General features: G+C 37.6%; 1 protein-coding gene, 1 long non-coding RNA gene, 1 other non-coding gene and 1 pseudogene across 4 annotated transcripts; 2 read left to right on the top strand and 2 right to left on the bottom strand.

The window, feature by feature from the left end:
• Window positions 1–692: 692 nt before the first annotated feature.
• On the bottom strand, window positions 693–3061 carry LOC136794734 (uncharacterized). The gene is made up of 3 exons (XR_010841897.1): window positions 2941–3061; window positions 1792–1933; window positions 693–1039 (listed from the first exon to the last, which is right to left on the bottom strand). It is a non-coding gene; the product is annotated as an uncharacterized lncRNA (long non-coding RNA).
• A 612-nt stretch (window positions 3062–3673) lies between these two features.
• On the top strand, window positions 3674–3976 carry LOC131761382 (10 kDa heat shock protein, mitochondrial pseudogene; annotated as a pseudogene).
• A 2741-nt stretch (window positions 3977–6717) lies between these two features.
• On the top strand, window positions 6718–81280 carry TMEM38B (transmembrane protein 38B). Of its 2 annotated transcripts, none has more exons than XM_059072122.2 (6): window positions 6718–7100; window positions 24229–24385; window positions 44417–44601; window positions 45414–45501; window positions 51557–51674; window positions 76504–81280. In XM_059072122.2, exons 1-6 carry the CDS (start codon window positions 6989–6991, stop codon window positions 76717–76719), a joined length of 876 nt encoding a protein of 291 aa, XP_058928105.1. In that variant the 5' UTR covers window positions 6718–6988; the 3' UTR covers window positions 76720–81280. The 2 variants fall into 2 exon arrangements, with proteins under 2 accessions (XP_058928105.1, XP_066897130.1); XM_067041029.1 differs by having other exon boundaries at window positions 44417–44613.
• Window positions 81281–103072: 21792 nt separating this feature from the next.
• Window positions 103073–103180, bottom strand: LOC131762025 (U6 spliceosomal RNA). Its single transcript, XR_009337118.1, has one exon. It is a non-coding gene; the product is annotated as a U6 spliceosomal RNA (small nuclear RNA).
• Window positions 103181–121896: the final 18716 nt, after the last annotated feature.

The raw sequence follows: 121896 nt of genomic DNA, 5'->3' as shown, positions 1-121896 counted from the left end.
TTATCTTGGAATTCCAGGTAGAGCTCCAAAGACAAAAGATGTTACCTTCACACTGTAAAGAGAGGAGCTAGGCTGTCTAAGTGGGACTTAATTAAAGATAACTAGTCCAGAGAACTTCACTCCGAACAGCCCAAGAAATCAAAAATTTTAAAGGAAATTCACAGAAGGGAATTCAAAAGATTAGAGAGGGCTTCCCTGGTGGCGCAGTGGTTGAGAGTCCGCCTGCTGATGCAGGAGACGCATGTTCGTGCCCCGGTTCGGGAGGATCCCACATGCCGCGGAGCGGCTGGGCCCGTGAGCCATGGCCGCTGAGCCTGCGTGTCCGGAGCCTGTGCTCCGCAACGGGAGAGGCTACAACAGTGAGAGGTCCGCGTACCGCAAAAAAAAAGGATAGAGTGCTTTTTCTACTCCTCTCTGTATAAGGAAGGCGGTGCTTCTCTTCCCGAAGCCAATTCAGACTCTATTTGAATAGATAAAGGATTATTTTTTTCTCACATAGCAGTAAGTCTGAGAGAGCTGATACCTTCAGTTATCTGCTATTTTCTTGACCCTTCTCCCATGGTCACAGGGCATGCCCCGGCTCAAGGCAGAAGAAAAGGAGAAGGGCCCATCTCAAGGGTATAGTCACTTTAATAAGAGAAGCCACATTGTTTTCATCCTTCTATTTGTTTATTCTTTTACCAGTACCACACTGTCTTGATTACTGTAGATGTACAGTAAGTCTTAAGACTGAGTAGCATCAGTCTTTCAACTTTGTTCTTCTTCATTTAGTTTTTGGAAGCATGTCAAACAGATTTCTTCATTTTCATTTGCCCATATTCTAACACAAGGCCACCGCTTGCTGAGAGGCTGGGGAAAAACCATATGTAATGTTTTAACTCAACATGCGGAGTTGGATATGCCTTTTTGGTTAGCCATCCGATGGTATCTGCAGTTCCTGACAACTGCAGGTGTCAGGAAACCTTGCTATGCAGAGGTCCATGGCATCATTGTGGAGCCCGCAAATGTACCCCATGAATGAGTCAGCACTGGGAGCCTGCTATAAAGAAGAATATCAATAGCAAAAAGAAAAACAAAAACTATAACAAACCCCTGTGAACTAGAAGGCCTTTTGTTCCTTTTCTATAATTCCCCTACCTACTACCTTGATCCTGGAGGGCACAGATGGTGGAAGGGGCAGAAGAGGAGGAAAGGTTGACAGACTACCCCACGTCTCTTTCCCCCACTGCAAGGCTCTGAGCCAGGCAGACCTGAGCTGATGGAGTGGGAAAAGCCCTGAATTAGATGCAACACTGACATTTTAATTGGATTGGACTTTTAATATTTTAGTATCTTAAATGATGAGGAAGTAACGGGATCTGCCGAGATAAAGTTAAAGGATGGGAAGGGGAGATCTGACATAGGAGCATAGTTGGGGGCTTTGTCTGGTGGATGATAGATCCACTTCCTGACTGTGCCCCACTGATTTCAGCCTCTTCAACAAACTGGTTATGCTGGAAACTACAAACTCTTTTAATCCTGGCTGTTGACCCACAGTCCTTACTCCTAATAGGTCTTTCTGGCTCTCATCCAGTAGCCTTTTCATTGCTGTGGGGATGCTGGATCTGTCAGTAAAAGGCAACTTTAGGAGAACATTTTGGGTTGTGTGGGACCAGAAAAAGCTCAGTAGGGGGACTGTAACAGGATAATAACAAATCCTTGTCTGTCAGTGCCTGCCTTTGTGATCTCTCTCTAGCTCTGAGTTTCCTACTCTGAAATAAATGGTCTAAAGAAAATGATTGTAATAGATACCTCTTGTGATGGCTGCGTGGCTCCCTCCATTCTCAGACATTGCCTCTGATACCTAGGGATGTGACCCGGCATCCTTCCAGAGCTGATCAACAAGGAGAGGACATCTGTCCTAGGCCAGGGCAGGCTATCTTTCCTGGCAGTACTGAATAGGGGGACACAGAGACTGAACAATATTAACATTGACTATCATCAGTAACTGAGGGTAGCCCCCATCTACCTACTGCTGCTGGCCTCAGAAATGCCCGACTTCTTGCTCTTTCTGGGGATTGATGGCTGATTCCCTGGCAGCCTTTCAGTAAATCCGTCACTTTGCTTAAGCTGCCCTGAACTGTTTTATATGACTTGCAATCCATGTTACTTTTTTTAAAGGGTCCATTCAACTTCCAAAATTCTCTTATTCTTTGATTTAATGGTACCTGTTACTCTTGAACAGAGATGAATTATAACTTTGAGTGCTACTAACCATAGACACCTGGCAACTATGGCACCAGTGGGTGACTGCAGTTTTCTTAAGTCTTTATACTGATGAACACTAGATATTCCTTTTCATAACATCACATATTTAAAGTAGGTAAATTTGTACTTGTTACACATGGAGAATATTTTTAGTTTAATAGTTCATATTAGAGGTATAAGTGATGTTTACAGAAAAAGCTTTTAGTTTCCAGTGCAAGAAATAAGCGAGTCAAGTTATATTTTTCAAGTCACCATATCAGTGTGTATTATTAGATACATAGAGTCTAAAGAGTTGAGTTTATAATTGAATTGGTTTATCACTTAAATCTCATGTGCCAGGATCTCACTGTACTGATTGAATTCAGGACAATGGGTGCTCTTTAGTTAATCCTCCTTGATAATGCTGACCACTAAAAAAATAGAAATTAAATTTAACATTTTGTCTTAAATATCATATTTTACTACACTATAACTGCAAAGGGCATAGTTATCAAATCCCTATGAAAATAACTTCAGAATGAAAATCCCTAACCAGAATACTAAAGTTTAGAAGTGTAATTGGCTCCTCTAATATGAAACTTCCTCATCATGGACTCTTCATGGTTTTTAAAAGGTTATTGACTTCCCAAAGTGAAAGGCATGCCAATCAGTGGATAGAAAGCAGTATTGCAGAGAAGGAATAGCTAGGATTACCTTTGTGGTACTGGGTTTTGGGATGTTGCCAACTTGATCCGGGGGATGGATGATCAAGCTGAGACCAAGAAGGGTTATGCAGAATTAACTTGATGAGTAATATTAGATGCATAACCATAATGTTTGTACAAATAGGGGAACATGCTGCCAAAAAAATTATTCATTTATAAAGTAGTTCTGAACTAGGGGCAATTCCTCCCCCAAAGACAAAAATGTCTAGAGACATTTTTGGTTGTTACAATTGGTGTGTGTGCACGTGCTACTGGCATCTAGTGGGTAGAGGCCAGGGATGCTGTTAAACATCCCATAACACACCCCAAAGGACAACTAAGAATTGTTCAGCCCAAAATGTCAATAGCATTGAGGTTGAAAAACCTGGTTTATGACAATTAGTTTCACATGTTTTTGTACTCAAAATGCTTCAAATATGTTTAGTCAAAATTCTTTTCCATTTCCGGAAGGGGGCTAAGGGTAAGTATTTTCACCTCGGCCCGTGGCCTAGAAAAGCCTAGAAAAACCTCCTCTTTTCTTCCACCTACCGGTCCTCGAGTCGGTGCCCTGAAACGAATTGTGGCGAGAGCTCGTGCAGCCGCCCCCTTTCGCGGGGAGGGGCCGGGGGCGAGGGCGCTGGGAGGTCTTTTCTCGAGTTCACCTGGCCGGAGGGTCAGACTCAGTATCTCTCTTTTGCGGCAGAGGCCAAAGAGCAAGAGTATGAACTGTGGCAACCAGAGTCATGGCAGGACAGGCATTTAGAAAGTTTCTTCCCATATTTGACCGAGTATTAGTTGAAAGAAGTGCAGCCGAAACTGTAACCAAAGGAGGCTTTATGCTTCCAGAAAAATCACAAGGAAAGGTATTGCAACGGTAGTAGATGTTAGATCAGGCTCTAAAGGAAAGTGTGGAGAGATTCAACCAGTTAGTGTGAAAGTTGGAGGTAAAGTTCTTCTCCCAGAATATGGAAGCACCAAACGTTCTAGACGACAAAGATTATTTCTTACTTAGAGATGGTGACATTCTTGGAAACTACGTTGACTAAAATAAGTCACTATTGAACTAGCATCACGTGAAGCTGCCCGTTCCCCAAATGGCATCACATGAAGCTGCCGCTGAAGTTCTGAAATCTTTCATCATGTAAATAATTTACCTGTTTCTTTTATAATAAAGTAATGATATCCAAACTAAAAACAAAAAAGCAAAAAAACCCTCTTTTCCAGATATTCATACAGTTAGACCACTTTTGCTTTCTAATAGATAAGCAGTACTTTATAATTTGATTTGTTTTATCTGCAATAATTATGTAACTTTGTAAACTGCTTCCAAAAGTCAGGGCAAGTTTTAATTTTCGCACATAATTTCCCCAAATCTTGCCTCTCCCTGTTATCAATTCAAAGCCTTCCCTCATTTTATTGCCCACTTGCTTCTGTTTGGCCCATTTCATTAGACTAAATAACTGAAGCACTGACCAGAAGCAAATATAGTGAGCACAGTTAACGTTTAGATAGAACTTGTCTTTTTGTGAGGTGATATCATTTCCCTTAGATTAAAAAAAAAAGTATTCTTTAGGTTCTAGGTAGATGGGGATCCAGCTTATTTTCACAGTTTGGAAATGAAACAAACTTCAGATTACTCGTGGAGTCTGAGATGATTAATTCTCTTCTGTTGGAATTAATATGTTTAGGGAAAGCAAAATATTTGATTTATCTTTTTAAAAAAATTCTGATGCTTTTCACTATTGCCTTATTGGTGTTAATAATGAATTTAGGGCTTCCCTGGTGGCGCAGTGGTTGGGAGTCCGCCTGCCGATGCAGGGGACACGAGTTCGTGCCCCGGTCCGGGAAGATCCCACATGCCGCGGAGCGGCTGGGCCCGTGAGCCATGGCTGCTGAGCCTGCGCGTCCGGAGCCTGTGCTCCGCAACGGAAGAGGCCACAACAGTGAGAGGCCCGCGTACAGAAAAAAAAAAAAAAAAAAAAAAAGAATTTAATTATACCCCAGAATGATACTGGCATAGACATATGATTTAGAGATGTTATAGTATTTTTTTTAGAATGATACTGGCATAGACATATGATTTAGAGATGTTATAGTATTTTTTTTAAGTCCAAGGACAAAACACATATTTTGTGGAGTCTAATTAAAGACTTTAAAACTGTAAAATCTTTTGGGAAATAACATCCAAGTTCTGCCCCTAAATTCACAAAGCTAAAGAAATGTATAAAAATTATGAAAGAACAAAATGAAACATCAAAGTATAAATATTCACAGCTGTTGCTTTTTTTTCTTTAGTTTGGCTAGAGGTCTAAAAGCCTTTCTCTAATAAGAGGTGCTTGCTTAGAAAACCACATATGAAAAGTATCTTAGCAACTCTATTCTTTCTTGTTAAGTAGTGAAATGTAGAGATTTACTGCAATTTTCCCCACATTTTGAACACTTCGTGTTTACGGCAGGGCCTCTGACATCCAGCAAAATGCCTGGTACATAGCAAAAAGCACCTGTTAAACGAATTAAAACGAACAGACAAATATTCAGATTAAAAAAAATCAATGCAAGTCTGCAGTTCTTGCTCCCATGCGGCTCTTACTTATCTAGCAGTTCATTATGTTATTTCCAGTTTCCTGGTGTCCGCATGATCTGTTGACACATCAAATAAAAAATGTGCCAAACTAAACTTGTTTTTTTCTACCCAAGTCTGCTCCTCATTCTTGTTTCCTATTTCTCTGAATGTAACCATAATTATCTTACTCACCCATTCCCCAAATCCTTTTTTGACAGGTTGAGGTGACACCCAGTCTATTCTGGTTCTGTTGCATCTTTCCCCATCCAGTTCCCTGCTCCTAGCGTCCTCAGCCTCCACTACATTTTGTTTGGAACTGTGAATATCCTCCATTTTCGCCTGTCTTTAGTCTCTTTTTACCAAACTTTCCTAATCGTGTTGCTTGATTGCAACCCTGCCTCCCACCTCACCACCACCACCACCCCCGGCACAAAAAAAGAAAAGCACAGTTTAGAATAATGGTTGAGAGACTGGATTCAGGCTCAGATTTGTGCATAAAATGTAGTGATCGAGAGCTTAGACTCTGGGGCCAAACCACTTGGTTTATGGTCTGCCATTCAAGGATTTCTTTTCTGAGCTAATTTCTCACTTCATAGTCCAGCCAAAGTACTTCCCTCCATCTTTCCCTTATCTTTCAGAGGCTAGTTTGCCTTACCACTTCCCTGAAATAGCCTTCCTCTCCTTGGAACTTGCCCTACCACGGCACCTATACTTATTATTACCACGGCACCTATACTTATGATTACCCGCTTTGTAATCTCCCTTGGGAAAACACGTTTCTTGAGGGCAGGATATTATCATATTATTTTTTTATATCTCCAATAAGTCACGGTGTGATTTGCATACTGTGGTTCCTCGAGAAATGTTAGGTGAATGAAATCAATTCACAGAAAAATCCGACTCTGAGCGTCTCCCCTTGTGGACAGCGTTTATCCAAAATCATAAAACTTTACACTAAAAAACGGTGAATAAAATGTATGTAAATTAAACCTTTAAAAAAGCCGACTTAAATTTTTTTCTTGAGGATCCCAGAGAGTCCTGAAGACGTTTATGGGTTTCATGTATCAATACTTAGCATATTAGAAATAACTGAGAAACATTTAAAATAGTTCTTTATGTATTCGTTCTAAAAATAATAAATGCACTAAATGTTAAGAGAAATAATGCATATTCATTATTTATGTTGTATTCATCTGACCATTCTCCGCGTCTTGCACAGCTCCCAGCAAGCCGAAGACGCGGGACTCTTATTAGGAGAACAAGGTCCCGCCCTCCTCACCCAGCCCAGCAGCCAACAGCCCGCGCATCCGCGGCGCCTGGGACACGCGGCCCGCCCCCTCCGCGCGCCGGCGCCGGGTGCCGAGGCGCACGCGTAGAACTCCGAGAGGCCCAGCCGGAGAGCGGGTGGCCGCGGCCGTCCCTTTCCCCTCCCCTCGTCGCGCACGCCGGGAACCCGTCGCCGCGGTTGCTTCGGCTGCGGCGGTCGGTCGTCGCGATGGACTGTCCGTGGGATGAGCTGACCCTTGCCTTTTCTCGTACTTCCATGTTTCCCTTTTTTGACATCGCCCACTACCTGGTGTCGGTGATGGCACTGAAGCATCAGCCGGGTGAGTGCGGGGCGCCGAGAACCGGCCCTCTCGGGATCTCCCTCACCGCGAGGACGGCCTGAGTGGGGTAGCGGCCGAGCTGCCCCCGCCCTGAGTTCTATAGTCGAGCTGGAGGGGCGCCGAAAGGCGGCCCGTCCGACCCCTCGAGTACAGGTGGGGAAAATGAGGCCCGGGCGGTCCTCGCTAAAGGAGGAGCGGGGTTGGGGGGAATGCGGGGGCGCCCCACCGCCGTGGGCGGGACTCCTGGGACAGGTGACAGCGGCCGCAGCCGCTGTTGGGAGCCCAGGAGAGCCGGCGTCCGCCGAGGGGTTGCGCCGTCTCCCGGCGGTGCCACCAGTTCCTCGGAAAGTATTTTAGAATGATCCGGGAACAAAGCTCCCGGAGACAGCATGTCTGACTTCGTCGCTTGGGGAAGTGAATGGTTCTGGACGGCTCTCCGGTTTTGAAAGTTGGGTAAACACTGAAATAAAGAGCCTTAAGTAGGCACCCTCAAGTTCCCCTTAACGCAGAGGTCTCCCACCTTGTTTAGCATGTTAGTCAATGATTGCTGAGAGGAGTGGATTCCCATTTGGGGTCATATGAGTGACGTTGTACAAGAAAAGCCATTTGGCGTAGCTTCCCTTCTCTGTACAGTGGGGATGTGGTCTTAATACAGAGTTTTGAGTTCTTTCAAGTATGCATACGAGGAGCAATATTTGTTTTTTCTTGTATTTTACATTCAGGATATATTTGCTCCTGTATTGCTTTACTTTTGCCGTTATTCTACCTGCCGTTTCATTTTATGCTTTTTTCTTTTTTTGAGGTCAGGCATTTTCTTTGCCTTACTTTCTCTGTGTTCATGCTGCCTTTAATCTGCCTTGTCCTACAGTCAATGAGTGAGGGATTATGGTCTGTTTTTTTCGGGTTTTTTGTTTTCTTTAAAACCCTTGGACCTCAGAAATATTTTTCATTTAAATTGAAATTTGTAGCTCAGCCTAAATCATTGTTTGGTAGCAGTTTTGACCTGGATAAGGGGAATATTAGTGTATTAAATCGGGACAGATAATCTGCATAAGAGACTGCTTCCTTGAATTGAAAATAAATACATTTTATTATTATGCCATATTCAGTATTTGGTATTTTCTTGTATAGCTTAAATCAGAGGTTCTCAAAGTGTGGTCCAGGAGCCCCTGGGGTTCCTGACACTTCCAACTCAAAATTATTTTCATAATAATATGCAGATGTCATCTTTTTCACACTCATTTTCTCACAAGTATACAGTGGAGTTTTCCAGAGGCCACATGACCTGTCGTACTGTAACAGGTTGAATGCAGAAGCAGATATGAAAATCCATCTGTTTCCTATTTGAAGCAGACATGAAAGAGATTTACTAAAAAAGTGTGAGTTTTCTCACCAAATATTTTTTGCTTTGGAAAATAGTTATTTTTCATGAAGAATATATTATTTGTTAACATTTAGTGCATTTATTATTTTAAAAATGAATACCTAAATAACTATTCAAAAATTGTCTCATTTATAATTTCTAATAAGCTAAATATTGATAACCCATATAAAGAAAAGCTTTTTAGGGGGTCTTCAAGAATTTTGTTTTGGAGTCATCCTTTTTAAAGGTTAAATTTACCTGTATTATAGTCACGCTTTTTAGTAAAAAGTTCTATGATTTTGGACAAACACATACAGTCATGTAACTACCACCACAATCAAGATAGAGAACAGTTTCATCACCCACCCCAGATTCCCTCCTGCCGCTTTGTAGTCAGCCCTCCCCAAGCCCCTGGCAACCATTCATCTCACTAATTTTGGGGGGTGCAGAGGAGTCCTGAGACCAAAAACCTTGAGAACCATTGGACTAATTGGATGCTAGTACAGTATTACACATGGTGTAAAAATATATTCCAGTACCAGTACTTGTAGACATGTAAAAATTATAGAATTCACACAAAAGAGTGAACCTGCTTTTATCAGAATTGTGTTAGACTGTCCTTCCCCAGTATTGGCTGTTATCAGTCCTAAATATCTTGTCATTCTGATGATCAGAAAACATAGTTTTCATCTGCATCTGTTGTAGTTACTAATGTTTGCTGGCCATTTGTATTTACACTTATATAAATCTATTGAGTTGATCATATTCTTTTTCCTATTTAAAATGTAATACATTAAAAAAATGAATTATCCTTACATTTTTGGAATAAACTGTTTGATGTATTAGTTTAATTCATTAGGGATTTTCATTTGCCATTACTTACATAAAACTTTACTTAATTGGCAACTTTTTTCTGTTCCCCAGGGACTGATTCTTTAGAACACAGACCTGTAGTACAGTAAAACCACAATTCATCTATGTACTGCTACCCGGGTTCTTCTTATCCTTATCTCCTCAAGCATGTTACTCCTTGAGACTCTTGACTTTTGGAATGTACCCTATCACTGCCAGTACCTCACTCCCCACTTTCTATAGTTTACATCTTATGGCTTACAGACTACGCCTAGATCTAGACTACTGAGGGCAAGTGGGTAAAGGGGATTAACTCTTTCTATCTGTGGTGTTGATAAGGATGGCATCTTTTTTGTTGTTGTTTGGTTTAGGTTGTAGGCCTTCAAATCCAAGGAAAGATGATTGTCTCCTCTACCCCCTTCCTTTTCCATGTGACTTGCACTTCATAAGTGAAACCTTCAGGGGGTATTTTTTTTAATGTTTTATTTATTTTAAGTATTTATTTATTGGAGTATGGTTGCTTTATAATGGGGTGTTAGCCTCCACTGCACAACACAGTGAATCAGCCATACACATACAGATATCCCCTCCCATTTAGATTACCACAGCATCAGGGGGTATTTAATATGTTGGATTCTTTTTTATTTCTTAGTTTACTTCCATTTGCCTCATACTTAACCTTAGTTCCTCCTGAACTCTGGCATCTGATTGTCTATAGCTTTTAGTTTTTGGCTAGTAGTGTAGGGGTTTTTTTTTGTTGTTTTTTCTATTTTCCTGGGTATTTTATTAGGAAGTTGGAAAATGATGCTTTGGGAATTGTTGGTCAGAAACCATTTTAACAGAATGTTTATGTCATCAGTTGTAATCTCTCTTACATTTTAAATCTGTGTTCTCTGTTTTTTTCTTATTTAAATGTTCATTAAAATAAACACAATTCTTTAATCCTACATTCATATCCGATAGCTATTTTCTGTAAGACATCCTGAAAATTTAATCTACGGTGATCTCCACTTGATTTTTACACACAAAATCTATTTTACTCTTAATTCTCTGACCACTATTTTGCTAACTTCCCTCAAATCATATGTAGTTCAATTAAGCAAATATTCACTGTAGTAGGTACTATATTAGATGTTGAGGATACCAAGATGAAAGTTACTGTTACAGCTCTAAAAGAATTCAACTGTGCTGTTGTTACTGTAATCTCCTCCGCCTCCCCCTCCCCCTCCCCCTCCTTCTCCTTCTCTTTCCTTGCAGTGTTACATAAGGTTGCACTACCTTTCTTATGCAATAATAATATTCATTCATTTCAGATACATGCAAAACATTTCAGTGTCTTAATTCTAATCCTCATACATCTCTTTAGGTAGGTATTATTGAACACATTTTACAGATGAGTAGTCTTACAGGAATAAAATAACCTTACTTGAGTCACATAGTTTAGTAAATTATGGAGCTAGTTCTTGGGCTAATTTCAAAGTTCTAAACTGTTCTGTGCTCTCTCTTTGCAGATATATTTAATGTTCCAGGTTTCTCAATATTTAGCAATTTCTCAATAAATTGTCATTTGACATCGTTATTTTCTCCCATGATTTCGGTCATTTCCACATCACCACTCAGTTTCTCATTTGTTTTCAGGAATTAAATCCAGGAATAAAGTTTGTCATTGTTCCTTCCTCTAATCTGTGGGAGATGAGAAGATTAATAAAACAAGAATTTATCAGTTCTGGGGATTCTGGGAAGGTGGCAGCATACTTTTGCTATCTTTATGAATTCCGACGTAAACACATACAGAAAAGTGCAAAAGTAATCGTAAATGTATAGTTCAATGAATTTTCAGAAGGAGCACAACTATATTAATCAACATCCAGGTAAAAATAGAACAACTATGATCCCCCCAAAGCCCTCTTTGTTATAGCATGCTTTTAACAGAGCAGATTCTGCTCTGTTTCCACCCAGTGTGGGGTGGAAAAGGTTGTCTCAGAAATGACAGGCCATAATTTACTTATATGAGTACAGAGAATCTTACTTAAATATCTTTAATATATATTTTTTAACAACTTTATTGGAGTATAATTGCTTTACAATGTTGTGTTAGTTTCTGCCGTATAACAGTGAATTAGCTATATGTATACACATATTATACATGTATCCCCATATCCCCTCCCTCTTGAGTCTCCCTCTCACCTTCCCTATCCCACCCCTCTAGGTGGTCACAAAGCACCGAGCTGATCTCCCTGTGCTATGTGGCTGCTTCCCACTAGCTATCTATTTTACATTTGGTAGTGTATGTATGTCCATGCCACTCTCTCACTTCGTCCCAGTTTACCCTTCCCCCTACCCGTATACTCAAGTCCATTCTCTACGTCTGCGTCTTTATTCTTGTCGTGCCCCTAGGTTCTTCAGCATCATTTTTTTTTTTTTTAGATTCCATATATATGTGTTAGTGTACAATGTTTGTTTTTATCTTTCTGACATACTTCACTCTGTATAACAGTCTCTAGGTCCATCCACCTCACTATAAATACCTCAATTTCACTTCTTTTTATGGGTGAGTAATATTCCATTGTATACATGTGCCAAATCTTCTTTATCCATTCATCTGTTGATGGACACTTAGGTTGCTTCCATGTCCTGGCTGTTGTAAATAGTGCTGCAATGAACATTATGGTACATGACTCTTTTTGGATTATGGTTTTCTCAGGGGATATGCCCAGGAATGGGACTGCTGGGTCATATGGTAGTTCTATTTTTAGTCTTTTAAAGAACCTCCATACTGTTCTCCATAGTGGCTGTATCAATTTACATTCCCACCAACAGTGCAGGAGGGTTCCCTTTTCTCCACACCCTCTCTAGCAGTTATTGTTTGCAGATTTTTTGATAATGGCCATTCTGACTGATGTCAGGTGATACCTCATTGTAGTTTTGATTTGCATTTCTCTAATGATTAGTGATGTTGAGCATTCTTTACTGTGTTTGTTGGCAATCTGTATATCTTTGGAGAAATGTCTATTTAGGTCTTCTGCCCATTTTTGGATTGGGTTGTTAGTTTTTTTGATACTGAGCTGCGTGAGCTGCTTGTATATTTTGGAGATTAATCCTTTGTCAGTTGCTTCATTTGTAAATATTTTCTCCTATTCTGAGGCTTGTCTTTTCGTCTTGTTTATGGTTTCCTTTGCAGTGCAAAAGCTTTTAAGTTTCATTAGGTCCCATTTGTTTATTTTTGGTTTTATTTCCATTTCTCTAGGAGGTGGGTCAAAAAGGATCTTGCTGTGATTTATGTCATAGAGTGTTCTACCCATGTTTTCCCCTAAGAGTTTGATAGTGTCTGGCCTTACATTTAGGTCTTTAATCCATTTAGAGTTTATTTTTGCATATGGTGTTAGGGAGTGTTATAATTTTATTCTTTTATATGTAGCTGTCCAGTTTTCCCAGCACCACTTATTGAACAGGCTGTCTTTTCTCCATTGTATATTCTTGCCTCCTTTATCAAAGACAAGGTGACCATATGTGTGTGGGTTTATTTCTGGGCTTTCTGTCCTGTTACATTGATCTATATTTCTGTTTTGGTGCCAGTACCATACTGTCTTGATTACTGTAGCTTTGTATTGTAGTCTGAAGTCAGGGAGCCCAGTTCCTCCAGCTCTGTTTTTCTTTCTCAGGATTGCTTTGGCTATTTGGGGTCTTTTTGTTTCCATACAAATTGTGAAATTTTTTGTTCTAGTTTGGTGAAAAATGCCACAGGTAGTTTGATAGGGATTGCATTGAATCTATAGATTGCTTTGGGTAGTATACTCATTTTCACAATGTTGATCCTTCCAATCCAAGAATATGGTATATCTCTCCTGTTTTTATCATCTTTAATTCCTTTCATCAGTGTCATATAGTTTTCTACATACAGGTCTTTTGTCTCCTTAGGTAGGTTTATGCCTAGGTATTTTACTCTTTTTGTTGCAGTGGTAAATGGGAGTGTTTCCTTAATTTCTCTCTCAGATTTTTCATCATTAGTGTATAGGAATGCAAGAGATTTCTGTGCATTAATTTTGTATACTGCTATTTTACCAAATTCATTGGTTAGCTCTAGTAGTTTTCTGGTAGCATCTTTAGGATTCTCTATGTATAGTATCACGTCAGCTGCAGACAGTGACAGATTTACTTCTTTTTTTCCAATTTGGATTCCTTTTCTTTCTGTTTCTTCTCTGATTGCTGTGGGTAAAACTTCCAGAGTGTGGGCAGCCTTGTCTTGTTCCTGATCTTAGTGTAAATGGTTTTAGTTTTTCACCATTGAGAATGATGTTGGCTGTGGATTTGTCATATATAGCCTTTATTATGTTGAGGTAAGTTCCCTCTATGCCTACTTTCTGGAGGGTTTTTATCATAAATGGGTGTTGAATTTTGTTGAAAGCTTTTTCTGCATCTATTGAGATGATCGTATGATTTTCTCCTTCAGTTTGTTAATATGGTGTATCACATTGATTGATTTGCCTATATTGAAGAATCTGTGCATTCCTGGGATAAACCCCACTAGATCATGGTGTATGATGCTTTTAATGTGCTGTTGAATTCTGTTTGCTAGTATTTTGTTGAGGATTTTTGTGTCTGAGTTCATCAGTGATATTGGCCTGTAGTTTTCTTTCTTTGTGACATCTTTGTCTGGTTTCGGTATCTGGTGATGGTGGCCTCATAGAATGCATTTGGGAGTGTTCCTCCATCTTCTATATTTTGGAAGAGTTTGAGAAGGATAGGTGTTAGCTCTTCTCTAAATGTTTGATAGAATTCACCTGTGAAGCCATCTGGTCCTGGGCTTTTGTTTGTTGGAAGATTTTTAATCACCGTTTCAATTTCAGTGCTTGTGATTGGTCTGTTTATATTTTCTATTTCTTCCTGGTTCTGTCTCAGAAGGTTGTGCTTTTCTAAGCGTTTGTCCATTTCTTCCTGGTTGTCCATTTTATTGGCATATAGTTGCTTGTAGTAATCTCTCATGTTCCTTTGTATTTCTGCAGTGTCAGTTGTTACTTCTCCTTTTTCATTCCTAATTCTGTTGATTTGTGCCCTTTCCCTTTTTTTCTTGATGAGTCTGGCTAATGGTTTATCAATTTTGCTTATCTTCTCAAAAAATACAGTGTTATTGGTTTTGCTATTGTGTCCTTCATTTCTTTTTCATTTATATCTGATCTGGTTTTTATGATTTCTGTCCTTCTGCTAATATTTGTTGTTGTTGTTGTTCTTTCTCTAATTGTTTTAGGTGTAAGGTTTGATTGTTCATTTGAGATGTTTCTTGTTTCTTGAGGTAAGATTGTTTTGCTATAATCTTTCCTCTTAGAACTGCTTTTGCTGTATCCCATAGGTCTTGGGTCGTTGTATTTTCATTGTCATTTGTGTCTAGGTATTTTTTGATTTCCTCTTTGGTTTCTTCAGTAGTCTCTTGGTTATTAAGTAGTGTATTGTTTAGCCTCCATGTGTTTGTACTTTTTACATATTTTTTCCTGTAATTGGTATCTAGTCTCATGGCATTGTGGTCGCAAAACATACTCGATACGATTTCAATTTTCTTAAGTTTACCAAGGTTTGACTTGTGACCCAAGATATGATCTATTCTGCAGAATGTTCCATGAGCACTTGAAAAGGAAGTGTATTCTGTTGTTTTTGGATGGAATGTCCTATAAATATCAATTAAGTCCATCTCGTTTAATGTGTCATTTAAAGCTTGCATTTCCTTATTTATTTTCATTTTGGATGATCTGTGCATTGGTGAAAGTGGGGTGTTAAAGTCCCCTACTATGGTTGTGTTACTGTTGATTTTCCCTCTTATGGTTGTTAACATTTGCCTTATGTATTGAGGTGCTCCTATGTTAGGTGCATAAGCATTTACAATTGTTATATGTTCTTCTTGGATTGACCCCTTGGTCATTATGTAGTGTCTTTCTTTGTCTGTTGTAATAGTCTTTATTTTAAAATCTGTTTTATCTGATGTGAGTATTGCTGCTCCAGCTTTCTTTTGATTTCCATTTGCATGGAATATCTTTCTTCATCCTCTCACTTTCAGTCTGTATGTGTCCCTATTTCTGAAGTGGGTCTCTTGTAAACAGCATATATATGGGTCTTGTTTTTGTATCCATTCAGCCTGTCTGTGTCTTTTGGTTGGAGTGTTTAATCCATTTACATTTAAGGTAATTATTGATATGTATGTTCCTATTACTGTTTTCTTAATTCTTTCGGGTTTGTTATTGTAGGTCTTTTCCTTCCCTTGTGTTTCCTGCCTAGAGAACTTCCTTTAGCATTTGTTGTAAAGCTGGTTTGGTGGTGCTGAATTGTCTTAGCTTTTGCTTGTCTGTAAAGGTTTTAATTTCTCTGTTGAATCTGAATGAGATCCTTGCTGGGTAGAGTAATCTTGGTTGTCGGTTTTTCCCTTTCATCACTTTAAATATGTCTTGCCACTCCCTTCTGGCCTGCAGAGTTTCTGCTGAAAGATCAGCTGTTAACCTTTTGGGGATTCCCTTGTATTTTATTTGTTGCTTTTCCCTTGCTGCTTTTAATATTTTTTCTTTGTATGTAATTTTTGATAGTTTGATTAATATGTGTCTTGGCGTGTTTCTCCTTGGATTTGTCCTCTAGGGGACTCTACGCTTCCTGGACTTGATTGACTATTTCCTTTCTCATATTAGGGAAGTTTTCAACTATAATCTCTTCAAATATTTTCTCAGACTCTTTATCTCTTCTTCTTCTGGGAGCCCTATAATTCAAATGTTGGTGTGTTTAATGTTGTCCCAGATGTCTGTAAGACTGTCCTCAATTTTTTCATTCTTTTTTCCTTATTCTGCTCTCCGGTAGTTATTTCCACTATTTTATCTTCCAGGTCACTTATCCGTTCTTCTGCCTCAGTTATTCTGCTATTGATTCCTTCTAGAGAATTTTTAATTTCATTTATTGTGTTGTTTATCATTGTTTGTTTGCTCTTTAGTTCTTCTAGTTCTTTGTCAAACGTTTCTTGTATTTTCTCCATTCTATTTCCAAGATTTGGATCATCTTTTCTATCATTAGTAGACTGCCTATGTCATCTTCATTTGTTTGGTCTGGTTGGTTTTTACTTTGCTTCTTTATCTGCTGAATATTTCTCTGTCTTATAATTTTGCTTAACTTACTGTGTTTGGGGTCTCCCTTTTGCAGGCTGCAGGTTCGTAGTTCCCATTGTTTTTGGTGTCTGCCCCCAGTGGGTAAGGTTGGTTCAGTGGGTTGTGTAGGTTTCCTGGTGGAGGGGACTGGTGCCTGTGTTCTGGTGGATGAGGCTGGATCTTGTCTTTCTGGTGGGCTGGACCATGTCCGGTGTTGTGTTTTGGGGTGTTTGTGAACTTATGATTTTAGGTAGCCTCTCTGCTAATCAGTGGGGTTGTGTTCTTGTCTTGTTAGTTGTTTGGCATTGGGTTTCCAGCACTGGAGCTTGCTGGTCGTTGAGAGGAGCAGGGTCTTAGTGTTGAGATGGAGGTCTCTTGGAGAGCTCTTGCTGATTGATATTACATGGGGCCAGGAGGTCCTGGTGGTCTAACATCCTGAACTCTGCTCTCCCACCTCAGAGGCTCAGGCCTGACACCTGGCTGGTGCACCGAGACCCTGTCTGCTACCCAGCTCAGAAGAGAAGGGAGGAAAAAAAAGAAAGAAAAATATATAAATGAAATAAATGTAGTTATTAAAATAAAAAATAAGAATAAATAATAATAAAAAGACAGCAGGCAAACCAGTAAACAAATACACCAATGATAAGAAGCACTAAAAACTATACTATGATAAACATAGAAATCAGTAACCAGGGTGTTGAATTCAGCAAACCCCAAGTCTACAGTTGATCCCAAAGTCCACCGCCTCAATTTTGGGATGATTCGTTGTCTATTCAGGTATTCCACAATGCAGGGTACATCTAGTTCATTGTGGAGATTTAATCCGCTGCTCCTGAGGCTGCTGTGAGAAATTTTCCTTTCTCTTCTTTGTTCCCACAACTCCTGGGGTTCAACTTTGGATTTGACCCTGTCTTTGCAGGTAGGTCGCCTGTGGGCGTCTGTTCTTTGCGCAGACAGGACGGGGTTGAAGGAGCAGCTGACTCGGGGGCTGTGGCTCACTCAGGCCGGGGGCAGGGAGGGGCACGGAGTGCGGGGTGAGCCTGCGGCGGCAGAGGCCAGCGTGACATTGTAACAGCCTGAGGCGTGCCCTGTGTTCTCCTGGGGAAGTTGCCTCTGGATCATGGGACCCTGGCAGTGGCATGCCGCACAGGCTACCCGGAGTGGTGTGGAGAGTGACCTGTGCTTGCACACAGGCTTCTTGGTGGCTGCAGAAGCAGGCTTAACATTTCATGCCTGTCTCTGGTGTCCGTGCTGCAGCTCCCGCCTGTTTCTGAAGCTTTTTTAGGTGGTGTTCTGAATCTCCTCTCCTCGCACACCCTGAAACAATGGTCTCTTGCCTCTTAGACAGTTCCAGACTTTTTCCCAGACTCCCTCCTGGCTAGCTGTGGTGCACTAACCCCCTTCAGTCTGTGTTCACTCAGCCCACCCCAGTCCTCTCCCTGGGATCTCACCTCTGAAGCCCGAGCCTCAGCTCCCAGCCCCCATCCACCCTGGTGGGTGAGCAGACAAGCTTCTCAGGCTGTTGAGTGCTGGTCAGCACTGACCTCTGTGTGGGAGTCTCTTCACTTTGTCCTCCGCACCCCTGTTGCTGCACTCTCCTCCGTGGCTCTGAGGCTTCCCCCTCCCACCCATTCCCCATCTCCACCAGTGAACGGGCTTCCTAGTGTGTGGAAACTTTTCCTCCTTCACAGCTCCCTCCCCGAGTTGCAGGTCCTATCTCTATCCTTTTGTCTCTGTTTTTTCTTTTTTCCTTTTCCCTACCCAGGCAGGTGGGGAGTTTCTTGCCTTTTGGGAAGTCTGAGGTCTTCTGCCAGCATTCAGTAGGTGTTCTGTAGGAGTTGTTCAACACGTACATGTATTTTTTTTTTTTTTTCGGTATGCGGGCCTCTCACTGTTGTGGCCTTTCCCGTTGTGGAGCACAGCCTCCCAACGTGCAGGCTTAGTGGCCATGGCTCACAGGCCCAGCCGCTTCACGGCGTGTGGGATCTTCCTGGACCGGGGCACGAACCCGTGTCCCCTGCATCGGCAGGTGGATTCTCAACCACTGTGCCACCAGGGAAGCCCACATGTATTTTTAATGTATTCGTTGTGAGTAATGTGATTTCCACGTCTTTCTCCTCCGCCATCTTGAAGGTCCTCTCTTTAATATTTTTTAAGCTAAAGGAAAGCTAGAATATTTGAGTGACCTGACAAAACATTGATCAGGGAGTGTGCTGTAATAGAAAGTGTTCATAAAGTCAGAAGTCAGAAGACCAATGTTTAGTTCAAACTCTACCACTAACTAGGTAGCTTGGGATAAGAACTTAAAACTCAATATTTATGCAGTGAGTGAGGTGGACCAGAACACCACCTGAGCAGTGTCCCCTCTCCAGGAGTCTTCAGTTTTGACTCTAAAGAGCTCTTCCTCCAGGCTTCTAAGTTTTAATAATTTCAGCCTATCCTTTGTTCCCCCAGGAGTGGTAACAGCTTTCTACAGTTGATATGTCTGTGACACTATAGTATTTACTTTTTCAATAATCTAGTTAACAATTTTATACCTACTTACTTCTTTATATTGAATCTTTTCTGTTAATAAAACTTTTTATTTTCTGTTTTCTGACTGGACTCTGGGACAGAAACCTAGGAGTGGGGTTTAACTACATGCTTTCTGGTTTTCATATGTAATATTAAGATATCTAAAGTGCTGACTATTTCCTGTACATAGATCTAGTCAGTATAATGCCTTCAGTGTGGCAGGCCAGTGTGATGTTCTGTGGACTCTCAATATGATCAAAATTTCTGTGGACTTTTTTAGAGAGCAGGAGAGTTGACATAGATCTGAGGCAAGACTGTGATAGTGTACTGTTAAACCTGCCAGGTAAAAGCAAAGTGTTTCTGGGATTCTTTGCAAATTAATATGGAGAAAAAAGCATTTCTTTACCAGGTTACAGAGGTTAATGCTGATTTGTTCTAGTAAAAATACTGTATTTTGAATACCAGCTGCAGTTGGAGTCATTACCGGTCTACATTTAAGATAGTTCACAATTATTTTTCAAGATCCATCTGCTTTACATATAGCCCAAACAAGCAAGTTAAGTGGAATGTGATAGCTATCATCATCTTTCATCTTTCATGTTTTTGGTTATTGTACTCATCTCTGTAATACTGCTTTGTAAAAATATCTTGGTGAGAAGAAACTCTAGGGGCTTCCACCTGATCATTCCTATCATAATGATTCTTACTCCAAGGATCAGAGAATCAATATGCAGAGTGTGCCAGTTGCTAAGTATGTCTAGTCTAGTTATACATTAAGGAACTGGGAGAATAACCACAGCCGTGGATTTACTTGGCCCACTATGATTCATACTTGATATAAAACTCCTTGAATTGTGTCACAGATAATCTCTAAGCCATTGTTGCCTACATGATTATTTTAAAATATTTTGATGAAAAAGCGTACTTGAGGCATATGAGCTAGATTATGTTGTTAATTTTTCTTTTTAAAGAGATAAATCTATAAATGGGAAAGACTAGGGCAAAAGTTTACTAATATGCAATTTAAAAATACTTAACCTCTGGAGACGAGGCTTTAAGAAGGCTAGAGCATTCCCCTGCTTCTTTCTGGAAGTCATATTAACCACCAACAAGCTGAATGCTAACTGTTTGGAAATAGCTACAGTGTAACTAGTTCTTAAAAATGGAGACACACTGCAGAACTAAAGTAGACTTGAGTATATCAAAATAAAGAAGTCATGTGTGTAGGACATTAAAGAATATCTTTCTAGTCTTTGTTTTAACTAAGTCAGTAAAAGTATGTTAAACATAGTCTAATAAATCATTTGGACAGAGAATGGGATTCTTTTGTGGATGTGATTTTAAATGAATTTAAGGGAGTAGAATGTGACTTTATTTCTCAGCTTTCATTTCATAATGAAAATATTTTGATGTTAAAGTCCCCCAGTGATTATATATACTTCAGATATCTTATACTTTGAATTAGATCCAGGTCTCGATGTGACAAATTTTGCTAAGGGTTTTGGGGGAAAGAATTCTATTGATAGCATGTAACAAACATCTTAACTCAAGGTAGGACGGAGAATTTGTTTTAGCTTTTAAATGTCAGTATGTTAAAAATAATGTGTATAAATTAACACAGCTTATTCGTTAGCTAAAGGAATACACCTTTGTTTAAAACTGAGAAGAAATTAAAGATATCATATTAACTATTATTTTCCTGCTGAAAATTATTTTTATGCCCTGAAGATACACAGCTGTTTCTGGTTAACTTTCTGTCTTTTTTTAAATATAAATTTTGAAAGCATCATACTTTATTTATATATTTGGCCCTGTCTCATGGCATGCTGGATCTTAGTTCCCTAACCAGGGATTAAACCCGCATCCCCTGCGGTAGAAGTACAGAGTCTTAACCACTGGACTGCCAGGGGAGTCCCTGTGTTTTCATAATTTAACTTCACATTCAACCAACTGGTGCCAGTATGATATACACAAAGGAACATCATACCCAAAGAACTTTGTCATAAGATTGCCTCATGCTGAAAAATGTGTTATCATAGTGTGTGTACTGAAGAAAGCTTTAAAGAAAGGCCTATTTGAGTTAGAGAAATATTTCTGGCTGACATAATTTTGAAAATCAGGCAAAAAAGACTAATATGAGAGAGACCCTCCCTTCAACTCTGTTCTTTTCCTTTCTTTTTTGGTCTAATAAAATCTTAGTTTCATTGATTTAAGACTGTTGGGGTTATGAGTACTTTTTCAGTGCCATAATGTGTCATTCTCATCCCAGCTTTGCAGTAAGAACTCAAAAGAATTATATCTTGGGCTCAGACAGTTAAGTCAGAAGCAGCCAAAGAGTTGCATTCTTCTTGCCTCTTTTCTCTCTTGGTCAGTGATCAATCCATTCATCACACAAATCAACAGAGTATCTGACATGTACTAGGTAGTAAATATGTATTTTTATGTATATTGTCTTATTTTAAGTTCTTATAAGTTATGTATTATTCTCATTTTATGAAGCCTGAAGTTGAAGCCAAGAGAGGTTAGAGGTCCTACAAAGAGTCACAAAACTGGTATGTAATCACAGTTATCTCTGTGACTTATAATAAAACTAAGGGAAATTAATGGTAGTAAAATTGTCATACTTACACTCTTGAAATATTGCACGTATATTTTTCTGTTGTACAATAAACATTTGTAGAGCATGTACTTTATACTAAAGTTTCTTAGAGTCTCAAGGGGTATCAGTCTTATAGTGGAGCTAACACTTGTGAACAAAAACTAGAAAATGATATGTTTTAAGAGGAAAGGATAAAATACCGTGAAAGTTGAGGGAAAAGGAAAGTTATTTTGACAGACTTAATAGGAAATGCATATTACATGAGTGAATAATTTGTGTGAAAGCATCAAATTTAGTAAATTTCATTTGGATTGTTTTAGTGGTCAAAGGAAAACTTTTTTGGTATATTTGAATTTGCCTAAGCCAAATTGTCGTGTCAGATGGATGATAGTGATGTTATATCTTCCATTAGAAGAACCCTAAGGGATACAGAGGATACAGACATATTCCCTAATTGTATATTTACCAGAGTAATCAATTACTTTGGAATGTGTCTTCATAGTAATTGTGTAATGATGGGCCCATTGTAGCTCTCATTTAGTTAGAGCTCCCATTTCCAGAATGTGTGTGCAGAGCTAACCAGGGTATGGCCTGAGAGAGAGAGAGAGGGACACACCCACACCCACACAGACAAACACACACAAGGATAAGGTTGGGGGAGAAGATCTTGAGGGGGAAAAGGGGTGTGCATGTGTAAATAAGCACAGAAAAAGAAGTCTGGAAGTTGTCACCCTACAGAGAATGAGTGTGATTGAAGGGTAGGAGTAGAGAGGAAAGGGTAAGTTTCTTTTTTTTTCTATTTACTTCTATAATAATAGTGATAGCTAATAGTTGTTGCTTAGGTTTTTTTTTTATAAGATGTGGGAAAGCAGTTACCTTGTTCACTTCACACAGAGTAAGTGCTGGAGCCAGGATTTATACCTCGGCAATTAAGCTCCAGAGTCTGGGTTCTTAAGCACTCTGTATTGCCTCTCAATGTGAGAATGGCTCAGTAAGGCAGCTAGTGTCCACTGACTAAAAGAAAATATCATATTCATATATTATGCTGACTAGCCAATGTTCTAAACAGTCATCATCATACAGGGCAATATTGAACAGTGCCAGTATACATATTTTGATGGATAGCAATATATATGTGTAGAGAGAGACATAGTGGTGTCACATCTTACATAGGGGTTTGGCTCTAAAGACAGCATGGCCATGTATCATCAAAATAACCTGAATAATTCTTAAGTTTAGGGGAAATTGCTGCACTGGAGATAGACATCCTGTTTTTTAGTAAGTTTTTCAAAACTAGTTTTTCTTCCATATTGATACAGGTCACCATTTCTTGAGTTATCACCAGATGTATATCATTAAACCTTGGCATCACTTCTTTTGACGATATATACACACCATCGAAAATTTATGTCTTCCAACTCATGTTCACTCCTGGGTACATTTTATTGTGTGGAATGGTGGGTTGCAGTATTTAAAATTTTATCTCCCTCTTTTTTTTTTCCCATGAGCACATAGAGATGAATTCCCATGTTAGTACAAGTATGACGTATTACCCTACTGAATTCACACATACATTTGTATAGTTTGTTTTGTTGCTTGTTTTTGCATAAAAGGGCCTCTCCCTAAGAGGTAATAACAGTTAACAGTTTGGTTGGGTATTCTTGCAGACCTTCTTTTATGCATTAGCTGCATGTGTACGTACCTATAGAAATACATAGTTTTCTATTTTCCTCCTGTAAATGATTTCTTACTGTACATATTCATATAAATATGTTTTTCTTTTTGTCACGTCAGTGCATGTAAAGCTGCTATGTTGTTTTGAATCGATCCATTGTATTCCTCAGATTGGTTATGACATAATTTGCTAAATTTTAATTTAATTATACAATTAACACTTTATTTTAAAGAATTCAGATATAATTAAATTATAATTATATTATAATATATATTATATTATAATTTATTATAATTATAATTATTCGTTGTTTTTTCAGAATAACCCTCAATTTGAGTGTGTATAATTAAATTAGCTCAGTTTATACATTTTTGGTAGAAATACTACAGAAGTGATGATATGGTCTTAGTGCATAATATCAGGAATCACCAGATATTGTTTGTTTACAGTGATGTCTGCAAGGTTTGTCCACTGTAAAGTTATTACTTCCCTCTGTAATTAATAAATAATTTGTTAGAAGACATTTGAGATGATGTAAATACCTGTTCCTCATCAGCCTTTCACCTCTGGGTTTATTTTGTTATTCTGTTTCAAGGCTGTCATATTGAAATTTTAGTTTATTTATTTCAGGCTTTATTTTCTTACGTACTTAAGATTATACATTTTTCTTAATGTATCACTTTGACATATTAACTGGCATACTTATAGTAGGGTTGGGAATGAAAGAAGACAGTAGTTGGGGAGATTGTTTATACTAATGTACTACTAGGAAACTGGCAATAAGATCCTGAACAGAGTATTTTAAAGTTGCCCAAGCCACCCATGTCTTAAAATATTTCCAGTGTTGATTTAAAGAACAAAAGATATGTTTTATGATGATCATGATTGTCACACTTATGAGTATGTTCTAGAAAATTATGAAATTAAGAAGTGTGTTTCTTTAGTGCCACTGGTACCTCAGGACTTGTTTAATATACAGTATCTCAGATGACATATTTACTTTATCATTTCAGGAGCAGCGGCGATGGCATGGAAGAATCCTCTGTCAAGCTGGTTTACTGCTATGCTCCACTGCTTTGGTGGAGGAATTTTATCTTGTGTACTGCTTGCAGAGCCTCCATTGAGGTTTCTTGCAAACAACACTAATATATTACTGGCATCTTCAATCTGGTAAGCTGCCATTGTGGTGAACTATGAGACATTTTTAAAAATCTGTAAATTGTTAGTAAATGGAATTTTTTTTCTTTAAAAAATATTTTATGGGGCTTCCCTGGTGGCGCAGTGGTTGAGAGTCCGCCTGCCAATGCAGGGGACACGGGTTCGTGCCCTGGTCTGGGAAGATCCCACATGCCGCAGAGCGGCTGGGTCCGTGATCCATGGCCGCTGAGCCTGCACGTCCGGAGCCTGTACTCCACAACGGGAGAGGCCACAACAGTGAGAGGCCCGCGTACCATTAAAAAAATATATATATATATATTTTATGTTCTTAAAAGTTAATGCATGTGCAAAGGAAGGAACCCAAATAATGCCAAAGGTTTTAAGTGCAGAGTATGTCTCTTTCTCACCCTTCTCCCTTATCCTCTCCGAGAGGTAGGTATTGTTGTCTTATGTATCTTTAGTGGAAGCGTTTCAAATATGAAAGGGCATCAAATATTTGACCCCCAACAGTTGATCTTGTAACCTAACCTATACACACAGTTATACAACATGATAATCAAGAATGTGACCAACTACACAAAATGTTCAGGTGATTATGATATTTATGGTAATTGTTTTTGGTAATTGTCATACTCTTCGTTCAATTTTTCAGAGCCTTATGAAATTTAACATTAATTTTATTTTGAATTTAGTTTTGAAGTGAAGAAAAAAATGTTAGTAGGAATTGCTTTGGATTCTTGCAAATTCAGCTTCAGTTATCTTTAAGAGGAATGATACATCAAGTTAAAAAAAAAGTGTAATACAAATCAGAGAGCTTCGTTATATACCTAAAGCAAAAACCGTAAACCATAGCAATGAAATAGTAACATTAGGAGCAGTTGAAGTTAATTTTTATTGTGATAATTTTAAATGAATATGTAACCAGTCATAAAAGGGAATATTATAAATAGTAGTAGCAATGAGACAAATAGTGGGAACTAGTGGCAGTAGAAACTAATGAAGAATAGAACAATAAATTTGATAGCTGCTAATATTTATTGAGTTATTACCATATGTCAGCTAAATTCTTTATATTCACTGTCATGTTTAATCACCAGAGTCCAATGAAATAGCTATTATTATTTCCATTTGAAAAATGAGAAAACTGAGGCATGGAGGAACTTTGCTGAAATTTTCATATTGAGTAGGTGATTGAGCTAGGATCCAAAACCAGGAAGTTTGACTTTAGAGCCTTGCCATTTAACAGCCACTGTCTCTCAATGATTTGTTTAACTATCTCTTAAAGTATATTCTTCCAGTTGCTATGTGTTTCAAAACACTTGCTCAAAGACTTTTATTTCTATAGCAATATTTTAAAAGGATATTAACATTTTGGAGAATTTTTTAATGTGTGTAGATGCTTAAACTATATGAAAAGTAGGATATCCAGAATCTGACACTTTTCATCACTTCCACTTCTGCTCCTGTATACTAACTACCACTATTGCTTGGACAGTTGCAGTAGCTTCCTAAGTGTTCTAGCTGCTTCTTTCATTATCCCCCTGAGTCTTTTCTTCATATAGTAGATAAAGTGATTATTTAAAAATGTTAGAACATATTACTTCTATGCTCAATAGTTTCTTATCTTACTAAGAGGAAAATTCAAAACTCTTAACGTAACCTATAAGACCCTATAACATCTTCCCTTCCACTCTTTGTTGTAATGTCTTTCTACTGTACGCCTGCTCAGTCTGGGCTAGTCACGTTGGCTTTGCCATTTCTTGAACACAAAGATGTTCTTCTGCCTCAGCGCCTTTGTGCTTGTTCTCTTTTCTCTGTGATGTTCTTTTCCCAGAAGGCTCATATTTTCTTTTCTTGGAGAGATCTTCTCTGAAACAAACACCTCCTCTCCCATGACTATCACATCATACTTCTTTTTTTTTTTTCCCTAGATTTATTACTGTGTGATGTGTTGTCTGTTTATTTCTTCTCATGTTGGTTTGTCTCACTCCACTAGAATAACAACCTATCAGAGAAGGGACTTTGTTTTGTTAACTGTGTGCCAAGGATTGTTCTAAGTTCAGTTAAGTACATTGCTAAAGGAACGGACAGCTTGCTTCTGTTATATGAGAGTTCTATAATTAGTAGCAAGAAATTACAGATCTTGGTTAGTGATACACTAAATGAAATAAAAGTGCTTGTCTGTAAATATATATTTCCTTGGCTGAAACAAAAAGATATGTTAGAAATGGAAAATAAGAAATGCATTTTTATGTAGTGAATTAATAGTATAGTTAGTATTAAATTATTTGTTAACTTGATATCTTTTATTATGCCCATTTTACATAAGAGGAAATTGAGGCTTGAAGAGTTGGTAAATGACAGGGTCTGCATTTCAACTGAGCATGATCTGAACCAAGAAGAATTTTCATTATGAACAATATGTGCTTTTTAATTTAAAAGTTTTAATTAATATTGGGTAGATACAAAGGAACATTTATAAAAATATGCAGAGTATAAAGAATTATGATATAATAAAACTTGTATATCCATCATTTAGATTAAGAAAAAAATTGCCACTTACAAAAATATTTTATTATAAAGTGAGAATTCAGAAAACCACAAAAACCAAATATATAGCCTAGTGAATTATTGTTAGGTATATCCATCCTTGAAACCATGACCCAAGTCAAGAAATAAAGCTTTGCCATCTACCCCTGAAGTTCCTTCTGGGTGTCATATTCCAATCACAACACCCTTCCCACCTTAATCAGTACCGTAACACACTATTATCCTGACTTTTATGGTAATCACTTCTTTGGAGATTTTTATAATTTTATCATCCAGATGTTCATCCCAAGACACTATAATTTCATTATGCCCATTAAAAAATCTAATGTCTCTCTTATTTTATAGGTTCCCCTTCCATTCCTTTTCTCCCTTAACAGTTTATCTCTTGAAGAACCAGACTCATTTGACATGTAGACTTTTCTGTAGTCATGAGTTTGTTGATTGCATTCTCATGGTGCAGATCATTATATTCCTCTGTTCTCTGTGTTTCCTGACAATTGACAGATTGATCCAGAATCCAGATCAGATTCAGGTTAGATTCCTTTATTTAGCAAGACCATAAGAGGCCCAAAATGTCTGATTAGCTTTCTTTTTGTTGACATTAGCACTCTTTTATGCTTAATGACTATCGTCTGTTAACTGAGAATTACAAAATGGCAATAGTCGAATTCTGTCTTTTCTTCCTGTGTATTAGTTGGAATAGTATTATAAATAAATACTTACTACTAATCATCTATTATTTGTTTACCCAGTTGTATAGTTCATATAGGAAAGGCAGGATAAATACTTGATTCTTTCTCTTTATTTACCAGTTTTCAAGATTATGATTTGGTCCCCTGCTGTTCTCCAAAGGTGACCAGTTTTGTTTGTTTGCTTGTTTAAATTTTTTTTTCAGTAAATATGAACTCATGAATTTAAGCATATTTTATGGATTTCAATAAATTGGAATTTTCTCATTATTGAAGCTCAAATTGTTCCTTTGTTGGCCATTGGGAATTTCTTCAGATTGACTCTTGAGACTTTGATTAGCATCCTTGCTACTTAATATAGGATTCATCTTGTACTTTCTTCTGGAATTACTCATTTCTCTAAGAAGCTCTGGTTCCTTTTAGTGAGAAATGGTATTTTGATACCACAGTCTGAGCACTAGACATGTTCATTATTCCTGAATTGGTTGTTTTTAGGTCTTTTCAGTGGACAGAGCTAGGAAAAATAAGGATAAAATAACTCATGAGTTCATTTGATATTTCTAATTCAAATTCAAGATCATAGAACTTTTATTTAACTTTTTTCCGTTACATATGTATCTTCTTTCTCCAACACTAAGAATTTTGATTCTTGAAGACACAAGACATGATAGAATTAGGATATTCCAACACTGCTCATTTATTCTGTATTGTTCGTGCAATACACAATAGTTTTGAAGTAATAGTATGAATACCACCACTGATATGATTACTGAAAATATTAATTTTTTTGTGTATACACTTGTTCTCTTCCTGTTTTTTAAATAGATGTACTATTCTACACTGTTACAGTAATAGCTATTATGTACTATACTCTTACCATTTTATTCCCATTCAGCCTTAGTTTTATAGCTAACTGTATATTTAATGTTTATCACCAGTCCTTATGTCTGTGTCTCTAGTAATTTTGGTTTTCTGAAGGTTTTTCTCTAGTAGGTTCATTTGGAATAGTAGTCCCTGAATTCTCATGTGTTGATAAATTTGTTTGTGTCTTTCTACTTGAAAGTCAGTTTTATTGGATATAAAATCATAAGATCATACTTTCTGTCTTTGAGTATTTTAAATGTTACTCAGTTTTCTTGTGTTATAAAGCATTGCTGTGAAAAACTCTGATGATCATTTAATTTTCTTTCCCTTATAAGTCACATGCTTTTCTAGATGCCCAAAAGTTTCTTTTCATTCATTTGGGGTCAGTCTTCTTAGGTACATGGTCTGTTCTTTTTAGTAGCTACATGTGTTTTTTAAAACTGAGAAAGTTATTTTAGTATTTGTACTCTTCTGCGTTGGTTTTCTCCAGGAACTCCTATTGGCTGTTTTTTTGCCCTTCTTCAATGAACCTTTTTATATCTTTTAAGTTTTTTAAAAAATATTTTCTTTTTTACCTTCTGTTTCTTTGAAGGCAGTGTTATTTTATTTCTCTTTGTTTTCCTTCTAGTTTGGTCTTCATTACTAAAATAACATTTTTTCTTTATCTTTTTATTCTTCCTGAGTGTTGTATCTCCAGTTCTCAGTTTTTCTAATTCTGATGTACATTGTTATTTTATGTGTTGTATCGCTTTTCTTAATGACTTTACCTCGTTTTGAAATTGGAGGTTGCAGTTTTGACCTGTTTTATGGACCCATTTTCCCGAGTACTTTCACTGTAGGGATTTTTTTTCTCTTATGATAAATGTGTATGGGGTTTGACCTTGATACTTTTCTGTTGGTAATTTTTATGTGGAATCAGGTTTCTTGAACCTTCAAGATAAAGTGGAATTCAGGAAAGATTTTCTGACTTCATAGAGCTCCTGTCCTGTGTCTGTTGTTTTTATGTAGTGTTCAAAAGATGATGACCTGGGCTTCCCTGGTGGCGCAGTGGTTGAGAGTCCGCCTGTCGATGCAGGTGACACGGGTTCGTGCCCCGGTGCGGGAAGATCCCACATGCCGCGGAGTGGCTAGGCCCGTGAGCCATGGCCACTGAGCCTGCACCACGTCCGGAGCCTGTGCTCCGCAATGGGAGAGGCCACAACGGTGAGAGGCCCGCGTACCGCCAAAAAAAAAAAAAAAAAAAAAAAAAAGATGATGACCTGCTTTCTGAGATTTCCTGGGTCTTTTCAACCCTTCCCCAGTTTGGTCTGGACCTTCCCCCTCTTTTGTTGTTCTATCCTGCTCAGTTTTGATTCTACATCAGCAGTTTCTTCTTATTATTGGACTTAACTTCTAGAAGGGAGCCTGGGTGGATCAGTTTTCAAAGTTCACAGGGACTGCATTGGTCCAACCCCTTCAGACGTTATCATGGACCCTTTGTCTCACCTGGTATTGGAAATGTCAGAATCCTTCCAGTTTCAGCAGTTGTTGTTTTCCAGATTGGCCTGCTATGCTTTCTAGTTAATTCCCATTAGCTGTTTTGAAGCTGTTTTGTTCGTAGGTCCATTAGTTGCCACCTTGCTGCTTTCTTCTTCCTGCCAAGCAGTTTAGTTCTATGGATGCTGGTGATTTGCCTTTACCCATTTGCATTTTGGGATTTAAAGGGATACCTTCTCACATCGTTTTGTTGTAAGTGCTATGGATGGGATTTTGGCTTTGCTATCTAGTTGCCCCGTTTTTATGAGGGGATTTGAAGAGATAAAAATCTAGGCAACTACTGCTGCCACCGTCTTCCCAGAACAGTTGCCATTAGTTTTGATTTCCCCTTATGACCCTCCACCCTCAGCCCAATCCCATCTTCTCTCTTCCTTACTCATCGGTAACAATTACCCTTAATCTTGTACCTTTCATTCCTTTACTTTTCTATGCAGTTCTGACATATATTTTTCTAAATAATATAGTTTTTGAAAATTTTATAAATGAAATCATATGTATGTATTTTTCAGTGACTTGCTTTTTTTCTTCAGCCTCTGTTCCTGAGATTCAGTCTTATTGTGTATGCTTGTAATTTATTACTTTTCACTTCTGTATGGCTTATCAGAATGAATTGTCATCGTATATTCATCCATTTCTCTGTTGACAAAGAGTTGTTTCTAGTATTTTTTTCTATTTTCTATTTTTTTCTATTGCTAAGAGCATGATGTACATGGGTAAGATTTTTCTCTTGATATAGCTTAACAGTAGATTTACTGAGTTATAGGGAAAGTGATTTTTAAGCTCTATTAGATAATGAGAAATCATTTCCCAAAATGGTTATAATAATTTACATCTCCACTGTATTGCAACTTAATCTAAGAACTGGACTTTACCAATAACTTATATACTTATATTTCTCTCCCCAATCCCATCTCTCTGCACTTTTTCCACAGTTAACCTCTACCCTGTGTTTATCTTTGTGTTTGTATTTTTTAAAAAGGTGTATATTTTATATATGAATATCTAAACAATAGATTTTTTTAGTTTTATTTGTTTTGGGCCCTATTTTAAAATGGGGTATTATACTCTGTATAGTTCTCTAGGACTTTTTTTCATTCAACATTATGTTACTAAGATTCATCTGTGGGTTTCTTTTTTTTAACATCTTTATTGGAGTATAATTGCTTTACAATGGTGTGTTAGTTTCTGCTTTACAACACAGTGAATCAGTTATACATATACATATGTTCCCAAATCTCTTCCTTCTTGCATCTCCCTCCCTGCCACCCTCCCTATCCCACCCCTCTAGGTGGTCACAAAGCACCTAGCTGATCTCCCTGTGCCATGCGGCTGCTTCCCACTAGCTATCCACCCTACGTTTGGTAGTGTATACATGTCCATGCCACTCTCTCACTTCATCACAGCTTACCCTTCCCCCTCCCCATATCCTCAAGTCCATGCTCTAGTAGGTCTGTGTTTTATTCCCATCCTACCCCTAGGCTCTTCATGACATTTTTTTTTCTTAGATTGCATATATATGTGTTAGCATACGGTATTTGTTTTTCTCCTTCTGACTTACTTCACTCTGTATGACAGACTCCAGGTCCATCCACCTCACTACAAATAATTCAGTTTCGTTCCTTTTTATGTCTGAGTAATATTCCATTGTATATATGTGCCACATCTTCTTTATCCATTCATCTGTTGATGGACACTTAGGTTGCTTCTGTGTCCTGACTATTGTAAATAGAGCTGCAATGAACATTGTGGTACATGACTCTTTTTGAATTATGGTTTTCTCAGGGTATATGCCCAGTAGTGGGATTGCTGGGTCATATGGTAGTTCTATTTTTATTTTTTTAAGGAACCTCCATACTGTTCTCCATAGTGGCTGTATCAATTTACATTCCCACCAGCAGTGCAAGAGGGTTCCCTTTTCTCCACACCCTCTCCAGCATTTATTGTTTCTAGATTCATCTGTGTTTTCCTAGTAGCTATAGTACATTCCTTCTCACTGTTGTATAATCTATTATATTAATAACTGTATTTTATTTATTCTTCTGATGAGAATTTTTACTGATTCTAGTTGTTGGGGATTACAAAACAACAAGAGCAGCAACTGATGTAGTACAGACACTTTTCTAAGTGCTTTACATTTATTATCTCATTTAACCTCACAAGAAACTGGTGAGGCAGCCTCTCTATTATTTTCATATAATAAATGAAGAATCTGAGGCAAGAAGGGTTAAATAACTTGCCCAAGGAATCACAGATATCTAGTAGCTGGAGCCAGCATTCAAACCTAGGCTACCTAGTCCTTTTGTCTGCACTTATAGTGTATTGTTTTGGATTTGGGAAATACTGACATTGTCTTTGTGGACCCTTAAATATAAAAAATGATGCTTGCATAAGACATAGTATATTTTACTGTTTCCTTTTTTAAGGTTTTAATGTTGAGAACAATTGTGTAATCTTTGCTTCATTTGATTTTAATTTGGGAAATTAAAATGATGTTTGTAATGTACTTTAAACTCTAGCAAGCTAAACTAAGGGAATATGTGAATGTACTTATTGGCAAGGTCATCTTTAGTACAGTAGCTCATAGTGCTGACATTTGGAGATTAGCACCATCTACTGGCAAAGGGAAACAATAACTCGGTATGTCATAGTATGTTTAATATTGTTTGGAAGACAGTGTACCCTTTCATAGGATTTTTCTTTTTGAAAACTCTTTCTGGGGGGAAATAAACATTTTGTAATTTCTCTGTGTATTGATTTTTATGCCCCATTTTGTTTTCCTTTAACTTCCAAGTATCAGTTATATATTGCACATTTGCATAACTGAGACTGCATTTTTATGAGGAAGAGTACAACAAAAGGTATAGTTTTATAGGTCTGTCATTCTATAATAGTCTTTTTCAAAGCATATACATAAAATTATTAATTTGTTGGAGTAGTAAGAGCAAGAGCAAAGCTCTCATATTGGACTAATATGAACTGTATTTAGCTTACTGTTCTGTTTTGGCCTAGTTAACTCATACTGTTTTGGTAGTCAGAGGAGGGAAATTAAGGGGGGGTGAAAACAGTTCTCAGAGACTAACCGTGGGAAGCTCAACTCTGGGTATTAACCTAAATTCTAATTTTGTCTTTCCTACTTAAACTGGGTTAGCTTTCATTTGACAGTGAACTCGCATCCTGCTTGTATCCTGTTTTATTTCATTTTATTTTTAACATCTTTATTGGAGTATAATTGATTTACAATGTTGTGTTAGTTGCTGCTGTATAAAAAAGTGAACCAGCTGTACATATACATATATCCCCACATCTCCTCACTCTTGCGTCTGCCTCCCACCCTCTCTATCTCACCCCCCTAGGTGGTCACAAAGCACCAAGCTGATCTCACTGTGCTATACGGCTGCTTCCCACTAGCTATCTGTTTTACATTTGGTAGTGTATATATGTCAGTGCTACTCTCTCACTTCGTTCCAGCTTACGCTTACCACTCCACCATGCCCTCAAGTCCATTCTCTATGTTTGCGTCTTTATTCCTGTCCTGCCCCCAGGTTCTTCAGAACCATTTTTTTTTTACATTCCATATATATGTGTTAGCATACGGTATTTGTTTTTCTCTTTCTGACTTACCTCACTCTGTAAGACAGACTCTAGGTCCATCCACCTCACTACAAATATCTCAATTTCATTTCTTTTTATGGCTGAGTAATATTCCATTTATATAATGCCACATCTTCTTTATCCATTTATCTGTTGATGGACACTTAGATTGCTTCCATGTCCTGGCTGTTGTAAAAAGTGCTGCAGTGTACATTGTGGTACATGTCTCTTTTTGAATTATGGTTTTCTCAAGGTATATGCCCAGTAGTAGAATTGCTGGGTTGTATGGTAGTTCTATTTTTAGTTTCTTAAGGAACCTGTATACTGTTCTTCACAGTGGCTCTATCAGTTGACATTCCCACCAACAGTGCAAGAGGGTTCCCTTTTCTCCACACCCCCTTCAGCATTTACTGTTTGTAGATTTTTTGATGATGGCCATTCTGACAGGTGTGAGGTGATACCTCATTGTAGTTTTGATTTGCATTTCTCTAATGATTAGTGATGTTGAGCATCCTTTCATGTGTTTGTTGGCAATCTGTATGTCTTCTTTGGAGAAATGTCTATTTAGGTCTTCTGCCCATTTTGGGGTTGGGTTGCTTGTTTTTCTGATACTGAGCTGCATGAGCTGCTTGTATGTTTTGGAGATTAATCCTTTGCCATTGCTTCATTTGCAAATATTTTTTTCCCATTCTGAGGGTTGCCTTTTCATCTTGTTTATGTTTTCCTTTGCTGTGCAAAAGCATTAAGTTTCATTAGGTCCCATTTGTTTGTTTTTGTTTTTATTTCCATTTCTCTAGGAGGTGGGCATAAAAGGATCTTGCTGTGATTTATGTCATAGAATGTTCTGCCTATATTTTCCTCTAAGAGTTTTGTAGTGTCTAGCCTTACATTTAGGTCTTGAATCAATTTTGAGTTTATTTTTGTGTTTGGTGTTAGGGAGTGTTCTAATTTCATTCTTCTCCATGTAGCTGTCCAGTTTTCCCAGCACCACTTATTGAAGAGGCTGTCTTTTTTCCATTGTATATTCTTGCCTCCTTTATCAAAGGTAAGGTGACCATAATGTGCATGGGTTTATCTCTGGGCTTTCTATCCTGTTCCATTGATCTATATTTTTGTTTTTCTGCCAGTACCATTACTGAAGGTACTGTAGGTTTGTAGTATAGTCTGAAGTCAGGGAGCCTGATTCCTCCAGCTCCGTTTTTCTTTCTCAACATTCCTTTGGCTATTCAGAGTCTTTTGTGTTTCCATACAAATTGTGAAGTTTTTTGTTCTAGTTCTGTAAAAAATACCATTGGTAGTTTGATTGCATTGAATCTGTAGATTGCTTTGGGTAGTATAGTCATTTTCACAATGTTGATTCTTCCATTCCAAGAACATGGTATGTCTCTCCATCTGTTTCTTTCATCAATGTCTTATAGTTTTCTGCATACAGGTATTTTGTCTCCTTAGGTAGGTTTATTCCTAGGTATTTTATTCTTTTTATTGCAGCAGTAAATGGGAGTGTTCCCTTGATTTCTCTTTCAGATTTTTTGTCATTAGTGTATAGGAATGCAAGAGATTTCTGTGCATTAATTTTGTATCCTGCTACTTTACGAACTTTATTGATTAGCTCTAGTAGTTTTCTGGTGGCATCATTATGATTCTGTATGTATAGTATCATGTCATCTGCAAACAGTGACAGTTTTACTTCTTTTCCAATTCGGATTCCTTTTATTTCTTTTTCTTCTCTGATTGCTGTGGCTAAAACTTCCAAAACTATGTTGAATAATATTGGTGAGAGTTGGCAACCTTGTCTTATTCCTGATCTTAGTGGAAATGGTTTTAGTTTTTCACCATTTAGATGATGTTGGCTGTAGGTTTGTCATATACAGCCTTTATTATGTTGAGGTAAGTTTCCTCTATGTCTACTTTCTGGAGGGTTTGTATCATAAGTGGGTGTTGAATTTTGTTGAAATCTTTTTCTGTATCTGTTGAGATGATCATATGGTTTTCCTCCTTCAGTTTGTTAATATGGTGTATCATGTTGATTGATTTGCATATATTGAAGAATCCTTGCATTCCTGGGATAAACCCCACTTGATCATGGTGTATGATCCTTTTAATGTGCTGTTGGATTCTGATTGCTAGTTTTTTGTTGAGGTTTTTTACATCTGTGTTCATCAGTGATATTGGCCTGTAGTTTTCTTTTTTTGTGACATCTTTGTCTGGTTTTGGTATCAGGTGATTGTGTCCTTGTAAAATATGTTTGGGAGTGTTCCTCCATCTTCTATATTTTGGAAGAGTTTGAGAAGGATAGGTGTTAGCTCTTCTCTAAATGTTTGATAGAATTAACCTGTGAAGCCATGTGGTCCTGAGCTTTTGTTTGTTGGAAGATTTTTTAATCACAGTTTCAATTTCAGTGCTTATGACTGTTCTGTTTATATTTTCTATTTCTTCCTGGTTCAGACTTGTAAGGTTGTGCTTTTCCAAGAGTTTGTCCATTTCTTCCAGGTTGTCCATTTTATTGGCATACAGTTGCTTGTAGTAATCTCTCATGGATGGTCCTTTCTATTTCTGCAGTGTCAGTTGTTACTTCTCCTTTTCCATTTGTAATTGTCTTGATTTGAGTCTTTTCCCTTTTTTCTTGAAGAGTCTGGCTAATGATTTATCAATTTTATCTTCTCAAAGAACCAGCTTTTAGTTTTATTGATCTTTGCTCTTATGTTCCTTCATTTCTTTTTCATTTATTTCTGATCTCATTTTTATGATTTCTTTCCTTCTGCCAACTTGTTGTTGTTGTTGTTGTTCTTCATTCTCTAATTGCTTTAGGTGTAACATTAGGTTGTTTATTTGAAATGTTTCTTGCTTCTTGAGGTAGGATTGTATTGCTTTAAGTTTCCCTCTTAGAACTGCTTTTGCTGCATCCCATAGGTTTTGGGTCATCATGTTTTCATTGTCATTTGTTTCTAGGTGTTTTTTGATTTCCTCTGATTTCTTCTGTGATCTTTTGGTTGTTTAGTAGTGTATTGTTTAACCTCCATGTGTTTGTATTTTTTTACAGGATTTTTCCTGTAATTGATATCTAATCTCATAACGTTGTGGTCAGAAAAGATACTTGATACGATTTTAATTTTCTTAAGTTTACCAAGGCTTGATTTGTGACCTAAGATATGATCTATCCTGGAGAATGTTCCATGAGCACTTGAGAAGAAAGCGCATTCTGTTGTTTTTGGATGGAATGTCCTTTAAATATCAATTAAGTCCATCTTGTTTAATGTGTCATTTAAAGCTTGCATTTCCTTATTTATTTTCATTTTGGATGATCTGTCCATTGGTGAAAGTGGGGTGTTAAAGTCTCCTAGTATTATTGTGCTACTGTCGATTTCCCCTTCTGTGGCTGTTAGCATTTGCCTTCTGTATTGAGGTGCTCCTATTCTGGGTTCATACGCATTTGCAATTGTTATATGTTCTTGGATTGATCCCTTGATAGTTATGTAGTGTCCTTCTTTGTCTGTTTTAATAGTCTTTATTTTAAAGTCTATTTTATCTGATGTGAGTATCGTTACTCCAGCCTTCTTTGATTTCCATTTGCATGGAATATCTTTTTGCATCCCCTGACTTTCAGTCTGTATGTGTCCCTAGGTCTGAAGTGCATCTTTTGTAGACAGCATATATATGGGTCTTGTTTTTGTATCCATTCAGCCAGTCTGTGTCTTTTGTTTGGAGCATTTAATCCATGTTACATTTAATGTAATTATCTATGTGTGTTCCTATTAACATTGTCTTAATTGTTTTGGGTTTGTTATTGTAGGTCTTTTCTGTCTCTTGTGTTTTCTGCCTAGAGAAGTTCCTTTAGCATTTGTTGTAAAGCTGGTTTGGTGGTACTTAATTCTCTTAGCTTTTGCTTGTCTGTAAAGGTTTTAATTTCTCCATTGAATCTGAATGAGATCCTTGCCTGGTAGAGTAATCTTGGTTGTAGGTTTTTCCCTTTCATCACTTTGAGTATATCCTGCCACTCCCTTCTGACTTGCAGAGTTTCTGCTGAAAGATCAGTTGTTAACCTTATGGGGATTCCCTTGTATGTTATTTGTTGCTTTTCCCTTGCTGCTTTTAATATTTTTTCTTTGTATTTAATTTTTGATAGTTTGATTAATATGTGTCTTGGCATGTTTCTCCGTGGATTTATCCTTTCTGCACTTCCTGGACTTGATTGACTATTTCCTTTCCCATATTAAGGAAGTTTTCAACTATTATCTCTTGAAATATTTTCTCAGACCCTTTCTTTTTCTCTTCTTCTTCTGGGAGCCCTTAATTCAAATGTTGGTGCATTTAATGTTGTCCCAGAGGTCTCTGAGACTCCTCAATTCTTTTCATTCTTTTTTCTTTATTCGGTTCTGTGGTAGTTATTTCCACTATTTTATCTTCCAGGTCACTTATCCGTTCTTCTGCCTCAGTTATTCTGCTATTGATTCTTTCTAGAGAATTTTTAATTTCATTTATTGTGTTGTTCATCATTGTTTGTTTGCTCTTTAGTTCTTCTAGGTCCTCGTTAAACATTTCTTGTATTTTTCCATTCCATTTCCATTTCCATATCCAAGATTTTGGATCATCTTTACTATCATTACTCTGAATTCTTTTTCAGGTAGACTGCCTATTTCCTCTTCATTTGTTTGGTCTGATGGGTTTTTACTTTGCTTCTTTATCTGCTGAGTATTTCTCTGTCTTCTCATTTTGCTTAACTTACTGTGTTTGGGGTCTCTGTTTAGCAGGCTGCGGGTTTGTAGTTGCCGGTTTTTTTGGTGTCTGCCTCCAGTGGGTAAGGTTGGTTCAGTGGGTTGTGTAGGTTTCCTGGTGGAGGGGACTGGTGCCTGTGTTCTGGTGGTTGAGGCTGGATTTTGTCTTTCTTGTGTGCAAGACCACGTCCGGTGTTGTGTTTTGGGGTGTCTGTGAACTTGTTATGATTTTAGGTAGCCTCTGTGTTAATGGGTGAGGTTGTCTTCCTGTCTTGCTAGTTGTTTGGCATGGGGTGTCCAGCACTGGAGCTTGCTGATCTTTGAGTGGAGCCTGGTCTTTGCGTTGAGATGGAGATCTCTTGGAGAGCTTTTGCCGATTGTTATTACGTGGGGCTGGGAGGTCTCTGGTGGTCCAGTGTCCTAAACTTGGCTCTCCCACCTAAGAGGCTTAGGCCTGACACATGGCCAGAGCACCAAGACCCTAAAGCAAGCCTCCCACAGAGCTTCCCGAGGGTACCTTGTTTACAAAAAAATGGCAGGAGGAAGGGGCAGAGCTGGGACTGTGCATTCTCTGTCAAATCACCAAGCTGAATTCCTGTATTCTGTTTTAGACTAACTTCTGTTATTTAGCACTCTTCTTTGTCATTTTTTCTCTGTGTTAATCACTTAGATTAAGTCACTTAGACTTAAAAATGTATGAGAAATAAATTGCCTTCTCATTCCATTTCATGTCTGATATGTTCTAGTCCTTCATTTTGGATATGTTTTCTTTAAGCACTTTACAAATTAGAAGTTCCATAGATGTTACAATTTTAGTTAAAGGTGAAATTATAATCTTTACAGAAGGAGGGACATGATGATTTCTTAATGAGTGTTTGTTGAGTGAGTCATTGAAGGAATTTTTAAAAGGTGACTTGTGTTATAGAGCAGGGTTGGCTATTTAGGATACCACTGGTCTGATCTGCTTACTTGTAAGTCTACTGAGTACAATAAACAGTTGTTCTTTTGCCCTGTGGCTATTTAACAATTGAAACAAGAACTGTTTTCTGTTAAAATATTAGCGTATTATAGGTATACTTTCAAAATACAGTAAGTCCCCTACATACAAACGAGTTCAGTTCTGAGAGCTCATTCTTAAGTGCAGCTTGTTTGTAAGTCCAACAAAGTTAGCCTAGGTACCTAACTAACAATTGGCTAGGTAGTACTGTACTGTAATAGGTGTATAATACTTTTCCACAAATAATACATAAAAAACAAACACAAAAATAAAGAAAACACTTAAAATCTTATGGTACAGTACCTTGAAAAGTACAGTAGTACAACAGGTGGCATCCAGGGGCTGGCATCAAGCGAACAGGCAAGAAGAGTTACTGACTGGGGGAGGGAGAGGAGGTGGGAGACGGCAGAGCTGAAGGATCGTCAGCAACAGGAGACAGAAGGCGAGCCACAGTTTCACTCAGGCCTGACATTGATGGCACAGGTCCTGGTTCCTTTCTGGATCCAGTTCTATCTACTCTCTTGAAAAAGCAATCCAGTGATGTCTGGGTAGTAGCTCTTTTTTTCCTCATCGTAGATGACACTGTAGCCCTGGATTGCATTCTGAATGGCTGCTGCAACCTTTGTGTACTGTTCTATATTCGAGTCCTATGCCTCAAAAACTAACAGTGCCTCCTCAAATAAAGAAAATCCCCTTGCCATGTCCTGTGTCATGAATCTCTTCAGTTCTTCAGTTACTTCTTCTTCCTCTTGTCTCTTCGTCCTTTCTCTGGGCCTCCAGTTCCATCAGGTCTTCATTAGTAAGCTCCTTGTGTTGCATAGCAAGGAGTTCACTGAAGTCATCCTCTTGCAGATCTAGCTCCAGCTACTTGCTGAGGGTCACTACGTTGCTAAAGACCTCTTTGGACTCCTCATCCACCTTCTCAAATCCACAAAAATCGTGAACACACTGAGGGCAAAGGTTCTTCCAAACCCCAGTCATGGTGATGGCAGCCATAATCTCATGCCAAGCAAAGCTGATATTTTTTATGACCTTGTAGATGTTATCGTCCTTCCAAAAATGTTGCAAGGTTATTCCTGATCCGTCACTTGCCTTTACTGCCTGGTGAAAAGTGTGATGTAAATAATATTTCATGAAAGTTGGTATAACTCCCTGGTCCATAGGTTGGATGAGCAACATAGTATTTGGTGACAGATGCACTACTTTGAGGTTGGGATGAAAGTCATCCATGAATGGGGGGTGGCCTGGAGTAGCAAAAGAATGTTGAATGGGATGTCCTTTGTCAAGCAATAGTTCTCTACCTCTGGGATAAGGTGCTAGAAAAAACAGTCCTGGAAAATGGCCTGTGTAACTCAGGCTTGGGGTTACTACTCTTCCACACAACAGGAAGAGAGCCCTTGGCTATGTGTTTAAGGGTTCTTGGGTTCTCTGAATGATAAACTAAGAGAGGCCTCAGCTTCGTATCGCCGGAAGCATTGCCACCAAACAACAGAGTTAGCCTATACTTTGCTGCTTTATAGCCTGACATCAGCTTTTCCTCCTTACTGATGTAACTTCAGTCTGGCATCCTCTTCCAGCACAGTCCTGTCTCATCTACATTAAAAACCTGCTTGGGGGCTTCCCTGGTGGCGCAGTGGTTGAGAGTCTGCCTGCTGATGCAGGGGACGCGGGTTTGTGCTCCGGTCCGGGAAGATCCCACATGCCACGGAGTGGCTGGGCCCGTGAGCCATAGCCGCTGAGCCTGCGCGTCCGGAGCCTGTGCTTCACAAAGGGAGAGGCCACAACAGTGAGAGGCCCGCGTACCACAAAAAAAAAAAAAAAAAAAAAAAAAAAAAAAAAAAAAACCTGCTTGGGTAAATATGCACCTTCATCAATAATTTCTTGAAGTGTTTCAGGACATTCTCGGGCAGCTACTGTATCTGCACTTGCTGCCTTGCCACTTATTTTATGTTGTGAAGGTTGGCTCTGCCTTAAATTGATGAAACCAGCTATGGCTGGCATTAAAAGGTGTGCCCTCTGATTCTTCGCCATGTTTCTTCAAGTCTTCATAAAGCTTTCAGCTTTCTCTTGAATCAGCATTAAGCTGAGCGGGACTTGATGCTGATGCTGATCCTGCTTCCATACACTGAGAAGTTTCTCCATCTCCTTCATCACTTTTCCACGCTTCTTCAATATTATTGTTGACATCATCGGCATAGCAGACTTCAGGTTACATGATCTTGTCCTTGTTTTTAGAATCATGCCGATGGTTGAACGATTCGTGTTATAAGAACAAGTGACATCTACCATCTTTTCACCTCACTCCACTCAATTATTTTACTTTTGTTTCCATCCTTATCGCTTGGCTCTTCTTAGTAGTACCAGCTACATCACTACTGCTTTTAACGCTTGCTCCAGGATATCCTGGGCTTGAAATAAAGATACTGTACTACTGTACTCTATACAGTACTGTGCAGTAAAGTACACAGAACACAACCACTTGTAGAGGACGTATGCGTGTGACAGTGTATGCCAGACACATGAACTAACTTACGTGATTGGACATGGGAATGCATGTTCACATCTTTGAAAGTTTGCAACTTGAAGGTTCAGATGTAGGGGACTTACTGTATCTGATTGATGCAATAAAGACTTATTTATTATAAATAGCAATAATTGCAAATTTTAGACCATATGCCATAATGTCACATAGTTGAATATAAAAAGTCCAAGATTGGGACTTCCCTGGCAGTCCAGTGGTTAAGACTCCGTGCTTCCACTGCAGGGGGCCTGGGTTTTACCCTAGCTGGAGAACTAAGATCCCGCATGCCCCGTGACACAGCCAAAAAAAAAAAAAAAAAAAAAGAAGTCCAAGATTGCTCTAGTAATAGTGTAGCCTTTTAACTCATGTTGAAGATAGTCTTGGTGTAGAGAATGAAAATGGGGTCGTTTGTATTATTTTTGTTTTATTGGTTTTTTGTTTGAGTATTTTGAGCATTCATTACTGCTAAAGTGAAACCAAATCTCTCTGTCTTAATCAAATCTAGAGTGGATACCAAAATATTTTTATTTTATTTAAAAATTGCTTAGGTGTAACTCTCTTTTTTTTCCCTCTGGCACCTAGCCAACTTCCTGGAAATTTGTTCTATATTTAAAGAGAGATTTGTATAGAGGCTTTCAAAATGTTATATGAACATTAAAGATTTTATATAATACCAGTTATTTTTGAAAAGCTTTTTACTACTTTTAGATAATTTATTCCTTTGTCTCAAACGCTTTAATTATCAAATGATTCTTTGATTTGATATATTTTATGTTTTACCTCCTGCTCATTTTTAAACTGTTAATAAATGATTTAACTCAGGTCTATTGTTTTTTTGTTATAAATTTATTTATTTATTTATTTTATTTTTGGCTGCATTGGATCTTCATTGCTGTGCACGGGCTTTCTCTAGTTGTGGCGAGCGGTAGCTACTCTTCGTTGTGGTGCGTGGGCTTCTCATTGTGGTGGCTTCTCTTGTTGCAGAGCACAGGCTCTAGGCCCGCAGGCTTTAGTAGTTGCGGCATGTGGGCTCAGTAGTTGTGGTTCATGGGCTTAGTTTCTCCGTGGCATGTGGGATCTTCCCAGACCAGGGCTCGAACCCGTGTCCCCTGCATTGGCAGGCGGATTCTTAACCACTGTGCCACCTGGGAAGTCCAGGGCTACTTTTTATTATGCTGAGTTTCAGGGGGTAACAAGATGAATGATTCCTGCCATCTAAGGACTGTTATAATATGAGTATTATAGCCTTTATATATTATAAAGAAAAATGTCTAAAGAGCTATGTTGAAGTATAGGAGCTAATTGTTTTAGTTGTACAGAACCATCAGAATTTCGTCTGAACTGAGAATATTAAATAAAACAAAACTCCCAAAGTCAATTTATATGGTAGTATTTAAGTGGCATCTTGAAGAATAGGAAGGAATTGGTAAGTGGAGTTGAAGAATAGAGGGTGCTTCAGGCTGAACAAACCATTTCATCTTATACTGGGCCTCTGGAGCAGTTTTGGCAAACAGGATTTCATATTCCATGAATACTTTTAGGAATTCGGACTTTATGAGCCATGAATTACAATAAGGTTAACAACTTCTTTTAGAAGAGATAGAGTACTTCTTTCTTGCAGTGTTCTGTATCAAGATAAATGTTCTGCTTTAAGCACAAAATTGTCTGCCAGAGAGTATTTTAGGAATGGGGGGGAAAAGTGCTGTGTTTTCCAGTCAACACTACTGTTAAATTGTTGAACAGGTGTTTAGAACAAATGAGGCTTCAAAAAATAATTCACCTGAGGAGGAGTGAATTATTCTTAAACTAACGTCACAAGTTAATTGGTTAAAACTTAAACTTACTTAACTAAATTGAAGAACAAGCTTCATATTCTTTTAGCCATATGAAAATAAGTTTTTCCTTAACACAAGTGAATCTGTCTCCTTAAGAGCAATGACCTTTCTCTGTATAGGTTGCAGTTTATGCACAAAGGGGCACAGGTGAAGATGTAAGTGGAGTTGAAATGGTGTCCCTTGCTCAGCTACTAAGGTCCCTTTTCTAATTCGTTTTCCAAAGACAAAGGCACTCTACCTAGAGAAGCCCCAAACCAGAAGTGATTATACACTTGCTTAATTTTGTTGGTGGATTCAGCACTTAGCTTCTAGACTAGTGTAGTCACAAATTAGGTACTCAGTGAATACTTTTTGCATTTATAGAGTACTCAGAAGAAGTACAAAATTTATATTCCCCTTTGATTATGACTTTTTGGCAGATTATTTTATGTGCTTCATGTGATTTTTAAAAATTGACTTTGGGACTTCCCTGATGGTCTAGTGGTTAAGTTTCTGTGCTTCCACTGCAGGGGGCACGGTTTTGATCCCTGGTCAGAGAACTAAGATCTCACATGCTGCACGGAGTAGCCAAAAAAAAAAAAAAAATTGACTTTACCCAATCTGTAGTCTTGTTGTAGTCAAATTCCGTGTTTATATGAATAATTCCATTTGTTGTGTTTTATCAAATTGTTATTGCTGATATTCTGGATTTTTATTTTTGTTCTTCTGATTCCACTCATGTATTAAAATGTTTAAATTTTAATTTCAGGTGTATTATATTTTTTTGCCCCTGTGACCTTGTTTCCCAGGGATATTCATTCCTACCTGTTCAACTCTTGGCTGTGGGAATGAAGGAAGTGACCAGAACTTGGAAAATAGTAGGTGGAGTCACCCATGCTAATAGCTATTACAAAAATGGCTGGATAGTCATGATAGCTATTGGATGGGCCCGAGGTAATCTTAACAGTATGTGTTCATAAATATTCTGTTATTGGTGTACTACAACTACTGAACAATTCTCTAGTTAAATTAATGGGGACCACATACTTTAATAACAGTCTTTTTTGGAAGATGGAAGCCTCGTTTCTGTTGGCTGGTAAAGTTAATTCAAAACTGGCACTATTCACTAGTACTAGTCATCAGCCATTCTTCTGAGCCTGACTGTCTTAAAAATAGAATATTTATTATTGGTTTGATAAGCAGCCATAACCAGAGGGATTTGTAGTTAATTAAGGTGTGGCCACCACCATAAATAAAACAAGTTTACATAGGAAATTATGTGGCACATGTAGTTAAAAAAACTTCTGTTTTTTTTCTCGCTTTTTTCATCCTGAATAACCTGAAATAGTAAATGTGATTGATTATGGGTTCATGTTCACTCTGCATTACCTACCTTTACTGTATGTTGGAACTGAATAAATTTCTCAATCTATTGTTATAGTGTACTGCACCTAAAACTAAAATCAGAAAAGGAAATGATAAAGCAGAGGAGTTTATTTTTTCAGGTCAGAAACAAACCTCTAGCCACATCTCTGTCCGAGGCCCCAATTTTAACCTTAATTGTAGTACAATAGACAGTTGCCATGAAAGAATTGTAATTGTCTCTGTATCATGAATGTACAAGGCAACTTTTTTCTCCTTCCCAAGAATCATATTTTGGAGTTGATTTTGGAATTTTAAGTCAAAAGATAGAATTATGGCTTTATTTCCTATATTTTCTCAAGAAAATTTGGTTAAGTATTCTTGTTTTATCTTGTTCTTTTTAGGTGCAGGTGGTAGCATTATCACAAATTTTGAGCAGTTGGTAAAAGGCTGTTGGAAACCAGAAGCTGATGAATGGCTGAAGATGTCCTAGTGAGTTGGTATAGACTGTACTGAGACTTGGCCTTTTATCCTTAGATCTTACCAATTTATTTTAAAAAACATTTTGGGATCTCTAAATGTGGGTAAAACAAACAAACAAATAAATAAAAGGATAATGGGAAGAAAATCAGGAAACCTAAGTTTTTCAAGAATTCTGCTGTCTTAAATGTAGCTTTTAAAATAAATATTGATTCCTTTTTCTGTGGGTTCCTCCTCTTAGAAAATAAAGCCAAACAAAAACTCTTGGATTATTGTAGAACTGTGGGAAGAGTGTGTATTTATGGAGCAAGAACTACATAGGAACAGAATTCTCTGGAATCAGTTGCAGGCTCTTGGCATTTTCATTAATTTCCACCCAGATTTCAAATTATTCATAGTTCCTGGTATTAAAATGTCAAGCTTATGGTAACAGTCAATACGTTATCATAAAGCCCTGTTAGTTGCTTTAAAAGTGAGAGTTGAATTTAACTATTGGTTTGGCCAAAAAGTGCCTTCGGTTTTTAAGTAAAAAAAAAAAGACACTTTTTTCATTTTTACCAAGAACTTTATTGAACAATGTATTCACCCTTTTGTTCCACTACCTTCTGCCATTTTTCAGGCAACTTCATAATTCCATCTTCCCAAAACTTTTTATGTTTTTGAGCAAAGAACTGTTCCAGGTTCCTTTTACAGTCTTCCAGGGAATTGAAATTTTTTTCCATTAAAAGAACTTTGTAAAGACTGAAGTAAATGGAAATTAGAAGGTGCAGTGTCTGGTGAATACGGCAGATGAATCAGAACTTCCCAGCCAAGCTGTAACAGTTTTTGCCTGGTCATCAAAGAAACATGTGGTCTTGCATTATCCTGATGGAAGATTATGCATTTTCTGTTGATTAATTCTGGACACTTTTCATCTAGTGCTGCTTTCATTTGGTCTAATTGGGAGCAGTACTTATTGGACTTTATCTTTTGGTTTTCCGGAAGGAGCTCATTATAGAGGACTCCCTTCCAATCCCACCATATACACAACATCAGCCTCTTTGGATGAAGACTGGCCTGTGGTGTGGTTGGTGGTGGTTTATTTCACTTGCCCCACGATCTCTTCCATTCCACATTATTGTACAGTATCCACTTTTCATCGCCCGTCACAATATGTTTTAAAAATGGAACATTTTCATTATGTTTTGTAGAGAATTGCATGTGGAAATACGGTCAAAAAGGTTTTTTTCACTTAACTTATGTGGAACCCAAACACCAAAGCAATTAACATAACCAAGCTGGTGCGAATGATTTTCAGCACTCGATTTGGATATTTTGAGTATGTCAGCTATCTCCTGCATGGTATAATGTTGATTGTTCTCAATATCTCAAAATCAAAATATTAATATTTCGATTTAGTCTCTATCAACTTCACCTGGTCTGCCCAACCGTGGAGCATCATCCAGCGAGAAATCTCCAGCATGAAACTTCACGGTCCAATTTTGACATGTTCAGTCAGTCACAGCACCTTCTCCATATACTGCACAAATCTTTTTTGTGTTTCAGTTGTGTTTTATCTTTCTTGAAATAATAAAGCATAATATGCCAAAAACGTTGCTTTTTTTTTTCCTTCCACCTTCAATGTTAAAATGGCTACACAAAAATTCACTAATTTTGGGCTTCCCTGGTGGCGCAGTGGTTGGGAGTCTGCCTGCGGATGCAGGGGACACGGGTTCGTGCCCTGGTCCGGGGGGATCCCACATGCCGCGGAGCGGCTGGGCCCGTGAGCCATGGCCGCTGGGCCTGCGCAACCGGAGCCTGTGCCCCGCAACGGGAGAGGCCACAGTGGTGAGAGGCCCGCATACCACCAAAAAAAAAAAAAAAAAAAAATTCACTAATTTTGATGTCTTTTTTTAACTGCACGCTGATGTGACAGCTGTCACGTACAATCTAACAAAATTGTTTTGAATGAAGTTAAAGACAATTAAGTACTACTAGAGCTATCTGCAGAAGAAACTGAACAAACCTTTTGGCCAACCCAATACATATAAAAATAAGAAAAAGATTAGAGGAAATAACCCATTCTATGCTTGTACGATGCAAACTACCTTTTGCACCCATTTAAGAGAATCTAATCATTAGGTGTTCTCTAAAGACACTGACCCAATCTAAAATAAGTCACAAATATATCCCTGATGCACCTGAAAATGGAATAGAGAAATACAGTTACTGTTCCCACAATTCAATAAGGAAAGCCTTAGGATTTAGAGGCCATAATAAGCAAGGTGAGGAAGTCTTCATGTGAAAATATACTCATTAGAATGGATTAAAAATGAAGGTTGAGAAGCAGTATGAATGATGAAGTATATGTTTGAGTGAACCAGTAGATTTCAGGATGTTTACCTTGGAATGTACCCCTTAAAGCTTGAATGAGGTAGTTTAGAAATAGAACAAAGGAGCTTTGATTGATAATAGGTTATAAATAAGGCATTTGTGTTATTCAGGGGAAATTTTTCTCATTTTGAGTATGTGCTTTGAAACGTCTTCCATGAAACATTTCTTGGGACTGTAAAACTGAAATCAAATTGTGATTCTCCTGTGTTCAGAACCTTGCAGTGATGCCCCAGATGGCCTGTGAGACCCTCCAAGGTCTGTGTCTCTCCCACACCTAATTTGCTCTGACTTCAGCTCTTACTGTTCTCTCCCTTGCTCACTGCACTCTGTCCTTGAGCAAGCCAGGTGTTGTCTGGTTTAAAACTAACGTCTCTCTCTGCCTAGAATCTTCTTCCTCAGGTAGCCAACTCCCTTATCTACTTTGCTCAAAGGGTTTTCTCAGAGCTTACCTTCTCAATGAGGACTACCCTGCTTAAAATTGCAACACATCCCTCTGTTTCTCCCACAGCATTTATCATATTTTATAATTTACTTATTCATTATGTTTATTTTTCTCTCCCTTTGGCTTTCCTCCATGCTTCAAAGAATACAAGAGGCAAAGTGTAGGAATTTTGTCTTTTTTGATTGCTCTTATATCCTAAACACCTATCACATAGTAGACAGTAAATATGTGAATGAATGAATGATTAACAATTTGTCAGGTGAGATCATTGGGATCCATTATGATATTTTGTGTATGCATATATATATATATATGTTTTCATATATTTATTACCAAATACTTTTGCATAGTAGAAAAAGCCTGTATGGTCTTAGAGAATACATATATTGTAATAAACAGAATTGGTAAAAATATGAATGTTAAGAGGTGCTGGTGAGGTCCTAAAGGAATTGAGGAACATGATACTGGAAACTGGAAGAAAGGTGATTTAGTTATATGGCTGCAGTTGTATGGAAAGCATAATCTGTAAGCATTGAACTTGGATACTTAGTTGAGTTTCAGAAGCAAAGTGTTGGTGATCTGAGCTGGTTTCTTCTTGCTTCTTACAGTGAAATGTGAGAGGAAAAGAGTTGAATTGAGGGAATAACTGCTAAACAAAGAAACCAAGACTTGATGATTTGGGAAATTCTCAGCCTATCCAGATTGCAAAAGATGATAAAATTAGGAGAGTCATTCTTAGGAAAGGCCTGCTGTGGAGAGAAAGTTAAGGGTGTGGCTGGACAACTTTTGCTAGTGTTAAAAGAGATTAGGTGTGTGATTCATGGATCCATTCAGCTATCATAGCAGAAGCCTGGAATAGAGATGAGATTATCCAGTAAATATCTGTGAAGGACCATCTTGACTGATGGCGTGGATCCCCTGTGTCATGCATAGGAAACCCAAAAGATTTTTGAAAGTGTTGTATCAGCAGAAACACTGCCAGGTTGGACTGAAAGGGACAGAGACAAGATGAAATAAAAGAAGTCAGACTCCCAAAATTCTGTAGGTAGAAACAGGCTGATAAAATTTTTAGCTGTCAATATGTGCTACCTTTCAGGGAAAAGGAAGAATGGCTTTAAGGTGGGAGCTGCGGGCCTAGAAACCTGAGGCCAGACCCATAGGCTGGCGTCACAGGTGCAAAAGCCAGAGACATGAATGCAGAGATTAGAGCTGTAAACTCAGAGGATGGAGCCTCAGGCCACAGAAGATTATTCCTGGATCTTGAAACCTAATGGAATTTGCCCTGCTGGATTTTGAAATTGCATAGGACTGTGATCACTTTCTTCCTTCCATTTTTCTCCCTTTTGGCATGGGAGTGCTTATAGCTGTTACCTATGCTTATTCCACCCTTGTATTTCGGAAGCAGATAGCTTATTTACTAGATTCACAGGAAACTAATATAATAAGTATAAGAATTTTCTGAATGCATTCTGATCTTTGTAACCAATCTCATTGACTTTTTCCTAAATCCCAGCCCTGCTCCAATCCCCTGCTTCAATTTATTGTTTACAAAATCCTTGCTCCTCAGATTCATTGCTTCTGAATTTATGCTCTAAGAGAACACAGTCCAAAGTAGAATATGTGTATGCTAAGATGCCCATGATGAGGCACTATGGTTCAGAAACCAAACTGTTAGAAACAGAGTAGCAAAAGGACATTAAGACAATGTCTTAATGGAATTAACTATTTTTATCTCATCCTTTTAAAAGTCAGTTTGGTGTACATTTTATAATACAGTTGTACATGTACATAATTTATAAATTAATTGATATATATTAAGGAGTGTTTTAAAACACTTTTACCACTAGAGGTGCACAGTCAAAAAGTTTGTGGACCACTGTTCTAAAACAGGAATGCTGCCCAGTTATTGGTAGGCAAGATCCAAACCCCTGTTACCCAAACCTAACTGTTTTGAACTCAGTCCTTAGCTTGTACTGATTAAACAAACTACTTATTTTTCATAAAGTGGTTTATAGGGGCTTTTAAATTTGTCATATTTTATACTATGGCATTCTAAGAGTTTATTATTTATCTTTTTCTAGTTTTAAGCATAAAAAATGATCTGTTAGTGAGATATACTTTATGTGGCAAATATATCACATGAAAGTAGTGCTTGTTATGTTAATAGATAAACATCGGGCTTCCCTGGTGGCTCAGTGGTTGAGAGTCCATCTGCCGATGCAGGGGACGCAGGTTCGTGCCCTGGTCCGGAAGGATCCTGGAGTGGCTGGGCCCGTGAGCCATGGCCGCTGAGCCTGCACGTCCGGAGCCTGTGCTCCACAACGGGAGAGGCCACAACAGTGAGAGGCCCGAAGATAAACATCTAATTATATATGTTAAATTTTAATGTATTGGCTAACGCTAATATTTTGTGCTGGAGTTAGCTAAGTGATGTGCTAGAGCTGGCTCACAGTGTTTTATGAGAGCCGTTCCACACAGCAGCCTGAAGTGGGCTGTGGGAGTACAGTTGGGCCTCTGTATCCATGGTTTCTGCATCTGTGGATTAACCAACTGTGGATCAAAACTATTAGAAAAAAATTCCAGAAAGCGAACCTTGAATTTGCTATGTACTGATAACTGTTTACATAGTACTTATACTGTAATTACAACTATTTACATAGCATTTACATTATATTAGGTATTGTAAATAATCTAGAGATGATTTAAAGTATGTGAGAGGATGTGCATAGGTTATATGCAAATACTACATCATTTTCTATTACAGACTTGGGCATCAGTGGATTTTGGTAAATGTGGGGGGTCCTGGAACAAATTCCCTGCGAATACCATGGGGCGACTGAATCAGGGCTTTCTTTTCCATCCTCCATCCCACCCAAGGAGCTTGGTTAGCACTATAAGGTTTTTCAGGGCTAACATACTTTTCCCAAATCATGCTGTGGAACGTGGGACTTTCAAATCCTTTGTAAAAAAGTGTTATGTGGTCAATTCAGAAATATTATATATAGAAATATACTCTCGTTATCAGAAAGTCACAGTATGTCTGAACATTCTAAACTTTGATACTTTATGCTGTGAAGAAAGGTATTTAACTTTATGTAACTCAGCATTTCCAAAACTTTATATTTACAGAACTCATTTTTGTGTTACATCTATTAATAACTCATTAAATTAATATTTTGAGAATACTGTTTGAGAAATATAGAGATAAATAATGTTTATTACTTACTGAGTTAAAATGTGTTTCATTTTCAGCCCTGCCAAGGTAACCCTGCTGGGGTCAGTTATCTTCACATTCCAGCAAACCAAGCATCTGGCAGTATCAAGGCATAATCTAATGTTCCTCTATACTATGTTTCTTGTGGCCACAAAGGTAAGAGTTCAAAGTAGCAATAAAGCAGTATTACAAATTCTGTGTAACCAAAATTCTGCATAAGGCAAGTAACGGAAAAATTTATTTTTTATTATAGTCTAAAAATATCAATTTTGAGGAGTTATTCAGCACATCCATGACTTACTGAAACATAGCTCTTCTATGATTCCTCATTTGATTTATGCTGAGGCTATCAGGAAGGATCTGCAGATAACCTTATAGTATTTACATTGGAGGCCAGAGAGTAGTGGAAATAGCCAAGGCTGATCAGAGACTGCAAAGTGTTGTGTCATTTGTAAAATGAGGTTCTTGGAGTAGATGTTCTCTGAGGTTCCTTTAAACTTTAAAATTTTTATATTTTTACATTAGGACATATTTGTGGTCAGTCTTTTTAATTACTGTTGTCTGGTTGGATGCTTTGTCCCTTCTTGAAGTTAGGAAGTAGTATAGGATGGTATAAGATCATAGGTTTCAGAGACAGGCAGTCTTAAATTCAAATCCTAGCTTCGCTGTCTAATCCCCGAATAGGCAAGTTACTTAATGTCTCTGAATCCTGATCTCCTCGTCTTCATTGTACCGATTGTTGATATGGTTCAAGATGACATATACCATTCTATGACTGTGTCCGAGACACATATTTATTTATTTATTTTTATTTATTTATTTTTGGCTGTGTTGGGTCTTCGTTGCAGCAGGTGGGCTTTCTCTAGTTGCGGCAAGTGGGGGCTGCTCTTCATTGTGTTGCACGGGCTTCTCATTGGGGTGGCTTCTCTTGTTGTGGAACACGGGCTTCAGTAGTTGTGGCTCGTGGGCTGTAGAGCACAGGCTCAGTAGTTGCGGCACACAGGCTCAGTAGTTGTGGCGCCCAGGCTTAGTTGCTCTGCGGCATGTGGGATCTTCCTGGACCACGGCTCGAACCTGTGTCCCCTGCATTGGCAGGCGGTTTCTTAACCACTGTGCCACCAGGGAAGCCCTCTGACACATCTTATGAATTTTATTTCAGCTGTATGATGAGACTAATTCTGATTATTCTTCTTCTTAAAATTTTTATATATTCACTATTCATGAGTAGACAATTGATTTTAAAATATTATTATTTAAGCCTAGAGAAATTTTATAGATGTCTGTATCTCAGCGTAGATATTTTTGGCTAAAAACTTACCTATGAGATACTTAGAAGGAAAACAGTATATATTATATAAATTTCTATCTTAGAAAGAACCAAATCACTGTAGGGATCATTTATTTTTATTCCAGTAGTCTCTGCAGTGGAGGTGATCTGTGGTTGTTGTACTTCAGATATCTGAGGCAAAATCTCTTCATATGTGCCTTCTTCTAACAGTCATCAAATTTTGAGCTGCATTTTTTGGTAACATTTTTACTGAGATATATTTTACATATCATACAATTCATCCATTGAAAGTGTACAATTCAGTGGTCTTTAGTATATTCACAGAGATGTGCAGCTGTTACCACAATTGATATTAGAACATTTTCATCACCCCCAAATAAACCTTATACCTGTTAGCAGTCACTTCACATTTTCCCTCAATCCCCTCAACTGTAGACGACCACTGATCTACTTTCTGTCTATAAATTTGCCTATTCTGACATTTCATGTAAGTGGAATCATGCAATATGTGGCCTGTGACTGGTTTCTTTCACTTGCATGATGTTTTTTTTTCTTTTTTTTTTTGCGGTACGTGGGCCTCTCTCTGTTGTGGCCTCTCCCGTTGTGGAGCACAGGCTCTGGACGCGCAGGCTCAGTGGCCATGGCTCACGGGCCCAGCCGCTCCGCGGCATGTGGGATCCTCCCAGACCGGGGCACGAACCCGTGTCCCCTGCATCAGCAGGAGGACTCTCAACCACTGCGCCACCAGGGAAGCCCTTGCATGATGTTTTTGATGTTCATCCATGTTGTAGTATGTATCAGTATGTTATTCCTTTTAATTGCCAAATAATATTCCATTGTATGGCTATACCGCATTTTATTTCTCTGTCAGTTGATGGATTTGGGGCTGTTTTACCTTTTGGCTAATATGAATAATGAGCTATGAACATTCATGTACACATTTTTGTGTGGACATATATTACATTCCTCTTGGGTGTATCATATAGGAATGGAATTATTAGATCATATAGTAATTCAACGTTTAATCTTTTGAGGAACTAACAGACTGTTTTCCAAAGTGGCTTCATCATTTTACATTCCCACCAGCAATGTATGTGAGAGTTCTAATTTCACCACATCCTTAACCAATGCATATCTTTTTTATAGCCATCCTAGTGGATGTGAAGAAGCAATTCATTGTGATTTTGATTCATATTTCCCTGATGACTAATGATGTTGAGCATTTTTTATGTGCTTGTTGGCCATTTGTATATTTTCTTTGGAAAAATATATATTCAGATCATTTGCCCTTTTTTAATCATGGCATTTGTCTTTTTTAATGTTGAGTTGTAAGATTTCTTTATGTATTCTGGATACTGGACCCTTATTAGATTTCTGGTTTGTAAATATTTTCTCCTATTCTGTGAGTTGTCTTTAAAACTTTCTTCATAGTGCCCTTGGAAGCACAAAATTTAAAATTTTGATAAAGTCCAATTTGCATATTTTCTCTTTTGTTGTGTATGCTTCTGGTGTCATATCTAAGAACCCACTGCCAAATCTAAGGTTAAAAAGATTTACCTCTATGTTTTCTCGTAAGAGATTTATAGTTTTAGCTCTTATATTTAGCTCTGTGATCTGTTTTGAGTTAATTTTTGTGTATGGGATATCTAGTTGTTCAAGCACCATTTATTGAAAAGACTGTTCTTTCCCTCACTGAATTGTCTTGGCACCCTTGTAGAAAATCAGTTGACTGTAAATGTAAGAGTTTATTTCTGGACTCTCACTTTTATTCCATTCATCTTTATGCCTATTTTTATGCTTGTACCATGCTATCTTAATTATTTCAGCTTTGCAGTAAGTTTTGAAATTGGGAGCTGTGAGTCTTCCAGGTTTGTTCTTCTTTCTCAGGATTGTTTTGACCACTCTAGGTCACTTGAATTTCCATATGAATTTTAGAATTAACTTGACAACTTCTGCAAAGAAGGCCAGCTTATGTTTTCATAGGGATTACATTGAATCTGCAAATCAGTTTGGGGAGTACTGTCATCTTAACAATGTTAAGTCTTATAATCCATCAACATAGATTTAAAAAATTTATTTAGGTCTTCTTTAATTTTTTTCAATGATGTTTTCAGTATATAAACCTTACACTTCTGTTGTTAACTTTATTCCTAAGTATTTTGTTCTTTTTGATGCTATAGTAATGAGATTGTTTTTTAAATGTTTTATTTTCAGATTGTACCTTGAAAATGTGTAGAAATAAAATTGATTTTTATATGATCTTGTATATTGTAACCTAGCTGAACTTATTTATTAGCTCTAATAGTTTTTTTTAATGGATTCCTTAAGATTTTCTACAAAATCATGTCATTTGCACATAGAAATAATTTTCCTTCTTCCTTTTCAATCTCCATGTCTTTTATCTCATTTTCTTGCCCAGTTGCCCTGTCTAGAACTTCCAGTATAGTGTTGAATAGAAATAGAGAGAATGAACATCCTTATCTTCTTTTTGATCCTAGGGAGAATGCATTCAGTCTTTCACTAACGAGTATGATATTATCTGAGGGTGTTTTATAGATGCCCTTTATCATATTGAGTAAGTTAGTGCCCTTCTCCTCCTCGTTTGTTGAGTGTTTTTATCATGAAGTAGTGTTGGGAGCTAATATAATTTTTTAGAGTTTCTAACTTTAATCTTTAAAGAAAATGAATGTATATTGTGGGTTTAGTTAGATTAACTGGTACTGGTATCTGTTAAATTTTTTGAATTGCAAGGGTCAGTTTTTGTTGAAGGCCTAATTTGTGGAATAAAAATGATAGCTTTTCTTACAATTACTGCCAGACATATAGTTGTTTATTATAGCACCTAAACTTAAATACCATATTGCAAAGTGATAATGAAAAAGTATTTTAAAGTAGAATAACCTACAGTATTGAACTTTTCTCATAGTATTCCTCAAATCTTCCTAATTAGAATATTATTCCCCTAACATTTTAGAATAATATTCAAATAATATTCTAATAATTTAGAATAATATTCCCCAACATTTTACTAAATATCCACCAGCTTCTAAAGAGAATATTCATTGTTAGCTCATCTTTTTGCCCAGATTCCCTTTAGATTTATACTGATTTTTAAATAGCTTGTGATTTGTTTGAGTAGCTACTATAGTTTTTCATTTCTTAGGTATAAAATAATGAATTGACAGAATATTCAGAGAAAAATTTGGCACTAATTATTTTTCTTTACCTTGCTTTTCTTGTATTATTTATATAGTTACAAAATTTGCATTGTGTGTTTGTTTTGGATAGTAATCCAGTGTTTTGACATATATAAAGATACTAATAAATATGATTTCTCTTTTCAAAGAGAATATCTCCCACAAGTAAGACAAGGGCACAGGTATCTATAATACAAGTATAAAAATAGTAACAGAAAGTAAGTGCCACCAGCATTGCTCGACATCTAGTATCTCTGTTGTCATCTCACCCACTAGAAGCTGCTCTGCAGTAAAACTCAGGTATTCTCACTCTTGAAATGTGCAGCCTAGCTATGGACTTGTGGCACCATCCCATGTAGACATGAAGTCTCCTCCCCACCCCATGCCTGCCTATCTTCCTCCTGACACCCTGCCTGAGGATTCCAGTTAGTTTAGCTGCACCTAACGTCAGTCTGTCCCATTGGAGATGATTTGAGAAAAGTTTCAGAAGCATGGAATATCTTTTGGCTCCTCAGTGTAAGAAGTTATTGTGAAATAGTGTAATTGTGAATTAAAGCAAAGGGAGACTTGAGTGGTCAAGAATGATTAAAACCGAAAAGAGGCTGTTGGATTTTGAAATTGAGTTATTTGGTGACCTTGGTAAAAGTAGTTTCAAATGGACTGTTAGAGAATAGAAAACAGTTTTTGATAGACTGAGGTGAATAAGAGGAAGTAAAGACAGGAGTATAAACTACTTTAAAGGGATTTAGAGTCTAAACAAAAACAACTTGAGAGGAGATTTTGGCAATATCTGATAAAGTTGAAGATTTATGTATCTTGGACTTCCCTGGTGGCTCACTGGTTAAGAATCCACCTGCCAGTGCAGGGGACATGGGTTCGAGCCCTGGTCCAGGAAGATTCCACATGCCGTGGAGCAACTAAGGCCGTGAGCCAGAACTACTGAGCCTGCGCTCTAGAGCCTGTGAGCCACAACTACTGAGCCCGCGTGCCACAACTACTGAAGCCCACACGCCTAGAGCTCGTGCTCCACAACAAGAGAAGCCACTGCAGTGAAAAGCCCGCGCATTGCAACGAAAGAGTAGCCCGTAGCCCCTGCTCTCCATAACTAGACAAAACTTGTGCACAGCAACGAAGACCCAACTCAGCCAAAAATAAATAAATTAAATAAATAAATTTATATTTTAAAAAAAGATTTATGTATCTTGTGAACTAGTAATTCCATTTCTAGGTATAACCTACATCAGTCTCCCAAGGTGTAATACAGAACCCAGCTTCATCAGGATCTCTTAAAAAATGTTTTAGCATTTAAGTAGCATTTAATATTCACTTACTAAAAACTTAGGAATGATCTCCTTTAAAATTAACAAAAAAATCAACTTTACTGAATTATAATTTTCATATAATAAAATATACTCATTCTAGAGTTTCAGTAAATTTGTGTACCTATGTAACCACCACCACAGCCAAGATATGGAATATTTCCATTACTTGAAAAAGTTCCTCGAGTAAATACCAACCACCACCCATGGCCCCAGGGTGGACCACCCATTTCCACGTAAGTGGGATCATATAGTATATATTATTTCTGTCTGGCTCTTTTGCTCAGCATGTTTTTGAGATTTATCCATATTTTTGCATATTCCTTTTTATTGCTAAGTAGCATTATATACCACAATTTGTTTATGTAATTACCTGTTGATGGATTTTGGATTATTTCCAGCTTTTGATTATTTGAATATGGTTATTATGCGTAAAGCTGCTATAAACATGTTTACTTTGTGTGCACATATATTTTCATTTCTCTTGGATAAATAGGAGTGGAATTGTTGGGTCACATGGAAAGCTTATGTTGCCTGATACAAGCTTAATATACAGAAATCTATTGCTTTTCTATACACTAATAATGAACTATCAGAAAGAGAAAGTAAGAAATCAATCCCATTTAAAATCTCATCAAAAAGAATAAAATACCTAAGAATAACTTAACCAAGCAGGTGAAAGCCTCAATAACAATGATGAAGAAATTTGAAAATGATACAAAGAAGTGGGTCTGTTTGTGTTTTGTATATAAGTTCATTTGTATCATTTTTTTTTAGATTCCATGTATAAGCGATGTCATATGATATTTGTCTTTCTCTTGTTTCACTTAATATATTAATCTCTAGTTCCATCCGTGTTGCTGCAAATGGCATTATTTCATTCTTTTTTATGGCTGAATAATATTACGTTTTGTGTGTGTGTGTGTGTGTGTGTGTGTGTGTGTGTGTGTGTGTGTGTGTATACACACACATACCACATCTTCTTTATTCATTCATCTATTGACGGACATTTAGGTTGCTTCCATGTCTTGGCTACTGTAAATAGTGCTGCAGTGAACATTGGGGTGCATGTATCTTTTCAAATAATGGTTTTCTCTGGATATATGCCCTGGAGTGGGATTGCAGGATCATACGGTAGCTCTATTTTTAGTTTTGTTTTTTTTTAAACATCTTTATTAGAGTATAATTGCTTTACAATGGTGTGCCAGTTTCTGCTTTATAACAAAGTGAATCAGTTATACATATACATATGTCCCCATATCTCTTCCCTCTTGCATCTCCCACTGAGCTGATCTCCCTGTGCTATGTGGCTGCTTCCCACTAGTTATCTCTTTTACGTTCGGTAATATATATATGTCCATGCCATTCTGTCACTTTGTCCCAGCTTACCCTTCCCCCTCCCTGTATCCTTAAGTTCATTCTCTAGTAGGTCTGCATCTTGATTCCCATCTTACCCCTAGGTTCTTTTGAGCATTTTTTTTTTTTTTAGATTCCATATATATGTGTTAGCATACGGTATTTGTTTTTCTCTTTCTGACTTACTTCACTCTGTATGACAGTCTCTAGGTCCATCCACCTCACTACAAATAATTCAGTTTCGTTCCTTTTTATGTCTGAGTAATATTCCATTGTATATATGTGCCATATCTTCTTTATCCATTCATCTGTTGATGGACACTTAGGTTGCTTCCATGTCTTGGCTATTGTTAATAGAGCTGCAATGAATATTTTGGCACATGACTCTTTTTGAATTACGGTTTTCTCAGGGCATATGCCCAGTAGTGGGATTGCTGGGTCGTATGGTAGTTCTATTTTTAGTTTTTTAAAGAACCTCCATACTGTTCTCCATAGTGGCTGTATCAATTTACATTCGCACCAGCAGTGCAAGAGTGTTCCCTTTTCTCCACACCCTCTCCATCATTTATTGTTTCTAGATTTTTTGATGATGGCCATTCTGACCGGTGTGAGATGATATCTCATTGTAGTTTTGATTTGCATTTCTCTAATGATTAATAATGTTGAGCATCCTTTCATGTGTCTGTTGGCAATCTGTATATCTTCTTTGGAGAAATGTCTGTTTGGGTCTTCTGCCCATTTTTGGATTGGGTTGTTGTTTTTTTGATATTGAGCTGCATGAGCTACTTGTATATTTTGGAGATTAATCCTTTGTCAGTTGCTTCATTTGCAAATATTTTCTCTCATTCTGTGGGTTGTCTTTTCATCTGGTTTATGGTTTCCTTTGCAGTGCAAAAGCTATTAAGTTTCATTAGGTCCCATTTGTTTATTTTTGGTTTTATTTCCATTTCTCTAGGAGGTGGGTCAAAAAGGATCCTACTGGGATTTATGTCATAGAGTGTTCTGCCTATGCTTTCTTCTAAGAGTTTGATGATGTCTGGCCTTACGTTTAGGTCTTTAATCCATTTTGAGTTTATTTTTGTGTATGGTGTTAGGGAGTGTTCTAATTTCATTCTTTTCCATGTAGCTGTCCAGTTTTCCCAGCACCACTTATTGAACAGGCTGTCTTTTCTCCATGGTGTATTCTTGCCTCGTTTATCAAAGATAAGGTGACGATATGTGCGTGTGTTTATCTCTGGGCTTTCTATCCTGTTCCATTGATCTATATTATATCTGTTTTTGTACCACTACCATACTGTCTTGATTACCGTAGCTTTCTAGTATAGTCTGAAGTCAGGGAGGCTGATTCCTCCAGCTCTGTTTTTCTTTTTCAAGATTGCTTTGGCTATTCGGGGTCTTTTGTGTTTCCATACAAATTGTAAAAGTTTTTTTTCTAGTTATGTGAAAAATGCCAGTGGTAGTTTGACAGGGATTGCATGGAATCTGTAGATTGCTTTGGGTAGTAGAGTCATTTTTACAATGTTGGTTCTTCCAATCCAAGAACATGGTATATCTCTCCACCTATTTGTATCATCTTTAATTTCTTTCATCAGTGTCTTATAATTTTCTGCATACGGGTCTTTTGTCTCCTTAGGTAGATTTATTCCTAGATATATTATTCTTTTTGTTGCAGTGTTAAATGGAAGTGTTTTATTAATTTCACTTTCAGATTTTTCATCATTCGTGTATAGGAATGCAACAGATTTCTGTGCATTAATTTTGTATCCTGCTACTTTACCAAATTCATTGATTAGCTCTATAGTTTTCTGGTAGCATCTTTAGGATTCTCTGTGTATAGTATCATGTCATCTGCAGTGACAGCTTTACTTCTTTTCCAATTTGGATCCTTCTATTTCTTTTTCTTCTCTGCGGTGGCTACAACTTGCAAAACTGAAGATTTTGAATAATATCTTGAATAATAGTGGTGAGAATGGACAACCTTTTCTTGTTCCTGATCTTTGTGGAAATTGTTTCAGTTTTTCACCATGGAGGACGATGTTGGCTGTGGGTTTGGCATATATGGCCTTTATTATGTTAAGGAAAGTTCCCTCTATGCCTACTTTCTGGAGTGTTTTTATCATAAATGGGTGTTGAATTTTGTCAAAAGCTTTCTCTGCATTTGTTGAAATGATCATATGGTTTTCCTCCTTCAGTTTGTTGATATGGTGTATCACGTTGATTGATTTGCGTATTTTGAAGAATCCTTGCATTCCTGGGATAAACCCCACTTGATCATGGTGTATGATCCTTTTAATGTGCTGTTGGATTCTGATTGCTAGTTTTTTGTTGAGGTTTTTTACATCTGTGTTCATCAGTGATATTGGCCTGTAGTTTTCTTTTTTTGTGACATCTTTGTCTGGTTTTGGTATCAGGTGATTGTGTCCTTGTAGAATATGTTTGGGAGTGTTCCTCCATCTTCTATATTTTGGAAGAGTTTGAGAAGGATAGGTGTTAGCTCTTCTCTAAATGTTTGATAGAATTCGCCTGTGAAGCCATCTGATTCTGGGCTTTTGTTTGTTGGAAGATTTTTAATCACCGTTTCAGTTTCAGTGCTTGTGATTGGTGTGTTCATATTTTCTATTTCTTCCTGGTTCAGACTCGTAAGGTTGTGCTTTTCTAAGCGTTTTTCCATTTCTTCTAGGTTGTCCATTTTATTGGCATACAGTTGCTTGTAGTAGTCTCTCATGATCTTTTGTATTTCTACAGTGTCAGTTGTTACATCTCCTTTTTCATTTCTAATTCTGTTGATTTGAGTCTTCTCCCTTTTTTTCTTGATGAGTCTGGCTAATGCTTTATCAATTTTGTCTGTCTTCTCAAAGAACCATCTTTTAGTTTTATTGATCTTTGCTATTGCTTCCTTCATTTCTTTTTCATTTATTTCTGATCTGATCTTTATGATTTCTTTTCTTCTGCTAACTTTGGGTTTTTTTTGTTCTTCTTTCTCTAATTGCTTTAGGTGTAAGGTTTGGTTTATTTGAGATATTTCTTGTTTCTTAAGGGTCTGGTATAGCTATAAACTTGCCTCTTAGAACTGCTTTTGCTGCATCCCATAGGTTTTGGGCCGTTGTGTTTTCATTGTCATTTGTTTCTAGGTATTTTTTTAATTTCTTCTTTGGTTTCTTCAGTAATCACTTGATTATTAATTAGTGTGTTGTTTAGCCTCCATGTGTTTGTATTTCTTACAGAGTTTTTCCTGTAATTGATACCTAGTCTCATAGCATTGTGGTTGGAAAAGGTACTTGATATGATTTCAATTTTCTTAAATTTACCAAGGCTTGATTTGTGACCCAAGATATGGTCTATCCTGGAGAATATTCCATGAGCACTTGAGAAGAATGTGTATTCTGTTCTTTTTGGATGGAATGTCCTATAAATATCAATTAATTCCATCTTGTTTAGTGTGTCATTTAAAGTTTGCATTTCCTTACTTATTTTCATTTTGGATGATCTGTCCATTGGTGAAAGTGGGGTGTTAAAGTCCCCTACTATGATTGTGTTACTGTCGATTTCACTTTTTATGGTGTTAGTATTTGCCTTATGTATTGAGGTGCTCCTATGTTGGGTGCATAAATATTTACAATTGTTCTATCTTCTTCTTCGATTGATCCCTTGATCATTATGTAGTGCCTTCTTTGTCTCTTATAATAGTCTTTGTTTTAAAGTCTATTTTGTATGATATGAGAATTGCTACTCCAGCTTTCTTTTGATGTCTATTTACATGAAATATCTTTTTCAGTCCCCTCATTTTCAGTCTGTATGTGTCCCTAGGTCTGAAGTGGGTCTCTTGTCAACAGCATATATACGGGTCTTGTTTTTGTATCCATTCAACCAGTCTATGTCTTTTGGTTGGAGCATTTAATCCATTTATGTTTAAGGTAATTATCGATATGTATATTCCTATTCCCATTTTCTTAATTGTTTTGGGCTTATTATTGTAGGTCTTTTCCTTCTCTTATGTTTCCTGCCTAGAGAAGTTCCTTTAGCATTTGTTGTGGAGCTGGTTTGATGTGCTGAATTCTCTTAGCTTTTGCTTATCTGTAAAGCTTTTGATTTCTCCACCGAACCTGAATGAGATCCTTGCCGGTTAGAATAATCTTAGTTGTAGGTTTTTCTCCTTCATCACTTTAAATATGTCCTACCACTCCCTTCTGGCTTGGAAAGTTTCTGCTGAAAGATCAGCTGTTAGCTTTATGGGGACTCCCTTATGTATTACTTGTTGTTTTTCCCTTTCTGCTTATAATATTTGGTCTTTGTATTTAATTTTTGATAGTTTGATTGATATCTCTTGGAGTGTTTTTCCTTCGATTTAGCCTGTATGGGACTCTGTGTGCTTTCTGGACCTGATTAACTATTTCCTTTCCCATATTAGGGAAGTTTTCAGCTATAATCTCTTCAAATATTTTTTCAGTCCCTTTCTTTTTCTCTTCTTCTTCTGGGACCCCTATAATTCGAATGTTGTTGCATTTAATGTTGTCCTAAAGGTCTCTAAGACTGTCCTCAATTCTTTTCATTCTTTTTTCTTTACTCTGCTCTGCAGTAGATGTTTCCACTATTTTATCTTCCAGGTCACTTATCCGTTATTCTGCCTCAGTTATTCTGCTATTGATCCCTTCTAGAGAATTTTAAATTTTATTTATTGTGTTGCTCATCTATGTTTGTTTGCTCTTTAGTTCTTCTAGGGCCTTGTTAAACGTTTCTTCTATTTTCTCCATTCTATTTACAAAATTTTGGATCATCTTTACTATCATTATTCTGAATTCTTTTTCAGGTAGACTGCCTATTTCCTCTTCATTTGTTAGGTCTGGTGGGTTTTTGCCTTGCTGCTTCATCTGCTCTGTGTTTCTCTTTCTTCTCAGTTTGCTTAACTTACTGTGTTTGTGGTCTCCTTTTCTCAGGCTGCAGGTTCGTAGTTTCCATAGTTTTTGGTGTCTGTCCACAGTGGTAAGGTTGGTTCAGTGGGTTGTGTAGGCTTCCTGGTGGAGGGGACTAGTGCCTGTGTTCTGGTGGATGAGGCTGGATCTTGTCTTTCTGGTGGGCAGGTCCATGTCTGGTGGTGTGTTTTGGGGTGTCTGTGACCTTATTATGATTTTAGGCAGCCTCTGTGCTAATGGATGGGGTTGTGTTCCTGTTTTGCCAGTTGTTTGGCATAGGGTGTCCTGCACTGTAGCTTCCTGGTCATTGAGTGGATGGAACTGGGTCTTGGCATTGAGATGGATAGCTCTGGGAAGTTTTCGTTGTTTGATATGACATGGAGCTGGGAGGTCTCTTGTGGACCAGTGTCCTAAACTTGGCTCTCCCACCTCAGTGGCACAGCCCTGACGTCTGGCTGGAGCACCAAGAGCCTGTCCTCCACACGGCTCAGAACAAAAGGGAGTAAAGAAAGAAAGAAATAAGATAAAATAAAATAAAGTTATTACAATAAAAAATAATTATTAAGAATAAAAATTTTTTAAGCAATTGAAAAAAAATGGACAGACAGAACCCTAGGACACATTGTAAAAACAAAGCTATACAGACAAAATCACACATAGAAACACACACATACACACTCACAAAAACAGAAAAAGGAAAAGAATATATATATATCATTGCTCCCAAAGTCCACCTCATAAATTTGGGATGATTTGTTGTCTGTTCAGGTATTCCACAGATGCAGGGTACATCAAGTTGATTGTGGAGATTTAATCCGCTGCTCCTGAGGCTGCTGGAGAAATTCCCTTTCTCTTTTTTGTTCGCAAAGCTCCTGGGGGTTCAGCTTTGGATTTGGACCCTCCTCTGCGTGTAGGTTGCCTGAGGGCGTCTGTTCTTCGCTCAGACAGGATGGGGTTAAAGGAACAGTTGATTCAGGGGCTCTGGCTCACTCAGGTGGGGTGGGGGGCAGTAACAGTGCAGAATGCGGGGCGAGCCTGTGTCGGCAGAGGCCAGCAAGACGTTGTTCCAGCCTGAGGCCTGCCATGAGTTCTCCCAAGGAACTTGTCTGTGGATCACGGGACCCTGGCAGTGGTGGGCTGCACAGGCTCCCGGGTGGGGGGAGGTGTGGATAGTGACCTGTGCTTGCACACAGGGTTCTTGGTGGCTGCGGCAGAAGCCTTAGTGTCTCATGCCCCTCTCTGGGGTCCGCGCTGATAGCCGTGGCTCGTGCCTGTCTCTGGAGCTCCTATAATTGGTGCTCTTAATCCCCTCTCCTCATGCACCAGGAAACAAAAGAGGCAAGAAAAAGTCTCTTACCTCTTCAGCAGCTCCAGACTTTTTCCCAGACTCCCTCCTGGCTAGCTGTGGTGCACTAGCCCCCTTCAGGCTGTGTTCATGCAGCCAACCCCAGTCCTCTCCCTGGGATCCAACCTCCAAAGCCCGAGCCTCAGCTCCCAGCCTGCACCCGTCCCGGCGGGTGAGCAGACAAGCCTCTTGGGCTGGTGAGTGCTGGTTGGCACTGATCCTCTGTGCAGGAATCTCTCCACTTTGCCCTCCGCACCCCTGTGGCTGTGCTCTCCTCTGTGGCACCGAAGCCCCACCACCACCACCACCCATAGTCTCCACCCGTGAAGGGACCTCTAGTGTGTGGAAACCTTTCCTCCTTCACAGCGTGCTCCCACTGGTGCAGGTCCTGTCCCTATTCTTTGTCTCTGTTTTTTCTTTTTTCTTTTACCCTGCCCAGGTACGTGGGGAGTTTCTTGCCTTTTGGGAGGTCTGAGGTCTTCTGCCAGCATTCAGTAGGTGTTCTGTAGTTGTTCCACACGTAGATGTATTTCTGATGTATTTGTGGGGAGGAAGGTGATCTCCACGTCTTACTCTTCTGCCATCTTGAACCTCCTCTCTATTTTTAGTTTTTAAGGCACCTCCATATTGCTCTCCATAGTGGCTGTACCAGTTTACATTCCCACCAACAGTGTAGGATGGTTCCTTTTTTGCCACACCCTCTCCAGCATATATTATTTGTAGACTTTTTTTTTTTTTTTTGCGGTACGTGGGCCTCTCACTGTTGTGGCCTCTCCCGTTTTAGAGCACAGGCTCCGGACATGCAGGCTCAGCGGCCATGGCTCACGGGCCTAGCCGCTCCAGGCATGTGGGATCTTCCCGGACTGGGGCATGAACCCATGTCCCCTGCATTGGCAGGTGGACTCTCAACCACTTTGCCACCAGGGAAGCCCTGTAGACTTTTTGATGATGGCCATTCTGACTGGTGTGAGATGATACCTCGTTGTAGGTTTGATTTGCATTTCTCTGATAATTAGGAATATGGAGCATTTTTTCATATACCTGTTGGGCATCTGTATGTTTCCTTTGGATAAATGTCTATGTATATCTTCTGCCCATTTTTTGATTGGGTTGTTTCTTTTTCTGATATTGAGCTGTAAGAGCTGTTTGTATATTTTGGAGATGAATCCCTTGTTAGTACCTCGTTTGCAAATATTTTCTCTCAGTCCATAGGTTGTCTTTTTGTTTTGTTTCTGGTTTTCTTTGCTGCACAAATGCTTTTAAGTTTAACATATACACACTGCTATATATAAAAAACATAACCATCAAGGACCTACTGTATGGAACAGGGAACTATACTCAATACTTTGTAATACCTGTAAGAGAAAAGAATCTGAAAAAGAATACACACACACACACACACACACACACATATATACACACACACATATATATGTATAAATATGAGAATCACTGTGCTGTACACCTGAAGCTAATACAACATAATAAATCAACTATACTTCAGTAAAAAAAATTGAAAAAAACTCCTCTATTCCAAATACTTTTTATCTCTAAGAAATATTTCCTAACAAGATTTTAGCCTTAAAAAATAAAAAATATCTCTCATAGAACCCTGAATATTCAGCAGTTAATAAACATTCTTGAACTGTTAAGAAAAATTAAGGGATAAAGGATTAAAAACCTAATAAAAAATTGAAAGAAATTTATCAGCAGACAATTCACACAACAAAGATATGATGTCCCTTAAACATATGAAAACATGTGACACTCATTTGGGAATATATTAATGAAAATTACACTCACGTACCATTTCTCATCAGATTGGCAAAAATTAAAGTCTGGCTGCATATCCTGTTTAGAGAAAGAATCCGACACTTTTTCAGTCTTACCTGGATATTCTGGCATGTTTGTTTATTTTCAGTTTTTTTCCAAGCTTTTTTTGCATATTGATATGAACTTTAATGGCAGTTTTTCTAACTCCATAATAAAATTTGTTGGTATTTTTATTGAGATTGTATTCAGTTTATAAATTAACTTAGGGTGGCAGTTATATTACATAGGGACAAAAGCATAGAGTGAGACAGGAGAGAGGACAGAGTCATGAGATTTTTTAATATTTAGATAAGGAAGATGCAGAATGAGAAACGGGAAAGAAGCTGCTAAAAACCAGGAGATGGTATTAAGAAGGATGGTCTGGTCAGTTATGCTGCATGCTGTTGAGAGGCGTATTCAGACAGTAGAGTATTTTGTTGAATACATGAATGAGGGACAATGGTATTAGGCCCTTTTGGGGGATACAGTTGGACATGTAAACATTGAATAAGCCACGGACTCTGTCTTCAAGATGTTATTGTCTAAAAAGAAATATGAGGCATTGTACTTTTAAACTTTATGAGGATTGGACTAAGTTTGTTTTATTCATCACTGTATCCCTAGCATTGTGTCTGGTGCATGTAGTAGATTTTTAATATATATTTGTTGACTGACTGATAAATGACTAAAATTCTCTTTCATAGGTCTCTCTATATTTAATTCTCTCCTACTTATTTATCTAAGACTGTACTACCAGATGAACAGTTTATTTAACCAACTTATTGAAGAGATTTATAAAAATGAGGATCTGAAGATTTATTTGACAGTCATTTAGGTTAATAATTACTAATGTCTGAGTGAGTGATATCACCAACAAAGAAAGCATAGAGTAACCAGAAAACCAGGCTGAGTATGCCATGTACAAGAAGTTAATTATAGGAGGTTTAATGGAGTAGACACTTTGCAGTTGCCCTGCAAAGTATTGTTTGGATTTGGGCAGATGGAGGCAGGAAGAAGTATGTTCTGGGTGGAGAGAAAGATTAATTATGCAAATCTTGCTTATATAGATATATTGTAATAGCCTTTGAATTATTCATATGAGGTAGAAGTTATGTTCATTCATTATACTCTCATTGCTCTGCACTATAGAGGATATAAAAGGACATGAGTACTGTTTATGCCTTTGAGGAACTTATATTTTAGGTCACATTTTTCTGGGCATATTTTGAAATGATATAACATGAGATATTATATAAATAATGTGCCAAAGCAATCTTGAGAAAGAAAAATGGAGCTGGAGGAATCAGGCTCCCTGAGTTCAGACTATACTACAAAGCTACAGCAATCAAGACAGTATGGTACTGGCACAAAAACAGAAATATAGATCAATGGAACAGGATAGAGAGCCCAGACATAAACCTGGGCTTAAACCTAAATGTAAGGCCAGACACTATAAAACTCTTAGAAGAAAACATAGGCAGAACACTCTATGACATAAATCACAGCAAGATCCTTTTTTGACTCACCTCCTAGAGAAATGGAAATAAAAACAAAAATAAACAAATGGGACCTAATGAAACTTCAAAGCTTTTGCACAGCAAAGGAAACCATAAACAAGACCAAAAGACAACCCTCAGAATGAGAGAAAATATTTGCAAATGAAGCAACTGACAAAGGATTAATCTCCAAAATATACAAGTAGCTCATGCAGCTCAATATCAAAAAGCAAACAACCCAATCCAAAAATGGGCAGAAGACCTAAACAGACATTTCTCCAAAGAAGATATACAGATTTCCAGCAAACACATGAAAGGATGCTCAACATCACTAATCATTAGAGAAATGCTAATCAAAACTACAATGAGATATCATCTCACACCGGTCAGAATGGCCATCATCAAAAAAATCTACAAGCAATAAATGCTGGAGAGGGTGTGGAGAAAAGGGAACCCTTTTGCACTGTTGGTGGGAATGTAAATTGATACAGCCACTATGAAGAACAGTATGCAGGTTCCTTAAAAAGCTAAAGATAGAACTACCATACGACCCAGCAATCTGACTACTGGGCATATACCCTGAGAAAACCATAATTCAAAAAGAGACATGTACCACAATGTTCATTTCAGCACTATTTATAATAGCCAGGACATGGAAGCAACCTAAATGTCCATCAACAGATGAATGGATAAAGATGTGGCACATATATACAATGGAATATTACTCAGCCATAAAAAGAAATGAAATTGAGTTATTTGTAGTGAGGTGGATGGACCTAGAGTCTGTCATGTAGAGTGAAGTAAGTCAGAAAGAGAAAAACAAATACCATATGCTAACATATATATGGAATCTAAAACAAAATGGTTATGAAGAACCTAGGGGCAGGACAGAAATAAAGACCCATACATAGAGAATGGACTTAAGGACAGGGCTGGGGAAGGGTAAGCTGGGACGAAGTGAGAGAGTGGCATGGACATATGTACACTGCCAAATGTAAAATAGATAGCTAGTGGGAAGCAGCCTCATAGCACAGGGAGATCAGCTCTGTGCTTTGTGACCACCTAGAGGGGTGGGATAGGGAGGATTAGAGGGAGATGCAAGAGGGAGGGGATATGGGGATATAAGTATATGTATAGCTGATTCACTTTGTTATACAGCAGAAACTAACACAACAGTGTAAAGCAATTATACTCCAATAAAGATGTTAAAAAAAAAAGAATGTGGCAGAGCTCAAACAATTTCTTTACTGGAATTAATTTGTATTTTAGGATATGTTTAAATATCAGATTGGGCTTCAACATTCTTTGGTTTACTTCCCTTTTTAAGCAAGAGACTATGAAGTCAATTGCTGTTTAATTTAGGTAATATGCTGTTTCTTTTAATAGTTTGCTAAATAGGGAGACAGTTTTATATTTTATTTATAGAAGAATAAGGGTTCATTCCATTTGTCACCATTATATTTGTGTCACCTTATTGAATTAAGCCCTAAGAAGAGGCTGAATTCACAGAAATCCATCCGTGGACCTCATAAGTCTATCTCAGCAGTAATTTATGATGCCAGCAGTACTCCTTAGCTGAGTGATGAGTCTACTGGGAGTGGAGATTCTATTAAAACTCGACTTTGAAAAATACTTAGTATAGTTCATGTTCAGGAAGTACTTTAGATCCTGACACTCATCTCTTTTGGATTTTCTAAAAAGACATTGCCGTTTTCCTGACAGTGGACCATTATTTGACCTGAATTCTTTTGGTTTTTGTTGGCCGTCCATGAAGTCAAGCTATGACCAGAATAATTATGCTAATGTAACTAATTGTAACTATTTATTCTAAAGAATAATTTAATCTAAAGAAATTCTTCTTAGATATTAACCAGTAATGATGTAAATTTGGAGGTTAACATTATATTTGGACTCTTCTCACTCTATATTCTCTCCAGGAGATTACATTCTAATTCATGCCTTTACCTTTTACTTGTATGGTAATGACTTCCAAATCCATATCCCTTACTTAACGTTTCTGGGCAAACCTCCATTACTGCACTTACTCTTTACGGTTTTGTAATTACTGATTTACTTGGCTGTCTCTGGCTAGTCTGTAAGATTTTTGAGGGCAGGGTTTACATTCAACATTCTTTTGGCAGCCAGGTGTAACGCACAAGCAGATTATTTTAATCCTGTAGATTTTAGGCTTTGTTAGTGCTATTCCATTTCAGATTTGCCCTTCTAGAAGAATGTGACTCTTTTGGGGTCTCAGTTTAAGCCCGAGGTGTATTCCTGGGCAGGTCCACCTTGCCTAGCTTTGAACTCCAACCTGTCTTCCCAGAACCAAGCAGTGGGCTGCTCAGCTCTTAGACCTCCCAGCTGTTGTTCTCTGCTAGGTTTTTGAAATCTGTTTCTATGTTTGCACAGTTTAGCATTGGTAAACTCCTCCAGCACAGACTATGCATGGACTTGGGGGCTTACTTAATGTGGTTCACTCCTCTTTGAGCTGTTACTGCTCTCAAGTGCTAGATGCTTTGGCCTTCTCAGTCTCCAGCCTCTGTATCTTTAACCCATTTGGGACTTCTGCATTTCATTCCCCTATGCTGTGAATTGACACATGTCCTTAAAAGAAAAAGCCAGGAAAATGTGTTCACTTTGTTCAACTTCCTTTCTTTTAGGGATCATAACCCCACCAGGTTATACCTGTATTGGTTGTTCTGCAGTGTCTTTTTACAGTTGTTTTATGTATTTGTGTCTTTTATATTGATTTTGTTGAGATACTGAGTCTGATATAAGCTATTTAGTCATTGCTGGCCTGTAGTTTATGTGCATGCATTTAAAAAAAGGTTTATTTGTTATTTGTTTATTTTTATTGTGGTCAAATTGACATAACAAAACCAGCTGTTTATACAATTCAGTGGTGTTTAGTACATTCACAATGCTGTGTGCATGCATTTTTAAATTTATATAAATGATAGTACGTTGTAGCTTTTGTTCTTTGTGTCATTTTCACCTAACAGTATATTTTAAGAATTTTTCCATATAACTTTACGATTTATTATTTTTAACAATTACACAGTATACATTTCACTTATCCATTCCTCTTCTGATGGACACCCACTTTGTCTCCAACTCCCCACTACCTAGACTATATTGCAGATAATAAGAATTTACTCTTGTTTCCATTGTCCTCAGAAAAGCTGATTATGTAGGGACCTCTTGTGAAAATTTAATTCCAAAAATATCTAGTTTGATTCATTATCTGAGATCTGCTGGAGGAATTGCCTTTTGGAAATTCATGGGTTTTTGGGAACCATTCCAGTCCATAACATTGTCCCAGATTCATTTTGGCACCAGTATAATTTCTTGAGCAAATCTAAACATCTCTGCACACTATACATTTTGCCAGATAAAAGATTGGTAGCACTCCATTCTATCTCTCAGTGTCCCAGTTGCTTATATATATAAATGTATATGGAAAAAATTGGATGGCTAGAGACTTACTATAGTCCCTCATACTTGCAGGATTCTGCAATTTACTGGAAGTCTGTGAGTTTAGATAATGATAGACTGCAGTGTATTTAGTGATCAGACTCAAAATCTAAGTGTTCCAAACTGCTTAACCACTTATTATCTCCATGACTTTGAGCAAGTTACTTAACCTGTCAGAGCCTCAGTTCCACATTTCTATGATGAGAGTAATAATAGAGTAGTTTTTGGATTACATTTAAAGAGAATAAGGTAATACAAAACATTTACCACGGTTCTGGCACATGTTAAGTGCATAGTAATAATAGGTATTCTTGGTCATTTGGTGTAGACTGTAAATGATATTTTATCTTCTTATTTCCTTTCAATACTAAATGTATCTTTTTGCTTATGCTGCTCATTTGGCACTCAAAAATGTGGTATTTTGTATTAATGAGTTATGTTCTTTTCCATTAGTTAAGTGTAAACTTATAGAGAACAGATTTTTGTTTTCCAGAACCTAACTTAATTTGCTTCTGCTGAAGATTAAATTAAGAATGCATATTGAACACAGTGAGAACTTCAACAAAGAAAATAGGAAATATAAGAAAGTACTAGATAGAAGTCACAGAGCTGAAGAATATAATAACTGAACTAAAAAATTTACTAGGGGGGGGTTCAACAGCAGACTAGAAAACGCAAAAAGGATCAGTGAACTTGAAGACCAGGCAGTGGAACTCACCCAGAGCTGTATAAAGGAAAAAGAATGAAAGAAAGTGACGATAGCTTAAGGAACTTACGGGACAACATCAGGAAGACTGACATTCATATAACAGGGCTCCCGGAAGGAAAGAAGAGAGAGAAAGGGGCAGAAAAAATATTTGAAGAAAGAATGGCTGAAAACTTCCCTAATCTGGGGGAAGGAAACAAACATGCAGATCCAGGAAGCCCAGAGAGTTCCACATACGGGGACCCCAAAGAGATCTCACCAAGACATTATAATTAAAATGTCAAATGTTTAAGACAAAGAGAGATTCTTAAAAGTAGCAATGGAAAAACAGTGTGTTATGTATAAAGGAACCCCCATAAGACTGTGAGCAGATATTTCCAGTAGAAACTTTGCAGGCCAGAATGGAGTAGCGTGATATATTCAAAGCACTGAAGGAAAAAAACTCCCAACCTAGATTACTCCACCTGGCAATTAAATCCAGAATTAGAGGAGAGATAAAGAATTTTCCCAGACAAGCAAAACCTAGAGCTTATCACCACTAAGTTGACCTTACACAAAATGTTAAAGGGACTTTTTTAGGCTGAAAGGAAAGGATGCTAATTAGTAACAAGAAAACATATGAAAATATAAATCTCACTGGTAAGGGTTAATATATTGTAAAGGTAGTGGATTAATCACTTATAAAGTTAGTATGAATGTTAAAAGACAAAAGTAGTAAAAATAACTAACTACAATAATTAAGAGATACACACAAGATAAAAAGATGGAAAATGTAACATCAAAAACAAAAAACGTGGGGCTTCCCCGGTGGTGCATTCGTTGAGAATCCGCCTGCCAATGCAGGGGACACGGGTTTGATCCCTGGCCCGGGAAGATCCCACATGCCGTGGAGCAACTAAGCCCATGAGCCACAACTACTGAGCCCACGTGCTGCAGCTACTGAAGCCTGTGCTCCTAGAGCCCGTGCTCCACAATGAGAGAAGCCACTGCAATGAGAAGCCCGCACACTGCAACGAAGAGTAGCCCCCACTCGCCACAACTAGAGAAAGCCCACGTGCAGCGACGAAGACCCAACACAGCCAAAAATAAATAAATAAATAAAATTTTAAAAACAAAAACCAAAAAAACTTTGAGGGGGAGAGTAAAAATATAGAACATTAAAATGCATTTATACTTAAGTTATTATCAACTTAAAATAGACTGTCACTAACATAAGTTGTTATATGAAAATATAACTACAAAGCATTTATACTTATTATCAATTTAAAACAGACTGTCACTAACATAGTTGTTATATGAAAATATGATAACTACAGAGCAAAAACCTGTAGTATATACACAAAAGATAACAAGAAAGTAATCTAAGCATAGCACTAGAGAAAGTCATCAAGCCATAATGGAAGTGAGCAAGGGAAGAAGAAAGGACCAGAGAGGAATAACAAAACAGCCAGGAAACAATTAACAAAACGACAAGTACATACTTATTAATTACTTTAAATTGACTGAATTCGCTATTCAGAAGACATAGAATAACTGAATGGATAAAAAAAAATAAGACCCCTTTATATGCTTCCTACAAGAGACTCACTGCAGATGTGAGGAGAGAAATAGACTGAAAGTGAAGGGATGGAAAAATATATTCCATGCAAATGGAAGCCCAAAGAAAGTTGGGATAGCTATACTTATATCAAACAAAATAGACTTTAAAACAAAGACTAATTAGAAAGAAGGGCATTACATAATGATAAAGGGGTCATTTCTAATAAGAGGATATATAACATTTGTAAATATTTATGTACCAACATAAATATATAAAGCAAATATTAACAGACCTAAAGAGAGAAATAGAGAGAAAACAATAATAGTAGGGGACTTATTGAAGTCCCCTCACTTACAACAATGAATAGATCACTAGACAGAAAATCAAGAAGGAAACATTGCCCCAAAGGACATATTAGCCTAGATAGACTTAACTAAGGATACAGACAGGACATTCCATCCAAAAGCAACAGAATACATATTCTTCTCAAGCACACATGGAATATTCTCCAGGATTCATCATATGTTAGATCATAAAACAAGTCTTAATAAATTTAAGAAGGGGAAAATCATATCAAGAATCTTTTCCAGCTAGAATAGTATGAAACTGGAAATTGTTTGCTAGGAAGAAAACTGGAAAAATCACAAACGTGGGAATTAAACATAATGCTGTAGAACAACCAGTGGGTCAGTGAAAAAAATAACAGAGAAATCAAAAAAATGCCTTGAGACAAAAATGGAAATACAACATTCCAATCTTATGGGATGCAGCAAAAGTAGTTTTAAGAGGGAAGTTCATAGCAATAAATGCCTACCTCAAGAAATGAGAAAAATCTCAAATAACCTAACTTCATACCTTAAGGAACTAGAAAAAGAACAAATGAAGCCCAAAGTTAATGGAAGGAAGGAAATAACAGAGCAGAAATAAATGAAATACAGACTAAAAGGACAATAGAAAAGACCAAACTAAGAGTTGGTTCTTTGAAAAAGTAAACAAAATTAATAAACCTTCAGTTAGACTCACCAAGAAAGAAAACGAGAGAACTCAAGTGGATAAAATCAGAAATGAAAGAGGAGATGTTACAACTGATACCACAAAAATACAAGGGATTGAGATGCTATGAACACTTATATGCCAACAACGTGGACAACCTAGAAGAAATGGACATATTTCTAGAAACATACAACCTGTCAAGACTGAATCACAAAGAAATAGAAAATCTGAACAGACCAGTTACCAGTAAGGAGATTGTATCAGTGATCAGAAACCTCCCAACAAATAAAAATCCAGGACCAGACAGTTTTGCTGGTGAATTCTACCAAACATTACAAGAATTAATACCAGTCCTTGTCAAACTCTTCCAAAAATAGAAGATGATGGAATGCTTCCAAACTCATTTTACAAGGCCAACATTACCATGAAACCAAAACCAGACAAGGATGCCACAAGAAAAGAAAATTATAGGGCAATATCCCTGATGGGCATAGATGCAAAACCCCCCAACAAAATATTAGCAAACTAAATTCAACAATACATTAAAAAGATTATACATTGTGATCAAGTGGGATTGATTCCAGGGATGCAAGGATGGTTCATCATCTGCAAATCAGTGTGATATATCACATTAACAAAATGAAAGATAAAAATCATAATCTCAATAGATGCAGAAAAAGCATTTGACAGAATTCAGCATCCATTTACAGTAAAAACTCTTAACAAAGTGGGTGCAGAGGGAATGTACCTCAACATAATAGAGGCTATATATGACAAGCCCACAGCTAACATCGTAACTGGAGCATTATGCCTGGTGAAAAAAATGAGACAAAGACAAATACAGTGTGATCTCATTTATGTGTGGAATCTAAAATTTTTTTAAATGCAAGCTTATAGATACAGATTAGTGGTTGCCAGAGGTGGAGTGGGGGGGCGGTGACAAGGCTTGGTGAAATGGGTTAAAAGGAGTCAAAAAGTTCAAACTTCCAATTATTAACAAATAAGTCATCAGTGTGTAACGTATAGCATGGTAACTGTTATAATACTGTATTGCATATTTGAAAGTTGCTAAGAGAGTAGATCTTAAAAATTCTCATCACAGGGCTTCCCTGGTGGTGCAGTGATTGAGAGTCCACCTGCCGAGGCAGGGGACACGGGTTCATGCCCCGGTCCGGGAAATTCCCACATGCCTCAGAGCAGCTGGGTCCGTGAGCTATGGCCGCTGGGCCTGTGCGTCCGGAGCCTGTGCTCCACAACGGGAGAGGCCATAACAGTGAGAGGCCTGCGTACCGCAAAAAAAAAAAAAAAATCTCATAAAATTTTTGTGTGCTGTGTATGGTGACAGATGTTAACTAGACTTATTGTGGTGGTTATTTCATAATATATGCAGGTATCAAATCATTTTGTACACCTGAAACTAGTATAGTGTTATATGTCAATTATACCTCAATAAAAAAAAGCGTTTTGAATCTTTTTTCACTTTCCCCTCTCAGTTTTAGGAAACAGAAAACATTTGTATTTAAATTCAAAATTGAACTTTTTTTTTCAGATAACCATGATGATTACAAAGACTGCTGTTATGCCTTTTGCTTGTTTTGAGGATACATTGAGTCGGATGCTGTTTGGCTGGCAGCAGCAGTTTTCATCATGTGAAAAGAGAAGTGAAACAAGATCGTCTCTCAGTGGTACTGGTTCATCGACCTCAAAACCTATATCTGATGCTTCAGATAAAGTTCAAAAGAAACATACTAAGAAGACTGAGTAAATTTACTTGATGAGCTTTAGAAGGCAAAAAATTTTCTTTTTCTTATCTACCTGTCAGATTGTGATAAATATTTCTATGTAAATGATGTAAAATAAAGATTATATATAAAAATTGGAGGTGACAAAAAGAAAGAACTTCTTTCTGTTTCAGGGAGACTCTCCCTTTCTGGATTGTAATTTCGTGAGTGTATCATGTGAAATGGTTTCTCTAAGTTATGTATAAAAGATTTTATTGTGATTTTTTAAATAGTTTTATATTGAAAAAAGGCTAGTGTTTTTGAGTGTTAGAAAAAGTAAACCTACTGTCATTACAAAATAACAAAAATTAAAGTTTTATTTAATCTAGATATTTTCATACATGTTTTTTATTTAAATCTATTTGAGCTTTAGTTTAGCAAAATTAAACTTATTACACATTACCATTATAATTTTTAGATATGGAAAACAATTCCTGTTTAATTTTGAGTACTAGGAAAAGTAAACTTTACCGAAATCACTTTATATTATGAATGAAAATAAATTATTAGCTTATATTTCAGAAATAAACATTATATATTTTGCCCACATTAAATGGAAATATCTGAAATTTTATTTAATTTTTTTCTAGTAGTATTTTTCAGTGAGAGCAGAGTATTATTAGTCTTAATCTTAAGTGTGTTTCATGCCCTTGTTTAAGCTATTTTTTCTCAAAAGAAAGTCAGGGGTATAGTTTTTAATAAGTTAGTAAGTTCATGTTTTGCTTTGCAAATTTTGAGGAGCTAATTTTTTTCTCTTTCCTTAAAACACATTTGTTTTAACTGTAGGAGAAATTATTCTTCTCAACATTTTATATATTCTTAAGTATTATTTCAATTTAAAAATTTCACCTTGGTCTTTTTTTTGTCTTCTTTTTAATGGGTACTTTTCAGTTTTCTAGTTGAGTGTCTCTTACTAGTTTACATAGGTTATATTTTAATGTACATGTACGTATATTTTTATTTTAATTAAAACTAGTTACCCTTATGTAAAAATGCTCATTTCTAATGAGAATTGTCCTCGGGCATTTGATAACAACCACCTAATTAAGAAGAAACAAACTAAAATCTTGTAGTAGTCTATTTGAATGAAGAATGATGAAGTGAATTTGGTACCTTATTGGCAAAAATAATTAAAAGAAGAAGAAGAAAAGGTACTAAATCATGTTAGATTTTCTTATTTTATTTTGTAGTTTAAAAGTCCAGTTATAATTTTAAAACTTTGTGACTGACATGATTTCTTCTACCAAGACCATGAGCCTGCAAAAAGTTAGTATGTATCAGGCATCTTTGGATGGTATAGAACTACTCAAATCATATTCAAGTTAGAAGTCTTGATTTTTAAGATTTTTAACAAATATAAACACCAGCAAGGATTATACTTTTGTTAAAAAAATTTGGGGGGGGAGGAGGACCTTTGATAGCCTTGGGATGCTAAGAAGTTTATTTTTAATATTCTGACAGAAGGCATTAAATATTTAAGAGTTCTGTATTGCATTTGACACTCTTGTAGTTAAAAACTTTTCACAGTTAACATGTTGCTAATTACTGACAGTTTTGAAGTTTGGGTTTAACTGTAGTTGAAATGATAGGACTCTTATTTTATACTAGTATTAAAGACAAATTTATTAAAATAAGTTATTTAGCACCAATGGAATATTTTATCATTTTTATGTTTTTTCTATTTTTCTTGATTTAGGAGTTTATAACTCCTTTGGCCTTTCGACTGATATATGGTATATATTCATTGATTACTGTCCGAATGAGATGTACAACCTTTATGGAACAAACTTCATTAATCTTTGCAAGTATCCTATAACTTTTAATTCAAGGTTTTTAGGAAAAAGCTGTACTGGAGGACATGGCTTAGGTTTGAAACCTCCCACTCTTAATCTATTCATGCTGCCTGCAGAGACTTGACTGGATTTGCAAAGCAGATTGTTAGACTCCTTACCCAACTTGTAGCATGAATGAAGCCTGTGGGCCTGCTTCACACAGTCATAGGTGGCACTGAGAAAGTCAAGATCAGGTAGGTCTCGTTAAATAAAAGGAGATAAGAAGGTGGCAAGAACATGGGCTGGCTAACTCAGTGATCTCACCCTCTAGCAAAATATGGCCAAATTAATATCAAACTGATTTATCAGATTAGTCACTCTTCCCTGCTGAGTGTGCAAGGGCTGGAGAGGGACCAGATAATGTAGAGTGAGTGGATTGCAGTGGAAATTCCAGGTTTCTAGTAGGCAGAGACCAAAAAGTGGAGAGAATAGGGGAGACGTTACCTCTATAGTGTATTCTTTGGGTCTTATACCTGTAAAGCCTACATCATTCCATTAAAATCTACCTCAGATCACAAGTTGATTGCAATTGAGTGATATGTTAGAAATGGAATAACGTGTACAAGAATACCCTCTCTCCCCCACTGCTTTCTTGGTGTTTACATTCTACTGATGGTGAGACATACAATAAGCAAACAGATGTATTCTTGTGGTACTACTAAAGGTTATGAATATATATTAAACAGGACACAAGGATAGAAAGTGAGAATTGGGAGTACTTGTTAATTAGGAGTTAGAAAAGGCCTTTCTGTTAAAATTGTATTTTACCAGAGACCTGAAGGAAGTGGGTGGGGCAGGCCAGGCAGACATCTCTGTTAAGTGCAAGGGTCATTCTGTTTCTTCATATACTTAGATTATGTACTTTTTTCCAAAAATTACTTTATTTTTCTTATTTAGTACAGTTTCGCACACAGTTTTTAACAGACATTTCTTTGATAGAATTTATTTTTGTTTCTACAGTTCTTTTTTTAAGGTAAAATTCACATACAATGAAATGCATAAGTTGTAAGTGTATATTTAAAGAGTTGGCAAATACATACAACTATACAGCCTAAACTTCTATCAAGAGATAGAACATTGCCAGTGCCTCAGGAGTTCCTTTCTAGTTAATTCACACCCTCCTCCCCAACTGAATAGAAATAAAATCATGCAATATATTCTCTTCAACGTAGGACTTCTTTCAAACGACATAATGTTTTTGAAATTTATCTTGTATTTATCAGTAGTTCATTCCTTTTTAATCACTTGGTAGCATTGTACTATATGAATATGTTGCAGTGTGTTTATCCTATTGATGCACATCAGGGCTGTTTCTAGTTTGGGATATTCTGAATAAGCTACTATGAACATTTTTATACAGTTCTTTTGGGGAACATATGTTTTTTTATTTCTCTTGAGCAAATACATAGGAGTAGAATTATGTTTAGTTATAAAAAAAACCACTAGGCCTCTTTTCCAAAGTGGTTGTACCATTTTATACTTCACAACAATGTAAGAGAGTTCCAGTTGCTCTACATTCTTAATCAAGGATTATTGTTGTCAAGCATTTTAATTTTGTCCCATTTCCAATGGGTGGTTTGTAGTTTTTAAGGTTTTAATTTGCATTTCCCTAATGATTAGTGGTGTAGAGCGCTTTTTTGTGTGTGTTCTTACTGGCCATTTGTGTATCTCCCTCAGTAAAGTGTCTCTTCAGACCTTTGCTCATATTATGCTGGATTTGTCTTTTTATTATTAAGTAGTAGGAGTTCTTCATGTATCTTTGATATCCATTCTTTGTTAAATAGGTGTTTTGTACATATTTTCTTTCTGCGCTGTGGACTACCTCTTTATTTTTATAATGATGTCGTTTAATGAGCACACATTTTTAATTTCAAAGAAGTCTAATTTCCCAGGATTTTATTTAACAGTTATTGTTTGCTGTGTCTTAAGAAACCTTTCCCTACCTCCAAGCCATAAATATATTTTCCCATCAAGGAACCCCAAATAAAGGAGTGCCTAGTTTTATTCGGAGAAACACTTAAAAGAGAAACAATTTATGCTGCTATGTAAAGTAATGATTATGTTACTCAGCAAGTCACTCAGGCCTAATTTTTTGTTCTGCTTCTCAAAAAATCACTGCACATCTTATATATGTGGTCACTTTTTCTGTGCTTGTGCTAAAGGTAATACATTATAGGAATTGAAGACTTTTTTTATGTATGTCTATTTAGGGAGTTTCTGTATGTAGGCTTGTCCTTGGTTTATCACAACTCTGATGTTTAAAAGAGATGGTGAATAAGAATGTGACAACAAAATACATTTAGAACGAAATAAAAAATCTTCTAAGCTCAGTCTAGGTGTGGGATTGGTTGGGAAGGTAGTGGTCCATATTGAAATATATAATCCAAGTGCATCTCTGTGGTGACAAAATGTGGACCAGTGATCTGTTATGAAAATGAGTACAGCTTAATTTACATGGCTGACTGTCTGATATTCCATGACAGTACAAAGTGGCACACTGAATTGTAGTTGAAACCTATTGCTTTCTTCCTACATTTGATAAAGAGAATTAAGATTTAATTGGGATTTTAAAAAAAGCAGTTTGCATGGTGGGATTATGGTTTGCTATGGAGAAGAGGAAGTGGGGGAGACTCCTGCCAGACAAAGTAACTTCAGATGTACTTTTACCCCTGTAGAGTTGTATTAGTGAAGAGAATAAAGTTGATAATGAATATTTGTATTTTTATAAATATTTTATGTAATGTAAAGTTTGACTTAAAAATACAGTTTAATCTCAGTAAAAGTAGACTGTAGACTGAAACGTTTCTTGAGAATAATATGAAGTGAAAGGAATAGGGTACAATGGCTGATAAGCAACGTTATATTGACATCTTAATGAGATGTGAGAAGAAGTACATAATATCTTGATTAAATTTGCAAAGGACATTCGGTATAATGAAAGCCTGTGTAAGTGACAGGAAAAATTCAAAGGACTAATGGTATGCTTGGAAAATTATTTAACTTATTCAGTTAAAAAATGTTGAATTATACAGCCGGGGAGAATTATATAAGGCACAAACCTAAGGAAAAATTCATGCATTTTGTAAAAATATGAATAACAAAAATTAATGAAACATTAGCATGTTATAGTCTTTATTTTGAGCAGCTGATATTTTGGGGGTTATATTACTGAGGAAAGAGCAATTCATGTTAGAGGACACATTGCTGTCTTTGCCATGACCTTAAAGGACTGTTTTGAAAATAAGATAATGTTTATGAAAATGTGTTTGAAACATTATTTTACACAGAAGAGTCTAGTTAATTTACAGATAAAACCAGAGTTCTGCAAGTTTGGAGTGAAGAATAATGTGCCCCAGTCATTTCTTATGTATAATATTTAGATACCACAAGCCAGTAAGACAGGAAGTTCAGAAGTCTACTCTCCTCACTACGCTGTTACTGTGTTTTATTTTATTGTTATGCTGTGGTGATATAATGGTATTATTATAGAGGAGCTGAGTCACTCTGTATGGCATTCTGATTCATGCACTTAAGTAATTGTATCATTGCCATCACCCTACTACTATGCTGATTATCTGCTTCACCTTCTGTGTCTGATCTTTCATGTTCTCAGTTGAATACAAGTTTTCAGAAGCTCACATTATATTTCCCTCTCATTGAGAGTACGTATTATGATAAGTTTTGTGGTAATTAAATCCATTTGAACACAATCTTTTAAAACCCTTCTCTCTCCCTCTAAAGTGGTTATGTGTTCCAGAGGCTTCAGGTTGGGTCCTGCCGCCTTACCTTGAGCAGCGTGTTGCTCTTTGTAAAGGAGACTTGAAGCCAAAACTGTCTAGAATCTTTCATTTCTAATGCCTGTCCGAACCAAATCCATGGGGTTCTAGGCCAGCCCAGGGCAGTGGGAACGGCACAAGTTGAGCTGATGGTCGCACCTCAGAGGTGGCCATGATCTGAGTGAACAGGTGGTAGGTTGGGGCGAAACGCTGGGGCAGGCAGTGTGGGCAGCAGGAACAAGGCTGAGTATTTCCTTGGAAGATGAGACTTCCCAAAAAAGTCTCCAGGGGGAACAAGTGCTTTTTGTGCTGGCACAGTTACCCCCAAGAATCAGGTATGAAGTAAGGTGGCAGAAGCCAAATCTTCAGCTGCCAGCAAGACTGCCAATGTGAGATTCTTTCATGGCAGTTGTTTAAAGAGGGACAATCATCCTGTTTCATATGCCACTGAGGTGTTTTAATTTCTAACAGACCTCTTAGCAATCGATTCTCTTTGTTTCACTTAATACTACCTTGTAGCACACAAACCTGGAACCCCTTATTCCTGCTTCCTTCTTGGTGACTGACTACCTCCACAAGAGATCATATTTAATGTCATTCAAAATACTGGTAGTTTTGCTAAGCCTCTATCCAAGGACAGGAGCCCACTGAAGAGATTCCTTGCAGTAAAAGGAAGATACGCTTCAAGGTGACTTTTAGTCCTTGACTGTATCAAAATGCAGCTGACGCCCACTGCAGAAGAGAAATGAAAACACACATTTAAACTCTGACTGGATACTTCCCCTCAGAAGGAGCTCCATTACCTAAAGGAGACAGAAGTTCAGGCAGAGACGAAAGCGAACTAGCAAGGCAAGTAACCTTTGTTAGAAACTAATATTTCTTCAAAATAACCTCAGATTTGCATTTAAAATTTTTAATATACACCATTTAGAAAAGTGCACAAATCATGCCTTTGTATTGTTAAATGATCACAAAGAGAACATAGCCATGCAACCACAACCCAGCTCAAGAAATGAAACATTAGCATTTTTCCTTTTCTAATCCACTATTCGTCCCTTCTCAAAGGTAACCAATATCCTGACTTCTAATACTAGTTGTTGGTTTTGACTGTTTTTGAATTTTATATAATTGGAATTAGACTATGTTTATCCTGGTGTCTGGCTTATTTTGTACATATTATGTTTGTGAGATTCATCCAAGGTACTTTGTATAACTTATAATTCACTCATTTTCATTGCCAGTATTGCATTGTATGACTATATATACTCGATTTGTGTACCAATCCATTGTGTTGATGGAAATTTAGATTGATCGTAGTTTGAGGCTATGAAAATATTCTTTTGCATGTCTTGGTGCCCAGGTACACATATTTTTGTTCCTTACATTCTTAGGAGTTAAAGTGCTGGGTCATGGGGTATGAACACATCCACCTTTTGTAGATCCAAAGTTTTCCAAGATAGTTGGCTTAATTTGCACTCCCACCAGCAGTGTATGAGAGTTCCAGTTCCCCCGCTTCCTTACCAATGTGAGGTATTCTCTATCTTTTAAATTTAACAATTCTGGTGAGGGTATAGTAGTATCTTGTGTTTTAAAATTTGTTTTTCCCTGATAACTAATGAAGTTGAACACTTGTTGAATAAGCTTAGAGGCCATTTGGATATATACTCTTTTGCAAAGTGTCTGTTCCAGTTTCTTGCCCATTTTTTTTCTGTTGGGTTGTCTGTCCTTGTCTTTGGGTATAGGGTCATGTGTATGTGCTTGGGTGTGTGTGTGTAAATGGGTACTTTGGATATGAACTCCTTGGCGGTTTCTTGGATTGCAAATATGTTCTTCCACTCTCAGCTTGCATTTTCACTCTCTTAATAGTTTAGAACCATGAACATAAATTACGAGTTTTAATGTAGTCCAATTTAACAATGTTCCCTTTATGATTGATTAATGCCTTTTTTATCTTATTTAAGAAATCTTTCTCTATCCCAAGGTCATAAAGATATTTTCCTATATTCTAGAAGCTGTATTTATCTTATTCTAAGATCTGTATTCCACCTGAAAATTTATTTTTTTGTATAATGTGAGCAAGCAATTTTTTTTTTCTTTTTCTCTATGGATATCAAGTTGGTCCACCATCATTTATTGAAAAGTGCCACTTTGTCATAAATCAGAGATCCATATGTGCATTAAAATGCTTTGGACCCTGTTTGTTATATTATTCTATCTGCATATGTGCTATACATGCATTGGCTTAACTACAGGAGCTGTATAAATCTTAATATCCAGTAGAGTAAATCCTTCCACTTTGATCTTTTCTCACAGTTTTCTTGTCTATCCTTGGCCCAATTGCTTCCATGTAAATTTTGGCATTATCTTGTCAATTTCTACAAAAATAACTTGCTGGAGACTTTATTGATATTTTAAAAATTAGGATTTAAACAAATTTATTGAGATTTAAATTTTACTTTCACCTATTCCTTCTTGAATGGTCTTCCTTTCTTTATATGGATTGAGTTTCTGACCTATATTATTTCCTTCTCCCTAGAGAAGTTATCTTAACATTTCTTACAAAGCAGATCTACTGACAACAAATTTCCTCAATTTTTGTTTATCTGAGAAATTATTTTCCTTTACTTCTGAAGGAAATTTTTCAGGGTACAGAAATCCAGGTTGGTGTTTTGGTTTTTTTTTTCCTCTCTCAACATTTAGATATTTCACTCCATCTCTCTTGCATACATGGTTTCTAAGAAGTCAGATATAATTCTTATCTTTATTCCTCTATAGTTACGGTGTTTTTTCTCACTGGCCTCTTTGAGGATTCTTTCTTTATCTTTGATTTTCTTTATTTTGAAAATGATAGGCCTAACTCTGGGGATTTTTTTGTTTGTTTTTTTGAGGGCTTTTTTGTTATTGTTGTTGTTTTGTTTTGTTTTCATTTAACTGGTATTCTCTGAGCTTCCTGAGTCTATGGTTTGATGTCTGACATTAACCTGGGTAAATTCTCAGTAATGATTACTTCAAATATTTCTTCTGTCACTTTTTCTCTTTCTTCTCCTTCTGGTATTCCCATTACATGTAAGTTATACTTTTTGTTGTTTTCCCACAGTCCTTGGATATTCTGATCCTTTTTTTCAGTCTTTATTCTCTTTGCTTTTTGGTTTTTGAGGATTCTATTGATATATCCACTAACTCAGAGATTCCTTCCTCAGCCATGCCCAGTCTTCTAAATAGGCTCTTTAAAGGCAGTCTTCAATTCTGTTATACTGTTTTTGATCTATAGCATTTTTTGTTGTCGTTGTTCTTTCTTAGGATTTTTATATCTCTGCTTACATTGCTTGCCCATCAGTTCTGGCATTTTGTCAACTTTATCCATTATAGCCCTTAGCATGTTAATCATAGTTATTTTAAATTCCCGGCCGAATAATTCCTGCATCCCTTCCGTGTCTCATTTTTATGCCTTCTCTGTTTCTTCAAATTGTATTTTTTGACTTTTGGTATGCCTTCTAATTTTTTCTTGATAGCCAGACATCATGTATTGAGTAAAAGGAACTGCTGTAAATTGGCTTTTAGGAATGTGGTGGTGAGGTGGGGGGGGGAAGCATTTTGTAGATTTATGATTAGGTCTCAGTCTTTTAGTGAGCCTGTGCCTCAGGACTGTGAACTTCATACGTGTTTCTCAGTTTGACAGGATGGCTAGAGGGGGCTGAAATTTGGTATTTCCCTTCCCCAGGTCAGTTAGGCTCTGATGATACCCCATAAGTTTAGGCTCTGGTTATATTCCTCTTAGGGCAGATCTTGTTAAGGAAAGAGTGCTCTTATTTCAAAATGGTTCCTCCCCCACCCAGCCCCTTGCTGTAAGCCCAAGGGGATTTTTTCTCCAGTATTTACTATGGGAACCTAATCAAGGTTCTGCAGGTTAAGTCTCACAATATTGTGGGGGACAACTTATGACTAGGTCACTCTGCAGTTTTTAACACTCAGAGTTGTCTGCACTCAGCCTTCGGCAATTCATCAGTTACCGTTCAGGATTTCCCAACTGGCACTGGTTTAATTGGTGTTTTCCGTTGGTGAGTCTCTGCTCCTGTATACTGAAAGTCCCTCCATTCGCCTGTCCATCTTTGCATTCTTGGGGGCAGTGGTTTACCCTGTGCCTTCCCCTCTCATGGATCCAAGAAGAGTTTTTGATTTTTCAGTCTATTCAGCTTTTTACTTGTTGTTAGGACAGAGTGGTGAATTTCAAGCTCCTTACATGTGGAACTGGAAATTGGAATTCCCTCATTTTAAAAAATTGTGGTAAAGTACACAAAACATAATATTTACCATCTTAGTCATTTTTAATTTTACAGTTCAGTGTATCAAATACATTAATAATGTGCAATCATCACCACCATCCATCTTCATAACTTGTAAAACTGAAATTCTATACCCGTTAAACAATAACTCCCTATTCCCCTCTTTCCTAGCCCCTGGCAGCCACGACTCTACTTTCTATCTCTATGATTTTGATTACTCTAAGTACCTTATAGAAATGGAATCATACAGTATTTGTCTTTTTGTGACTGGCTTCTTTCACTTAGCGTAATGTCCTCAACGTTCATCTATGTTGAAGCATATGTCAGAATTTCCTGTCTTCCTAAGGCTGAATAATATTCCATTGTGTGTATATACCATCTCTCAGTGGGTACTTGGGTTTCTTCCACATCTTAGCTATTGTGAAGAGTGCTGCTATGAACATGGATGCACAAATATCTCTTTGTGAGATCCTGCTGTCAGTTCTTTTGGGTATATACCCAGAAGTGGAATTTCTGGGTCTTATGGTAATTCTATTTTTAATTTTTTGAGCATCTGCTGTAATGTTTTCCACACTGCCTGTACCACCTTACACTCTCAACAATGGTCCATAAGTGTTCCAATTTCTGCACACCCTCATCAACAGATTATTTATTTTTTTGATAGTAGCGATCCTAATCAGTGTAACGTAGCATCTCATTGTAGTTTTTGATTTGCATTTCTCAAATCATTAGTGATGCTGAACATCTTTTTCCTGAGCTTATTGTCCATTTGTATGTCGTCTTTGCAGAAATATTTATTCAAGGCATTTGTTCAGGGCTTCCCTGGTGGCGCAATGGTTGAGAGTCCGCCTGCCAATGCAGGGGGCACGGGTTCGTGCCCTGGTCCGGGAAGATCCCACATGCCGCAGAGCAGCTGGTCCCGTGAGCCATGGCCGCTGAGCCTGCGAGTCCGGAGCCTGTACTCCGCAACGGGAGAGACCACAACGGTGAGAGGCCCGCGTACTGAAAAAAAAAAAAAAAAAAAGGCATTTGTTCATGTTTTAATTTGGTTGTTTGTTTTTGTTTTTTTTTTGTCATCGAGTTTTTAGGAGTTCTCTATATATTTGGTGTATTAATCCTTTATCAGATATATGACTTGCAAGTATTTTATTGCATTCTGTGGGTTGTCTTTTTACTCTGTTCATATTTTGATGCATGCATTTAAAAAATATCATGAAGTCCAGTTTGTTTATTTTTTCTTTTGTTGCCTTTGCCTTTGGTGTCCTATTAAAGAAATAATTGCCAAATTCAATGTCATGAATTTTTTGCCCTATGTTTTCTTTTAAGAATTTTATAATTTTAGGTATTACATTTAGGCCTTGGATCCACTTTGAGTTAATATTTGTATATAGGGTTAGGAGGGTCCAGCTTTTTTCTATTGCATGTGGCCATTCAGTTTTCCCAGAACCATATGTTGGGAAGACTGTTCCTTCCCCATTGAATGGTCTTGGCACCCTTGCCAAAAATCATTTGACCATATTTGTAAGTTTTCATTTCTGGGCTCTCGATTCTGTCCAGTTGGTGTATATGCCTGCTAGTATCATACTCTTTTGATTACTGTAGCTTTGTAGCAAGTTTTGAAATCAGTAAGTGTGAGTACTCCAGCTTTGTTCTTTTTCAAAATTGTTTTGGCTATTTGAGGTTGCTTGAGATTCCATATAAATTTTAGGATGAGTTTTTCTTTTTTTCTTTTTAATATTTATTTATTTATTTGGTTGCACCAGGTCTTAGTTGTGGCAGGCGGGCTCCTTTGTTGTGGCTCACCAGCTTCTTAGCTGCAGCACATGGGCTCCTTAGTTTTGGCATGTGAACTCTTAGTTGCGTCATGCATGTGAGATCTAGTTCCCTGACCAGGGATCAAACCCGGGCCCCCTGCATTGGGACCGTGGAGTTTTAACCATTGCACCACCAGGGATGTCCTGAGTTTTTCTATTTTTGAAAAAAAAAAAAAATCAAGATTTTAACAGGAATTGCATTGAATTTGCAGATCACTGGGTAGTATTGATATCAATACTAAAACTTCTAATCCATGAACAGGAGATTGTGTTTCCATTTATTTATGTCTTCTTTAACTCCTTTCAGCAATATATTATAGTTTTTGTTGTGCATATCTTTCACCTTCCTGGTTAAGCTAATTCCTAAACATTAACTATAGTAAATGAAATTGTTTTCATGATTTCCTTTTCAGATTGTTCCTTTTCAGTGTATAGAAATGCTACTGATTTTTGTGTGTTTACTTTTTATCCTGCTATTTTGATGAATTCATTGATTATGTTTCATCTTTTTGTTGTAATATTTAGGGTTTTCTACATATAACACCATCAGCAAACAGAGACAATTTTACTTCTTTCCATTATGAATGCCTTTTATTTCTTTTTCTTTCCTAATTTCTTTGGCTAGGACTTCTAGTACTGTGTTTGAAAGAAGTGTCAAAAGCAAACATCTTTGTCTTGTTTCTGATCTTCGGTGGAAAAACTTTCAGTCTTTCACCATTAAGTATGATGTTCTCTCTCTATATATGGCTTTTATTATTTTCAGGTAGTTTCCTCCTGTTCCTAGTTTATTGAATTATCATGAAAGTGTGTTGAATTTTGTCAAATGCTTTTTCTGCATCAGTTGAGGTGATCATGTGGGTTTTTTTTCCTTCATTCTGTTAGTATGGTGTATTACATTGATCAATTACATACGTTCGACTACCTTGCATTCCAAGAATAAACTTCACTTGATCATGGTATATAATCATTTTAATATGCTGTTGAATTTGGTTTGGGAGTATTTTATTGAAAATTTTTGCATCAGTGTTCATAAGGGATATTGGTCTGTAGTTTTGTTTTGTTTTTTTCTTGTAGTGTTGCCTAGCATTGGTATCAGGATAATGCTGGCCTCATAGAATGAGTTAGGAAGTGTTTCCTTCTCTTTAGTTTTTTGGAAAAGTGTGAAAAGGATTAGTATTAGTTCTTTTTTAATGTTTGGTAGAATTCACCAATGAAGTCATTGGATCTAGGGCTTTCTTTGTTGGGGGATTTTTTTTTTCTTCTTTTTTTTTTACTTCTTCTAGTTACAGGTGTTCTCAGATTTTATATTTTTTTGTGATTTAGTCTTGGTACGTTTTGTGTTTCTAGGAATTAGTCCATTTCATTTAGGTTATTTGATTTGTTGATATACAGTTGCTTATAGTACTCTCTTATAATTATTTCTTATCCCTTTAGAATCATTAGTAATGTCCTCCCTTTCATTTCTGATTTTGGTAATTTGAGTCTTCTTTTCTTAGTTCATCTAGCTAAAGGCTTGTCAATTTGTTTTCATTGCTTTTTGTTATTGTTTTTCTGTTCTCATTCATTTATTGCTACTACAGTCTTTATTATTTCCTTCCTTCTGCTAGCTTTGGATTTAGTTTGTTCTTTTTATAGTTTCTTAAGTTGTAAAGTTAGATTGTTGATTTGAAATCTTTCTTGTTTTGAATGTAAGCATTTATAGCTATAAAATTTTCCCTTTGCATGACTTTCACTATGTCCCATAAGTTTTGGTATGTTGTATTTTGTTTTCATTTATTTCTAAGTATTTTCTAATTTCTCTTGTGGTTTAGTCTTTGATCCATTGGCTGTTTAAGAATGTGTTGTTTAATTTCCACAAATTTATGGTTTTTGCAATTTAATTCTGTTACAGATTTTTAACTTAATCCTGTTGTAGTTGGAAAACATACATTGCATATCTGTCTTTTTCACTCTATTGAGACTTAATTTGTGACTTAAGATATGGTCTATCCTGGAAAATATCCTATGTGCACTTGAGAAGAATGTGTATGCTATTTTTGGGTAGAGTGTTCTGTATTGTCTGTTAGATCTAGTTGGTTTATTGTGCTGTTTAAGTCTTCTATTTCCTCACTTACCTTCTTTTTGGTTATTCTATTATTATGAGTGGGGTATTGAAGTCTCCAACAATTATTGTAGAACTGTCTATTTCTCCCTTAAATTTTGTCAGTTTTTACTTTATGTATTTTGATGGCCTATTATTAGGTGTGTAAGTATAATGAACACAATAATGATTGTTTTATCTTCATGCTATATTGAACCTTGCATTCATGTGTAATTATTAATGTATAATGCCCTTCCTTGTCTCTTGTAACCTTTTTGATTTAAAGTTATTTTGTCATGCTCTGTTTTGATTATTATTTGCATTACATATATTTTTCCATCCTTTCACTTTGAATCTCTTTGTGTCTTTGGATCTAAAGTGATTCTATTGTAGAGAGCATATGGTTGGATCATTTTTAAAATCCATTCTACCAATCTCTGTCTTTTGATTGGGAAATTTAATCCATTTACATTTAAAGTACAGGCATACTTCAGAGATATTGTGGGTTCAGTTCCAAAGTACCACAATAAAGTGAATATCACAATAATGTGAGTCATAGAAAGTTTTTGCTTTCCCAGTGCACATAAAAGTTATGTTTACACTATACTGTAGTCTATTAAGTACAACAGCATTATGTCTAAAAAATAATGAACATTAATTAAAAATACTTTATTGCTAAAAAATGCTAACCTTCATCTGAACCGTCAGGAAATTGTAATATTTTTGCAGTAGTAACATCATAGATCACTGATCACAGATTGCCATAACATAAAAATGAAAAAGTTTGAAATATTGTGAGAATTACCAAAATGTGACACAGAGACACAAAGTGAGCAAATGCTCTTGGAAAAATGTGCTGACAGACTTGTTTATGCAGTTACCACCAAACTTCAATTTGTAAAAAAAAAAAAAATACAATATCTGTGAAGTGCAATGAAATGAGGTATGCTTGTATTTAGTGATATAAAGGGACTTACTCTTGTCACTTTCTACTTGTTTCCTCTATGCCACATAGCTTTTTTGTCCCTCATTTCCTGCATTACTGGCTTCTTTTGTGTTTAGTTGATTTTTTTTATAGTGAAGCATTTAAATTCCTTTCTCATTTCCTTTTGTATATATTCTACAGCTGTTTTCTTTCTGGATATCATGAGAATTCCATTTAACATCCTGAAGTTATAACACTCTAATTTGAATTTATACCATCTAAACTTCAATGACATAAAAATACTGCTCTTTTAACAGTCCTGTTCCCACCCCTTTTGGTTGTTGATGTCACAATATTATATCTTTATACATTGTGTGCCCAAAAACATAAACTAATAATTCTTTTAAATGCATTAGCTTCTTAAGTTATGTAAGAAAACAAAATGTGGAGTTATAAACCATAGTTACAGTAATACTAGCTTTTAAACTAATAATTGTTTTTAAAAATGTATTAGTCTCTTAAATCATGTAGAAAACAAAATGTGGAGTTATCAACCGTTGTTACAATAATACCAGGTTTTATAATTGTACGTGTATTTACCTTTATTAATCTTTATTTCTTTATATTGCTTCAAGTTACTGTCTAGTGTCCTTTCATTTCACACAGCAACTCCCTTGAGATTTCTTTTAGGGAAGATTTAGTGGTGTTAAACTCTCTCAACACGTTTATTTGAGAATGTCTTAATTTCTCCCTCACTTTTAAAAAAATATATATATATTTTGATGTGGAATATTTTTTAAGTCTTTATTGAATTTGTTACAATATTGCTTCTGTTTGGGGGTCATTTTTTGACCACAAGGCATGTGGGGTCCTAGCTCCCTGAAAAGGGATTGAACCTGCACCCCCTGCATTGGAAGGTGAAGTCTCAAACACTGGACCACCCAGGAAGTCCCTCTCCCTCACTTTTTTTTTTTTTTAACATCTTTATTGGAGTATAATTGCTTTACAATGGTGTGTTAGTTTCTGCTTTATAACAAAGTGAATCAGTTATACATATACATATGTTCCCATATCTCTTCCCTCTTCCATCTCCCTCCCTCCCACCCTCCCTATCCCACCCCTCTAGGTGGTCACAAATCACCGAGCTGATCTCCCTGTGCTATGCGGCTGCTTCCCACTAGCTATCTGTTTTACGTTTGGTAGTGTATACATGTCCATGCAACTCTCTCACTTTGTCACAGCTTACCCTTCCCCCTCCCCATATCCTCAAGTCCATTCTCTAGTAGGTCTGTGTCTTTATTCCCATCTTGCCCCTAGGTTCTTCATGACCATTTTTTTCTTAGATTCCATATATATGTGTTAGCATATGATACTTGTTTTTCTCTTTCTGACTTACTTCACTCTGTATGACAGACTCTAGGTCCATCTACCTCACAACAAATATCTCAATTTCATTTCTTTTTATGGCTGAGTAATATTCCATTGTATATATGTGCCACATCTTCTTTATCCATTCACCTGTCAATGGACACTTAGGTTGCTTCCATGTCCTGGCTATTGTAAATAGAGCTGCAATGAACATTTTGGTTCATGACTCCTTTTGAATTATGGTTTTCTCTGGGTATATGCCCAGTAGTGGGATTGCTGGGCCGCAAGGTAGTTCTATTTTTAGTTTTTTAAGGAACCTCCATACTGTTCTCCATAGTGGCTGTATCAATTTACATTCCCACCAACAGTGCAAGAGTGTTCTTTTTTCTCCACACCCTCTCCAGCATTTATTGTTTCTAGATTTTTGATGATGGCCATTCTGACCGGTGTGAGATGATATCTCATTATAGTTTTGATTTGCATTTCTCTAATGATTAATGATGTTGAGCATTCTTTCATGAGTTTGTTGGCAATCTGTATATCTTCTTTGGAGAAATGTCTATTTAGGTCTTCTGCCCATTTTTGGATTGGGTTGTTAGTTTTTTTGTTATTGAGCTGCATGAGCTACTTGTAAATCTTGGAGAATAATCCTTTGTCAGTTGCTTCATTTGCAAATATATTCTCCCATTCTGAGGGTTGTCTTTTCATCTTGTTTATTGTTTCCTTTGCTGTGCAAAAGCTTTTAAGTTTCATTAGGTTCCATTTGTTTGTTTTTATTTCCATTTCTCTAGGAGGTGGGTCAAAAAGGATCTTGCTGTGATTTATGTCGTAGAGTGTTCTGCCTATGTTTTCCTCTAAGAGTTTGATGGTGTCTGGTCTTACGTTTAGGACTTTAATCCCTTTTGAGTTTATTTTTGTGTATGGTGTTAGGGAGTGTTCTAATTTCATACTTTTACATGTATCTGTCCAGTTTCCCCAGCTTATTGAAGAGCTTGTCTTTTCTCCACTGTATATTCTTTTTTTCAAACTCTTTTTTTTTTTTTTTTTTTGCAGTACACAGGCCTCTCACTGTTGTGGCCTCTCCCATTGTGGAATACAGGCTCTGGACATGCAGGCTCAGCGGCCATGGCTCACAGGCCCAGCCGTTCGATGGCATGTGGGATCTTCCCAGACTGGGGCACAAACCCGTGTCCCATGCATTGGCAGATGGACTCTCAACCACTGCGCCACCAGGGAAGCCCTCCACTGTATATTCTTGCCTCCTTTATCAAAGATAAGGTGACCATATTTGCGTGGGTTTATCTCTGAGCTTTCTATCCTGTTCCATTGATCTATATTTCTGTTTTTGTGCCAGTACCATACTGTCCTGATTACTGTAGCTTTATAGTATAGTCTGAAGTCAGGGATCCTGATTCCTCCAGCTCCATTTTTCGTTCTCAAGATTGCTTTGGCTATTCAAGGTCTTTTGTGTTTCCATACAAATTGTGAAATTTTTTGTTCTAGTTCTGTGAAAAATGCCAGTGGTTCCCTCACTTTTGAAGGACAGTTTTGCTGGGTGTAAGATTCTTGGTTGACAGTTTTTTCTTTTAGTATTTGGAATATGTTGGCCTACTTCCTTCCGGCCTCCAAAATTTCTGATGAGAAATCTGCTGATAATATAATTGAGTATCCCTTATATGTGATGAGTCACTTCTCTTTTGCTGCTTTCAGGATTCTCTTTGTCTTTTGAAAGTTTGATTATAATGTGACTTGGTATGAGTCTCTTTGAGTTAATTTTACTTGGAGTTCATCAAGCTTCTTGGATGTTTATATTTATGTCTTTCATCAAACTTGGGACGTTTTCAGCCATTTTTTCCTCAAATATTCTCTCTTCCTCTTTCTTGCTCTCTTTTCCTTCAGGGACTCCTACAGTGTGGATGGTATTCTGCTACATAGTAGTCTTCAGATCCCTTAAGCTCTGTTAACTATTCTTCAATCCTTTTTCTTTCTGTTCCTCTGACTTAATAATTTCATTGTCCTATCTTCAATTTTCCTGATTATTTCTTCTGCCTGCTCAAATTTTTCTTTGAATCTCTCTAGTAAATTTAATTAGTTAATTATTTGAGCATATATTTTATGTTATTTAAAAATTTTTTATTAGAGTATAGTTGATCTTCAATGCTGTGTTAGTTTTTGCTGCACAGTAAAGTGAATCAGTTATACATATACATATAACCACTCTTTTTTAGATTCTTTTTCCATGTAGGTTATTACAGAGTACTGAGTAGAGTTCCCTGTGCTATACAGTAGGTCCTTATTAGTTATCTATTTTATATATAGTAGTGTGTATAGGTTAATCCCAATCTCCCAATTTATCCCCCCCACTTGCCCCCCAGTAACCATAAGATTGTTTTCTACATCTGTGACTGTTTTGTAAATAAGTTCATTTGTACCATTTTTTTAGATTCCACTTATAAGTGATATCATACAATATTTGTCCTTCTCTGTCTTACTTCACTCAGTATGACAATCTCTAAGTCCATGCATGTTGCTGCAAATGGTCTTATTTCATTCTTTTTTATGGCTGAGCAATTTTCCACTGTATTGTGTATATGTACCACATGTTCTTTTTTTTTTTTTTTTTTTTTTTTTTTTTGCGGTATGCGGGCCTCTCACCGCTGCGGCCTCTCCCATTGCGGAGCACAGGCTCCGGACGCGCAGGCCCAGCGGCCACGGCTCACGGGCCCAGCCGCTCCGCGGCACTGTACCACATGTTCTTTATCCATTCCTCTGTCAATGGACCTTTAGGTTGCTTCCATGTCCTGGCTGTTGTAAATAGAGCTGAAATGAACATTGGGGTGCATGTATCTTTTTGAATTATGGTTTTCTGCAGGTATATGCCCAGGAGTGGGATTGCTGGATCATATAGCAGCTCTATTTTTAGGTTTTTAAGGAAGCTCTATACTGTTCTCCATAGTGGCTGTACTAATTTACATTCCCACCAACAGTTTAGAAGGGTCTCCTTTTCTTTACACCTTCTCCAGCATTTAGTGTGTATAGATTTTTGGTGATGGCCATTCTGACCGGTGCAAGGTGACACCTCATTGTAGTTTTGATTTGCATTTCTCTAACAATTAGTGATGTTGAGCATCTTTTCATGTGCTTCTTGTCCATCTGTATATCTTCTTCGGAGAAATGTCTGTTTAGGTCTTCTGCCCATTTTTTGATTGGGTTGTTTGTTTTTTTGATATTGAACTGCATGAGCTGTTTGTATATTTTGGAGATTAATCCCTTGTCATTCACTTCACTTGCAAATATTTTCTCCCATTCTGTAGGTTGTCTTTTTATTTTGTTTATGGTTTCCTTTGCTGTGCAAGGGTTTTAAGTATAATTAGGACCCATTTGTTTATTTTTGTTTTTATTTTCATTGCTCTAGAAGGTGGATCAGAAATGATATTGCTGTGATTTATGTCAGAGAGTGTTCTACCTATATTTTTCTCTAAGAGTTTTATAGTATCAGCCTTACATTTAGGTCTTTAATCCATTTTGAGTTTATTTTTGTGTATGGTGTTAGAAAGTGTTCTAATTTCATTCCTTTACATGTAGCTATCCAGTTTTCCCAACACCACTTATTTCAGAGACTGTCTTTTCTCCATTATATATTCTTGCCTTCTTCATCATAGATTAGCTGACCATAGGTGGGTGGGTTTATCTCTGGACTTTCTATCTTGTTCCATTGATCTATATTTCTGTTTTTGTGCCAGTACCAAACTGTTTTGATTACTGTAGCTTTGTAGTATAGTCTGAATTCAGGGAGCCCAATTCCTCCAGCTCCGTTTATCTTCACAAGATTGCTTTGGCTATATGGGGGTGTTTTGGGTTTCCATATAAGTTGTAAAATTTTTTTGTTCAAATTCTGTGAAAAATGCCATTGTAATTTGATAGGTATTGCATTGAAAATGTAGATTGCTTTGGGTAGTATAGTCATTTTCACAATATTGATTCTTCCAATCCAAGAATATGGTATATCTCTCCATCTGTTTGTGTCATCTTTGATTTCTTTCTTCAGCACCTTATAGTTTTCTGAGTACAGATCTTTTGCCTCCTTAGGTACGTTTATTCCTACGTATTTTATTCTTTTTGATGTGATGGTAAATGGGATTGTTTCATTTTCTTTCTTACCTTTTGTTTTTAGTGTATAGGAATACAAGAGATTTTTGTGTATTAATTTTGTATCCTGCAACTGTACCAAATTCATTGATGAGCTCTAGTAATTTTCTAGTAGCATCTTTAGGATTTTCTATGTCTAGTATCATGTTATCTGCAAACAGTGACAGTTTTACTTCTTTTCCAATTTGCATTCCTTTTATTTCTTTTTCTTCTCTGATTGCCATGGCTAGAACTTCCAAAACTATGTTGAATAAAAGTGACGAGAGTGGACATCCTTGTCTTGTTCCTGATCTTAGAGGAAATGCTTTCAGTTTTTCACTGTTGAGAATGATGTTAGCTGTGGGTTTGTCATATATGGCCTTTATTATGTTGAGGTAGGTTTCCTCTATGCCCACTTTCTGGAGAGGTTTTGTTTTTGTTTTTGTTTTTTGCATTATGTGGGCCTCTCACTGTTGTGGCCTCTCCTGTTGCGGAGCACAGGCTCCGGATGCGCATGCTCTGCGGCCATGGCTCATGGGCCCAGCCACACAGCGGCATGTGGGATCTTCCCGGACCGGGGCACGAGCCCGTGTCCCCTGCATTAGCAGGCGGACTCTCAACCACTGCGCCACCAGGGAAGCCCCGTCTGGAGAGATTTTTTTTTCTTTTTCTTTTGGTCATAAATGGGCGTTGAATTTTTTCAGAAGCTTTTTTTGCATCTACTGAGATGTTCATGTTTTTTATTCCTCAGTTTGTTGATGTGTATCATACTGATTGATTTGCACATCATATTGAAGAATCCTTGCATCCCTGGGATAAATTCCACTTGATCATGGTGTATGATCCTTTTAATGTGTTGTTGGATTCGGTTTGCTAGTAATTTGTTGAGGGTTTTTGTGTCTATGTTCATCAGTGATACTGGACTGTAAGTTTCCTTTTTTATGATATCTTTCTCTGGTTTTGATATCAGGGTGATGGTGGCCTCATAGAATGAGCTTGGGAGTGTTCCTTCCTCTACAGTTTTTTGGAAGAGTTCTTTTGTTTTTGTTTGTTTGTTTGTTTTGGCTGTGTTGGGTCTTCATTGCTGTATGTGGGCATTCTCTAGTTGTGGTGAGCAGGGGCTACTGTTCGTTGTGGTACATGGGCTTCTCATTGCAGGAGAAGCAGTTGGCTCAGCAGTTGCAGTACGCAGGCCCTAGAGCATGTGGGCTCAGTAGTTGTGGTTCGTCAGCTCTAGAGCTCAGGCTCAGTAGTTATGGCACACGGGCTTAGTTGCTCCGTGGCATATGGGATCTTCCCGGACCAGGGATTAAACCCATGTCCCCTGCATTGGCAGGCAGATTCTTAACGACTTCGCCAGAGGGAAGTCCCTGGAAGAGTTTCAGAAGGATAGCTGGTAACTCTTCTCTAACTGTTTGATAGAATTTGCCTGTGAGGCCATCTGGTTGTAGACTTTTGTTTGTTGGAAGTTTTTAAATCACAGTTTCAATTTCAGTAGTTGCCATTAGTCTGTTCATATCTTCTATTTCTTCCTGGATCATTCTTGGAAGGTTGTACTTTTCTAAGTATTTGTCCATTTCTTCCAGGTTGTACATTTTATTGGCATATAATTGCTTGTAGTAGTCTCTTATGATCCTTTGTATATCTGTGGTGTGAGTTCTAACTTCTCCTTTTTCATTTCTACTTTTATTGATTTGAGCCCTCTCCCTTTTTTTCCTGATGAGTCTAGCTAAAGATTTATCAATTTTCTTTATCTTTTCAATGAACTAGATTTAATTTCATTGATCTTTTCTGTTGTTTTCTTTGTCTCTATTTTATTTATTTCTGCTCTGATCTTTATGATTTCTTTCCTTTCACTAACTTTGGGTTTTGTTGTTCTTCTTTCTCTAGTTGCTTTCGTTGTAAGGTTAGGTTTTTATTTGAGATTTTTCTTGTTTCCTGAAGTAAGTGTTCACTTTTCTTCAGTCTTTTTTCTTTTTGTTCCTCTGGTTTAATAATTTCATTGGCTTATCTTCAGTTTTGCTGATTATGTCTTCTGCCTGCTTAAATTTGTCTTTGACTCTCTCTAGTAAATTTTAAATTTCATTTACTGTGCTTTTCTGCTCTAACATTTCTTTTCTGTTTTTTAGGTTTTCCATCTCTTTATTGATATTTCCATTTTTTTCACACATTGTTGTCTTGGTTTTCTCCACATCTTCTTCTAGTTTTTTGAGCATCTTTAAGATTGTAGTTTTAACGTCTTCATCTAGTAGATCTGCCACCAGGTCTTTTTCAGGGACAGTTTCTGTTTATTTTTTCCTTTGAATGAGTCATACTTTTCTTTTTCTTTTGTGAATTTTGTTGACAGCTGGACATTTGAATCTAATAATGTTGTAAATGCAAGTCAGGTTTTCCCCCTTCCCTAGGGTTTGCTGGTTTATAAAAAAAATGTTTTTATTACTTTGTTTTATCTTTTGTTTGTTGCAGGTTATTTTTGTGTCAAGGATTAGCCTGAGGAATAAATGTAATGTCTTCTAATGTCTATTTTCAGCCTGTGCCCTTTCCTGGGCATGCACAGTCACTTTCTCATTTCCTTCACAGCTGCAGTTGTTTTCGAATGTCCTAGAAAAATGGGCACTGGACCTTCATATCCCCTAGAAGTCATTTAATCCATAGGGGGAGGGACTTCCAACAATGGGGGTGGTACAATAAAAATGGCTCCCTACCTCTTTGTCTGCACCTTTGTGATCAAAAGCATCAATAATCAATCAAAGCACAAATCCCTGATAATTGGAGGACAGGGTCTCTCTCTCTCCTTTTTTTTTTTTTTTTTTTTTTTGGCCAACCCTGGCTCCTGCAAGTTATGTGCAGGTTGTTCCTGCAATACATGCACAGTTGCCTGCCAGAGGGCTAGGGGTGGGGAAATGGGTAGCTGCTACTGTGCTAAGAGCTGAAACTGACCAAAATTAACCATAAAAAGAAACTACCTGTGAATTATTGGAGTCCCAGAAGAAGAAGAAAGGTAGAAGAGGGAAGAAAGTTTATTTAAGGAGATAATGGATGAGAATGTCCCAAATCTGGGGAGAAATATGGATATTCAAGTTCATGAAGCTCATAGGTCATCAAATGATCTCAAATTAAAAGTGATTATTCTGCAAGACACATTATAATAAAACTGTCAAAAATTAAAGACAAAAAGTGAATCTTAAAAGCAGCAAGAGGGAAGAAAGTTGTAACTTACAAGGAAACTCCCATAAGCCTGCCAGCAGAATTCTCACCAGAAACCTTGCAGGCTAGGAGAGAGTAGAATGATAAATTCAAAGTGAAATATATACAACTGAAAGAAAAAACTTCCAACCAATATTGTCTAACTGGCAAAGCTGCCTTTCACAAATCAAGGAGATATAAACATTTTCCCAGACAAACAAAAGCTGGATGGAGTTGATCACCCCTAGACCTGCCTTGTAAGAAATGCTGAAAGAAGTTATTCAAGCTGAAATGAAAAGATGCTAATGAATAACATGAAAACATGAAAGGATGTTAATTAGTAGCATGAAAACATGAAAATATACCAGAAAAGGTAAGTATATAGTCAAAATCAGATTACTCTAATACTGTAATATAGTGGTGTGCTAACCACTTAACTCTAGTATAAATGTTAAAGGGCAAAAATATTAAAAATAATTGTAGCTATAATAATTTATGAATACACAATATAAAAAGGGATAAATTGTGATATCAGAAACATAAAAGGGGGGAAGTTAAAAGGGTGGAGTTTTTGTTTGTGATTGAAGATAAGTAATTATCAGTGTAAAATAGACTGCTATATCTATAAAATGTTTTGTGTGAACCTAATGGTAACCATAAAACAGAAACCTACAGTAGATACACAAAAAGTAAAGAGAAGAGAAAGCATATCAAAATGAAAAATGACCAGTTCACAAAGGAAGGTAGTAAGAAAAGAGGAAGAGGGAATAAGGGAACTACAAAGCAGCCAGAAAACAATAAGATGTCATTAGTAAGTCCTCACTTGATTAGTAAGTCATCAAAAGTTACTCTACTTGTAAATGGATTAAATTATCCAATGTAAAGTCATAGAGTGGCTAGGTGGATAAGAAAACAAGACCCATCTGTATCTGCCTACAAGAGATTCACTTAAACTTTAAGGATACACATATGCTGAAAGTGAAGAGATGTGAAAAGATATTGCAAGTAAGTAGAAACCAAGAGAGCAGGGGTAACTATACTTATATCAGACAAAGTAGACTTTAAGCTTTAAGTCAAAAACAGCAACAAGAGACAAAGAAATTTATTAACTAATGATAAAGGGGTCACTTCATTAAGAGGATATAGCAGTTGTAAATATATATGCACCCAACATCAGAGCACCTAGATATATGAAGCAAATACTAACAGATCTGAAGGGAGTAAGAAACACTACAATAATAGTAGGAACTTAAATCCTGTACTTTCAACAATGCATAGATCATCCAGACAGAAAATCAATAAGAAAACAGTGGATTTGGACAACATTATAGACAAAATGGGCCTAACAGATGTATACAGAATATTCCATCTAATAGCAGCAGACCATCCTTCTCAAAGGCATATGGAACATTCTCCATCATAGATCATATGTTAGGCCACAAAACAAGTCTCAACAAGTTTAAGAAGATACAAAACATTGCTGAAAGAAATTAAAAGAGACCCAAATAAATGGAAAGACATCATGCATTAGAAGACTTAATACGAAGATGGCAATCTGTCCCAAAGCAATCTACAAATTCAATGCAATTCCTATAGAAGTTCCAATAATCTTTTTATGCAAAAAATGGAAAGGCTGGTCCTAAATTCATATGGAGGTTATGTATGAGCTCAACAACATGGACTTCTCACCAAGGCCAACTTAGCTATACTGCTGCGGAGTGCCCAGTCTGCCAGCAGTAGAGAGAGATACTGAGCCTCCAGTATGGCACTGGTTTGATTACACTGGACTGCTTCCATCATGGAAGGGGCAACACTTTGTTCTTATTGGAATAGACACTTTGGACATGGATTTGATTTCCCTGAATGCAATGCTTCTACTAAAACTATCATCCTTGGGTTTACAGAATGCCTTATATACCATCATAGTATTCCACATAGCATTTCTTCTGATAAAGGAACTCCCTTCACAGCAAATAAAGTGCAACAGTTGGCCCATGCTCATGATAATTCACTGGTCTTACTATGTTCCCCATGCTTCTCTCTTGTGTCTCATCTCTGCCCTCTGCTGGTTCAAGGGCTCAAGTTCTAAGCCTCGTTTAAGCATTGCAAGAAAAGCACATATCAGATAGGGACCCAGAACACCCCTAACATTGTTTATAAACTGGGTTAACGGAAGTTCCACCTGGTTTCAGAAGTTCTTAATTACCCCAAAGAAGGCAATTTACACATCTACTATCACAAGAACGAATGAAAAAAAATCTACTCTAGAAAAACAAGGAAAGTGAGTAATGTATTGATTGGCATTCTTTTGGATCCTGTCATCTCTTCACAGAGTGACACTGAAGTTATAGGCTTACATTCCGTCACTGCAGGATGCCATTCAAGCCACCCTTGGATGAGCAGAATGAGATAAACAGCCTCAGGGCTGTGCATGTGTACACTCCCTCATCTCCTTGCCACAAATCCAGCTTTTTCCATCCCTGAGTTCATAGAGTGCTCTGCTTATTTAGATGGAATTGGCAGATAAGAAGCTGGGATCTCAGCCATGCAGGGTAGGAGAAACCAGCAAGCTAAGACTGAGTACAGGGCCAAGGAGGTTAACTCATCAATGAGGAGGGTCCTCGTGGATGATTCTCTAAAGGGTGTTGTGGACTGGGGCTTCCTCCACTTGTATTAGTTGGGTAGGCCAACTCTAGTAACCAAAGTCTCCATAATGTATAATGGCTCAAATACATTCAAGTTTATTTTCACTCACAAGAAGAGTTCAAGACATTTCAAGTTGGTGGGGAACTATGCCCTGCACAGGCATTCAGGGAGCCAGGCTGAAAGGCTTTGCAATTGAAAAAAAAAAAGAAGTATAGTTGATTTACAATATTGTGTTAGTTTCAGGTGTACAGCAAAGTGATTCACTTATTTTTTTCAGATTATATTCCATTATAGGTTATTTAAAAATGGAATGCTTCACGAATTTGCGTGGCACCTTTGTACAGGGGGCCAAGCTAATCTTCTCTGTATTGGTCCAATTTTAGTGTATGTGCTGCTGAAGTGAGCACGACTTTGCCTTTTTTTTTTAATTAATTAATTTTATTTTATTATTTACTTTTGGCCACATTGGATCTTCGTTGCTGCACTCAGGCGTTCTCCAGTTGCAGTGAGCGGGGGCTACACTTCGTTGTGGTGCCCAGGCTTCTCATTGCAGAGGCTTCTCTTGTTGTGGAGCATGGGCTCTAGGCATGTGGGCTCAGTAGTTGTGGCTCACAGGCTCTAGAGCGCAGGCTCAGTAGTTGTGGCGCGCGGGCTCAGTTGCTCCGCGGCATGTGGGATCTTCCCGGACCAGGGTTTGAACCCATGTCCCCTGCGTTGGCAGGCAGATTCTTAACCACTGCGCCACCAGGGAAGCCCGACTTTGCCATTTTTAATAAATGACTTTCAAGGTTGCCCTGGAAGCGGAAAGAGGCACATATGAGGTTTTTATGGGCTAAACTTGGAATAACATTTCTTACTTCCCTTTGGTAAAACTAAATCATATAGTCACATCTAACTACAAGAGAGACTGGGCGATGAGCCCAAGAAAAGGAAATAAATTTGGTGAAGACTAGCAATGTTGGACACGGCATCTGTATCCAAGGGACAGTGTTGTGGTGTCTGGAGCAGGGCAGCAGGAGCTAAAGCCAAGATTTTGCTGGAATTTAGACAGGAGCTAGCATTCTGTTTGCACTGTTCTGCCCCGTTTGAAGTAAGATGTTAGCCAGCTGCAGGTGTGGAGATGGTTTTGGTGTTGGGACGGTTAGGCATGCGCGTGTCCAGGCCCTGGAAAAAGGGGGCTCCAGGAATCAAGTAGGGTGAGATTCCCAGACCTGAACCGCAAGAACTGAGATTCAAGTCCAGGCTCTAGTGGTGATATTAAAGTCCAGCAATATGGACAGAGATTTGGGAGAAGGCTTACGTGTGAGGGCTTACCTTGCAGATTCTTTGCCTATGACAGCAAAACTTAATTCCAGGTACCCCCTGCTATTGGGCTTTGGACTGTTTGGGTCAGGCTTGGTTCTGGGGTAGTTTGGGGAGAGTCCTCCTCCTGATTTTCTTTAGCACTGTCATTTCCAGAAGGGCACTCACATATGCCCTTCAAAGAGCGTCATATCCTCAGAAGAAAGGTGTCCTGGTACATGTAGCTTCCTCAAGCAGCCATACTCGTACTCCCCAGCTTTTAGGAATTTACATTAAAATAACCCTGGGACACAGGTCATAAATTTCTGATGTCCTGTGGTCTCACAGGACACATTCTGTCTCACAGTTTAGGCATGTAACCTAGGGGCTAAATTACTACTAGATACTAAATGATTGTATATAGAGACCTGGAACATGAATTGCTTGTTTTGTTTGCTTTCCTCTTTGGAGGTGGGCAGAAAATCTTAACATTTGCTCAGGGCTTTCTGAACATTGTCTTTTAAGGATGACACTGCATGTACTGTCTAGAGATGTTGTTGGAACAGATGTTGTGAGAGGCTCTTACACTCTAATATGCTGAGAATACCCACATATCCCCCCAGGCATCATCACAGAAAATCCTCAAACACATTCATAGCACTACAGGGTGTTGCCTTCCACTTGACCCTTCTGTTCTCTTGATTGTTCAATGCACAAGGGTTATTAAGAAGCTGAAAGATGATTATTACACTCCATCGTGGTTGCCAGCTATGTGCTGGCAGATTTTTGAAAACAGATTCAGGAAACCACTGTAGACTAATGAAGTAATAGGATGTGGAAAATTCTGGTCTTGTTCTATGAAATAGCTGGCCTACAAAATATGGGATGGTAAAGGATGCTGTATGCTGTAGTATTTGAGCGTAGATTCTAGTAAATCTGCCATTTAATGGCAACTTGACCTTGGGCTAATTTAAACTACTTCAGTGCCTAAGTATCCTCACTTGAGAAATGAGAATTCTAATGGTACTGACTTCCATAGTGTTATTGATAGGACTAAGTAAATGAGACAGTGTATGGAAAAATGCTTAGCATGATGCCTGGCATATAGTTGGCCTTCAAAAATTATGTTACTGCAAAAAATATATTATAGGCTAAGGTTTTTTAAAAACCTGTCATTTGAGTAAGAAGAAAATGGGCGATAAATCAGCCACCAAATACAAACACTTGTTTTTAATGGTTAGAACTGAATCCTTGAAATTCTCCTGGTAAAAGGGAACATTTTTGATCATCTCCACCTGTATCAGTCCTTTTAGTTACCCACTCAGACAAAAATCTCAGATCAAGTGGGGAAAACAGCCCAGACAAAAGTCTAGAGCAGAGGTTTTCGTGGTGTGAGCTACAGGCCAGTCACATCAGCATCACAGGAAATTTGCTAGAAATACAGATTCTTGGGCTGGGGACCCCAGACCTACTAACTCTGAAACTCTGGGGTGGGGCCCAGAAATCTGTGTTTTAACAAGCCATCTAGGGGATTTGTAAGCTCAGTTTTGTGGACCTGGGTGTAGAGCCACCAGGGATAAATTTGTTGATAAAATGCGGCTGACAGTGCTTGCAGAGAACTTACCAGAGTTAATGAGCCCAGACCTGCATTTGCAGCTGCCTTCTGTGGTCACTGCCTTAGCCCTTCACCCCCTGCCCTGCCTCTTCCTGTGGCATCCTGGTTAATAGTCCCATCATCCACTCAGTTGCCCACTCTTCTCGATTCTTTTACTCTCACTTTTCATCCAACCAGGTACTAGGAACCTGCTGATTTCCCTCCTTGAATGCTTATATCTGTCTGCTCCTCTCTCCCACTACCTCTTTTTGGGTTTAGGATGATGGTGCCATATTTTTGTTTCTGACCTTTGCTCTTTAGTTTCCCCACTCTCCTCTCCACGCTGCCACAGTGTGACTTTACTAAAAAACGGATGGACCGGTTGTTCCAAGGTTTCAACATCTTCAAACACTGCAGACACATCCTTACCATGATAGTCCAGGCTCTTCACAATCTGACCAGAGACTACGTTTCCAGCCTCCTCCACTTCCTTCCTACCCCTCTTGTACCATCTACTTTTGCCGCTCTGCCTTCTCTTCCAAGCTCTTTCCTACCCCCTTGCTCTGCATATGTATTGTCCCCTGCTTTGCATGTTCTTCTTCCTTATCTGCTTATTGAGGTTCCATTTAACAGCTCAGTTCCCACATTGCCAACCCTGGAAATCATCCTTGACTCTTCTAAGGAGATCTGGAATCTTTTTTTTTTTTTTTTTTTTTCGGTTCTCCAGCTATACTCCATTTTAAAAGCCATTTGCCACTCGTACTGATGGTTTTCCTACTAGACTGTGAGCTTCCTCAGGGCCAGAGAATTTATTATCTTATTCATCTTTGCACTCCAGCACTCTGCACCATGCTTAGCACTTATTAAGTAGCTGCTTAATAAATGTTTGCCAAAGGAATGGAGGAATGAGAGTAAGTGTGTCGTTATAAGAGGATTTTCCTTTTAAGGAACAAAACCTCAGCTGCCCAGTCATAGACTACTGCCTTTGAGAGAGTATTTATGTTCTGGATCATTGCAGCCCGTGGAAGAGGAAAACGCCTCTCGGGGGAAGCCATGGGGGAGTTTGGGCAGGTGAAATGTAATTATCCAAGTTGGCCCTGAGCCAAGGCTTCTCAGCGCTGCAGCGAGGCCAGGGCTAAACACAAATGGGTACGACCTTCATCTCACATCCCTCTGAAGAGCTGCTCCTCCGGCAGCCCCGAGCCCCCTAACAGCTTGCCGGGGCCTGGGGTCAGATTCACTCACAGGGAAGGGGCACCCGAGCCCCGTGACCCCACTGAACTGGCTGCTTGGCTCTCCTCTGCCTTTGGTCTAAGCACAGAGCCTGGTGTGGAAACGGAAGCTGGCCTGTTCGGCCGCACTGCTGCATTCCTTCCAGCTTAAGTTAGAACATGCACTTGGCTTTGAGGACACAAGACCCCGGCACATAACAATAAATTGACCTCAAGTTACTGTCAGCTGACTTCCTCACTCTGTGTGTGTGTGTGTGTGTGTGTGTGTGTGTGTGTGTGTGTGTGTTTATTTCTAAAAACAAATTCCCCTACCCAAATCACCAGGCAACACGTGCACAAATGCACAGAATTGAAAAGTCTTTTTGCAGATGACCTTAAATCCTTTATGGAAGAAAGTGCAGGTTAAACAAAAAGTGGCCGAGCCAGGATTTAAACTCAGGAAATCTGACTCCATGGTCTGAGCTCTGAAACCCCCGCAACTTTGTGGCAGGTGGGCCTCTCAGAAGATCTACCTGGTACACCTGAAACTAATGTAATATTGTAAATCAACTATACCTCACTTAAGAAAAGGATCTACCTGGGAAGGTGTGGGTAGCAGGGGTCAACAAGCATAGCCAGGACTCCTGGGCCCTTGCTTGTTTAATATAGTAAAAACCATAGAGCCTTGGTTCTTCCACGAGTAAATGACCTTGGAGGTGGCCACAGGAGACAGGCAGAAGAATGCAGAGCAAAGAACGAGGCCCGTCCTTTATACAAAGCAATCTCACGTTCAGTCAGTATTGCGCCTCTCAACCATTCTCCAGACAAGACTTTTATGCCCAGAGCAGAGGCTTTCCCCTAAACAGCAATATTCCTGTATGTTCTACTTTTCATTTCCTTGATTCTCCCTCCAAAGGTCTCCAAGCAATTTACAAACAGTAGGTTGTGTTTGCAGTTTGGACCCTTAAAGTTTATCTTTCTCTCCCGTCTCACTTTTCCTTTGTCTTTTATGATTGTGATTGAGGAAGAGGAAGAGCTGGGAGACCAAAACTCATGAATGTATATGAAGCCATTATATCTGCCAGGTGAGATGTGTGCACAGGCACTGTTTTTTAAATGTTTGTCTCCGCATTGCCAGAGCTGCTTTAGAGCTTTTTCCTCCAATTGCACAAATTCATTACTTAGTTTTTTACTGTATCTATTTATAAGGCCACATGGACCCTCTGGGAGGCCCAGTTCGGGCCTCAGAGCTCCGGTAATGAAGCCTGGCTCGCTCTACTTTGATGTATCTCCCTGCTATTGCTGCTTGGGGGATAGAGAGTGTACCCACCTGTTTTTTGGAAGGTCAGCCTGACGGAGGACAAAGGATTTTAAATTGTGCTCTGTGGAATCCTGAGTAGGCTGCCTAGAGCTCTAGGAAATAACAATAATAAAATCAGCTATGGACGTTGTTTTATTTTTCAAGGCACGATGATTTTGGTTTGGTTGTTAAACTTTTCCTAGGGTTAAAATAAATATCTAGTGTAAGCAGTTTGTTGTAAGAGTTAACCACAGGCATGGACCGAGCGTGTATGGGGGAGCCAGCTGAGTGGTTACTGGGGACATTCTGTGGTTGTGACTTGTCCCAAATAGAGATTTGTCGCTTGACTAGGATGTCAGCCCCAAGAGTACCTGGCAATGGTAGGCACTCAATAGATATTTGTGGGAGGAATGAATGAATGAATTTTCTGACTACTCTGTGTCCTCTGATGGCCCCACTTGCAGGCTTCATTCTGCTCCAGATCTTGTGCCCATTTGGACCAAGGACGGCTTTGCTGTAGGGGCCTCATGTGCTTAGAGTCGGGGACCCCATCACGACTCATTGACTGATCCCAGTATTGCTCCCCTGATCTCCTTGCCTGCGTAAGACTTGCTCCCAAGGGAATTCCTGAGCGCTTGGCTCACCTTTGGTCCTAGCTCTTCCCTCTCCCTTCTGGTGGTGGCTCAGGTGGTAATTCTGGTCCCCGTTCTTTAGTTCCCCTGATTCAAGGACAGAAGCTCTGGGGTCCTGTCACTCTTGGGTTCTTCTCCAAATAAGTGCCTTTTCTCTTAACTCTAGAGTCTTGGCCACCAACTGTGATAACCAGGTCCCTGGAACTGAGAGCTTTGTAGATGTGCCTGGAATATGCTTCTCTAGGTAGCCAGACTTTCCTAGCAGAGAGCTGAGCACCCGAGTATGGGAGCGGGGCTGTCAGAGCTTGACTCAGTTTCTCTTCTAGAGTGACGCCTGGTGCTCCAGTCCCCCAGCCTCCAAACTCTCCAGAACAGTCAAGATTCTCAGACTAGAGTTCAGAGCGAAGGGAAGTCTCTTAACTTCTACCCCACTGGTCATAGGTAAGTTAACAGCATTACAAGTGCCTCAACTAACAAACACATATAGTGACTCCTTAGGAAAATTTTAGGGTCCCTGGCCTGTTTGCTCTCTGAGGTTGCATTTGTAACAAATGGACAAAATCATCACCAAAAAAACTTCTTTATTACAATTACCTTGGGAAGAGCACTCAGAGTGAGGGAACCTTGCTTCTTAGAGGACTTGGTCCACTTCCCTCCATAGGGAGCCATCCTAGTGTGCCTCAGAGGTGGGGGAAGCAGAAGTCCTGGCAGTGAGTCCTGGTGAGGATGTGGGTGAATTAGCCCATGAGGAAGGAAACTAAAGAACCTACGTGGACAGGACACTTGGGAAAGTTTCAGAGAGAGATGTGGAAGTGAAGGTTTTAGAGGAAGCTGCTGCTGGAATGTAAGAATTAAGGGTGGAAAGGAAATTTTTAAGACATTTTGCTTGGATTACGACTGCAATCTTCTTTAGAGTTTTTAAGACCACAATAGAAGGTTCAAATTATTTTTGGCTGCTGGATTATCTTACTTGAATGAGACGTCATGCTGGAATCGAACTACTGGGGAACCAGGGATTTCATTCCATAAATATTGAGTGCTCACTACTGGGGATACAACAATGGTTGAAATGGACCAAAAACCCCTCCTCGTGGAGCTTATTAGAAGACATAGAAAGTAAATACAATATGTCAGTCACATCATCTATTGTAAAGCTGGAGAGGGAGATAGGGAATTCCATGTTGAAAATTTTAAATATGGTAGTCAGGGAAACCCTCCATGAGAAAATGTCATGGGAGCAAAAAGTGGAAGGCTGTGAGGGGGTGAGCCAGGCAGGTGTCTGGGACAAAGTCCCAGAAGAGTTGGAGCTAGAGCTTGTTTGCAGGACACCAAGGAGGCCAGTGTGGCTGGAGTGAAGTGATGGAGGCAAAGCGTGGTGCATGAGATCAGAGGCCCTGACCATACAGGAGTTTGTAAACCATTATAAAGCTCTGGCTTTACTCCAGAGACCTCTGAGCAGAGGAGTGATAAATACTATGTCTTAAGTTTTAAAAGGAGGAAAGATGGAAGAGAAGGCAGATATAAGGAGAACAGTTTAGAATTATCACAAAAATCCAGATGATAGAGATGGTGGCAGGGAATACAGTGAGAAGTATGTGCGTTTGTTAGCATTGCACATCCATTTGTTTATTAATTAAGAAATCATTTAATAAACGGCTTAATAAATATTTATTGAGTCCTCACAGAGATTACATCTGAAATGGAAGACAAATAATTATCATAAGCCCATCCAGCTCCAGAGTTCTAGGAGCCTAAGGAACCTAAGGAACAATAGAATTGTCTTGTAACCTGTAATTGGGTGTTTAAAAAGCCCTCTATGAATTTTCATTGCTTTTTGAGTTGTATTTGCAACTTCAGCAGATACCAGCTAAATTTAAAAATTGCCCCTGCAATAGACATGTGTGGCCACCAGGTGGCAGGAGAAACCTGTGATGCAATCAAGGAGGAAAAACATTCCAAGAGATAGAATGAAATACATTGTGATTGTTCAGAGAAGCCAACTCTTTAGTGATAATTAAATAAGCAAAAAAGCTTATTTATAAATCACAGTGTCCCTGAATAAACCAAATATAAAGCTTACAAAACTGTGTTTCAAACAGTTTTTTAGGCAATGGAGATCACTTTTCAGATGAAATCTTATACAAAACCTCAAATACATGAAATAAATGAAAGTGACAGAAAGAGTGGTAGTCTTTCCGAAGTAGAGCAGGGACACTGGGCTTCTGTTCCCTCATCCTCCTCTTTCATCCTTGAGCCACCTCTGCTGAACCTCAGGGCTTCATGGGACAGAGTTTCATTTTTTTATATTATTTAAAACATTTATTTATTTATTTATTACTAAATAGTTCTTTATAAGAAAATAGCTTCATTTAAATTTGATCAGTCAATATCTCAGGTTATTTGCACAAATTACAGGTTATATCTATTAAATGTATTCTATAATAACCCCTTTTTTACCCCACCCCTATATTGCCCCTCCTCCGCTCCCCTCTCCCCACTGGTAACCACTGGTTTGTTTTCCATATCTTTGAGTCTGCTTCTTTTGTGTTATATTCACTACGTCATTGTATTATTTTATTTAAAAAAATTTTTTTTAAGATGTTGGGGGTAGGCGTGTATTTATTTATTTATTTATTTTTGCTGTGTTGGGTCTTTGTTTCTGTGTGAAGGCTTTCTCTAGTTGTGGCAAGCGGGGGCCGCTCTTCATCGCAGTGCGTGGGCCTCTCACTATCGTGGCCTCTCTTGTTGCGGAGCACAGGCTCCAGATGCACAGGCTCAGTAGTTGTGGCTCATGGGCCTAGTCGCTCTGTGGCATGTGGGGTCCTCCTAGACCAGGGGTCGATCCCGTGTCCCCTGCACTAGCAGGCAGACTCTCAATCACTGCACCACCAGGGGAGCCCTCGTTGTATTATTTTAGATTCTACATGTAAGTGATATCATACATTATTTGTGTTTCTCTGTCTGACATAAAAATTTATTTTTTATTGAGGTTTAATTGACATACAACATTATATTAGTTTCAAGTGTGCAACATAATGATTCAGTATTTGTATATATAGTGAAATGATCACTACGATAAGTCCAGTTGACATCTGTCACCATATACAGTTACAGAATTTTGGGGACAGAGTTTTAAACCACTATTCTGATAAGTATATTTTCCTAACACACTCTTAAAACATTCTTTTATCATTATGAAAAAACATATGGTACTTTAAAAAATATAGAGTTTTAAATAGTTTACATAAAATATAAATTATAAATGTATAAAATGTATAAATTATATAACATAGAATTTATAGAACAAGCATATAGAATTGTATAGACTATTTAGGATTATGACACAAATATAAATTTTTAAATTTTAGGATAAAATATTTTATTTTAAGGCACTTAAGGAAAGTGTCTTAAAATAAGATTCATTTTTTTAAAAAATTTATTTTATTGAAGTTGCTTTACAATGTTGTGTTAATTTCTGTTGTACAGCAAAGTGATTCAATTATATATATATATACATTCTTTTTCATATTCTTTTACATTATAGTTTATTACAGGTATTGAATATAGTTTCCTGTACTATACAGTAGGACCTTGTTGATTATCCATTCTATATATAATGGTTTGCATCTGCTAATCCCAAACTCCCAACCCATTCCTTCACCACCCCACCTCCCCCTTGGCAACCACAAGTCTGTTCTCTATGTGAATCTGTTTCTGGTTTGTGGATAAGTTCATCTGTGTCATATTTTAGATTCCACATATAAGTGATATCATATGGTATTGGTCTTTCTCTTTCTGACTTACTTCACTTAGTATGATAATCTCTAGGTCCATCCATGTTGCTGCAAATGGCATTATTTCATTCTTTTTTGTGGCTGAGTAGTATTCCATTGTAAATATGTACCACATCTTCTTTATCCATTCCTCTGTCGATGGACATTTAGGTTGTTTCTGTGTCTTGGCTATCGTAATTAGTGCTGCCATGAACATAGGGGTGGATGTATCTTTTTGAATTATAGTTTTATTTAGATATATGCCCAGGAGTGGGATTGCTGGATCAAATGGCAACTCTACTATTTTTAGTTTTCTGAAGAACCTCCATACTGTTCTCCATAGTGGCTGCACCAAGTTACATTAAAATATTCTTAATATTCTCTGTAGCTGTCCACCTCTTACGTTAATTGTTGGAAATGTTCTACCTAGCTTTCAGTTCAAGATGGCAGACTGAGCACAAGCATTCAACATCTTTCACCCTTAAGAGTATAAACATGAATAAGTTAGTTCAATGTAAAGAAGTAATAAAATAAATCGATTCGTTACAATGAGAAAGTGGTGTGGCACATTAGAACATCAAATATTTTGAAGAATTTCTAGAGTATAGAAGGCAGATTGAGTTTAAATCCGTGGGCAAGCCAGAGTGGAGAGGGCCAGGACTCAGTCTTGCCCTGGAGAAAGCAGCAGAGCAGAGGATAGGCAGGTTTCATTGGAAGGGAAGCCTCCCCATCTCCCAAAGTCAACAGTATGGAGATAATGAACAAACTGCCTGTGGGATGGCTGCCTTGCTTAACTTTTCAAGCTTCCCTCTTTATTCTCCTCCTCAAATTCCCCTGAAGAGTGAGTGTCCTTTCCATCTAAAGTTGAAGAGAGAGGAATATTTTCTAAAGAAATCAAGAAATCTCTATGCAAGAGGTCAGGCCCCACAAAAGGACTATTGTAAACCAGAATACAGTCTTCTTTTTATAGACATTGGGGTAAGCGGGCACTGGCGATGGTGCCGCCTGCCTGTCCCCACTCTCACACCCTAAAGAGATGCTTCCTAGTGAACACACTCCACCTGCAGACTGAGAGCCCACATTCACTCAGGGGCGATGCTGGTCATATCTGAGCAAACATACACCCATCTCTCCATTAATCAACCTAGTCTTTTCTTCAGCAATGTGAATGGACAACTACTGATTGCCAGACTCATGAAGACTAGAAGCAAAAAATGAGAATGAACTAACAGAACTGACCCCAGAGAAAACAAGGATAATTCAGGGGAAAGAAGAAAAGCTGAGTTTGGAGGTCAGGCACCTAGATTCAAGTGTAGACTATGTCACAGCTGGGGAGATGGCTTGACTTCTCTGGATCTTAGTTTCCTTCTGGTTCTTAAATATTGTGGGATCAGGAATGTACCTAATGAGGGCACAGCACGAGGTATTTTCCTGTTTTTGATGTTACAGGTGTTAATTCCACAGGTGGCGCTGTTTAATCTCTAGGTTGTTTAATGTCTGCATTTATAACCTGTTGCAACTTTTTTCTCCTTTGGATTTGAACCCGGGAAAGTGAAGGAGTTGGAAGGGCACCCTCTTTTACTACTCACCCAAACTCTGACTAGTCCCGAAGCAATTCTTTCTTGGTAATGCTTCAATGCTGGACAAGTGTATGCCTCCTTCATAAAGATGAGAACAGAGAAAAATCAATATAAGGTTTATGGAAAAACTCTCAGAACAAGAGAAGCATGGTAATGTACTGTGACTAAGCAAATTCACTTTCCTCTGAAATAGATTTCATAGAAGAAGCTGAAAATACATTAAAAAAATATCAATTCCTAACAAGATACACAAGGTACTTGCTTCTGTTTAACTGACCAGGCTGTTATGGGGAAGGAAAGGAGTAAGAAGATAGAAGTATGCCTACAGATGAACAAATAAAGTAACTAAAATAAAATCCATATAGGACTCAAGAAAGTGGAGACCATATACTATAAAGAAAAAGCAATTAAGTGAGGTGGAAGATAAATTTTAGATGTTCTTAGAATGCAGAGGAAAGGGACAAAGATATTAAAACTGTATCAGAGAAGATGACAGCTATAAGCAATAGAAAGCAGAAATTAACTTCATGATTAATAGGCATTCTAGAAAAAGAATCCAGAATGAATGGAGTAGACAAGATAAAGGAAAATATGATAAAAAGGATTTCTGGATTTAAAAAAATTGGATTTCAAAGAAAAAGAAATAATCCTGCAAGCATCCTGATAAGAAAGGAAAAAACCCAATTCTGACAAGTAGGTTGATGTTAGAGATCTTGGCAACATTAAATGCCAGAAAACAATGTAGTAGTATATGTAGAACTTAACTGGGAAAGGTTGTGCCTCCCATATGAAGGGAATAGGAAGACAACTTCAGGTATGTTTGGTACCTGGAGAAATATACCACCCACATAATATTGCTTAACAAATTAGAAACAAGGTGTTCTAGATCATTGAGACAGGTATTTCACTGTGGTGACTATTGAATATATTAACTTAAATAATAGTGATAAATGTAGTTTCACAGAAGGCAGAGGACTGTATATTAAATTATACATATTACATATATTTAAAGGAGAAAATAATATTATCTGAATTCAAAATAAAAGAAAGCAGAAAAGAAAGAATAGAGGCCAAAGGAAAATGCAACTGCTAATTTTCATGTTTTTAATAGATTACAGTAAAAAGTACAGTCTGTATTTGATAAATAAATACAGATTTGAGAGTGCTTTTGGAAGTTTTACATGCTAGAAGTTTTACTACTAGAATTTCAAATATTTTTAGAAGAGTAAAATAAGGTTTAACCTATAGAAAACTAGAACCAAAAGAAAATATCAAAGAAATAAAAAGCAGAAAGCATAAAATGGCATTAGACAGACCAAACATAGTAAGTATGAGAATAAATGTAAATAGTTTAAACTTTCCTGTTTAAAAAAAGTTAAAATTTCTGAAATTTGATCACAAAATGAAATTCAGTGGTTTGCTATGTTCAACAATAAAATAAAAGGCAAAAATATGTCAGGAAAACAGACACAAAAAAGAAAGCAGAGTGGTTATAGTAATCATTAACTGCGTCATTTGGAATCATCTTGTACTGCTAGAAGAGCTGATATATATCAGTGGTTCTCTGCCTAAGGTGTATCAGAATCACCTGGAGGGTCTGTTAATAAACAGATCCCTGGGCTGCACCCACAGAGTTTCTGATTCATTAAGTTTGGGTTGGGGCATGAGGATTTACATTTCTGACAAATTCCCAGCTGAGGCTGGTGCTGCCAGTCGATGAGAAACACTGACTGGGAGTGGGTATGTATATATGTAAAACTGATTCACTTTGTTGTAAAGCAGAAACTAACACACCATTGTAAAGCAATTATACTCCAATAAAGATGTTAAAAAAAAATAGTAATGAGAATGTATGTGCTAAGGAAGCATCAAAATATACAGAGCAAAAAACATTGGAAATATAGGAAAAAATAACAAATTTCAACACATTAATTTTAAACAGAAGTAATTTTAAAAGGGATGAGATTATCTAAATATTTTAATTAACATTATTATATTACTACTATACAAATAAAAAGCATGTCCTTTCAAGGATCCATGGAATATTAGATTTAACCACAAATTAATGTACCTTTATAGAGCTTTATAAATAATCTATTTATAAAGATTGAGGTACAAAAAATATATAATTAAAGTTTTGGGAAAAATTATTAATTAAAAAAATATATTCTATTTATTTATTTTTGGTTGTGATGGGTCTTTGTTGCTGCGCCTGGGCTTTTTCTAGTTGCGGTGAGTGGGGGCTACTCTTTGCTGTGGTGCGCGGGCTTCTCATTGCGGTGGCTTCTCTTGTTGCAGAGCATGGGCTCTAGGCGCGCTGGCTTCAGTAGCTGTGGCACGCAGGCTCAGTAGTTGTGGCTTGCGGGCTTAGTTGCTCTGCAGCATGTGGGATCTTCCTGGATCAGGGCTCGAACCCGTGTCCCCTGCATTGGCAGGCAGATTGTTAACCACTGTGCCACCAGGGAAGCCCGAGTATTAATTTTTTAATTAATAGAAGCTAGAAAAAGGACAAAAACTACTTTTTAAAAAAGCGTAAATAGGGCAATTATAAAGAAATACACTTAAAAGTAGAAGACAGTGGAATTTGTCGATAATTATCAGAACTGGTTCTTTAAAAAAAGACAAACTTCTCAAAATTTTAATCACAATAGAAGAAATAGAGAAAATATGTAAATAAAAGTATAGCTCAGGATTTCCCCGGTGGCACAGTGGTTAAGAATCCACCTGCCAATGCCGGGGACACGGGTTCAAGCCCTGGTCTGAGAAGATCCCAAATGCTGTGGAGCAACTAAGCCCGTGCTCCACAACTACTGAGCCTGTGCTCTAGATCCCGTGAGCCACAACTACTAGCCCGCACGCCACAGCTACTAAAGCCTGCGTGCCTAGAGCCTGTGCTCTGCAACAAGAGAAGCCACCACAGTGAGAAGCCTGCACACCGCAATGAAGAATATCCCCCGCTCGTTGGAACTAGAGAAAGTCCACGCGCAGCAACACCCAACGCAGCCCCCCCCCAAAAAAGTATAGCTCAGAACAGTAATATAATAACAGATATGCAGAATATTAAGAACTTAAAAGTCAATAATATGGACATTTGGAACAGAGTAACTTAGAAATGGATGGTTTCCTGGGGAGGGGTAAATGATCAAAATTGATTCTAAGAAATAGAAAGCCTGAATGCAAGATAATCAAGGAAAAAAATAGAAATAAAATTATTAAATTTCAAAAGAAAACACACTCTAGGTTAGAGGTAATTGTGGATAATTCTTCCCCAGTTGGCAAGAATTGGAAAACTTCCACATCATCTGTACTGTTCTAGAATATGGAACCTGATGAGTTTAAAGCCAATCAAAAAGTAGCATAATCTAGTCTCAACAGAGATGGATTAAAAGGAAATTTGTAGACCATTCTTAAGAATCTGAAATCTTAAAAAGAAAAAGTGAGTGGAAAATGACATAAAAGGACCAAATAGGGTTTATTCCATCAAGGAAAGGATTACTTTTAGGACTTTATTGTAATAAGACATCATATCCACAGAGTCACAGTGAGATCCCTAAAAAAAGATAAAATGTTACACCCATTTACTAGACAATTTAGCATTATTAAGAGTATCTGTCTAAGCCAAAATCATCCTTGGTGTGATCAGTTGTAGTGATCAAGAGTTCCTATTAATCTCACAATACTAGTGGGAGCATATACGTTGCCCAAAATAGAGTGTTCGATGGGTTCAGTTTGCCCTCACGCATGTGGAATATACCTCTAAAGCAGTGTCTGTATCAAGCCATCTTAAAAGTTCGTGGCCTTCTTCATACCTTTGCAACTGCTCCCTGGTGCCATCAGCTATGGCTGGAGTGGCAAAGTTGTATATGTGACACAAAAGGTTCCAGCCACGGTATGCTTGTGGGAGAGACCTGCTTGGGATCCCTTTCCTCACGAGGAAAGGCATTCTTTGGATTTCTTTTGCAATGTGTGCAGTTCATGGGCATTTACTTTCTGAGCCATACAGCATCGATGATAGAAAAAACCCAGGAGCAAGAGTTTAGAAAGAGAGATGATGAAGCATGACACATTTCTCCATGCAGGAATCCTTAAAAATAGTCGTGATAGTACTGAACTTCCTGCAGCTATGCAGGTTGAGGTTTTGAGTTATTTCTCTTGGCTATTAAAGAACACAGTGACTCAAAAGACTAGAAGTGGTGCTGGGACAACTTGATATTCAAATGCGAAATAAAGAAGCTGACCCCCTGTTGCACTCAGTATAGGAAAATTAATTAATTCAAAGTGTATTAATGACCTAAATGTAAGAGGAACTACTACAGACAAAAAAACCCAAACTTGTACATGACTGTTCATAGCAGCATTATTCATAATAGCCAAAAGGTGAAACAATCCAAATGTCCATTATTGGGTCATGAAAAGTATTGAATGAAATGAATCTCAAAAATATGCTATATGAAAGAAGCCAGCCACAAATGCCACATATTTTATGATTCCATTTATATAAAATATCCAAATAGGCAAATCCATAGAGACAGAAAGTATATTATTAGTTGCCTATACTAGTGGCTGGTGGGGGATGAGGAGCTTAGGGATTCCTAAGGCGTATGGTGTTTCTTTTTGGGTTGATGAAATAGTCTAAGATTGATTGTGCACATTGATTGTGCACATTGACCATTGATCTGCACATCTCTGTATATATATTAAAAACCATTGAGTTGTGCACTTTAATTGGTGAATTACATGGTAGGTGAATTATATCTCAATAAAGCTGTTATAAAGGTTAGAATATTGCAGACATTAGGGTCATACATAGTTTGAATCTCCTCAATATATCCTCCATGTCTTCTTATGTTTAAAAAAAAGTTTATTTTTCTACTTTCCTCTTCCACTTCAGCAATCTGAGTTTCTGCAGTATCTATTTGCTTCCATTACAGCTTTAATTCCACATTTTTGTTTTTATCTCTACCCAATCTTTCTTGGTGTCAAATTATTACTTCTTCATGACTCTGCTTTAGTTTCATAGATGCAATACATTCTTGAATCTTGCTGAGAGTATGACATAAATGCTTAAAAATTTCTCCTGCTACTTGGAGTAAATCTCTTTCATAAAAGGATTTTTTTTAAAAAGATGTTTTCTTCCTCTGACCTTCAGTATTATTTATTTCATAGATGTGATTTTACTGTTGCCACTTGGAGCATCCCATCTCCAAAACTCAGCGCTGCCTCTCCTTCCACAATTAACGTTAATTAGCTGTTCGCTAAACGTTATACATCCCCTGGGGTAATGCCAGTCTTAGTGGTCTTTGCTGGGGTCAGTATACAAATTGCTAATGGAGTGTTAACTAAAGTTTGTTGCCATTTTCATGGAAATTTGGGAGTGGGGATATCAAATATCTGCTATAAGATATCAAATATCTGCTATATTAGCCAGTTCCCTTTCTGGTCAAATTTATGTGCTAAAAAGTTTGATATTGAATTGCCTCTACATAATTTAAGGAGGTTAAGAGTCATGGATGTATTGCTGGGAATTCAAATCATTGGAGGAGCATTTGGAAAACTTCAACGTTGAGAGAAGAATGCCTTATCTTGTGATAGTAATTGCGGGAAGAAGCAATAAGAAGACTTTTGTCAGAAATAGGGTTAGATAGAACAGTAGATCTAAAATTTGATTACTACCATACTCAAAATGAATCCCAAATGGATTCAAGAGTTTTAAGAATGTATAGTAAGAAAACAGACTAAAGTAAAATACACTTGTTATCATTTTTTTCCCTGCAGCAGAATACCTTACCAAGCATTGAGGTCACAGAAAAATAATCATAAAAGAAAGAGTTTCAAGTCTGGGTCCACAAAATGAAAACTTCTGTCCATCAACAAAAATAACCAAAATTTAAAAGGCAAACATACTTTGAATGTATTTGTGTTGATAATGACAAAGTCATGATCGTAGCATTTCATATCTGCATGGAACCTTTGGAATTACTTTGGTCACCTTCCTCCCTAGGCGCAGCGTGGGATAGTAGATCCATTCTGGACTTGTGGCTAACTTGCTATGGGAAGGCCGTCAAGTAAGTGTACTGGTTAAGAGCACGGCCTTTGGAGTCTCTAGGCCTGAGTGTGATTTTCAGCTTGACTACCTACTAGCTGTGTTACCTTGGGGAACTCGTTTTCCTCTGAGCCTCAGTCTCTTCATCTGTAACATGGAGTATAATGATCATCTCTACCTCACAAGGTTGTAGTGAGAATAAGGGGAGATAAAGGATTTAAAATACCTAACAATGCCTAGCACATAGAAAGGGCTCAATAAATGGTACTGTTTTATTTATCGCCACTGACACCCTCATTCTCATCATCCTCATCACGGATCATTACCGTCATCCCCATCCTCATCAATCTTCTTTATCATCATCGTGACCTGTGTTTGAATCCTCAGTCAGCTTTTCTGAGGGTCAGAAGCTTTAGGTGGATGAGATGAAATGAGGTCAGATTGGGCAGAACATCACATGTCCCAGCTGCTGTCCTGCCCTGGTTCCTCTCTTCCCTCTGCTGGTTTCCTGGCTTGGGATTACTCCCCCTAACTAAGACAATCCATCCCCTGGCCAGTCCTGATGTGTCAGGGCCCTGTGTGACACTGGGAATGTTATGACACTTTTCTTTCTTCCAGTGTCCTCACTTGGAAGTTGGGAATAACAATTTTACACTCCAGTTGTAATGAGGATTTTTAAAAGTACATGATTACAAAATTCGGCATAGTAGCAGATGTATTGTAGGTCCTCCAAAACTCTTAATTATTTTGAGAGAGGGTGATTGCTCAATGTCACATATCTTATTGAGCCAAGGAATGCCCTTGGGCACCATGTCTAACGGTTGTTAGACTTATGGCCTAGTCTCATGTTAAATAAGGAAAGACAGGCTGTTGCTTGGATGTGCTCTGCTTGACCCAGTTCTCTCTGAGCTCCATATTCATCCACTTCTGAAATTTCTACAGTGGCTTTTCCTCACTCAGTAGTAATAGCCTTTTGGCTTTCTGTGATAGCTTACTTTTCCTTTTTTCTTTCAAATTACTTATGACCACTTGTTTCTTTATACATAATTTAAAGAACCGAAGCTAACACCCCTCCCCCATGTAACAGTTGGCAAAGACACTAAAAATATGCCAAACCTTAATTTTATGTGTGTACTTTTTTTACCCCCTAAGAAATAATAAAAAAAAAATTATACTTGCAAAACATGTAGTGTGGGTCTTGAATCAAGTAATCAAGTTACTCCTGCCAGATGCCTCTGACAGCACCCAAGAAGGTCTAGATTTCTGGGAATTACATTCCCCGTGTGTTCCCGTCCACATGTCTGTACTTTTTGAGTGTGTAAGGTATAGGCTGGATGCAGCCCCCATCCACCAGGACACAATTCCTGGTGTTAAAAGGCAATACTAAGGACATTTTGGGGGGGTTTCAAACAGCATATTTTTGTCTCAACAGTCTGATGCTGAAGCAGACCTCCTCTGGAAAAGCAAGCCTGTTTCTTGTGCAATTTATCCCCAGCCCCCTCCCACCCTAGCCATATGCTTTTTCTATCTAACTCCCATCTCTTGGATGCCATAAGGTTTGGCAGAATCTTGGCATGGAGCTCAGAGATCTGAAATTATGTTGGGTGTGATGTCTGACCATCCTCTCCTTGTCTGTCCAGCTTTACTCTCCGTGGTAGTATGGATATGCATGGTGATATGGGTTTTGATGTGTCCCTCTGGCAGTTGGA

The sequence above is a fragment of the Kogia breviceps genome, chromosome 8 (genome assembly GCF_026419965.1).
Source record: "Kogia breviceps isolate mKogBre1 chromosome 8, mKogBre1 haplotype 1, whole genome shotgun sequence".
Taxonomy (NCBI): domain Eukaryota; kingdom Metazoa; phylum Chordata; class Mammalia; order Artiodactyla; family Physeteridae; genus Kogia; species Kogia breviceps.
The sequence above is the reverse complement of the archived record's forward strand: the minus strand, read 5'-3'. Positions and strand labels throughout refer to the sequence as shown.

Bases quoted from the DNA above. Each gene is read 5' to 3' on its own strand.
- TMEM38B (XM_067041029.1), top strand. From the start codon at position 6,989: ATGGACTGTCCGTGGGATGAGCTGACCCTTGCCTTTTCTCGTACTTCC. The intron at 24,386-44,416 runs GTAAGCTGCCAT...TTTTAATTTCAG, and splicing joins TTACTGGCATCTTCAATCTG to GTGTATTATATTTTTTTGCC. The intron at 51,675-76,503 runs GTAAGAGTTCAA...TTTTTTTTTCAG, and splicing joins TGTTTCTTGTGGCCACAAAG to ATAACCATGATGATTACAAA.